Source organism: Balaenoptera physalus (assembly GCF_965194825.1).
Source record: "Balaenoptera physalus genome assembly, chromosome: 20".
Taxonomy (NCBI): domain Eukaryota; kingdom Metazoa; phylum Chordata; class Mammalia; order Artiodactyla; family Balaenopteridae; genus Balaenoptera; species Balaenoptera physalus.
Genome location: NC_138901.1, coordinates 64,019,382 through 64,156,776, shown reverse-complemented (window position 1 = coordinate 64,156,776; position 137,395 = coordinate 64,019,382). Strand labels below are relative to the sequence as shown.

Sequence of the window (137,395 nt, the reverse complement as noted above, 5' to 3'; positions counted from 1 at the left end):
GCCGCCGGATGTGGGGCAAGCCTGTGGAGGGCAGGGGGGCGGGAAGCTGCCCCGGGGCTGGGGTTCAGGGGGCACGTCTGGTGGTCTGGCAGGGCGTCAGGTGGGGGTCCCGGCAGAGTCTGAGGTGAGCAGGGACGGTCTGTGCTCCAGGACCACTGGGGCCCCAGGAGACATGGGACGGGAGAGTGTGTCCAGAGCCCGGTGAGAGGCACTTTCTCCCCTGCGGTGAGGGGCGTCTGGGGCAGGAACTGACATCAGCACGGGTCCCCTGGGCCCTCGACTGGGGGCGGGGCGACGGGCCACAGTGTGCCTGGGTGAAAGGGCGGGTCGGGGCAAGGAGGGTCCCGCTGGGCTGTGAGGTGCTGGCAGGGTGCCCCAGGGGGGAGACAGCATGGGCTTGGACCCCTGGGGAGAGAGTACGGGGCCTCTTGGTTCCCGGCCTGGCGGCCCTTGTTGAAACGTCCAGCGCGGGTGAGTCTTCCAGGTTGCAGGCTGCCTGTGCAGCTCTGCGGGAGGCTTGTCCTGCTTGGGCTCGAACTGGGGCTAGGTGACCCCCCCCCCAACCCCCGTGTCCAGCCCTAACCCAGGATGGATTCCCGGGGTCTCCCAGCCTCTGCAGGGGAGCGATCCAGGGCCCTTCTGCAAGTCAGGGAGGCATCCATGGACTGGGGGCGGGGCTTTCTGAGTGGGGCTCAGGGGGCTGTGCGTCCTGAAGGTTCTGGTCCTGGCCCAGGCGGGGCCTGGTTCCTGCCTTCCCCTCTTGGTAGGTGGGAGGAGCTCAGGGGCCCTTCTCCAAGACCTGGGGACCTATTTTTATCCCTCTCCCCGCTGACGTTCTGATGAATAACCGAGCGAGCTAATCACGATGTCCGCGGCCACCGATGTCTGCAGCCACCGCCGTGGCCTTTCTGGGGCTGCCGCGAGTACAGAGGGGCTGTGGCGAGCTGACGGTAGCGGCTCAGCCCCCTCCACGCCCTCCTCAGCAGGCGGATGGGCTCCCACCCTCACCCCCCTCCCCTTGGCCCCCACAGTGGCCTGCCCATCCTCGCCCGCATCACCGTGGTCCTGCTGGTGGCTGCCGGTGACCTGGCAGCCCTGGGCACTGAGGGCGGAAGCGTCTTCTTCCTGGATGTTCCCACCCTGACGCTGCTCGAGGGGCAGACCCTTGGCCTGGACGAGGTTCTGCGAAGGTGAGAGGCCACCCGGCTTCCCTGCACCCCGTCCGCCGGGCGTGCTGCTGCCGGCTCACCCCCCACGCACCCCTCCCCTCCGCCCTCGCAGCGTGCCTGACGACTACCGGTGCGGGAAGGCCCTGGGCCCCGTGGAGTCACTCCAGGGACACCTGCGGGACCCCACCAAGATCCTCATCGGCTACAGCCGAGGCCTGCTGGTCATCTGGAACCGGGCAGCGCGGTGTGCTGACCGCATCTTCCTGGGGAACCAGGTGTGTGGTGGAGTGGGGAGGCCAGCGGCTGCGCCGGGGCCTCCGCTCACGGCCGCCACGCTCACGCCCGTCCACCCCGCCCCGCAGCAGCTGGAGAGCGTGTGCTGGGAGCGCAGCGGCCGCACGCTGGTCAGCTCGCACAGCGACGGCAGCTACGCCGTCTGGGCCGCGGACGCCGGCGACTCCCCGACGACACAGCCCACCGTGGCCACCATGCCCTACGGTGAGTGCCGGGGAGGCCTGTGCGAGGTCGGCAGTGACCCCGAGCTCAGACTGGCCTTGGTGGGGGGCTTTGGGAGGACTGGTAGAAGGCGGCGGGGCTGAGCCCAGCCACAAAGCTGAGATCCCCCCCGGGGCTGTCGGGCAGCGTGCCTTCCCGTGCCTTCCCCTCGGGAGGTGGGAGTGACGGAGGCAGGAGGGGAACGGAGAAGCGGCGAGAAATGCAGCCTGGGGCTCTATGAGCCTGATGCTCTCCTACCTCTCCAGGCCCCTTCCCTTGCAAAGCCATCAGCAAGATCCTGTGGCGAAACTGTGCGTCTGGGTAGGTGGGGCGCCGGGGCCGCGCCTGGCTGCGGGAGCGCAGGGCGGGGGTGGGGGAGGCTCTCCCCGTCCCCACGGGGCCCCTCCGGCGGCTCACGTGGCTCCCCTGCCCCGAGCAGCGAGCACTTCGTCGTCTTCAGCGGCGGCATGCCCCGCGCCAGCTATGGCGACCGCCACTGCGTGAGCGTGCTCCAGGCCGAGACCCTGGTGACGCTGGACTTCACCTCCCGCGTCATCGACTTCTTCACGGTGCACAGCACGCGGCCCGAGGACGGTGCGTACCTGCCCTCCCACCCCGTGCCCGTGTGTCTGCGGCCATGCTCACCCACCCCATCCTGCAGAGTTCGACGAGCCCCAGGCCCTGGCCGTGCTGCTTGAAGAGGAGCTGGTGGTGCTGGACCTACAGACGCCCGGCTGGCCGGCTGTGCCCGCCCCGTACCTGGCCCCGCTGCACTCGTCTGCCATCACCTGCTCGGCCCACGTCGCCAACGTCCCCGCCAAGCTGTGGGCCCGCATCGTTAGCGCTGGCGAGCAGCAGAACCCCCAGCCGGCCTCCGGTGCCTCGGTGCGTGCCCGGGGGAAGGGTGCTGCCTGGGCACGCGCCTGAGATGGGGATGTGGCAGGTGTATGTGGGGAACTTGGAGGGACTCTGTGCCCTGGATGCCACTCCTGGGGTGAGAGGAGGAAGACGCTTGTCCTGACCTTCCGTTTCCGTCTCTGTCTCCGTCTCTCAGAGCTGGCCTATCACCGGGGGCCGGAACCTGGCTCCGGACCCATCCCAGCGAGGGCTGCTGCTGACCGGGTAGGTGAACGCGTGTCCCCGGCTCAGCCCAGTTGTGACGGGTGGTATGAGTGTGTATGTGTGTGTGTGTGGGCGAGCAGGGCCTGGCGCAGCCCATGCGGGTGCGGGAGGGCCCGTCCTGGGTCTGGCGGGAGCTGACCTGCTCGCTGACTCAGGCCTGGCCCCTGGTGGGACCAGGTCATCCCCATTCCCGCAGGGTGCACTGGGGTGAAGCCTCCCCAGACTCTGGTTTAAGGCTCAGCCCTACTTGTAGCCCGAAACTGGGCCCCACCCACTCAGCCTGCCCTGGGACTGGAAAATCTGGGCTGGCCCATGCCAAGCTGCACAGGGCAGGTGCCCGAGAGCCCGGCCTGGGCCTGGCGGGCGCTGACGTGCCCGGTGACTCGGGCCCCGACTTTCTGCCCAGCCCCTGCCTTGCGCCTGTGCTGGGACCCTTGGGCCTCTGACTCCAGCGCCCCCTCCCCAGTGAGAACTCCTCACCATGGCTTTCAGGGCCTCTGGAGCCGTCCCAACCGGTCCCATGGCCTCACTCACCTTCTCACGCCCTGGCTCTGGGCTCCCCCCACCGCCCAGGCGCCTGTGACCTGGACTCTGCAGCTGTGTCCTGAGGCTGCACCCCAGTTTGGTCTGCTCCTCTCCTCTTTCCCTCTCCGCCTCCTCCCAGCCTCCCCAGGCTTCCTGCTCCTGCCCCTGCCCCAGCCGATCCCTCCGCTCTGTGACTGCATCTCTGGTCACCTTTTCTGGAGGCTCGCCTGGGGGCAGAACCCCCGTAGTCCTCTGTTCCCTGTGTCACGCACCCCTCACCTCCTGTTCATTGTTTCTGGTGATTATTTCCGCACCTTCTCACCCTCTTTGCAGGGAAGGGCCCAGCACCTACTGTGTGTGGCCTGGTGTACAGGAGGGGCTCAGTATGTGTCCTGTACGGTTGGTAACTTCCTGTTTGCTGTATGCAGTAGGAATCCAGTCAGTGTTTGGCTTAGGCGCTTAGTGCCCAGTGCGTGGTCGCTGGATGACTGGAGGGGGCGGGGGGCTGGAGGACCTGGGACCTGACCTCACCTTCCCTGTAGGCACGAGGATGGCACCGTGCGGTTCTGGGACGCCTCCGGCGTGGCCCTGCGCCCACTCTACAAGCTGAGCACCGCCGGCCTCTTTCAGACAGACTGCGAGCACGCCGACAGCCTGGCCCAGGCCGCCGAGGACGACTGGCCACCCTTCCGCAAGGTGGGCCCCTCCCCTGGCCCCGGGGAGCCTGGTCCGGGCTCCGCCCTGTGTCACCAGCCCTTCCGCCCTGCAGGTGGGCTGCTTCGACCCCTACAGCGACGACCCACGGCTTGGCGTGCAGAAGGTGGCGCTCTGCAAGTACACCGCCCAGATGGTGGTGGCCGGCACCGCGGGCCAGGTAGGGCCAAGGCGTCCCCAGGGCTGCGGGTCTTGGGGGGCTTTCTGGAGGGTCTGGTGGGGTGGTAGAGGGACCGGAGCAGCAAAAGCCCAGAGGTGGGAACGGGGCTCCAGGTGGGACCAGCCAGGGCTGTGGGGACCCACAGAGCCTTGGGGCCGGGGTGGGAGCACAGGTGTTAGATGAGCCCCAGGAGGGCAGGGCTGGCAGGTCCTGGTCGCCACCGTGTTGCTCAGTGAGGGCCCTGGTGTACAGTGGGCGTCCAGTAAGTGTTTATTCAGAGGGTGCACTGGAGACAATCCTGGGACCACCCTGGCAGAGGCATCGGAGGCTCGGGCGGGGCACAGGTGGCCCCCTCTTTGTACCGACAGCCCCCTGCGCCCCCCCCCCCGCCCCTCAGGTGCTGGTGCTAGAGTTAAGTGATGAGCCGTCGGAGCAGGCGGTAGGCGTGGCCAGCGTGGACCTCCTCCAGGACCGTGAGGGCTTCACGTGGAAGGGCCACGAGCGGCTGAGCCCACGCACAGGGCCGCTGCCCTGGCCGGCCGGCTTCCAGCCCCGCGCACTGGTCCAGTGCCTGCCGCCGGCTGCCGTCACTGCCGTCACGCTCCATGCCGAGTGGGGCCTCGTGGCCTTCGGCACCAGCCACGGCTTTGGCCTCTTCGACTACCTGCGCAGGAGCCCCGTGCTGGCCAGGTGCGTGTGAGCCCCTCCCGAGGTTTGCGGAGGCGCAGGTGGGGGGTGCTTTCGAGCCTTGCGGGAAGCGCTGCTGGTGGAAGTTAGGCCCCCCGGCGGCTGGGCTCGAGGGCGGGCTTGGGACTTGGGCTTCCCTGATGCCCGGCACCTGCGCCCCCAGGTGCACCCTGCACCCCAACGACTCCCTGGCCATGGAGGGGCCGCTGTCCCGTGTGAAGTCGCTCAAGAAGTCGCTGCGCCAGTCCTTCCGGCGCATCCGCAAAAGCCGCGTCTCGGGCAAGAAGCGCTTGACTGCCGCCGGCAGCAAGGTGGGCCGGGTGGCCGGGTGGCTGGGCGGGGTGGCAGGGGCGGGAAGACCGGGCTCCCGAGCCTCGTGCCCCTCCAGTTGCAGGAGGCCAACGCGCAGCTGGCGGAGCAGGCCGGCCCCCACGACGTGGAGGTGACGCCCGTGCAGCGCCGCATTGAGCCCCGCTCGGCCGACGACTCCCTCTCGGGCGTCGTGCGCTGCCTCTACTTCGCCGACACCTTCCTTCGCGACGGTGAGGCCGGGAGGGGTGTGCTGGGGAGGTGGCCCTAGGTGGCGTGGCCTGGGTTCTGGTCAGCCGCCCGGGAAATGGGCGTGGAGCGGCGCCTCCTGGAAGGTTGGAAAGTGTTGCCTGCTGAGTGCCGGGCTGCGCTGGCGACAGGGTGCCCCGGCCCACAGCCACCCCCGGGACAGCCCGACGGTGGGGTTGGTGAGCGGAGACCCGATCGGGACGGGAGCCCGGGGCCTGGGGGGGAGTGCGGGCTGCAGCACCGAGGCTGAGGTGGGCGTGTATCAGGAGACCCCGGGCAGCATGGCTGGAGTGGAGGACAGGCCCGGGAGGTGTGGGTGCCGGCCGCCTAGCCGAGGAGCTGGCTTTATAGTAAGGTATTTTTTTTTTTTTAATATAAATTTATTTATTTATTTTCGGCTGCATTGGGTCTTCGTTGCTGCGCGTGGGCTTTCTCTAGTTGCGGTGAGCGGGGGCTACTCTTCGTTGCAGTGTGCGGGCTTCTCATTGTGGTGGCTTCTCGTTGTGGAGCACGGGCTCTAGGCGCGCGGGCTTCATTAGTTGTGGCACGTGGGCTCAGTAGTTGTGGCTCATGGGCTCTAGAGCGCAGGCTCAGTAGTTGTGGCGCACAGGCTTCACTAGTTGTGGCACGTGGGCTCAGTAGTTGTGGCTCATGGGCTCTAGAGCGCAGGCTCAGTAGTTGTGGCGCACGGCCTTAGTTGCTCCGCGGCATGTGGGATCTTCCCGGACCAGGGCTTGAACCCGTGTCCCCTGTGTTGGCAGGCGGATTCTTAACCATTGCGCCACCAGGGAAGCCCGAGGAGCTGGCTTTGACCCCGAGTGGTTGGAGCCCCTGAGGGTCCTGCAGAGGGCAGTGATGCGGTCGGGTTTATGGACGGAGTTGCTGATTGGTTTAACTTGATGATGGGGCACATCCCGTTCAACCCCACACCCGCTGCCCGCCCCTGCTCTCCGTCGTGTCTCGTGGGGGATTTTAAGTGAAAGCCCCTGTGTGAGCAGCTCAGTGTGCGTCTGGTGGACGTAACCTACAGCCAGGGTGCCCGAGTCGCACGCTGTAGCATGGACGCTGATGCTGGAGTTCTCCTGTCACAGTCGGCCCACAGGCGACTCTGTTCATCTCAGGAACGCCTTTTTGGGGTTGGGTCAGCGTCCAGCTAGTCTGCACATGGCGCTATCATTGATGCATCTTTCCATCTCCGTCTGGGAGGGGAGCCCCCACTTCTGGTGGTGTTTGTGGAACTTCCCACTGTCTGGATGCGGCAGCCCGGGGTTTTGGTTGGCCTGCTTCCAGTGTCCCCCTCAGAAGCCGGCTGGGCTGTGGCAAGCATGGCTTTGATTGCTCGCTCATGTTTTGCTCAGGTGTTCCCACCCCCCATGGTTGCTGCTCAGGTCACCAGTTCATCAAGGGTGCACCGTGGTGACTGCCCGGTCCATCCACGCCTGTGCGTGTGCGTTTTTAGCTGATTTTCCACTCCTTCCTGAGGGGGGTCAGCTTGCACAGGATGGCAGGCTGGGTGTCTGCGGCAGGACCAGTGATGGACGTAGGGGAGTTGGGGCTCCGCGACGGGGCCGCATCCCCGGGATGCTGGGGGTGGGGGGGTCTGAGAGGTCAGGGTCCAGTTTGACATCCCCACGGAGGTGCCCTAGAGGTCACTCCTGTGCCTGCAGGAGGACTGGCCGAGGTCACCAGGGAGGTGTGGGCTGGAGAGAACCAGTCCAGTATCCCAGGGCATCGGGAGGGGCGGGGAGGGGCGGGGAGGGGAGGGGAGGGGAGGCACGTGCCTGCCTCACCAGCCCATCACCCCCCAGCGGCCCACCATGGCCCCACCATGTGGGCGGGCACCAACTCGGGCTCCGTGTTTGCCTACGCGCTGGAGGTGCCGGCGGCAGCAGCGAACAGCGACAGGCGGCCCGAGCGGGCAGTGGAGGCCGTGCTGGGCAAGGAGGTACAGCTGATGCACCGCGCGCCCGTGGTGGCCGTGGCCGTGCTGGATGGACGCGGCCGCCCGCTGCCGGAGCCCTACGAGGCCTCAAGGGACCTGGCACAGGCGCCCGACATGCAGGGCGGCCACGCTGTGCTCATCGCATCTGAGGAGCAGTTCAAGGTGAGCTGGCACAGAGACCCCTGGGGCTTCCGCCTCCTGGACACCGCCAGACCCTCGACGACGCTTGCCCACCTACGCCCGCTTGCTGAGACCTCCCGAGAGCCCCCAGCTGGCAGAGACGCCCTGGGGAACCCCGGGGGCCCCCAGGACCTCGACCGCCCCCCCAGAGCTCGAGGTGTGGGGGGGTCCCGGCCCCTGGCCCTTCCATCTGGCAGGACTGGCTCTGCCACAGTGGGAGGGGCCTGGCAGGTTTCCGGGCAGAGAAGCGGGTGGGGCCAGAGGGCCGGGCTGGGTGGCGGCACGGGGGTGAGGACGGGCCGGGCTCTGCTCAGCGGCCATCCCCTGCCCGCCTCCAGGTGTTCACGCTGCCCAAAGTGAGCGCCAAGACCAAGTTCAAGCTGACGGCCCACGAGGGCTGCCGCGTGCGCAAGGTGGCCCTGGCCACCTTTGCCAGCGTGGCCTGCGAGGACTACGCCGAGACCTGCCTGGCCTGCCTCACCAACCTGGGCGACGTGCACGTGTTCTCGGTGCCCGGCCTGCGGCCCCAGGTGCACTACACCTGCATCCGCAAGGAGGACATCAGCGGCATCGCCTCCTGCGTCTTCACACGACACGGCCAGGGTGAGGGCCCCGGACGGCAGGGGAGGGGCCGCGCACAGGGCTTCCGGGAGGGGGGCGGGACCTTCACTGCGCTCTCTGCTCCCCTCCCACCCCCCCCACCCACCCCACCCACCCCCAGGGTTCTACCTGATTTCCCCGTCGGAGTTTGAGCGCTTCTCCCTGAGCGCCCGGAACATCACGGAGCCGCTCTGCTCTCTGGACATCAGTTGGCCCCATGATGCCATGCATGCCAGGTGCGTGGAAGGGGTGGGGCCTGGAGCAAGGAGCAGGGTCGCCATCCCCAGTGTCACCCCTCTCTGGTCCCAGGGCTCAGGAGTGGGAGGGTGGGGGCCTGGCCCTCGAGCCATGAGGCACCTGCCCCTGGTCCCCAGCACAGACCCATCTCTGCAGCTACAGGCCCCGAGAATCGCCCAAGCTGAGCCAGGCTAACGGGACCCCTGGCGTCGTCCTGGGCCCACAGAGCCGCGGCGGAAGCCCCGATCCCACCCGCAGCGAGGGAGCTGGTGAGGAGAGCGGGCGTGAAGTGCGGCAGCTCATCCTCAGGGCGGGCCTCTGCGGGATGCGGCCACTGAGGGGGCCAGGGGGAGGGCGTGCTGGGCACGAGAGGGTGGGGGTCCGTGTGTCGGTGCCGTGGTCCACTGTGCGCTGGACTCGGGACCAGGGCCCCAGGTGTGGAGTCTGCCCCGGGGCCCTGGGAAGGGCCTCATCGCTTCCTCTCTGCAGACACCCCGGAGCCGCCTGAGGCCACGCTCTCACCCACGTCCGTGGACTCGGCCACCAGTGCCGACACAACGCTGGACACGACAGGGGATGTGACGGTGGAGGACGTGAAGGACTTCCTGGGGTGAGGAGGTGGCTGGGTCCACAGGAGGGGGTTGGTCGGCTCCCAGCCTCCCTCCCCACTTTCAGCCAGCCTCATATCCCAGCTGGGCCCAGAGGGCCGAGGAGGGCCTGACCCCAGACCCGCTGACCGCTGCCCCTCCCCCCAGCTCTCCGGAGGAATCTGAGAAGAACCTGCGGAACCTGTCAGAGGATGAGGCCCGAGCCTGCCCCATCCTGATCGGATGAGGCGCTCAGGTGCGGGGCCCTGGGTCTCCCTGGTCCCCTCGGCGTGGCCTCACCCACCCCACCCCCACCCCCACCCCGGTCTTGCACCCGAAACCCTGGCAGGCCCCGGGAGGCGTTTCCCCAGCCTGCCCCTCCCGGAACTGTCCTGGCATCAGGGCCAGCCAGTCAGCCCCCAGATAACAAGGCTGGTGTCTGGAACGAGACCAGGCCAAACCACTTAGGGGGACGGCGGCTTGGGGGCTCAGGTGGGTTTGGCCAGCCTGTTTCGCAGGTGACATCACCCAGGTGTGCGAGATTGGGCGCTGCCCGAGGCTGACCGGCCCCCGCGCCAGTCTCGGTGCGGCCCAGGCCCGACTCTGATGCTGTAGGTCTGCCCCCCACCCCCGCCTCTCCCTGCACAGACGCTGCGGCTCCCTCTTTGTTGCTGGGGTCACCGCTGCCCCCTCCAGGGCCACGCTTTGGCCTCAGGGGCCCAGATGTGGCCAGGGCTAAGGCTGTCACTGCAGGGCCCTTGCCCTCATCCTGGACAGGAGACTGAGTGGGGGCACGCGTGTGGCCAGGTCGCCTGCCCCCTGGGATCCCCCTGGCCTTCGGCTGATGCCTTTTTCCTTCCTCTACCAGGAAGGCCAGAACTGCCAGGCCTGCCCTGTTCGGAGCTGGGACCCAGGACCCCGGCCCTTCACGTAGACCTGCACCTGCTAATCTCAGGCTCCAGCGGGACCTGCCCAGCCTGGCCCCAGAGGCCACCCGGGAGGTCAGGTGCCACAAGGGAGGGCAGCTGGGGCTCACAGCCTGTCACCTCCCAGGCGACAACACCGTCCTTTCCCTCTCCTTTTGCAAAGAGTATTTTTCTAATGCCTGTGCCAGGCACCACAGTCATTTCTAAAACTATTTTGGTACGTGCTCCTGGGCCAGCACCCACGACCCCCGCCAGGCTGTGCACGAGTGTGTGTGTGTGTTTGTGACCGAGAGCTCCACTGGGCAACCAGGACTGGGGCGTGTGCGTGTGCGTGTGTGTGTGTGTGGAGCGGGGGTCAGGATGGGTTTCCTTGTAGATTGTACCCTGGGGTTTTTTTTTTCCTGTCATTTTGTTAAAATTAGCAATTTTAATATTAAAAATACTTTTTAATATTGAAAATAAAAGCATTTAATATCTCTTAAAGGGCAACCACACCTGCTTTATCCCTGGCAGAAAAGGGGGCATCACACGTGAGCTCACGGTGGAGGAGATCCACTTTCCCAGGCCCCTGGGGGCACTGGTCAGGGTTACTCCTGTTGCTGCTGCTGGGGACTACAGCACTGGGGGCAGGTGGTGGACAGACAGGCCCTTCCTTTCTCTCCCTCCGCAGAGCCTGTGGTGGCCACCAGGGCACGCAGGCAGCTGCCCTAGGTCAGGGCCTGGCGGAAGGTGCTCCAGGCGTGGAAGCAGCGGGTGAAGGCGTGCTGCTCGTTGCCCTTGCGCACCAGGCGCAGGCGGCGGGGACGCTCGTGCTCCTTGGAGCGCATGTGCTGGATGTACACCTGGTGGGCGGGACGGGTGAGTGCGCGCCTGCAGCCTCGGCCCCTCCCCCCGGGCCCAGCCTTGGCCCCCTCCCCCGCTCACCTGGCAGGCCTTCAGACTCAGCTTGATCTCCACCTGGCTTGTCTGGGTCCCCACCCACATGTAGACCTGTGGGGACAGCGGGGGAGGTAGTCACCCGGCCTCGGAATTCCCATCTAGGGACGGCAGGGCTCCCCGAACGGGCAGGGTTGGTGGGCTCTCACCTCTTGGCCATTGTCTAAGAGCATGATGTCATCATCTGCCAAGTCGTCTTGGCAAAAGTCAGAGCACTTCTCGGTCACTGCGAAGTAGCCCTTCTCGTTGGAGCACCTGGGGGTCAAGGGTCATGGGGAGGCTGAGGGTCGCAGCAGCGGGGCCAGGACTGAGGGGGACACGGGGGGCGGGGGCGGGGCCGGCCTCACCGGAAGAGCCGCGTGTGCTTCATGTACTCGGCGTCGTCGTCGTAGGGCTTCCGTGCCCCGATGCCCACCCAGAAGAAGTTCTCGGGCTCCTCGCCCTCGTTGATGACCTGGGGGAAAGGTCGGTCAGCTCGGGGCCGGCTGCCCTCGCCCGGCCACCCGTGTGCGTCACCCACCCTGCTCACCTGCTTGCTGTAGGAGGCCTCAAACATGCTATTCAGGATGTCCTCTGCCAGCTTGGCCTCGTCGGGGTCCGACGCCCGGCCCACCCACGCGTACACGATGCCCTGGTTGTCTTCGCTCTCGAAGGGAACCTGGGTGTGCGGAGGCTCGGGTCACGCCCTGCCTGCACCCCCGCCCTGCCCCGCTCCCGGCCGCGCCAGGCCTCACCTTGAGGATGAAGCAGAACTCGGAATTGAGGAGGCCGGAGTCGGTGCTGATCTGGATGCACCTGGGGGAGGGGGGTGGTCAGCAAGGAGCCCAGGCAGGACACAGCCCACTGGCCTCCCGCGCCCGCTCCCCGCAGACAGGCACCGGGTGCAGAGGGCGCTGCCGTTGGTGCGGATCTGGTACAGGCTCGGTTGCAGGGCTCCCTGGGCCGCCTTCCTCTTGCCCCGGTGGATGATAAACTTTCTCTTGAAATGGGACAGAAACTTGGGGTTCTCCTGCTGCTGTGTCATGCGCACCACCTGGGGGCACGGAAGCCGTCAGGGGCAGCTCCCCGGTGGGGCAAGCCTCCCCTGGGTGAGTCCCAGGGACACCCCCTCCCCGGATTCTGGGGGTGTGGCCGGCACACCTCCAGCTTGCCGGGGAAGAGGCTCTCAAACTTCTTCTGCAGGCTGAAGGTGAAGGTCAGCCAGCCCATGCTGGACGCCTGGCGGCCCTGCCAGAAGTACACGACGCACTGGAAGTCCTCCTCGGGCTGCTTCTCCGCCTCGGCCGCCACCTGCTCTCCCTCCTGGCCCTCCGCCCCCGCCTTCGCCTTCGCGGTCGCCGCCTCCTCCTCCTCCTCCTCATACTCCACGGGGACCCAGTACCTGCGGGGTCAGAGGGTGGTGGGCAGGGCCGAGCCCCCAGCACCGGGGGGCGGGTGGGGCGAGGGGCGCGGGGGAGGCACCTGCAGAGGAAGACGTAGCAGTCCTGCGTGTAGAAGTGGCCAAACTCCTCCTCGGGCAGCCGTGTGAACTTCTTCCCCTCAAGCACGAAGCCCTCCATGCCGTCCAGGTCCTCGTTCCACTCCTCCATCAGCTGCTCCGCCTGCGTGCGACCCCAGCCGTCATGGGCCTTGTGGCCCTGCCCGGCCCTGCCCCACCCGCCCTGCGCCCCAGCCCCGGGCCCACCTCCGCCAGAGGCATGCGCGGCTGCCGCGGCAGGAAGAGCGAGGTGAGGTCGGCCTTCATCTGATCTTTCTTCTCGGCGTCACGCTTCACCTTCCCCGCGAGCCCCGGGCCCTGCAGCACGGCCTCTGCGTTGCGCGTGTAGTCTACGGTCAACACATCGTCCCAGTTCTTGAACTTGGCCTTGAACACCTGAGAAGGCATAAGTAGAGTAGGAGGCGGAGCCTGGGAATCGGGAGAGGTGTGGCCTAGCAACCTAGGGGGCGGGGCTCGGGCAGAGGGTCCGGGAAGTTGTGGAGCTTGGTAACCAACCGGTCCACAGAGGGTCAGGGCAAGAACACGACCGTGGGATCTCGGGGAGGAGGCCTCCGGGGGCGCCGCATCGCGCACCTGCGCCTCTGTGCCCTCCAGGCTGCGGCTGACCGTGGCGTGGCGCGGCCGGTGTAGCATCCCACACAGCTCCTGGCCCAGCTTGAGGGCGGCAGCACGTACCAGGCGCGGGGACTTGCGGCCGAGCCAGATGAACACGTCGGACCAACAGTCCAGGATGTACACGCAGCGCGTGTCCAGCAGGCTCTGCAGCTGCGGGGCCCCGGGGGCTGGAGGTCAAGACCAGGGCCACCAGCAAGAAGGGGTCCAGCCCCCGCGCCCTCCTCCCTGTGCGTCTCACCAGCCGCATCCCAGGCATCAGTTCCACCTTGGGCCGCAGCTTATGTTCCACAGAGAGCTTGTAGTTGATCTGCGGCAGCTCCAGGTAGCCCAGGCCCAGGCCCACCTGGCAGGAGCAAGAGGTGGTCTTAACCAGGCTGGGTCTGGGGAACACGAGCCCCGGCCACAGCAGCCCCTGCTTCAGGCTGGCCCCTGCACTCAGGTCCACAGCCTGCTCCTCTCCAGGCCAGCTTCCTCCCTCCACCCCAAGATGCTTTCTAGAAAATCCTATCAGTGGAAGAAAGGCTGGTAGATGGTGCCTTCCCTACCCGCCCTCTCCAGGTCCTTTTGGGTTCTCTAACCTGTCCTCTTCCCGCCCACAACACGCCCACCTTCCTGTCACCTACAGCACGAAGGCCAGGTCCCCAGGCCTGGCACCCATGTGCTTCTTGGTCTCCCTCTCCAGCCCCGCCTTCCCGGAAGCACAGAGCCCAACACCAGTGCCCCCGGCCCCACTCAGAGCCAGCCTCAGACCCGTGCTGAGGTACTCCTTGCCCAGAAGGTGGCACCCTCTCCCCACTGAGGTCCCGAAGGAGACCGCAGCCGCCGCCTGACCGCCAGTGAAGTCAGGCCAGCCCCGCACCCCCGGCTCACCTTATACAGCTTGGGCTGGGGTGGCGAGAAGTCATCAGGCACGTGCTTCTTGATCTCGGAGGGCTCCCCGCCCAGCACCTCCCAGAACTCTGGGGGCTCCTGGCCTTGTACCAGCAGCGAGATCTCCGCCTTCCCTTTTCGTTCATTCTTGTTAATTTTCTCTGCAAAGAGCCTAAGAGCAGGTGCAAAGCCTTAGTGATGAAGCCCACGCCTCCTCCCTGGGTGACAGTTTTCCTTTGCACACAACACCCCAGCACGTCTGGGCAGGTCACAGCCCTCTTACCTGGCCTTGGTGGTGCTGCTCAGCGTGGCCTGGGCCCCCCGCCACACGTAGATGTCCAGCCCTTGGTCCAGCAGGAAAACAAACCTGGACAGGAGGGGTGGGAGGGGCTGCCACTGGCCACGGGCAACGACTGCCCCCATGCCTCCGACCCCGCCTCAAATCCCTGCTTGCTGGACCTCCTGCCAAGCTCTGCGGGACAAGGGCTGGAAGGCCTGTCTAGAGCCGAGCCCTGCCCCCCACTGGTGGAGAGAAGGTTCGGGGTGAAGCACCCCACCTCACGTCATGGGGCTCACCTTGGGTCCAGGGAGGCCCCCTTAAGAGGCACGGGCTCCAGCTTGAGGTTCTTTTTTCCATACACACGGTACATCCTGGGGGCCAGAGCAAGAGTGGCTTGGCGGGGGCACCAAAGGGCAGATTTACCCCAGTACCCTCCCCCCATCCTCCCCAGCTGAGCCCAGGTCAGTGCCGCCCGCACACCCCTCACCTGGTTACGTAGTGTGTGTCCTCCACGGTGTAGAAGCCGCTGGCCGTCCCACCCTCGACGTAGGAGATGTCGTTGTCAAACACCTGCGTGCGGGGCGTGTGGGCTTTCACCGAGCTGTCCCCCCACCCCCACCCAACGCCACCTGTCAGGAGGGGCGGACTTGCGTGCAGCAGAGTCAGAGGCTGCCAATCCACGATGATGTTAAAAATACAAGATCTGTGTCTACAGACGTAAACACACACGGGGTGGTATGGTGTACATAACCGTGAAAGCATTTGCTCGTGTCCGAACACAGCATGTTTAGACACGCGCGTATCAGGGAACAGGACCGGGCAGGTTTATGGAAGAAGGCAAACTTAGGTGGAAGTGCCCAAAATCTCGTCTCGTGTAGGTACCTACATGTAACCAGCTGGCGAGTAGGCCGGCGCGCCTCACTAATCCAGCTCACTGGACTCTGGCCCTGCCCCTGGCCCCGCCTCCTTGGTGGCCGGCCGGTGGGCCACCTTCTAGCAGCTCCCCATCTCTCCTGGTCTCCTACACCGCCACCAACCCAGTTTGCAGCTCCCAAACTAGCCTGGTCTCCTTATCCTCACCTGAGCCAGGACTCGCCTCACCTCACTTCCCTGACCTCACCCCATCCATCCCTGCTGTCTGCCATAGGTCCGTGGGGCTCAGCACCTGATACAGTTCAGTCAGCCCCGCCCACCGGCCCTTGGCTCCGGCCCCGCCCCTCCGCACCTGCAGGAATTCGTCGCTCTCTTCGCCCATCTCCTCGCGCACGGTGCGGCACTCGGCGCCCAGGTAGTTGCGCAGGTTGACGGCGTGGATGGCAGAGCACGCCTTCTTGTCGAGTGTGGCCTCCCCGCCGATCCAGTAGTAGATCTCCCAGTTCAGAGACCCGCTGTCATCCAGAAAGGTCTGGAGGCCGGGGCAGTGGCCGGGTTAGCCCCCGCCAGGCTTCTGCTGGGCGGCCTCCCGGGCCGAGCCCTCGCTGCCCACCCTCCCCCGGAACACGGCTGGGAGCGGGCGGTTCTGAGCCGTCCAGGTCGGGCCTCACAGCCCCCTGCCCCGCACCTTGAGCACAATGTAGCAGTCGGCCTCGTAGAACCTGCCATGGAAGGCTTCCCCCACCAGCACAGGCACGAAGTTCTCCATCTGCCAGATGGTCAGGCCAGGAAGCTGGCCCACGTCCTCTGTGAAGAACTCGGAATAGTCGAGGCGCGGCTTCTCCAGGCCCTGGTCCCAGCGCCGCACCTTGCCCCCAGGCGCTCCAGAGTCCACACTCTCCTGGGATCGAAGGCACAAGGCTGGCTTGACTCTGGGCAGCCGCTCGCGCTGGTCGGCCTGCGACCCAGCTCAGGACCCCTCTCCCGCTGGGCCCAGGTTGCACTGCTGAGCAGAGCCTGAGCCCCGGCCCGGCTTACCTCCTGCTTCTTGTTCTTCTCCTGGGCCACGTCCGACATGCCCTTCAGCACCTGCTTGGCCTGGTCATCCTGGGCCGAGTCCTTGCGCCTCCGCAGCCGCATCTTGCGAGCCAGGGGGTCCTTGGGCCCACTCCCTGCTGAGGGGAGGGGTACACAGCTGACCCGGCTGCCCCCCACTCCGCCTGGGGCGTCCAGCCAACCAGGGGCCAACCCCACGCCCCGCATCCAGAGAGCGCGTCCCACCCAATTTACAGATGGGTAAGCTGAGGCCCAGGGAGGAGCCCCCACTGCCAGGCCAGACCTTCCCCTGCTCACCAGCCGCCGCCGCGGCCACCGTGGCAGGGGAGGCTCCCGCCAGCCGCAGCTGGTTTTGCAGCGAGAAGTCAATGTTGTACCACTCGGTGGTGCGGTCAGCAGGCTTGGGGGGCATGACGAGGCTGGGGTTCTCCCGCACGTCCAGGACCTGCCTCGTGGGGCGAGCGGAGCCGGCGCTGAGCCCGAGTTCTACCTCCCGGCCACCCCAGACCCCTGCTCTTTGCGACCTCTGGGGCCAAAGGGCCCAGGTTCTCATCCTGCAGCCACCCTCGTGGGCTTGGGCTTTCCCGTCTGTCAAGTGTGACCTCGCAGACTGGCTGGTTATGAGGCTTAAGCAATGCTGTCGAGCGTGATGTGGCCACAGGATGTGGGTCACCCCCTCCTCACCCTGCCACCAGCCACCCCTCCAGGAGCCCTTTGCTCGGTCTTCTCTGGGGGTCTGTCCGCACCTCTCCCGTTCCTCCCTCCCCCCAGTACCAGCCGCCTGCCCAACCTCGATCTCTGTCAGGAAGTGGACGGCCTCCGGGAGGGTCACCAGGCGATTCTTGTTCAGGACCAGCTTCCTCAGCTTTGTGCACCTGTGACGACATAGCTGGGCCTCAGGGGGGTGACAGACGGGGAGCCGGGGGCCTTCCAGTCCCGGGTTGGGGAGGCAAGTAGGGCCAGAGAGACTAAGCAGCCCAGCTAGTTGGGAAACCAGCCAATTTGAAGGTGCCGGGAAAGACGGGAGGGGCCGGGGTCTCCTCATGGCTAAGTGACCGGGAGGGTCTTTCTGCGGCTTCTACAGGGCAGCACCTTCCAAAGGGGCCTTCAGAGAACTAAAGACCCCTGGGTGCGAACAAGAGCGCATCAAAAAACATGTTCTGCCCTCGAATTAACCCGGAAGCTGCCGAGGGTCCTCTGTCCTCAGTGCCGGGGACCATGCTGGTGGACGCTGTGACCTCTAGGAGGGGGAGGGGACGGAAGCAGCACTGTGCCCCAAATGCAGGTGGCAGTGGAGCCCTTCTGGCCTCATCCCTATCGGCATCCCCCCGGACACTGCTCTGGGGACGTCACCCGCAGAGCCAACTCCAGCCCTCCCGTTTTCTATGCGGCACGGAGACCGCGGGGGCAGGGTGGCGGGGCTGCGCTGGGATTCCGGGGCTTTCCGCGCCGTGCTCCTTCGCCCGGCCTCGGCCCGGCACCTGCAGAGGCTCTCGGGGATCAGCTCCAGGTTGTTGTTGGCGGCCATGAACTCTTCCAGGCTGGACAGCTTGCCGATGCCCGAGGGCAGCCCGTCGAAGTCCAGCTTGTTGGAGCTCAGGTACAGCCTCTTGAGCTTGGTCAGCTTGCAGATGGCCGACTAGAGGCGGCACGGGCAGGGGCAGGTCAGGGGCGGGCACAGGGCGGCCTGCAGCCTCCCCGCCCTCCCTGGGCCCCAACGCACGGGCAGTGAGGTCAGCTGGTTGCGGGACAGGTTCAAGGTCTCCACGTGCACCCACTGGTCGATGCAGAGGGACAACTCCGAGATCTGGTTGCTGCTGAGATTCAGGCGCCGCAGGCTGGGGAGGGTGTACAGGCACTCGGGCACCCGCGTCAGGTCGTTGCAGGACAGGTCCACATCTGGGCGTGGGGTGGGCGCATCAGCCGGGGCCCCTGCGGTGGGCTCCAGGGGCGGCGGGCCTGTGTGAACCCCGGCTCCCCCTCCCGGCTCTGTGGCCTCAGGTACAAGACTTAACCTCCTGGTTTCTCAGAGCAGGGGGTCTACGCACAAAGCCTGCTCGTAACCTGGTGTTACTCCCAGTCGTCACGGTGACAACGGGAGGAGATGTGACAGAACCACACCCCCTTCCCCCGAGAGGTGCTCACTGAAGCAGGGTACCATCCCCTCCTCTGTGAGGAAGCGAGGGGCTGAGGGGTCCCCAAGGACTGCCAACCTGCGAGGTGGCTCAGGCCCTCCAGGCTGGTGGGCAGGTTGCCCTGGGTGCGCTGTGTGTTCCTCAGGTGCAAGGTCTGCAGGGCCGTCATGGCCGGGAGCTGCCTGGGGGGAGACATGGTGTTCAGGCCGGGGGCCGGGGCCGAGCGGGCCCACAGCACGAGGCCGATGGTGGCGGAGACGCGACACCCAGCAAGGCCGGGACCCTGGCGGGGAGGGCCAGGCGGGCGCCCACCGGAGCTGGGCGTGCAGCAGCGGGTTCCCGTTGAGCACGAGCGTCTGCAGGTGCACGAGGCGGCGCATCTGGGGGGGCAGGCTCTCCAGGCGGTTCTCGCTGAGGTCCAGGTACAGGAGGTCGGTGAGGTTGATGAAGAGCTGGTTGGGGATGGTGTCGATGCTGCGGGTGGAGGGCTGCCGGGTCAGGGCCGCACTCCCACCTCCGGGACCAGCCCCCGGGCCACCCAGCCCGCCCTCTAGGCACCTGTTGTGGCTGAGGTTCAGCACCAGCATGTTCTTGGCGTTCTCCAGCTCCCGAGGGCACTCCGTCAGCTGGTTGCAGCTCAAGTCCTGGGTAGAGGGGCGAGGCCGGGTCAGGGGCGTCAGGGCTGGTCCCACCCTGCCAGGCCTCCGCCAGGCTCGAGGGTCACGACAGGCACTGAGAGGGGAGCAGAGGAGGGGGCTTCAGGGCAGAGTGAGACAGTGGGACCCTGGGAGGAAGGGGGCCTAGGCTAGGGATCCGACTCCATAAGCAACCTTGGGCAAGGCACTGCCCCCTGTAAGTCTCAGGTGTCTGCGACTGTAAAACAGGATCACCATGGCCCCAGGGTCCAGCGTAGTGGGTGGGCGCTGAATGGTGGGGCTGGCACAAGGGCCAGGTGGCAGATAACCACTGACCAGAACCGAGAGATCATCCAGCTTGAAGATATCGTCGGGGACTCCGGAATTCTTCAGGCTGTTGGCTCGAGCCACGATGGCCTGGGGATACACCATGAGAGTCCGTGACTCCTAGCTTCCACCCCCCAGGTGAAACAGGGATCGGGGGGGGACACCACCTCCGGAAGTCCACCAAGGCCAGGCCTGAGTGCTCTCCCACTCTGGCTTTTACTCATAATCCCTCTACTTGGCAAGCCTTTTCTAGACTACCAATGAGCTCCTATTTATACCTCAAAGCCCAACTCAAATGTGCCCCAGAGCCCAGCACACGGAATCTCAGGGAACCTTTCCTGATGGAATAATCCCTCTTCCTCCCAACCCCAAAGGGCAAGACAGGGATAGAGCTCTGAGTCAGAGCTTCTAATACAGAAGAAGGTTGAACCAAAGACAGGTCAGAGCGTAGACTCAAAGCAAGTCCGTTTCCTCTCCCCTTAGGGCTGAAACTTGCTCATGCTTCCAAAGTGCAGGAAGTTAGTGCAGGAGGACTGAGGGGGAGGGGACAGGCCAAGTGATGGCACCATGACTGCAAGCGACAAAAACACTAACAAGAGCCACCGCTGCTGCCCCCTCAGCCCCAGCGTCTGTGTGGTGCCACCGTGTTGCTTCACGGCAGTCACTGCTGGACCATCTCGGAAAGTGGTAGGAACTCGTCCAAGGTCATGCAGCCGGGAAGTGGCAGAGCTCAGATTTAAACTCGAGTCCGGAGGCTGTGCCCTTAACATCTCAAGAGCTCTGACCTTGGATGGGAATGACCCTCGCTGAGGGCTGCCGGTCTGGGGGGCCTGAGGGTCTGGGACGGGGGCTCTATGGAGAGCAGAGGCGCAAGTGAACAGCCCCGACCACCTCCCCTCCTGGCTGAGCCCCGCCCTTCCCCGGCTCTACCACTGCCGGCTGTGTGACCTGCCTCCGTGGCCAAGTGTCCTCATCCGTGAACTTGGTGGAGGTGAAGATCACATAAAAAGCCCTTGTGAAACAGTTGGAACAGCGCTCAGCTGGTAACAGCTGCTATAGTACTTGTTGTTCAAACTGGGTGGGATCTGGGGGTTTTTAGCGCTTCCCTCACAGTTACTCGACACACGGCATTACTGCACGCTCTCTCCCCCAGCGTGCGGGTACAGAGAGGTGCTGGCCCGGCCCTCAGGCCCTGGCCCGAGGTCTGCAGCCTCGGGCGGCACTCACCCGCAGCGATGGCAGGCTGGACAGCTCCCCATGGAGCGTGGTCAGGTTGTTGTGACTCACCGACAGGTGCTCCTGGGCAGGGACGGGGAGAGGGGGTCAGCAGGGCGGTGGGGCGTCCACGGAGCCCCCCTCCAGGGGGCCCCCAGCCACACAGGCCCGGCCATTTCTGCAGCGTCCCTCCCTCACAGACCCAGACTCCTCTTGCACACCTCCCGGGATGGGGCACTCACTCCCTCGCCACCAGTTCTGCTGTGGTCAGCGTCCGCCTCTGTGTCGTCTGTGTTCTGCGCAGCTGCTCCCCACCTGGCCAGCCCCATCCACAGGGGCCCTCCCTGCCTGCCCAGAGCCTCTTACCAGCTTCTGCAGGGCAGCCAACTCCTCCGGCAGGTAGCAGAGGCCGGTGCGGTTTAGCTTCAGCCATCGCAGACTAGTCATGGCCTTGACGTTCTCAGGGAAGTAGCCACCCTGAGGGGTATGTCGTGGTAAGGCTGGTCTGGGACACGGTACCCTTGTTCTACCGCCCTGTGGCCCCCACTGACCACGGAAGCCTTTGAGAGCAACAGTCACCTCTCATTGGCTGTGTGAACCTGGACAAATCACTCTGCCACTCTGTGCCTCAATTTCCTCACCCATAGAATAGAACTAATAAAACGCCCGATAACAAAAGCGTCGTAAGGAACAACTAATGGTCAGGACGGCTGCTGATCTAGAATCTGTCTCTCTTGCTGTGTTCTCAGCCCCAGGAAAGCTTATTCCAGGTGACATCCGCACACCTAGCTGTGTGGTTACATCAGTTCAATGTCTCTGCCTGGCATCCAGGCCCTGCCTGTGCTCCCACCCTGCCATCAGCATATGGCCGCTAGTGGCAAGGTTGACTCCCTGTGTGAGGCCCCAGCGCCCCACCCTGCACAGGCACAGCCTTATTCGTTAGTTCATTCACTCCTTCGTTCCCCATATTCAAACGCCCACCTCGGGACCCCCAGCCCTTGTGGCAGGGAACCTGGGGCAGCATGTGCCTTCAGTGCCCCTGGCTGCTGTCCCCTTCCCCCTCCGGGCACATTCCCAGCAGGTGACTCAGACTCTCCCAGTCTAGAGAGGACCCAGGGGGACCCCAGCTGAGCATGGTGGGGATGGGGGCAAAGAAAAGTGGCCACCTGTGCCTGGGGTCAAGTGTGCACACGTGGGTTAAACGCAGGAAGGCAGCCTGTCTTCTCGGCCCTGGCCCAACCCCCGACCCCAGCCACAGGCGGGGCCTCCGGACGCTGCCGACCCAGGCTCACGCTACACTGCCCCCAGCCTGAGCCTGCCCACACCCCACCCTGCAGCCGGGATCGCCCTCCAGGAGCCAGGACAACTCTCAGGGCCTCGTCTCTGGTCGCCAGCCCTAACCCTGCCAGTCTCATTCTCGGGCCTCCAGAACCACTGTGCGTGCCCCCCAGTTCCCCCACTGGCTGGAGGGCTGGGCTCGTGTTCCTGGTGGCTCGGGTCAATCAGTCCAGCAGCTGCTCAGACAACTGCCACCCAGGCCCTCGCCCAGCTGCTCGACACCACCCTCTCCACAGCAACTAATCCCTGCCTCCAGAGGGCTAATTTTAAGCCTCTTCACCGGACGAGAAAGCGAGGCTCGAGGAGGGGAAGTGACTTGCCCAAGCCCACACAGGATGGGGGTGGCAGGCGGGGGCAGGGCAGAGCCGGCGGCGCGGCCGTGAGTCAGGGCCCGGCTTGGGCGTGTGACGTCACAGGGGAGGGGAGGGAGGGCTGGGGAGGCGGGAGCAAGAGCTCCGACCTGGGCCACCGGCCGGCCGGGCGGGGCCAGGCGCCAGGAAGGGGCCCGGTGGGGGTTCCCCGCGCACCCCGACGCGGCTCCGAGACCCCGCGTGCGCCCGCCCGGCCCGCCCTGGGTCTCCTTCGCGGGCGCCGGACGGAGACCTGGGGGGCTCGGTTCGGGGCGGGGCCCGGGCGAGCCCGTCCGCTGTCCCGGGCGTGCAGGAAGCGGATGGGCGGGTTGGGGGGGCCCGTCCGCCGTCCCGAGGCTCACCTTGAAGTCGTTGCCGCTGAGATCTACGCCGCGCACGAACGGCAACACCCCAGTGGCCTCCATGGCGGCGCTCAGCTGCTGGGAGCGGGGAGCGGGCTGCCCGCGGGGCGGGGCGGGGCGGGGCGCACGGGGCGGGGAGCGCGGAGCCGGCGGGGCGGGGAGCGCGCCGGCCCCACCCCTCAGCCCGCGGCTGCCCGGCCCGCAGTTCCGGACAGGCCCGGGGCCGGCCCGGGGCCTCGAAGAGCACGGCGCGCCTGTGCCCCGCAGGGCCTTCTCGGCCCGCGGCTCTGTCTCCTTAGCTGGCCGGCGCCCAGGACCCCGGTGGTTCGGGCCCAGGCTCGGGCGCGCGGGGAAAGCGGCAACAGGACACCCGGGTCCCCTCGTTCTGAGCCTCGGGCCTCCTTCCGGGAGACGCTCGCTTGGGGGCAGCGCCCGCGCTCCTCGGCGTCCCCGCTCGGAGGCGACCCCCGGGTGCGCGGTTACGTGCCCGCTCGCCCCCCGAGGGAGGCGTCCCCGGGCCGGCACATGGCGGCCCCAGTAGGTGACACGGACGGTGTTCCCTTCACGAGAGGCGGCTGCAGACCACACTGACCAAGGGCCCCGCTGGGTGCGTGCCCGGCCCGGAAAAGGCTCGCGTCTCCACTGGCAGTCGCCGGGAGCGCTGCCCTGCTTCTTTAAGACGGAGCGCGCCGGGGAGCCCCGCCCCGAGGAGCGCGCGGCCGCCATTGGCCGAGGCGGCCTCAGGGTGGCACGTGGGCGCGGGCGTCGAGTGCCCCGATTGGAGCCGAGGCCTGCCCGTCTGCGAGCGCCGGGCCCTCGGCCGACCGCGGCCTCGGCGTTCGGCTCCTGGTTCCTCTACGTTCCATTCCCAGGCGGCCCCGTGGCGCGGCCCGAGCGGCCCCCTGCGTCCCCCGGCCGGGGCGCCGAAGCAGCGACGCAGGTACGGCCGGGGCACGGGGTGCGGCCTCCGCCAGCCGCGCGGTCCCTGCCAGGAAAGGGAGCACCGGGGAAGAGCCGGGGCCGGGCAGAGGTCGGGTCGCGTCCTGGGTCCGTCCCGGGTCCATCCCGGCGTTCCCAGGGCCTCGGTGACCCTCGCGGCCGGGGCTTGGAGGAGGGGAGGGAGGGGAGGCCCCGCCTCGCCCTCTCCCCTTCCTGGTTGGGGTCTGCGCGACCCAGCTCAGGCAGGCAGGGTCTTTGAGCGCTTTACAGCTTGGAGGCGGGTGGCAGTACTGATCCGCGACGAGGGAGCCGCCGCGGGGCCACGCTGGGTCACCCCCCGGCCTTCTTGCCTATTTTTAGCTTGGGAGAGGGGTGGGGGTGTGGGGGGGGTGCGGGGCTGCCGGCCCCACCTGGCAACCGAGCCCGGGCACCCGCCGCGAGCAGGGCGGCAGAAGTCCTTGGGGTTGACTTGGTTCTGAGCTCAGGGTCATCTGCTCGGGCGTTCTCAGCGAGACAGTCCTGCCTGGCCATCTGACTGGTCCCCTGGGCTTGTCCCCTGGTCACACCTCCTCAGTGCTCCGGACCTGAGGGCAGGTTCCCTGTAACAGTCTGGAGCTGGGGCTTAGCACACTGGCCTGGCGGAGATATCTGCTTTCCCAGCCCCACACTCTGGGGTTCCTCACGTTGGACCTTTCCTCATCGCACCTGCTCCATCTTACAGATGAGCAAACCTCATCTGGGGCATTCCGGCCCTCAGCTTACCTCTGTTGCCTGGGCTCCCAGCAGCTGAGGTCGGCTTCCCACCCACCATTGTCCTAAGCCCGAGAGGCGAGAGGCCCCTGTCCAGGGCACTGGGCCAGCCCTGTTTGTGGTCTTTAGAGTTACCTTGCTGCAGCGGTGCTTTCAACATTGTCTGGCACGTACCTGTTGACAGGAAGCTCTTGCCCCCAGGGCAGCCTGGGCCATCTCACTTGTCCCGTTCTCTGACCTGGTAGCCTTGTCTGTGGGGGCTGCTTTGCTGAGATTTGGGGGGCAGCTGGCCCCCTGAGCTTCACGGAGGTCCCCCCAAAGGCCTGAGTGGCTGTCCGGGGCAGGCTGCATGGGACCTCAAGCCGTGGTCTTCTCTGGGCCTTGGTTTCCTCCTGCAGTGCCAGCCTGGTTAGGAACCAGGATGAGGCCGCTCCCAGGACCTGGCCATAGCGGTGGGCAAGAGTCCAGGGGTTTTGCAGTTGTGGGTCTGAGCCCCCAACACTCACTGTGTGGGTCAGCAGCCCATTTCCTGGTAGAATGGGGGGGGTGTCGATAAGATCCACCTCATGGTCTTTGGCGACGTCGGGGGGCCAGGAGGGTGGGATGGGGGAGATGGTCCCTCTCCTCTGACCTGCCGTGGGCCTTGAGTCCTTTCTCCGTGAGCCCTCCTGTCTGGGTGGGGGGGGGGTGTTGTTTGCAGCTGCCAATCTCCTCCCAAGAAACTCTGCAAGTGGCCCCTTTCTCCTCAGAAATTCTCAGGAAGCCCCCTCGTGGGCTCTACTCAGTGATCCCAGCGTGATGGCAGCCAGAGCACCTGCCCTGCTGCCAGGCTGGTCCCCTTGCTGAGCAGTCCCTGCACCCTGGCTCCCTCACAGGCAGACTGACCATGGCGGAGTTCTCCCAGAATCGGGGCAAGCGGCGTGACGGCGAGGTGCTGGGCGGTGCCGTGGACTTCCTTCTGGCCAATGCCCGCCTGGTGCTGGGGGTGGGCGGAGCTGCTGTGCTGGGCATTGCCACCCTGGCTGTGAAGCGGGTAAGGCCGGGCTGGCCCAGTGACCCTGGGGCTCCCAGAGCGGGGCGGCGATGGTGGGACTGCCCGAGGCCGCACCTGCCTCTACCCCACCAGCCTGGCTTTGCCCTCGGCTCTGCCGTTCCTGCCCAGGCTTCAGCTGTCTCATCTGTCACTCTGCCTGCAGCTCATCGACAGGGCCACCAGCCCTCGGGACGAGGAGGACGCCAAGCGGGACTCCACGTGCCTGGAGGACAGCTGGCAGGAACTGGGCCTGCTCAAGGCCACACCACGCCTCCAGCCCCAGCCCCGGCCCGCAGCCCTCAGCCAGCCCGTGCCACCCCCGGCCCCCTCACCCTCAGCCCCAGGTGAGTGGCACCCCTTCCTCTCTGACCTGGGTGGGTCCCCTCTTGGTGGTCACGTTCAGGAGACGCAGCCAGGCCCTGCCCCTGACTGACCATGTGACCCATTTGGGTCCCTATTCCCCCAGGGCCGTGGGCTCCCTGAGTGTTTAATGACATAATTGTCTGTCCTTTCCCCTCCTGGGTGGTGCCGAAGCTCCAGCCACCAGAACACGTGGTCTGTGGGGGGTGGCACTGGAGCAAGGTGGCAGCGTTAGGACGGCGGGGCCCTCAGGTGGGGGCCTGTTTCCCACCGTGCGTGAAGCCGTCTCAGCCTCAGGCCGTTGGACAAAGAGAAACTGTCATCAGGCGCTCGCTGTGCGTGAGGACCTGAGCTTGGTGCGTTCTCAGGTGGTCACGTTACATCCCTCTGACACGGCCCCCCTCCCCTTCACTCTACAGAGGGGCCTGCAGACGCAGAACCCCCAACGTCGCCTCAGCTCTGCTCCCCGGCGCCGTCGATGTGCCTGACGTTCCAGGAGAAGCTGCTGGCGTTCGAGCGGGACCACGTGACCATGCCAGTTGCCCACGTGGCTCTGGCCAAGCAGCTGGCCGGCGACATTGCCCTGGAGCTGCAGGCCTACCTGCGGAACAAGTTCCCAGAACTGCCCTTCGGGGCGCTTGTGCCTGGCGGGCCGCTCTACGACGGGCTGCAGGCGGGGGCCGCCGACCCCGTGCGTCTCCTGGTGCCCCTGGCGCTGGAGCCTGGCCTGTGGAGCCTGGTGCCTGGTGTGGACACCGTAGCCCGGGACCCTCGCTGCTGGGCCGTGCGCAGGACTCAGCTGGAGTTCCACCCCCGCGGGAGCAGCCCCTGGGACCGCTTCCTGGTGGGCGGCTACCTCTCCTCCCGGGTCCTGCTGGGGCTGCTCCGCCAGGTCCTGACCGCCTCCGTCAACTGGCCTGCCATCGGCAGCCTCCTCGGGTGCCTGATCCGGCCGCGCGTGGCCTCGGAGGAACTGCTGCTCGAGGTGCAGCACGAGTGTCTGGACTTCCCCGTGGCCGTGCTCCTGGCCATCGCTGGCGCCCAGGCCGGAGGCCTCCTGCTGGCCTGGCCCCTGGAGGGGCTGGCCGGCAACTTCTGGCTGCAGGACTGGTACCCGGCGGAGGCCGCCCAGCTGCGGGCCCTGGATGAGCGCGACGCTGGGACCCGCCGGCGGCTGCTGCTGTTGCTGTGCGGCGTCTGCCGTGGTCACCCGGCGCTGGGGCGGCTGGGCCGCGGCCCCCTGACCCAGGTGGTTCTGCACCTGGGCGAGCAGGAAGTGGACTGGGGTGAGGAGGCCCTGGGGGAGCGCTTCCTGCAGGCCCTGGAGTTGCTCATCGGCAGCCTTGAGCGGGCCAGCCTGCCCTGCCACTTCAGCCGTGGCGTGAATCTCCTGGACGGCCTGCGGGAAGAGGACGTCGACGACATGGGCTGTGCGCTGTACTGGGGCCTGCGGGCCCCCGAGGGGCTGCTCTAGAGGCGCGGGCCCAGGCGGACGCCTCCCTCCAGGGCGTCGAGAGCACCTTGCCCTTGCTTTTACCCAGAACGGGTCAGTGCGAGCTTGGGCGGCCCGCACTCCCACTCACCCCTCGGCCTCAGGGCCGATCCCAGGGCCTTGGCCTGCGGTAGCCACAGTGAGTCCTGGGCAGGGGTAAGGTTGCCTCTTTCTGCCCCAAGGGTGAGTCATGCTTCCCTCGGGTGCAGGCACCTCCAGGCTGCTGGTGCTGGGCAGTGGACACGGCGTTTGGTCCCCCAGGAGCTGAAGTTGCCTGGAACCCTCGGGATGCAGCTTTTGGCTGACTGATAGGCTGGTGTTTTCCATGCTGCGTGTCTGGTTTGCTCTCCAGCGTGGGCCAGCGGGGACTCACCTGGGGGAAGGCCCTTCCCCTCCGGCTGGGGGCACTTTCTCTTCTGGCAGCGGGGGCCCTGGAAGAGCCCCTTCCTTGCGGGGGGAGCTGAGGTTCTGTGTGCTGCCCAGCTGGCCCAGAGCTGAGGGTGTCCCCTGGCTGCTGCGGGGCCCGGCCCCCATGGTGCTGGCACCAGCTGCGCTAGCTGACCCTGCACTCTCCCTGAAGCTGGCTGGGGGGCGGGGGGTTGTCTGCCTCCCCTCCCAGGTGTCTCTCCTCTCTCTGGTATCCTTCCTGCTGAAGCAAAGCTATGCCTCAAGAACTGTGAACTAGAATAAAAGGAAAAATTCAAATGTCCGCAGGACTCATGTTAGGTTCTTACACGCAGCCACTTGAGGTTCTGTAAAGTTGACCAGCGGAGCTTGGGATCAGCCTGGAGGCAGTGGATTGAATTAGAAAAGTCGGTTACGTGGAGGGAGGATGTTACAAGATTCCCGGAGCGATGTCTTGCTTTATAACAGAAGCAGCTGGCTAGGGTTTTGCTTCTTCCCCAAAGCCTGCCGCCCGGAGCCCCCTGTGCTTTCCGAGACGGGCGGGGCTGCCACGCAGCCCTTTGGCCAGCACTGTCAGTGTGCAGAGAAATGTGGCCCCAGAAGTGGAGGGCGGGACCCCGCGTCATACAGACTGGGAAGCAAGTGCGTCTCGGTGTCCCCATAGGAGCCGTGGCCGTGGCTAACCTCCTGTCACCACACACGGCAGACGAGGCGGGAGAGGAGGGCTTGGGGCCACGTGCGCTGGTGCTGAGGCCACCGCAGCTGTGCCAGGCCTGTGCTGCTTCTCCTTCCCATCCCGTGTGTGTCCCCCTTCCAACTGGGACTAGGGACAAGAAGGGACAGGCTCGGAGGCCTCCCTTGGCCAAGGGCCAGCACAGGGGCCAGAGGAGGTGCTAGTGTGTACCTCTGGGTGCAGGGCCACGGGTGGCCTCTGCCTCGTGGGTGTTCACACAGGCTCGGTCTCCGCAGAGGGTCACGGGGCAGGAGACTGGCTTCCCCGAGGGCCGTCAGGTCACTTGATTCAGGAGCTTCCCGGCCTGAGTGCTCTCAGCGGTGAGCAGCTGTGATGGCAGCGGAGGGTCAGCAAGGGGGCAGGCTGGAGGCGGGGGCGGCCTTGGCCCCCTCCCCTATAAAACGGGGGTTCCAGAATACCTGCTTCACGGGCAGCGGCGGGAGCGTTAACCCAGCACAAAGCGAGGCACCCCCGACCCAGAGGTCCCGGACACGAGGTCCAGCATCACCGGGCCCGAGCGCGCCAGAACTCCGCTGCAGGCCTGTGTCCAACCAAGGCTGGGGGCCTTGGGCGCCGATGGGTGAAGGGCTGGCCAGGCGTGGCTTGGGAGCAGTCGGGACGCGAGCGGGGTCAAGGCCCCTCTCAGACAACCCGACCCCACTTAGGACAGGGCCAGGGCATGATTTAGGACAGTGCCCTCTGGCGGCCTCCTGCTTCAGGTACGTCTCGGTTTCCCCTCACACCGTGATTTCAGTAAGAAAAAGCCAGAATTAACTAAAGAGGAGAAACGAGGTGCTCGGGGCGATGTCCCCTGTCCAAGGCCAGCATCTAGCACGCGGTCGTGCTGGGGCCTCCGCGGTGGCCGCTGCCCAGCTTCGCTCTCACCCCTTTAACGAGGGCGGTTCTGATCTGGAGTTGCAGACCCTTCGGCTGGACTGGGCAGTCCTCGTCCCTGGCTTTACCAAGTGACCCGAAGCCAGGAGCACGGCGGTGATTCCACCTGCCAGAGCGAACAGACGGCCGGTGCAGGTGGGAAGAGTAGCGCAAAAGGGCAGACACTCACTGACCTACAGCTTCCCCATCTCCTCCACCCGTTACAAGGCAGCTCAGCAAGAGGTCATTCCGCACACAAGACGCCCCCTTTCTGGGTGAGCAGGAATGAGCAGGGCCCCCGGGACCGCTGCCGCCAGTCCATCAAGCGGGCACCACTCGTGCCCCAGGGCTGAGCCAGCCAGTGTCTCAGGCCGCGCTCTTACTAAGCAGAAAAGGCCCTGACGAAAGCCTGCGCAGGAGCATTCTCGCTGGGGGCTGCAGACGGCAGGCGAGGCGGGCGCACCGTGCTCAGGTCCCCAGAGGTCTTGCCAAACCTCCTGGCGGGGCTGCGGTCAGCGAGCCAAGCCGGAAAACCACCCCCAAGGCCCCGGGGGCCCTGACGGGCGGGGCTGGAGCTGGACGGGAGAGAAGCCCCCGGCCCTAATCCAGGGCCCCTGCCCCGCCTCTGTCCTGTCCCCTCCAAGACAGCGGCCTTCAGCCTGGTTTAAGTCACATGTGTCTGACGCATTGGCATTTTTTTGTTTTTGACCACGCTGCACAGCATGTGGGATCTCAGCTCCCGGACCAGGGATGGAACCCGCGCCCCCTGCGTTGGAAGCACGGAGTCTTAACCACTGGACCACCAGGGAAGTACCCTGCGTTTGCATTTTAAAGTACATTTTTCTTTTGTAATCAGAAAAAATAATCTTGTAAAAAACCCCAGTAACGTTACAGTTTGGTTGCACTTAGTTTACTGAGGACAGACGCTGAGGCTGTGGGGACAACACCCAAGGCCAGCGCGGGGCACCCGGGACGCTGCTCTGGGTCCTCTTGGCACTGCCACCCATTTCCTGAGACAGCAGTTCAGCTCGCGGGGGCCTCAGGCTCACTCGCCTGTGTGACTTCACAGCGAACTTTCCAGGCCGACCCCGCACCCCCGCCCAGCGCGAACGCTGCTGGTGTAGCAGGGACAGTGCACCCCTGCCCCCTGCGGAGCCGGCCCCTCCCGCCTGCAGGCTGAACGCGGACGCGGCATAGGACCCCCAAGTCTGCGGTCCTGGAGGGAAAGGCGGCTGCTCCACCCCGAGGGCAGTGGGTCCTCCACCCAGCGTCCCGAGAGGCCTGAGTGGAAAACCCCCTCACGGCTTCCGTCACTGTAACCAGGACGACGGCAACCCTCACCCCCAGAGAGGCCACCAGGCTTGGCGAAGGCACAGCCCGGGGAGCAAGCAAGGGGTGGCCAGCAGGACCCCAGTCCCACCCGGCAGTTCTGGTCCTGGTGTGCACGGGAGCACCCTGCGGACAGACTAAAATCCACAGATGCGTTCAGCACCCTTCAACTCACGACGAAAGCACAGACACTGAAAAACGGGCAAAGGACTTGCCAAGGCATTTCTGCAAAGGTAACGTGAGAGGCCACGTGAGCACTGAAAGGATACTCGACTTCAGTGGTCATTAGGAAGGTGCAAGTCAGAGCCGTGAGACATCACCTCAGGCCCACGAGGATGGCCACAATTAAAAGAAAAAAAAACGGGCTTCCCTGGTGGCGCAGTGGTTAAGCATCTGCCTGCTAGCGCAGGGGACACGGGTTCGAGCCCTGGTCCGGGAAGATCCCACATGCCGCGGAGCAACTAAGCCCGTGTGCCACAACTATTGAGCCTGCGCTCTAGAGCCCACGAGTTACAACTACTGAAACCCATGCACCTAGAGTCCGTGCTCCGCAACAAGAGAAGCCACCGCAATGAGAAGCCCGCGCACCGCAACGAAGAGTAGCCCCCGCTCGCCACAGCTAGAAAAAGCCCACGCACAGCAACAAAGACCCAGCGCAGCCAAAAATAAACAAATTTATAAAAAAAAAAAGAAAAAGGGGGAAATAAATACTAGCAAGGATGTGGAGAAATAGGAACCCTCGTACATTGCTGGTGAGAATGTAAAATGGTGCAGCAGTTGTGGTTCTTCAAAAAATTAAACATAGAATTTCATGACCCAGCAATGCCACTCCTAGGTGTAGATCTGAAAGAATATAGAACAGGCGTTCAAATACTTGTACGTGAAAGTTTACAGCCACACTACTCACAACGGGGCCCATGCACACAGCTGACTAGTTCAGCCGTAAAAAAGCACAAAGCACTGACACGCAACCACGGGTGACCCTGGAAGACACGCCACTCAGAGAAAAGCAGACACAGGGCCCACGTGCCGCATGGTTCCGTTTGTATGAAATGTCCAGCACACGTGAAACCACAAAGTATACTGGGCTGCGGGGCCGACCACATCCACCGTCCGGATGCTCCAGGGGCAATTCCGGGCATCCCGCCATCCAGCCAGGGCACAAGTACTGGTCTGAATGAAGGGTTTGGGGCCAGGAGTCCCAAGACCTGAGGACAGTTCATTTCTTCACTAGCAGCGTGACTCTGGGCAACGCACAGCCTGTCCTCCAGCTTGCTGTCTAAACCACAGAACAAAGCCGACCTGCTTCTGCTCGGCCCCCAAGGCTCTCAGGAGGTGGGCGAGGCGCATGGCGACCTCTGCAAGGTGTGGAGATGGGAAGCGTCGGAATCTAGCACCGGCGGCTCTTCTCTGCCCCAGAGGACAGCGGTGTGGCCGGGGGAGGCCACGGGGGCCAGAGGATGGCAAGAGGACCCAGGCACTGCCCGGGGTCCTGCAAGTACCCGTCACTCCTGCCAACCCTCACCAGACGCTACACCATCACCCGCCAGGGTCAAGGGGTAGAATCCTTTATTGAGGCACATGAGCAGTGGGGTGTCCTGGCCACAGCAGCTTCGCGATTAAAAGGGATAAACCTTCTGTAGCCACAGCTTCTGAACGGGGGACCCCCTGCCATCCTACCCTTTCTCAGGACGTCTGTGGATCACAGGGGGCAGCCTCCATGGCTTCTCAGCCGTGGCCGTTCCTGAGCCCCAGGCACAGGGCCACTGTCCACCAGGCGTGGCCTTCCTGACAGCGCGGTCTGGACCCGGACTCCTTAGAACACAGGCCACACTCCAAGAGCAGCCACTTTCCTCAAAGCCGCCCTGGCAGCGCAGGGCCACCTGGCCCTGGAGAAACACCTCGTTTCCCAAGACAGAAGCGGCAGGTGGAGGCAGTGGCCCCCTTGGCCCTACCCTGCCCTCATCTGTTCTGAGGACAGAAGGGACGGGTGTGTCCAGGCTGGTGGCAAAGGCTGCACTTCCGGGGTTTCTTGGCTGTGGACCCTGCGTCCGAGGAACCAGCCCGGGCCCTTTTGCTTCTGGCCTCTGGCCCCTGGCTTCCTCCTCTGGCTCCTGCCCAGGGGGGGCCTCCAAAGGTCCCTGCGGGGAGAGCGAGGGGAGGAATGAGTGTGGACAGCAGAGCCCCAGCCCTGGTGAGGAGGCCCGTGTCACCTCACACGCAGAAGCAGGGACCAAGCAAGCAGCCCCCTGAGCGCGTGCAGAGCCCGAGCTCTGGACCCTTCCAGTCCTTCTAGAGCCTCACCGTACTGGCCGCCCCATTACCCAGGACATGTGACCAGGCGGCCCGGAGATCCGACACCACCTCCACCCACCGGGAGCCCTCGTGCGTCTGCCGTGTGCGCCGAAGGACAACATCCCGCACGGCACTGGCGTCTCCAGCCTCCGCCTGCCCCAAGCCTCTGGGTTCTCCTTGTGTGTGCAGACCTGCCGCACGCGTGCTAGAGTCACAGTTTCAGGCTAACAGGGACCCTAAAAAGGTAGGCAGGTGCCCATCTTACAGAGGAAACAGGCTGAGAAGCCACACCAAATGGTTCAAGGTCACACAGGTGGGCCCCGAGAGAAAGCTCCCGCCAGGCTCCCTTAGACATGTGACCAGGCTTCTGCGTGTCCTGGAGGGGCCAGGTGCCTTCAGGTGCGTCATCTACCTTGACCCAGCGTCCGGTGGCGGTTCTCCCCACACCCATCCGTGGGGCGCCAACCCAAGCTGTGTAACCAGACATCAGGAACCAGGGCCTCCGTCTTACAGGATGAGGCCCCGATACAGAGCCCGCCAGGTTTACAAAGGCGGGAGGAGCGCAGGACTACAGGAGCAGGCAGACCCACAAGCCAGGCCTGGGCTGTGTCGCGGTGTGATCCCGACAGGTCACTCCACCCGTCTGGGCCTCACCTTCCTCTCCTGTGAGTCGTGATCACAACTATCACCCGATGAAGGTGAGAGAAGACACACAGCACAACGGCGCGGTGCCAGGTGCCCAGCAAGCTGCCCATGACCTTGCAGGTGTGACTGAGCAGGGAGGGGAGCAAGGCGACCCGTGCCCCCACCCCAGCGCCCCTGCCCCCCTCAGGCAGGCCCCGCGTGCCCCCTCACCTGGGGCCACGTTCTCGTCCACCCACTGGAAGAAGCCGCACTGCTGCTCCCGGGGCTTGGCGCACGTGTGGAACTGGCGCCCCTTGTTGGGCCCGTCCCTCTGCACAGTGCGCGTGACCGCGGGCTGGCTGCACAGGCAGCGCGCGCCGCCGCCGCCATCGCCGGGGCTTCTGGGTCCGCCCAGCGGCTTCCCTGAGCCCGGCGGGCGTCCCAGTGAGCCGCCCGGGGGTCTGGGCACCTCGGAGGGACGCCCCCCTGCTTCTGGGTGGCTGCCGTCGGCCCACAGGAAGAAGCTGCAGCCGCCGCCGCTGCACCTGTAGAACTGGCGGCCCTGGTTGGGCCCCTCCTTCCGGACGGTGAGCAACACGGCCTCCCGGCCGCAGTTGCAGGTCACGGAGTTGCTTTCGCCCTCGGCGGCGGGCAGGGGCAGGGTCCTGGCCAGAGCCTTCGAGGGCCTGGTGGCAGGAGGCTGGGGGTGGCCGTGCTGGCCGCTGCCCATTCTGTTCAGGGCCTGGCTGGCCTGCAGGTGGCCAGAGGGCCGGCTGACTGGCTGGCCAGCTCGGGTGGGCCCCTGTGAAAACCTGAGGTCTAAGATCTCCCGCAGGGTCTCGTCACATCCGCCAACGCAGCCGACAAATTCCAGTGGCATGGTTGGGGGAAGGCTGCCTCGCTTAAACTTGAACTTCAACCTAGTGAGGCCAGAAGATGAGAAAACACGTTAACTACCGGGTGCCAGAGTCTTCTTGGTCCACATAGGGCTGTGCCCACCCCACCTAGGAGAGCCACGCAAGGCACAGCCAGCCCGGCCCCTGCGGTCGCACAGGAGCGCAGAGCAGGAGGGAGATGAGCTCTAAGACCCATCACTCGCCAAAACCCAGGAGCCTCTGAAAGGTGCACCTCCCTGTGCCCCGGCTCAGCGTGGCCCAGGGCCTCTCAACGTGAGGGCACACTACTTGGCAGTGGCATTAGGACGCACGTGGGCTTTGCTCTCATTCTCTGTGTGCATGCATTAGGGTTTTCCAGAAGCTCCAAAACGCACAGCAAACTCCGCAGACTGACTGCAGATGGAGAGCTGAGAATCCTACCATCTCCTGTTAAGCCAGACCGTGAAACTGGCAAAAATGGAAAACAATGCCATCTTTCTCTCGTTTTTTTTTGCTTTGAAAATAAGTACATTTTATCCTAAAAACATGTTCGCTTATGTTAGTATGCAATGCATTTGTTACAAACACGTTAATAAACATTTTAAGTGATGCCTCCACTTTAATTGAAAACGTGGTAGAATCTTTATAAACGTTAACTCACAACGGAAGCTCTCTGGGTTCCTCCGTGATTTCTGAGAGCGTAAGGGGTCCCATGACCAAAGGTCTAAGGACCAGCCCTAGGCGCGGGCCTGGGGCTTTCTGGAGGAGACCACCTTCCTCAGCCTCTGCGTCAGCCCACAGTGGGAGAGGCGGGGAAAGGTCGGGCTCCTCCAGGAGGTGCCAAGGAATGAGGGCCCCCAGGGATGCCACCCTGTGCCCATCCTGCAGGTGCCTCGGCCCCCGGCTCACCTGTAAACGGGGTGTGGCTGACACACCGGACACACGCTCCCATCCCTGCTGGCCTCCAGCACACTGTCCGGGAACCACACGGCCGAGCGACATTCCGGGAACCCTGTGCAGCTGAGGTAGAACCTGGGGAGTGAGGGCCGGGGTCACGCAAGAGCTGCCGGAGACGGTTCCAGCTGATCACATGGGACACTCATGGTTCTGGAGGACACGGTCGCTGACACCGAGGGACAGGAAAACCAGCCTGCATTTACGTCCCTGAAATCCCCACAGTCACACCGCTGACGCCTCTTCCTGCTTAAAAACAACCAAGCCGCTGCCAGCGCCCAGACCACGGCAGGGCCCCGCCGGCCCCTGGGTGCTCCCTGAGTCCGCCGAGGCCTCCGGCAGCCTGGACTGCACGCGCTGCAGAGAACCCGATCCGTACCCTCCCCGCAGCTTTGTGAGGAGAAAACGGGCTCAGCGGCTCAGCAACCAGTGGGGCCTGCGTCGCTGTCCACACACAGGGCGAGCGGCACCCCTCCCCAGGGGACAAGCCCCGCCCTCACCAGCCCCCCCCGCCCATTCCCACAGGGCCTCACACCCCCAGGGCCACCATTCCAGCCCCGACGCCCCGTCCAGGGGCTGGTGAAGCAGGCCTGCATCTAAAAAGCGACGTGGGAACAAAAGGATGGGCCCTGCACAGCGTCCAGTGCTGGGCTGCAGGGGCGGGGAGGGGAAGGCACAGCTGGGCACTGACCCGCCGCTCTTCCTGGTCTTGAGGACCATGTCCTTGCCACACTGCGGGCACTTCCTGACGGGCTCCGGCACAGCTGGGAAGATGGCTTCTTGCTGGGCCAGCTCCGCCCCTGCCCCAAAGTACTGGGACAAGGCCTCGTCCAACCTGCAGAACCAGCAGAGCATTTACCGCGTTCTTGCATGCTCACCACACGCACGACCCGGGGAGCCGGCCAGTCAGCCACAGGCCCGACGCGGAGCGCCAGGCACAGGGCGCCGTGCTGGCCAAGCGGCCGGCTCCTCCGACCCGCAGCTCCCGGGAGGGATCCAGCCGCAGGCCGGCGCTTCCGCCTCGCCACTGGCCCCACAGCAAGCAAACAAAACCACCCGGGCCGCGCACACACCCGAGTGTCAGTCTGGAGTCAAGTTTAGACTAGCGCGTGCATTTCTTTTCAACACTGGTACGGGGTTAGGAAACGTGTTACTTCTAACAGAACACACACACGCTACTTATTCCAGCCGCCTCCCAGTGCCCTAGACAACAGCGGGGTGCACACCCGCAGCCGGTGAACCCACCCCCGAGGCTGTGCTGCCTGCGAACGCAGGACAGGATGGAGAGGGCGTTTCCAAAGCCAACAGCCCAGAGAAACTGGACCAGGTCTTTCTGGTCACGGTCTCCAGACTGGCAAGGCTCTGCGGCAGGAACCAGCCAAACTCGGGAGGAAAGCCCGGAGGGGCCGCGGCCCCCGGCGAGGGTGAGCTGCCCGGCGGGAACAGCGGCATCCGGGGCGCGCCGTCACCGGGGCTGAGCGGGCTCGCACAGGAGAGCAGGCCCGTACTCACCTCTGGGCTTTGGCCATGGCTTCGATGAAGACCTGCTTGTACTTCTGCACCTGCTGCTGCAGGACCACGAGCTTGTCCTTCTTCCCCTCGCAGATGAGCTTCAGGTCGGCCTCCAGCTCGGCCCGCAGGTCAGGCTTGGACATCTCGTAGCCCATGGAGTCATAGCCTGTGAACGAGGGCAGCATCATGCGGCCCGGACATACCCGCGGGGCTTCAGTGACACCCCGCCCTCCGCCCCGCCCTCAAGCCCCCGGCTCCTCACCTTCCACGAGCCCCATGCCCAGGTGCCCGGGGAGAAAGCGCTTGTCTGGCGTGAGCCCGACGTACATCCGGGCCTTGATGGTCTCGATATGCTCCGCATGCGTCGCGTCGGTACCTGCAGGCCACTCTTGTCACTCAGGCTGATCCGCGCCCCACCCCTGTGCAGCTCCCTTCCTCTGCCTGGACCTCCTACTCCAGGTGACGCAGCTTCGCCCAGAGCCGGCCACGCGGAAGCCACACAGCCGCTTCCTCGCCCTCACGCCCACTCACGCAAGCTGTCCAGTCCAGCTGGGAAATCCCTTCTGTAAGCCCCGCCCCCGCCACGTGTCAGAGCCCACATCGCTCGCTCGTCCACATCAGTACAACGTCCCCGGTCTCCTGGCTGCTGGCCTCTTCCTTGACCCAACCCACTCTTTATGCCACAACCAAGGGGATCTTCTGAAATGTAGCTCTGCCATCAAGGAAATGCAAATCAAAACCACAAAGAAATACCACTTCACTCTCACTGGGACAGGTACAACCCGAAAGACAGATAGTGGCAAATGCTGGTGAAACCCCTGACCCTTGCATGGGTTGTAAGATGGTGCAGCCGCCGTGGAGACAGTCTGGAGGATCCTCAAGGTGTTAAACACAGAGTCACCATACGACCCAGCAAGTCTACAGCAGGGATGTACCCAAGAGAACTGAAATCATGTCCACACAAGAACCCGTACACAAATATTCACAGCAGCACTATTCACAGTAACCAAAAACTAGAAACAACCCAAATGTCCATAAGTTGATGAATGGATAAACGAAATGTGGTCCATCCACACGACGGAAGAGGTCTGGTGGTGAAAAGGAATGAAGCACCGAGACACGCTACCTGGACGAGCCCGCAGAGCAGGCAATGTGGGACACCAGGTGCAGAAGGCCACACGCTATGTCATTCATTGATAAGAAATGTCTAGGAGAGGCACATCCACTGAGGCAGAAAGACGAGGGCTGGGGGGCTGCAGGGGAGGGGGACAGCTAACGGGCATGGGGCTTCTGAGGTGATGAAAATGCTCTGAAATGGACCGTGGCCATGGCTGCACAATTCCAACGGCTGCACAATTCCATGAATCTGCTGAACACTGGACTGTACCTCTGAGCTCAGTGGAGCGGACGGTGTGTGAATTATGTCTCAACAAAGCTGTTACCATTGTTTCAATGTAGGTCTGTGAGCTCCTTTCTTAGAAATCTCAGGTGGCTCTCTGCTGACCTTGGGCACATCCAAGCCCCTGAGCCCGGTGTCCAGGCCCTGCAGAGTCGGGCTCAAATCATCTTTCCGGCCTTGCCTTCCAGAACCTCCCCCTGCAGCATGTGCCTGCTGGTCCCCGCGTCCTTCCTCAGACCCTGCCTTCATGCAGAGCGAGTTCTCACCATGAGGTTCTGAGGTCCCTGCAGAACCCCTCCCAATGCATCTAGTGTTTTGGTTGGGTTTGTTTCTCCTGCTGGATGAGCCCTTGAAGGGAAGGACCAGGCCTCATTACTGTGTCCCCGGGGTCTAGATCACGGTCAGCTCTTGTGGGCCAAAGTTTTTATAAACAAATTATGGTGGGTGAACTACCTCTACTTGTACCTAAACCCACAGGCTTTCTGGGTAGCACAGTGGTGGCCAGCGGGCTCCAGTCAGGGGCACGAAACTCACTCTGCAGTGAGGCGGCTGTGCCTGGGGGCCACCCCCTCCACCTACGCCCCCCCCGCCCTGTGGTGCTGGCCCTTCTGGACTCTGCTGCCAGAGGGAATCCTTGAGATTGCAGAGCAGTGGTGAAAACTGAGGGGGGAAGCAGATTAGTCACAAGGGACCCACCTGCAAAGCTTGGGCCACGGGACTTATTGGGAAAAACAATTCTGGCCCAGTTTTTTTTTTTTTTTAATCCAACTTCTGATTCTTAAACAATTATGGGAAATGCTTTAACAAAAGCTAAGCAAACGGCCACCCATGGCAAAGGGTGGGTGGCAGACTCAGACTCTGAAGGGCCCAGCATGTGCCAAGCAGGTGAGCGAAGCCAAGCGTGAGCGACAGAAAACAGCCACCACTCAAGGCTGCCAGACCTCCCGATGCTTCAAAAGAGTGTTTACATGAATCCTGGCAGTTTTAAATGTTAGTACCTTGTTAAGAATACAACAAAAACAACAGATTCCTGTGTGGGCCCAAAATACCAGTCAGTGTGTCCCAGGTGAGACTCCCGCGTGACGGGAAACACCTCTGTCCCTATGCGGATGGTGCAGGGCAGCGGTTAAGGGCACCGACTGCAGAGTTATCTGGACCCAGGTGTTCACAGCTCACACACTTTGTGACCTGAGGCAAGTTCTTAACTGCTCTTAAGCTTCCCTTTAGCTGCAAAGTGGGGAGGAGAACACAGCCCCCTCGTTAGAGCTGTCGTGAAGATCAGAGGAGAATTGGGCCCCGCACCCATGAGAGGGCAAGAGCCGCCAGTTACCATGACGACAAGCTACTTACCAATGCCGTGCTTCTCCATGAGGGCAATAAGGTCGGCCTCAGTGAGCAGCTGGGGCGGACTGGTCTCCCCGTCCACCATCTCCACGGTGCTGGGCTGAAAGCAGGAGCCTCGACTGTAGACAGGGAGGGTCTACAGAGGGCAGCAGACGCGGTGGTCAGACCCCCGCCCGGAGCCCAGGCACAGACCGCGCTCTGTTCTGTCGCATGGTGCAGGGGCCGGGAGCACGACGGTCCCCCCTCCCCGCTGTGTCACCTTGTCGCTCCAGCGATCGTAGGGGTACACGTCCAGATAGTTTCGGGCCAGGATCATGAGGCCGTGGGCCACGAAGCGCTCCTGCGCGATGTCAATCTCCACGGTGGTCTCCTGGCCCTGGGCGTCCTGGGAGCAGCAGGCCAGGAAGTGGCGGACGATGAGCTCGTACAGTCGCTGCTCGTCCCCCTGTGGGGAGAAGAGGCGCCCTAGTCCCTCGAGACGCTGCCGGCAGCTCAGTCTGGCTGGTGCTACCCTCCAGCCCAAAGCGCCACACACAACAGAGCGCAGCTCCTGCAGCCCCGTGCCCACGCGCAGTGCAGGCAAATCCCTCGCTGCTGTGGGTTTAGGCCGATAGACTTCACAAGTGGAGTCCCCTTGCCCTCAAGACTGGAAAGCGACTCCTCTGATGTAAACCCAGTCCGAGCAGAAACCAAGGCGACAGCATCCAGTTTCCAAGAGGCCCAGTATATGCAGGACACACAGACTACAGGTGCGCCGGCAGCCTCAGACCTATGAGCACAGGGCCCGTGGTGACCCTCCACCCTTTCGGTAACCGAGCACACGGTGAAGCCCCCTCTATCAGAAGCCTGTAAGACATCCACACTCATATCCAAAATCCTCCTTCTAAGAATGTCTTCAAAGGAAATGTGACATCCACACAAATATCTATTATGCAAATGTTAACTGCAGTAGATCATCCTTTAAAAACAGATCTAGCAAAATATAGTACCTCTATGCAATCATTATATATCATACGTTAAAATATTTCAGCCTATGGGGAAATGCTCACGATATAAAATGGAAAGCATTAGTTTACAAAGCTATTTAAGGTTATAATTTCATTGTAAGAATTATATACACACAGAGGAAAAAAACGTGGTTTTCAGGAAGTGGTGAGATTACAGGCAATTTTTTACTTCCTTATAGTCTTTTATATTTTGTGAATTGTCTAAAATAAACATGTATGGCTTTCAGAATCAGAAAGAACGTGTGCTATTAAAGGAAGAACAAAACAATAAGCCTGCAGCCACCAAACAGGCCTAAGCAGCCGTGGCCCTGGGAGCGTGTGGCTGGCTGAGAGCACGGCTGGCCCGTGTTACAGGCTCTAGGCGCTGGGTGAGAAAGCCCCCAGCCCGGAGTGCGGCCAGAGGGTGGCGGTGAAGTTTTGGGAAGGTGACGGAAACCGGCCCAGTCTTGGAAGGAGAAGGGTGGGGGACGAGCAGGGGCTCAGGGAAGGGGCCACCTGGTTTGTGGCGAGGGTCAGGGCGGCAGCAGAGGGAGGGGACAGAGGGCGGGGAGGGGCTGGATGGAGCAGAGCCCCCGTGGGGGTCTCTCGGGAAGCCAGGCACAGGCTGTGGGAGGAGGATGGTGACACGACCTCTTTTCTGAGATGGAAATTTCGAGACCACTTAGTTCCTAAAGTCAGAGCCCGCAGAGGAGATTCAAACCCCAGCCCTGACCCCGACCTCCCTGCGGGTTCTGGCGGCAGCACAGCCAGGGAAACCAACCTGCAGGCTGTCAGTGTACTTGGTGGGGTGGATGGGGGGGTGAGCTTGGTCAGACTTGTTCCCGTTGCGTGGAGTGGGGCCGCCCCGCTCTAGAATGCTCTGGGCGAAGGGCCCCCAGCGTGGGTCCGAGGTCTGCTCCTCCACCAGCGCTGTCAGGTCTAAGTCTTTGGGGAAAATGTTTGTTTCAGTTCGGGGATAGCTGATGTACCTAAACAAAGCCAAACAAACACAACAAGAAATTGCTAAATTGGTCTATAAACGACTAAGTTAGCTTGAGAACACTGGTGACACCTGCAACAGCCTGTCTGATCCAGGCAACTGCGTTACCCATGCTGGGGAAAGCCCTGAGATGTGACCCCCCCCCCCGCCCCGTGGGTGGGGAGCAACCGGCGCCCCTGCTGGGCCACTCCCGGGAGGCGGGGACAGATGCAAGGGCACACTTGCTCCAGCCCAGCCCTGCTGCCCCCGGGGGCTTGGGGCACTTCCCCACCTCCCCAGCATGGGTGGACAGAACGGCCCCAGGACAAGCCCTGCGGTCCTGAGCCGAGCGGCCCGCGCTCCGCGGCTTGTCTTGAAGAAGAGAAAGAACGATGCTGCCCCTGAACTACAAGGTGGACCCTGTGTGTCATTTTAAACATTCCATTAGCCACTTGAGCATTACTGGGACAATTTACAGCCTTTTCTCACACAAGCCTTCCAAACGCGTTATGTTTACACTCTCAGCACATCCCAGTTTGGACAACCCAAATTTCACGTGCTCGACAGCCACTTACGGCGAGTGGCTGCCACACGGGTCAGTGTGGACCACGGTGTCCCTGGACGGCGCTGGGTGCTCACGACCCCCGAGGCAGGATGGTTTACAGCAGGCACACAAGTCCTAAAGGTGCCACCCGCCCCTGCCAGGGCCCCAGCGCCCCGCCTGCTGAGAGGCCGAGAGTGGGATTTGAGTTTACTCTGCGGAGTGTTATTTTAGGATTTAAGTGACTTTGAAATGCCTTTTCCATCAGAAAAGAGAAGTCAATGTCAAAATTCCTCTACTTGAGAGCCGGGTGATATCTAGACAGTCTGGTTTCCTCATAAGCTCTATTTCTAAAATATTTCACCCTGATAAAGATGCACCAAATTCTCTGCCCAAATGTGGACTAATATTTACCCTTGAGTGTAGAGCTTTTCAGCAATCCTCATGGTTTCTTTAGCATTTATCCTCAACTTCCGAGAAGCCAGCTTCTCAAGTTCCTGTAAGATGTGTGGACAGGCACGGTGCATGAGTCACAGGCCCCAACACGCCACACACCTCCTCTTCAGAACCTCCCGGCGTCCCTCCAGCTGCTCGCACACGTCTGTGTGAAAGGCTGTGCTGCGGAAAGGTTTCTGGGCATGCTGGGCAGAGCCAGGCCCCAGCCCAGGGGTTCCCAGACTCCAATGTGCAGAAGCCAGAAGCACCTGGAATGCAAGCAGACTGCTGGGCCCGAGCACTAGGGATTCTGAGAGAGGAGGGCCAGCACAGAGGCTGGAAATCTGCGCTTTTAACAAGCGTCTGAAGTATTGCTTCTAATGCCAGCAGTCTGAGACCCGCACTTTGGGGACACCATCTGAACCCCGGGGACATCCCCCGGGTGATGAACGCCATTCTTCCAGGCCTCACGGGGGATCACCAGCTGTCCCTTCCCCTTGGTGACCCTCCGACAATGCTGCTGGCTACAAGTCAAAGCATATTAACCAGTGAGGGATGAGACACTTATGCCTCCTGTACACAGTCAATCCGTAACCCCCCCCATCGTCCCTCACCACGCGTGTGCACACGCACACACAGGCAGACACGCACACCCCCCCTCCCGAGACAACGGACGCACTGCCCACCAGTCCCTGCACGTTCTGCATGTTCAACCTTCAGAGGCAACCCGGACAGTAATTACACTCTGAATTTTCCTACAGAGTGGTGACTGGGAAGGGACACCCTAATGTGCTTTATGCAGACTTGAGTCCCGTTGGGTGGTTCTTCTTGGGATCAAAAAAATCTCAGAAGCCCTGTTCTAGGGTAGGCTAATAAAGTAGGTATTTAAAATGATGTTTACATACATTATGCAAAAATGTTAAAGAAAATGCTTGGGTGGAAAACACTAGCTATTCCAGTAATGCTGTGAAAAATAAGGACACCGAAAAAAGAGGAAGACACCAAAATTACATCAGCAATTACCTAAAGATGGAGAGGTGATGGGTGATTTCTCTTCCTTCTTTTGTTTCCAAAACCCCACATAGAGCAGTTATATTGCATTTATTAACTGATTTAAGAGGTCAGGCAGGCCTGTGCTCTGGGGTTTCTGTTTCTCCTAAGAGCATTCCTGTGCGGCACTGGGAAGAGGTGCTTCCTGTCACTGGGCCACCTTCCGCAGCAGAAGCCCCGTCCCAACCACAGAAGTCAGAGCTCCTCAGGGCTGGCACAGCCCCCCAGAACATACCACAGTGTCCAAAGCTTGAGGCCTCCACTTGCTTTTTGCCTTGGACCTGACCTCCACCACGGTCGCCCTGGGATCCTAGAAAGCCAGGAAAAGCAGAGGCCGCTTTAACCTGCTGGAGCACCCTCCCCAGCTTTCCTCGGCTGCCCCTGGCACTGCCCGCAGAGGCCCTGCTCCCTCCCTCAAGACGTCAGCTTGCAGCCCACAGTGTGCTGGACGCCAGCGCCTGCTTCTCACTCAAAGTAAGACTCTGAGGGGCAAGTTCACAAGCCCCAAGGTGCCCCCTCCAGAGCCTCGGCATCTCCTTAGTTCCCTGTCTACACATGCACAGTGTTACTGTTTTGTTTTGTTTTGTTTTTTTAAACTCACGACAATACAGAGCTGGAAATAGGAGAAGTTACATAATACAAACTGGAGAACTCTAATCTTAAGACCAACCTCACATTTTTAAGGGAATGCAAATGGATAAAGAACTCAGCTTAAGTGATTTGTTCATGAGGATGTTTACAAATCAAAATCCAAATTTCTCTCTGCAAATAGACTGGGGACCAGGTGCTCTTGGACAAGGAACTCCAAGCATCCCACCTGCCATGTTTCCCTGCACCACATCCTGGTAAAGCAGAAAACGGGCAAGTCTTTTTATTCAACAGATAAATGTGCAGACTGTGTAACCTTGAGGGCCAAAGGGGAGAGCAGTGGACAGTTGGGGCGACCCCTGAGAGGCAGCGTGGTCTGCAGGAGCTGGAGAGTCAGACACGCTGGGAGGCTGTCCGAGCTCGGGCCCCCCTAGCTCGAGTGTGTCTGCACAGTTACTCAACTTTCTCCAGCTTCCCCGCCTGTCACATGGGTTGGCATTACCACCCCCAGAAGCACCACCAGGACCGAACAAATAACACATAACATACAGCGCGTCTGGCCTGTAGCAGGTGCGCAAGTTATTACTCCCTGATACCAAGTCAGTAATAAACCTGCCGGGGGCCAGAGCCAAGAGGCATCCCTGACTCACTGAACCTAGAGGTCTCTGAGTTTTATCCAGATACCACCGTGTGCAGCCCCTGGGTTAAACAGGCCATCACGTGCTGAGCAACGGGAAGCAGCACCACGGAGCGGACAGCCTGAGGGTGAACCGGACGCTGACTGGCCTGCGGCCGGAGCAGCTCTCGAGCCTCCCGTGGCCACCTCCCGCTGAGCACTCCCACCTCCACTCGGCGGTTGCCCTGGGACGCCCTTCTCAAGCCCCGGCCCTAGAGCAGTCCCTCCCTGCCCCCGGCCCTTCTCCGTTCCTTCGCCCTACTTTCCTGCCGTCATTATCACTGTATGACGTTCACCAGTTCACTCATCTGTGCCTTTCACGTCTCTGGATTTCATCATCTGACCAGTGGAAGGAGCTGGGCCAGACGCCATCTAAGCTCCATCCAGCTCTAGGATTCTCGGGTTTGGACTGGTCCAGCTGGCCCTTATCAATCTCTGGTGACAGTGTACTGCTTCACGAGGGATTTTAACTATGTGTTTCTTAGCATTTCTGGTTTCACCTAAAAGTTCTACAGGTCTTTCCTTCCACATTTCTCGTGCTGTTTTCATGGGGTTCTAGTCTTACTGGCACCCAGAAAGTGATGTCCTGGATGCAAACTGAAAGCTACAGTCTGGTGGGAAACAGGGAAGAGAGGGAGCAGCTTGGGAAATCACAGGATGGTTTTCCTAGATCATCACCTTCAGAGCCCTTCTTACCTCCATGCACAGCTGATAGAGGACAAGACAAGCCGTGTGGTTGAAGAGCCGATGCCTTTTCCAGCTGAACTCCACTGCGCCATCCCTGTGGTCATGAGTCACTGTGGGGGGCACACAGGAAGGCCGTGACCCGGAGAGGAAAAGGTCCATCACGGTGAAAGCCAAGAGCCATGAGACAGAGGAGACCACCTCGGACACTTGAGGTGGGTCCTGAACACAGTGACGAGGGGGTCAAGGGCAGCGAGACGCAAACCACACCCTGAATTAGCACCCAGGACGCCCCACGTGCCCTCAGCTTCTGCACCCCGAGCGGCCTCACCTCTGATTTTGTGGAAGGTTTCTGGCACGAACGCCTGAATGGCTTTGAACCTCTCCACCACGAACCCCAGGGTGGGGAACTGGCAGCTGCCATAACTGATGAGCTGCTCCGCCAACACCTCGGGAAAGATCTTCTGCAGCCGCAGGGTCTGGAACCTGGTGAAGGCAGCCCCTGAGGAGAGAGGACAGAGGGAAGGAAGGAGAGGCCACGCTCTGCAAGGTCACAGCCCACTGCGCCGTCTGAGCCCGAGCCCCGCCCCCCTCGCCGCGGCCCCGCCCACCACCCCGCCCCTCACCGATCCGCAGGTCCAGCTCCTGCCTCACGTCCACAGCGTCGCTCACTCTGCGGTCGGGCTCCATCAGGTTTTCACAGGCCGCCTGGACAGCGCGGGCGGTGATCTCGGAGAAACGGGCTCGCAGCACCTGCAGGCTGGGCTTCACTGCGGAACAGACAAGGGCACCGGGGCAGGTCCCCCGTGAACGGAGGGTAAACCAGTTCATGCAGCTGCGAGGCAGCCAGTTTGACGGGTTCAGTTAAGTCAGCGACATGCTGTCTAAGAGGGAAGCCTCACTGCAACCAGGCTGAGAGGTGTCAGAAACAGGAGCGAGTGCGTCTCAGCCATTAGCTAAACCCTCTCCGTGAGCCTCTCGAGGCGTCCATCTCGTGCTCTCCTGGGCCTTCAGGGAAAAGGGAGATGTTAAATAAAAGGTCGTGGGGGAAGTTCATGTCCTGTTATGGATATAACACAGGACATGCACACTGTCCCTGAGAGTGAATATTGAATATATTTAATCCTAGGAGTCGGTATAGTTTGAAACACAAGAGTATTTAGGGAGAAGAGCAGCCCCCCACTCTGTGAAGCCTGAGAATGGCCTGCACGTCACTTCCTCTAAGTTACCTGAAATCATTAAGCTCACTTCAACAGTTATTAATGTTCAGGCGTCATACAACAAATATAGACAGTTAAAAAACAAAACCAGAAAGAACATTCTAGAACTATTCTTTGTACTTTACGTATAGTGTATACATTCTTTGTGAATATTTAATTTTTAAAAATTAATTAATTATGGCTGTGTTGGGTCTTCATTGCTGCGCGTGGGCTTTCTCTAGTTCTGGCGAGCGGGGGCTACTCTTCGTTGTGGTGCAAGAGCTTCTCGTTACGGTGGCTTCTCTTGTTGTGGAACATGGGCTCTAGGCGTGTGGGCTTCAGTAGTTGCGGCACACGGGCTCAGTAGTTGTGGCTCGTGGGCTCTAGAGCGCAGGCTCAGTAGTTGTGGCGCACGGGCTTAGTTGCTCCGCGGCATGTGGGATCTTCCAGGAGCAGGACTCGAACCCGTCTCCCCTGCGTTGGCAGGCGGATCCTTAACTACTGTGCCACCAGGGAAGCCCGAGAATATTTAATTTTTAAAAACAGAATATCAAGTCTCTGCTCTCAAGGAGCTGGCAATCAACTTGGACCAAACACACAACAAGCCCTGGGCTGCAGCCGGTGAGCCTGGCAGAGGGACTCAGGACAGAGAGCCACCCCTGCCGCGGCCCCAGAGCAGACACTCACCAGCCTTGCACACGTGGATGATCTCAAACCCGATGTTTTCACCTTCTCTGTCGCAGTCGGTCCAGATCACCAGGACCTGGCACTGCCGAGCCTCTCGCTCTAGAGTTTTCTGAAGTGCCCGGTGGGGGAAAGAGTGGTGAGAGCATGGTCTGCAGAGCATCGCACAACAGCTCTGCACTGCATCTGCCCCAGCATTAATTAGGTTCTTGGAGAACGCCAGCTTGGTGAGGCGACACGGAGAAAACTGTCCCCGCCGTGCGTGGTAAGGATGGCAAGGTCACTAGTACCGCCCATCTTAGACCCACCCGCACACCCATGAGCTTCTAGAAGACAGGGGTTTATTACGACGACACCATCTTGACGAGCCCTGAAACTTGGCTCTAACACACCTACAGCTCTAGGGGTTCTGATCATGTCCTCAATTAAAAAAAAAAAAATCAATCCCTAATTGAGCTTCATCCCCAAAAGCGCTCCTAGTCAGCAGTGAACCAAGGACAGGTGCCCTGACTGCCTGAGAAACCACAGCTCAGCGTCAGATGGCCACTTGCAGATCGTAGTCTCTTCCCTCCAACAGGGGGGCGGGAGGGGAGCAGACCCTGATGACGTAACCACACCTACTCCCAGGGTTTAGTCAAGCAGCTCGCTCAGTCCCTCAGCCAGTTAGCTGAAATGGCCTCATTTATATAACAGGTGGCAATAATTTTTTTAAATCATGGTACTTAGTTTAGTGGAAAACCTATCCTTCAATTCTAGTGCAGTCAAAATACAGAAACCACTCGGTTTCATTAGGTGGTGGTTGTTCAATATGTCTTCCAAAAGATCCTACCTTGATGTCTAAAAAATTCTCTGGGCAGTACTTTTCAATTTCTGCTTCAAAGAGGACAAGAGGATTGCAGCTCTGCCTGGAAAAGAAATGAAAACACACAAAATCCTAGCACAGCACACGATGGGAGAAGACTGCCCCAGTGCACTCATGGGTGCATCCCCACCAGACGGAGTGCCCTGTGAAACGCCAGAGGATTACAAGCAAGGCTGTTACCCTCTGTGCAATGCACTCCCCATGACGATTTCTAAGAAGAAATTCTGGAACTCTTTCGTACGTATCTGCAATAGGGTAACTGCAATCCAATGACTGCATGACAAGGGTTTGGGTAGGGAGTTCCCTGGCGGTCCAGTGGTTAGGACTCGGTGCTTTCACCGCGGGGCCTGGATTCAATCCTTGGCTGGTCGGGGAACTAAGATCCCCCAAGCCATGCAGCATGGCCAAAAAAAAAAAAAAAAAGGTCTGGGTATTTTGGGGGAACGCACCTGAAAGTGGCTGTTTATGCTAAGCATATGGTAAAAATTCACAGCGAACCGGTTAATCCTAGGTCACTGCTACGGTATCTACGGTTTGTGTTCCCCGCAAATGCACATGCTGGAATCCCGACACCAATGTGACGGTGTCAGGAGGTGGGGCCTTTGGCCGGTGATTAGGTCGTGAGTGTAGGCCTTCATGAAGGGGACTCGCGGTCTTATAAGAGACCCCGGCAGGCTCCGTAGACCCTCCACTGTGTGAGGACACAGTGAGAGGTCAGCAGGCCACAGCCTGGAAAAGGCCCTCGAGGGACCATGCAGGCACTCCGACCTCCCACCTCCGTAACTGGAAGAAACACATTTCTGTCCTTCGTAAGCCACCCAGTGTGTGTATTTTGTCACAGTAGCCCAATGGAGTCAGTCATCTTACTGCTGTAAGTAACAAAGTAACACCGACATGCCTCACACTTCCTGTGATATTTTACAACTCACTGTCATAATCAGAAAGCTCCCCACCCCACGAATCGTACTGACCATTTGCGAAATTGCATCTGGAAATCATGAGCCAGCAAGTGTCCTGAGACTGAAGTCATTATCATGGTGACATTCTGAATGATAACAAAATTCAAGTTAGTCTTTTAGCAATTAGATTTTGCCAAATCATTCAAATAAAAGAGGGGACCTTCTATCAAAGGGGAAAAAAAATGGTCACCAGGGTGGGGGGAAGGGCGGATGAATAGGAAGAGCACAGGGGACTTTTAGGGCAGTGAAAATACTCTGTATGATATTATAATAATGGGTAGACGCCATCCAAACCCACAGAATGCACACGATCAGAGTGAACCCCAATGTCAACTGTGGACTTTGGGTGACAATGATGTCGTGCAGGTTCACCAGTTGTAATGAAGGTACCATGTGGTGGGGGCTGATGAGGATGTGTAGCTGTGCATGTGTCGGGGCGGGGGGTATGTGGGAAATCTCTGTACCTTCCTCTCAATTCTGCTGTGAAGCTACAACTGCTCTAAAAAGAAGTCTATTAAAACACACACACACACACACACACACCCCAAAACCAGGTGACTGGGAAGAAACAAACAAATATACCTCTTCAAAGCCAAAACCATAGTGATACAATCACCATTCTAATTCTGGCACCATTATGCCTTTTAAATTTAAACTATTGTATATTAGCTTCTTTCTTGTTATAAAGAGTTAAGATTGGGACCATGTTTTATAAAAAAGAGGCTTCCTTATGAATTATAAAACGATCACCTGTCACCAGTGATCTTTAGGTCATAACAATAGTTTTTCTTAAAAGACAGTGACATATTCTACAATGACATATTCTACAAAGACATATTCTACAATGGCCAGGCTAATTCTCCTTGATTAAATAATTCTAAAATACAAGCAATTTAGGGAGGGCTTGTCGTAAACAGCTGCTCTTTTTAGCCATAACTAAAAACCCAAGGAATGTACAGCAGAATGGTGCATGGATCTGAAAGCATCCTTCAGCCACAGGATAGAAGTACTACAGCACCTACCTGGCCACGCAGACAATAATCAAACTCATAGATCTTGTTGAATCTGGAAAGTCCTTCTCTCTACAAAACAAAACAAAAAGAAAATCTATAAATTACATAAAAGACAAATGATTCCTCACATAAAGATCAAGCAAATCCCTGATAAGTGGGAATATTAAAAATGCAACAGTACCTCCTATAGATTAAAACAAGGCAAAATCACTAAGACCATTTGTGAAGTGGCCCCTCCGAACTCAGTTACAAGCATGTACTTTCTCAAGTCCACAGAGCTTTTATGCTGCAAGGTGACCTGAGCATAAAAAGTGTTACGTGTAACACCATGTAACATCTTTCTAGAGCTGAGAATGGACTTGTCCAAGATCACAGGACAATTACTCCAGAGAGAGGATTAGGACACGCATCTCTTGACGGTTTTGTCCGTTCTCCACACACACCTCTCTACTTCCTGGCCATACAACTGCGCCAATAAACTGGTGACCACAGGCAAGTATTCACCTTTCTGAACCTCAATTTATTCTGAGTAAAGTTACCTGTAAGGTCCCTCTGGCTCTGAAATCCAGTAACGCTATGAGCCCCAGTCAGGCCTGGGAACCAGCCTACAAAGCACCTCCTCAGCTGCATTTATGTGTGAACGAAACCCTCTCAGAGAAGATCCCACCTTCTACAAAGGTGTTAAAAGTAGCTATGCACGCGAGTTTCACACCAACGCTGCACAGAAGACAAGACGCAGGCCAAGCAGGACTGGGGCAACCTCCAAGCGCCAAGAAGGATCGTGTCGAGAACACCCTCACACAATTTCTCTGGGTCGAACATTGAATGAGGCTCTTTTCGAGGCACAATGGCAAATTTAAAGACGGAATTTATCTTAAGAGCTCACTCGTCTAGTGTTGCCAAGAAAGGAAACTCCCCTCTACAAACTCCAGTTGCTAGTTAAGCCCTTTTAGTACCAGAGAAGAGAAATCATTGCATCACTGGGGTTTCTACCTCTTTTTAAGAAAGCACTGAAGCTTCCCAGACAAGCTCTTACGTGGACCCTGATATGTAACAAGGTCCAAGCACTCTGGCTGCAACAAGGCTGAGCTCTGCTAACAGCCTATCCCCAGTCCGGCCCCAGGTGGCTCCCGAGGTGCACGTCCGTGGTCTCCTGGATCTCCCGGGAACAGTCTGGAAACCACTGTTCTAATCCTCTCCCAGTGGATGACCTGTCTAACAGCATGTGTGCGACCCGGGGCCAGGGCTCTCCCAGGCAGCCTCCTCCACCAGGGGATGGTCCTGAGGAAGTAAAATGTTTTTCCTGGCATTTCAAACTTGCCTCCCCGCAGTTCCCAGCTGAGGACAGTACTCAGTTACGTATGATTCCACCGCTTGGGTGAGGTGCTCAGGGGAATGGGTTGCTCCCAAATCACAGCAGAGTTTTGGAGCCCAGTGAAAGAAGAAAACCTAGTAGACAGACCAAGAATGTGGCTCCTGTGATCTCTTTGCAGTGCCATCCACGCCATTAAAACTAAAGAAAACAAAAAAACAAACTCCCCCAACCCCAGAGCAGTCCCATCTTCTCTAAGTGCTCTGTAGGGACTGATCACATTGCTGCCACTGAATCTACTGGATTCTTTTTTAAGATTTCTCCTCCTGAATATAAAGCCCTCAAAGATCTATAAGTTACTAACAGCGGTCACTGTGGACAGTGGGGCTGGCTTACTTGATACACATTTGCATTCTCTGAACTATCTGAAGTAGTTACTAGCGTTTAAGCACTACTCTTAAAGAAAAAAGAGAGACATTCTATCTGTGTCAATATTTTCATGAATTTCTCTCAAATGTGTACATATTTATATATATGTTTGAAAGTCTTTTCCATAACAGGTGTCTAACTATCTAGCATAAGAAAGTACAATTTACTTTGCTATCCCCTGCCATGACTAGTCCGTGTTACTTCCATTCTTTGCTATTACAAAAGCTGCAACGACTATCACCTGATTCTGAGCTCTGCGTGTGGATGTCTTAGCTCCTCTACAGAACTTAAGTCCCTTAAAGGCAGGGATTGCTTCATTCGAGGCAAGCCCTGTGTGAGGGATAAATAAATGAACAGACCCGTCACTGTCTTAGGGAGCGACACACCATGGGAGAGAGGGATGAGCAGCTAGAGAATCGACCCGTGATGATGGCCAGCACCAAGAGTGATGAGAACGCATCCGGAAACAGAGAAGGAAATGGATGGAGAGGACGCTGAGGAAAGAGTTCACGAAACAGGTTCATTTAAGTTGTCCTTTATTTTTTCTTTTAACTTTATTTTTTCTTTTAAAAGGTGAAGAGTTCGTCAGGAGAAAAGAGGGACAATGTCATTTCAGGAAGAAGGACCAAAACGTGTGAAAAAGCATGGTGAACTTTCACCTTTTACACCCTGACTGCTCTCATCATTCCCTTCCTCTCCGTTCCCTCTGCTCCCACCCAGTGCTCCTGGGTCCCTAGGGTTCAGGCCTCTTACCCCCCACATGGAGAACCCCAACAGCTGCCTCCCGGACTCTAGCCTTTCATTCCTCAAGTCCTCTGTGGCCACAATGACTTTATAAAACACAAATATGATCCACTTAAAACCTACACTGCTCATCTCAACTGATGCAGAAAAAGCATTTGATAAAAATTCAACAGCCTTCACCATAAAGTGAAGTGTGGCATTTACAAAAAACCCACAGCTAACATCACACTCAATGCTGAAAGACTGAAAGCTTTTCCGCTAAAATCAGGAACAAAACAGAATGCCCGTTTTCGCCATTGCTATCCAAGATTACTAGAAGTTCTAACCAGAGCAACTGAGCAAGAAAAAGAAATAAAAGACATTCAAATCGGAAAGGAAGAAGTAGAACTGTCTATTCACAGTCAACATGATCTTATAGATAAAATCCTAAAGAAGCCACAATGAAACTATTAGTGCTAACAAACAAAGTAAGCAAAGTCTCAGGATACAAGATCAACACACAAAAACCAACAGGAAGGAACAACCTGAACAGCAAATTAAAACAATTCCATTTATAACAGCATCCAAAAGCACAATGAAAACTGTAACAGATTGTTGAAAGAAATTAAAGAAGACATACTCAGTCATAAAAAGAATGAAATCATGACATTTGCAGCTACACGGATGGACCTAGAGATTATCATACTAAGCGAAGCAAGTCAGAAAGAGAAAGAGAAATACCATATGATATCATTTATATGTGGAACCTAAAATATGACACAAATGAACTTATCTATGAAACAGAAACAGACTCACAGACACAAAGAACAGATTTGTGGTTGCCAAGGGGGAGGGGGGTGGGGGAGGGATGGAGTGGGAGTCTGGGATTAGCAGATGCAAACTATTATAAATAGATGGATAAACAACAAGGTCCTACTGTATAGCACAGGGAACTATATTCAATGTCCTGTGACAAACCATAATGGAAAAGAATATGAAAGAGAATGTACATATATCTATAACTGGGTCACTCTGCTGTACAATATAAATTAACACATTGTAAATCAACTATACTTCAATAAAATACGTTAAAAAATTAAAGACATAAATAAATGGAAAGACAATCTTTGTTCATAGATTGGAAGACTTAATGTTAAGACAGCAAATTCATATGGAACTGCAAGGGGCCCCAAGTAGCCAAAAAATTTTGAAAGAGAAGAACAAAGTAGGAGGACTCGCCCTGCTCAATTTCAAATCTTATCACCAAGCTACAGGAAATCTACACAGTGTAGTACTGGCATAAGCAAAGACATACAGAAGAATGGGACAGAACTGACAGTCCAGAAATAAACCCAAATGTCTATGGTCAACTGTTTTTTGACAAGGATGCCAAGGCCATTCTATGGGAAAAGGACAGTCTTTTCAACAAACAGTGCTGAGAAAAACTGGCTATTCATATGTAAAAGGATGAAGCTGGATTTTTATTTTACACCACATAGAAAAATTAACTCAAAATGGATCAATGAGCCAAATATAACAGTTTAAACTCTTAGAAGAAAACATAGGGGCAAATCTTCATGACCTTCAGTTTGGCAATGGCTTCTTAGATATGACAGTGAAAGTATAATCAACAAAAGAAGGAAAAACAGATAAACTGGACTTCACCAACATTAAAAACTTCGGTGCATCTAAGAACACTATCAAGAAAGTGAGAAGACAATCCACAGAATGAGAACATCTGCAAATCATATATCTAACAAGGACCTAGTATCCTGAATATATAAAGAACTCTCACAGCTCAGCTACAAAAAGACAATTCAAAAATGGGCAAAAGACATGAACAGACATTTCTCCAAAGAAGGAGACTCAATGGCCAACAAGCACATGAAAAGACGCTCAGCATCATCGGTCACTTGGGAAACGCAAACTGAAACCACAGCAAGATATTTCACACCCACCAGGATGGTGATAATTAAAAAAAGAAAAGAAAGAGAACAAGTGTTGACAGAATGTGGAGAAACTGGAACATTGATGGTAAGAATGCAAAATGTTTCAGCCACTGTGGAAAATAGTTTGGCATTTCCTCAAAAAGTTAAACATAGAGTTAACTTATGACCCAGCGATTCCACTCCTAGGCATTTACCCCAAAGAACTAAAAACAGGTATTCAAGTAAAAACTTGTACATGAATGTCTATAGCAGCTCTATTCACAAGAGCCAAAAGGTGGAACCAGTCCAAATGCTCACCAACTGAAGAAAAGATAAACCAGACGTGATCTATCTATACGATGGGATATTTATTATTCAGCCGTAAAAAGGAATGCAGTACTAACATACTACAACGTGAATGGATCTCAAAAATGCTAAGTGAAAGAAGCCTGACACAAAAGGCCACGTATTGTATTAATCTTTTTGTGTGAAATATCCAGAACAGACACAAATCTTTGAGGACACAAAGCAGCTTAGTGACTGCCAGCGGCTGGGAGAAGTGGGGAATGAGGAGTGACTACTTCATGGCTACGGGGTTTCCTCCTGGTGTGATAAAACCTGGAACTAAACGGAGGTGACGGATGCACAACATTGGGAACGTACTAAACGCTGCCGAACTGTATACTTCAAAACGGTTGACACTCACGTGCAAAACACGTGGCTCTCTACTCCTCTCACGATGTGCCTTCAACTGCCATGCTTGCCGTGCCCACTGGCTCCTTCCCCCACCGTCCCCACTCCCAACTCCCACCTTTTGAACTTGCCAAGCTGTTTCAAGCCACTGGGTTGTTCTTTGAACATGGCGTTTCCAGTGCCTGGTAAAACTTTCAAGACTGAGCTCAAATGTTCATCCAACAAATATGGATTGAGGGCCTCCTGTATTCCAGACACGTGTTAGGTACCAGGGATACAGCAATGACCCAAATAGCCATAGCCCTTTCCCTCGGAGCTTCGAGTCCACAGAGGGGTGGCGGGGACTGAGATGAGTAATTCAACAGCACGTCGTCGAAGTGTAACTGGGAGGTGCCTTCCAAGTAAAATAGGGTGAGCTTATCACACAGCGCCCTGACCCAGCTGGGGGAGAGGGATGCGAGGAAAAGCTTCCCTGAAAAAGAGACACTCAAACAGAGCCCCAAGGATACACAAGTTAGCTCTGTGTAGAGGGCCCCGTCTCAAGGAGCCTGGAGCCCTAGAAATGGGCACAGCCTGGGGCTGGTCACCAGGACACTCAGCGCCGGAAAAGAGGTGACGCTGTCAGCCAGCACCCGCACAACCTCGGCTCCTGTTCCCACCATCCACCGCGGGAAGCAGAGGCCTGAGGACCCCGCGATGTGAAAGAAAAAAGAGCAGGGAACGTCCACCCATGCTCTGGGAAGTCTCCAGAAAACCGTTTCAGGATCCACTTTTGTAATTGAGAGTGTCCTGACAGCTCGTGAGGCCTCGTGTCACCTCCTTCCCAAACCCTTTCTCACCGTCCCTCTCCTTTGGGCCTTCCGTGTGTCCAGAACACACCTGATCCCCAACTCGCCTGACTCTCGTAATTCGTTAGTAGCGACGGAACAGGGGCTCGGGCGGGTCGCCCTCTCGGATGCACCTAGACTGTAGGGCCGGGCGTGCAGGCGGGGGACCCCGCAGGCTCGAGAGTAAGTCGGGGGAGTGTGGCCTGCGGTTCCGAGTCTCAGGCCCGCTTGGCATCCGCCGCCGTGCAAGGCGGACCCAAGGTCTCCAAGCAAACGAGAAACACGTTAACTCCGTTTCTAAACGCCCGTCGGTCGCAAGAGGCGCCCAGAGGCGCCGGCCCAACGGCTGGGACCCCCGGTGGGAGCAGCGGCCGCTCGTCCCGGTCCCGCCCGCCCAGGGGCCTCCTCACCCGCCGCATGCGGCCGCCGGACAGCAGGTCGGCGATGCCCTTGGCCGCGTCGTTCTTCTCGGCCACGCAGAGGATCTTCCGCACGCCTCGCATGGCCACCTCCATGTCGGCGAGGGTCAGCGCCCGGCTCCCAGGCCGCGGCAGCCAGCGGAGCGCGCAGCGGACGGCTGCGAAGATCATCCCCGGGCCCCGCGCATCTGCGGCGCCAGCCCAGGGACCCGGAGCCTCCCGCTGATCCGCAGTCCCTCACGCAGCCCACTTCCGCCCGCCTTCCCGCCGCTTCCGTCGGCGCGAGGGGCACAGCCCCGCGAACTACAACTCCCAGGCTGCCCGGCGCGGCAACCTCACTTCCCTCCCTTCCCGCTCCGCCCTCGGGAGACGCCCCTCTCCGGATCGGAAGTTGACGCGAACGCTTCCGGGTCGCGCGACTCGATGTCTCGAGTCATGTGATACCAAGATGGCGGCGCCGCGGTAGCTGGCTCTGGGTGGTGGCGTCCGGGGAGCCGCGACGGTTTCTGCTCTTGGGCCGTGGGGGCTGCCACGCCTGGATGGTCCGTGCGGCGGCCCGTACCCCCGCATTGGGCACCTGTTCAAGGCTGAGGCTGTTGCCGTGGCGGTGGGTTCTGGGAAGCGCCGGTGACCTCTCTGCGGGTGCCCTGCGCTGGCCGTGGTCGCCCGAGGAGTAGAAGGGCAGCCGTCCTCCCGGGTCTTCCCGACTCGCGGAGTTCCTCAGGCCTCCGAGAGCTCTGGAGGAGCCACAGCTCTGAGGGGCTGCGGGAGTTCGAGCCCGCGGGTGTGTGACCGGCAGCCTCGTACCCCTGAGGGCGCAAAGAAACCCGCAAAGAACTTTGCTTCCTCCTCCAGAGGCCTGGCTCCCTCGCGTTGGCTGCTCCCGCATTCTTTCCCACTTCCTCTCAATGTTCTCACCATATACCTGGAAATATGATCAGCGCCCCTGACGTGGTGGCCTTCACCAAAGAGGACGAGTGCGAGGAGGGGCCTTACAATGGGCCGGCCCTGCCCGAGGAGTACTCGGTGCCGCTCTTCCCCTTCGCCAGCCAAGGAGCCGGTCCATGGTCCAGACTGTCCGGGGCCAAGTTCTCTCGGGACTTCATCCTTATTTCCGAGTTCTCTGAGCAGGTGGGACCCCAGCCCTTACTGACCATCCCCAGTGACACCAAAGTTTTCGGTACTTTTGATCTCAATTACTTCTCTTTGCGGATCATGTCTGTGGATTACCAGGCCTCCTTCGTGGGCCATCCCCCTGGTTCTGCCTACCCCAAGCTGAACTTCGTGGAGGATTCCAAGGTCGTGCTGGGAGACTCCAAGGAGGGGGCCTTTGCCTACGTGCACCACCTCACCCTGTACGACCTGGAGGCCCGTGGCTTCGTGAGGCCCTTTTGTATGGCTTATATCTCAGCAGACCAGCACAAAATCATGCAGCAGTTCCAGGAGCTCTCAGCTGAATTTTCCAAAGCTTCAGAGTGCTTGAAAACAGGCAACAGGAAGGCATTTGCTGGGGAACTTGAAAAAAAACTGAAAGACTTGGATTACACCAGAACAGTGCTGCACACCGAGACGGAGATTCAGAAGAAAGCCAATGACAAAGGCTTTTACTCATCTCAGGCCATCGAGAAGGCCAATGAGCTGGCCAGTGTGGAGAAGTCCATCATCGAACATCAAGACCTGCTGAGGCAGATCCGCTCGTACCCTCATCGGAAGTTGAGGGGGTCCGATTTGTGTCCTGGGGAGACGGAGCACACCCAGGATCCGCCCAGCCAGGCAGCCACTACCTCTGACCCCGAAGAGTCTGCTGACACAGACCATTACACCTGCAGACCCGCCTACACCCCAAAACTCATCAAAGCAAAGTCCACCAAGTGTTTTGACAAGAAGCTGAAGACCTTGGAAGAGCTCTGCGACACCGAGTACTTCACCCAGACCCTGGCCCAGCTCAGCCACATTGAGCACGTTTTCAGAGGAGACCTGTGCTACCTCCTGACCAGCCAGATCGACAGAGCGCTCCTGAAGCAACAGCGTATCACAAACTTCCTCTTTGAAGACTTGGTAGAGGTCGATGACAGGAGGGTAGAGAAACAGGAGAGTGCACCCCCTAGGCCCAGTCACGACAGGCCACCTTCCAGGTCTGTAGAGGAATGTCCAGTTCCTCAAGTGTTAATTAGCGTGGGCTCCTACAAGTCCAGTGTGGAGTCTGTGCTAATCAAGATGGAGCAGGACCTTGGGGAGGAGGGGTCCAGGGAAGTGGAGGTGACAGAGCCAAGCAGTTTTGACCCCCAGGAGAACCTGGCCTACCTGGACACGGACATGAAAGGGAGCATCAGCAGTGGCGAGAGCATCGAGGTCCTCGGCACGGAGAAGTCCACCTCTGTGCTGTCGACGTCTGACAGCCAGGCCAGCCTCCCGGTGCCCTCGAGCCCCCAGGTGGTCCGGAGCAAGGCTGTCAGCCATAGGACGATCAGCGGGGACAGTATTGAAGTCCTCAGCACCTGTCCCTCCGAGGCCTTCGTCCCCGACGACTTCAAGGCCAGTTACCCAAGTGCCATTAATGAAGAAGAGTCCTACGCAGATGACGGCGGGGGAGCCATCCACTTCCAGGCAGGCCTCAGCCTGCCGGAGCTGGGGGAGGCCGAGGAGGGCGGCTCGGGAGTCACCCCGTCACAGACAGACTCCTGCTGCATCGGGAGGGAGGGTGGCACTCTGCGGGTGCCGCTCTCCACCCCGGGCCACACGCTCTCCGATGAGGACGGGGTCGTGAGTGTCCCCCCGCAGCACTACCGGCAGAAGGACCAGGAGTTCCACGTGGACATCTCAGTGGAAAACGCCAACGCCTCTTCCCGAGACAGCGGTTCCGAAGGCTTCCCTGCTTATGAGCTGGACCCGAGCCACCTGCTGGCCAGCCGGGACGGCAGTAAGACCAGCCTGGATGACCACTCCGACGCCACCAGCTATGGGAGCAGCGTCACCTCCGCCAGCTCCGCCAGGACTCCCTCCTCTGTTCCTCCCACTGGCCCCTCTTCCGAGAGGCATAAGAAGAGGGCGGGCCAGAACGCCTTAAAATTCATCCGCCAGTACCCCTTTGCCCACCCAGCCATCTACTCCCTGCTCTGCGGGAGGACGCTCGTGATCCTAGGGGAGGAGGAGGCCGTAGTCAGGAAGCTGGTGAGCGCGCTGTCCATCTTCGTCCCCAACTACAGCCTCCATGCCAAACCCGTGAAGCACTGGGTCTCCTCTCCTCTGCATATCACGGATTTTCAGAAGTGGAAGCTTATTGGCTTGCAGAGGTAATTGGTTACAGGTGGTGGGGATGGGCCCTGGCTGGTCAGAGATGAGGCTTCAGGTAGCCGTCCCTCTGGGTGAGGTTCACGAGTCGGTGTGGTGGTCCCAGAACCAGGAGGCCTGGCTTCCAGATTGGCCCCAGCACCAACTCGCTGTGTCACTTTTGGCAAATCCTCTCCCTTTTCTGACCTGTTGCCTTGTCTGTCACAGGAGGGGTTGCAATTCCTGAGTGGTTCCCAACCTGGTCTGCACCCTGCCGTGTCAGAACTGTTTGGGAGGATTTTCTAGAATACCGCAGGGTTGCGTTCGGGTTGGCCTGGGGTACGGCGTGGGCTTCGCCCGGTGTGCGGCGAGGTTTGGGAACGACTGGACTGCTGGGTCTCAGGTCCCTGCTGAGTCTCTAACTCACACTATGGGGTAAATGACTGAGGCGGGGTCTGCCTCTGAGGACGGCAGGGGTGCTGGGAGAGGCAGCCGCCCCGGCTCTCCCTCCGCTGTCCCCTCTGCCCCAGGAGCCCATCCCCCCCGCCCCCCCGGAAGCTTCCTCCTTTTCCCCCGCGTCACCGGCTGGCGCTGTAGCAGGTTCTCTGGGGTTTTCCACGTTCTGCTTGTCTGGCTCGGGGGACTCCTGCCGTGGCGTGCGCACTGGGCCCAGCCTCCTGGCTCCTCTCCCCGCAGCCGCCTGTGCTCACCTGAGACGCACGCGCGTCCAGCTGGCTGCTGGTCGGAGCCCGCTCTCTGGACCACGGAGGGGGCAGGAGGCCTTTCCTCCCCGCGGCAGTCAGCCGCCGTTCGTTCTGTTTCCCTTTACGCGGGTCCCTGGCGTCCGTGAGGTCACCGTCCCGAGCCGCCTCGTGTTCGCCCCGCTCACGGCCACCTGACTCGATCCCTGGCTGCCCCGCGGGGGCATGGTGGTGGGATTCAAGCCTGGGGCGCTTCCACGTCCACTTCACTCTCGGGCCGTGCTGGCGGCGCTGGGGTATGAGCTGGAGGTCTCCGGCAGGGCCCCTGCTCTGGGAGAATTCGTGCTCCGGAGGCCAGAGCCCGGCGGCACAGGGAGGCTAGAGCTCTGACGGGGGCGCCTCGCGTGGGAGGCGTGGGACGGGGTCCCGGAGGAGGGCTGGGGTCTCTGGCTTGAGCGGCAGGGAGGCTGGGATCGCAGTGGGGGAACAGTGAGGACGGGCCTGCCACACCGGGGCAAGCCCAGCCCGTGGGCATCGTGGGAGCGTGGACGCAGGGCCCAGGCTCAGCGGGTGCCCGGGCCCCTGCCCCCCTGCCGGCGCCAAGTTTGAGCTGGAGGCGGGGTGGGGGAGGCCTTTAAGGGACTGCGTTGGGCTGCTGTTCTCAGTAGGATGACGGGCGGGCGGCCCCTACACACACACCTTCACTCCTCCAACTCTCTCCTCTCATCCCAATCTCTGACTGACCTTTGATTTTTTTTGCCTCAAAAGGTGGAGAATCTAAAACACGTCAGTTTATCGACATCACCTGGGTTATCCAGGACCAGGTTCGGGATGGCCTTGCCCTTTCCAGAGGCTTCCCCTGAGCTTCCTTTCTTAGAACGCGCCGGCAGGCAAATGAGGTGTATCCTTCACATCAGCTCCACTCTCCTGGGCACCCGACTGCAGTGCTGTGTTGAGAAGGATTCTGCGGCCCGGTGTGGCTGCACTGGGGAGCCGGCTGTGATCGATCACGATGTCTCTGGGGTGCAGGCGTGGGTAGCGGCAGGTGGCAGTGTCCCTGGAAGGGGGCTGTGAGCTGCTCCTCCGCAGTGGGCACCTGGGCAGCGCCTTCCTCCCTCCTGGGAAAATAGTGGTCATTTGCCAGATACTTACTGAGAGCCATTACGGGCCAGCCGCTGTGCCCGGAGCCAGGATACAGGTGGGTCAGCAGTGGGGCGTCGCGTGACAGGGCCGCCCTCGCTCCCGTCCCAGCGTCACCACCCCGTGGGCTGGTGCTCCCCCAGGCTGTTTCCACCTGCACGAGGAAGACCTGCCTCTTGCTGGCGAGTGTCGGGGGCCCATCGTGTCTGAACCGTGCCTGCTCCATGCAGGCGCTGCTCTGACGTCCTGGGGGGAGTGGAGGGGGGCGCCGATCGCCGTGTGGAAGGCAGGCCAGGCGGCCGGGGTGGAGCTGGGCCCTCGCCTCCGGACTTGGAGCCGTGGAGGGTCCCTCCAGGAAAGCGGGAGGCCCGTCAGCAGTGACAGCTGAGACCTTTCTAGGGAATGTCTGGTGACTCAACCCACGAAGCCCTCCCTCCCACACCCCCTGAGCGCGCACAAGTGCTGGGAACCGGGAGATCTGCCCCCAGAGGGCCTTGCTCGGGCGGGCGCCACGGTCGACGGGTCGGGGGCCTTGCCCCCCAGGGCACGTGTCACTGGAGGGTCGACCGAGGGGCCAGGAGGAGAGAGGGGACTGGATTCGCTGCTCACCCGAAGGCGTCCCGGGCGGTGAGCAGCGGACCCGGTGGGGCGGCGCCGTGAGGGGACGAGCCGTGGCCCTGGCTGTCGGGCGCGGAGGCTCCTGCCGCTACCCCGCGGAGCAGGGAAGGGCTGCCCCCGGGATGCACGCGGAGCCCTGGCCCCCGGGGGTGCTCAGAGCTGCGGGTGGGTGGTGAGCCGGCCCTGCAGGCAGATCCGGCACTGAGACGGAGAGGCAGATGGAGGCCCACCTGAGGGTCAGCATTTAAGGGTGCGCGCAGAGGGGTGCCTTTGTGTGTCCACGGGGCTCGGTCCCAGGTGCTGGCTCAGTCTGGGATCCGAGAGCTGTGGCCTAGGACAGTCCCTTCCCCCCCAGGCACTTGGATTGTGGGTACGACTGTTCCTCAGGACTCTCACCCCAGAACCACCAGTGGCATTGACCCTGGATTTCTTTTTTCCCACTTAAGTAGGCCCTCTGCCTGGAAATGCTTGTCAGTCAGATCAGCCATTTGTGGGTGTAAGAGACGGATAAACAATCAGGTTGGTCTCCCGCGATTATAAATCAGAACCAGCAATAATCCGGTTGCTTACTAAGCAGCAGTGAGAAGGCCTGGACTGTTTGGAAGACAGCTCCGTTCTGGCAGGGAGGTGCTGGTGTTGCGTCAGAGGCCCTGGGTCTAATCCCGGCTCAGCCGCCTTCTACATGGGTGACCTAGGACAAGCCACGGTCCCTCTGCGGGCCTCAGCGTCCTCATCTGTGCAGAGTCCCCCCGCCACCCCGGCTTCGGATGGGCCGTGATGAAGTTCAAGACGGGGGCGGGCGGGGTGCTGCCTGAGGGACAGAGGCCCGGCCGCACCTCCTCCCATGTTATTTGGCCTCCGGAGGAGCTTTGGGGGAAACCAATGAAGGAAAAGTTTGGAGGCGCAAAAGAGGTGGTGCCGCCGTGGGCGGGAGTAGGCCGGGGCGCCAGAGCCTGGGGAGAGGCTGGCCTGAGGTGGGCGGCGGCCAAGTGCAGGGCAGTAAGATGAGGTGAGGCATTTAGCTCATGGCCCAGCCCCCTCGGGGGGAGGTAAGGGTGACCCAGGAGCGGGCGGGGAGCTGCCCGCAAGTCTGACTCCTCGTGGCCTGTGGTGGGGGGCTCGGCCCCGCACACGTGGCCCCGCTTGCCCCTGCGCCTGCCGTGCTCTGCAGTCCCCAGAGCCCACCTCTCTCAGGACTCCGAGGTCCCTCCTCCAGCGCCTTCCCAGCCCGCGGCCGCTGCTGTGGACACGGAGGCCACGCCTCCCCTCGCTGGGCCGGCTCGTGCGCGTGTCCTTTCTTCCCGGCCAGGCCAGGCCCCAGGTCACTGCCTGGAATACGCTAGGCGCTCGGTAAGCGACCGTCAACTCTACAAGAAGAGGGCACCCACGAGGGGAAAGTATGACGAGGTGGCCTCAGTCCCAAGAGACCGTCAGTCCTTTTACAACTGCTTCACAAGCCCCAACTTCCAGAGGAGCGTCAGTGTGCGAAGCGGCTGGTCAGCCAGCTGTTTGCTGGGCTCTGCAGGGCGATCCCAACTCCTCTGGGAGACCCGGTCTAGACGGGGTGGGAAGGGGCCGCTTACTGAGGCCGACACTCCGGCCTCCTTCCCTCGCTGGGTGAGCCTGGCCTGCCTGCCTCTGATGTGCCAAGCACAGCATGGGGTACGGTCCTGGGTCTGCAGGAGCTCCTGGCGCCACACTGGTCAGCGCCAGGCCGGTGGCGAGGGCCGGACGCTGTCCTGAGCGCCACAGCCTGTGCCTCCGCTGTGACCCCAGAGGCAGGACCATCGTCCCTGCCTCACAGACGAGGCTCGGAAGTTAAGGACCTCGACCAAGGTCACAGAGCAAGAACGAGAGGAGCAAACAGGTCAGGGAAGGCTGGGTGAGGTTTACGTCGGCGTAAGCCGGGCACAGAGGGAGGGCTGGGTGTTCCGGGCAGAGCAGAAGGGCCCCCACGGAAAGCCTGGCGAGGCTGCAGGGGAGTCCCTGGGGAGTGACAGGTGGGGCGTCAGGGGCAGCAGGAAGCAGGTCGTCGGGGCCTCGTGGGCCACGCTAGGCACTTGACCTTGGTCGTGAGAGGGGTGAGGAGCATTGAAGGTCGTGATGGCCAGACCTGCCTTCCAGAGAGCGCCGGCGAGTGGGGCCGGGTGGGGGCTGGCCTCGCGGCAGCGGCCCACCCCGGCTTCTGCCTCCTGACCTTGGCCTGTGTGTTTCAGGGTGGCATCCCCCGCCAGTGCTGGCACCCTCCACGCCCTGAGCCGCTACAGCCGCTACACGAGCATCCTGGACCTGGACCGGAAGACCCTGCGCTGCCCCCTCTACAGAGGCACCCTGGTGCCCCGGCTGGCGGACCACCGCACGCACATCAAGCGGGGCAGCACCTACTCCCTGCACGTGCAGAGTGTGCTCACGCAGCTCTGCGCCAAGGCCTTCCTCTACGCCTTCTGCCGCCACCTGCACCTGCCCACCCGCGGCACGGAAGCCGAGGGGCTGGCCGCCAGCCGCCAGGCCAGCTTCTTGCAGCTGAACCTGGGGCTGGTGAATGAAGACGTCAAGGTGGTCCAGTACCTGGCAGAGCTGCTGAAGCTACACTACACGCGGGAGCCTTCCGCGGCCGGCCAGCCCGTGCTCAGGTTCGACTACGTCCCCAGTTTCCTATACAAGATCTGAAGTCAGGCCCGGCCACTGTGACCAAGACCTGTGACTGAGGGTACGGGGAGGGCGTTGGCATGACCGGGGGGTCTTCTGAGCTGTTTAGACTTCTGGTGTCGTTGGCGGGAAGGAAACCGAGGTGGCAGATGTGGTTCCCAGGTGGCTCTGGGCAAGGGGTGTGGGGGCACTGGCCCCCGGGCGGCATCTGGAAGGACGGTAACAGCTCGCGGCCCCGTGGAGAGTGGCCTGGGGTCGGGACTGGGGGCCAGGGCAGAAGAAAGCTTCGGCAGCGTGATGAGGGGCAGGGAGGCGGAGCCTGCAGGGAGGACCACGCCGGCCCTCTCGCACAGCAAGGTCAAGGGGAGCAGCCGGTAACCGGACGATTTGGTCGAAAGCAGAACGACGGAACGTCCATTGCCTCGTGCAGACCCCAGCTGGGCCTTTTGCGTGGCCTCGCGGAGCCGCCCTCCCAGGGGAGGCCCCTGGATGCACCCTGCCCTGTCCTCACCTCCTCGCCAGGCACGGAGGGGCCTGCGCTGGGCTCCCAGGCTCAGCGGAGTGACCAGGCACTGGCCCCTGGTCATCAGAACCGCTGTCGTGGGGGGCTGGGCACAGGCTTCCCGCTGTGCGGGCGAGGAGCCACCAGCTCTCCTGGGGGCGCCGACACTGTCCTCTCGGGGAGGGTCTGCAGACGGGCTGGCGCTCGCCCGGCAGAGGTCACCGCAGACCTTCGCAAGCACTTCACTACCTCACGGGGTGTCGCGGGCGCGGGGCAGCCGGCGGGCTGGGATCTCCTCCGGGAAGGCCGGCCTGGAGCATGCGCGTTCAGAGCAGCTCGTTCCGCCCCAGCTGAGTCCCAGCCCCACCTCCTGTTCACCCACCAGGACCCTCCTGACACAGTTACCACCGGTGTGTGTAGCTGGATGGTTCTCTGCAACCTTGAAAATGTCACACTTCTCTTCCTTAAGCCGTTTGTCCCTAAGCAGGGAGAACTCTTGGTATTACTGCTTTTTAATTTTTTCCCCCATGTTGTGGTAAAACACACCTGAACCAGCCACAGCGGTTGCTCCTGAGCACGCGTGCGTGTCTGCCGGGGCCGTGTCCTGTGTCGTCCGAGTCCTGCTGTTGAGACCTGGTCCGCCACCAGCTTTGCGGCGCACCACAGCGGTCAGGACCCCCTGGTGGCCGAGGAGGCTTCGTATCACCTCTCCCCCGGGGCCCTCCCTGCCCAGGCTTCTGGTCAGGGTCCCCATTACCGCCAGAGTGTCATTCTGCTCCGGAGGCCGTGACCGAGGCCCACTGTGACAGGGCTGCTACCGCGTCTCCTCGGGTCCTTGTACCTGTGCTGTCACCTGTGTCCCCCAGAGAGGCGTCTCCAGGGACCACACGGCAGCTTCCGAACGTGCAGTGTGGGTGCTGGTGGGAAGGCTGCCCTCCTGTTACCACCGCTCCCCTTGTGTTCAGATGCTGCTTTGTTTTCTAGGGAGGTGGCTAATTGCGTGTACTTGGGCCTCCTGGGACACGAGCTTGTGACACCTTATCTCCGAGGGAAGAGCGGTCCGTGGGGCCCAAATGACCAGATGGGAAGCGATCACGGGCCCACCCGTCTCGTTCCCGGGCCACCAACATGGCCTCTGCGGTTCACACCTCGCACCTGGGAAGCCAGAAAGGGCAGCAGGTCAGTCACACTGGCCTCCTAGAAGCGGAAGTCCACTCTGGAGGGTGTTTGTGCAGAAGTGCCGCCTCGGGCGAGCCCTGCCGGTGCAAGCAGAAGGCCTGGCTGTGGGGCGGCCGCAGAGAGGGCACCTGGAGCCCCTCTCTTGAGCTGTTTCTTCATTGAGGAGTAGAGCTGTCTCCGCTGACCACTGGCTGAACTCCAGCATTTAAATTTTGCTTAAAATCCAACTTTGCAGTGTGCAGGTTCACAGAATTGCTTGATGCCAAGTATGTTTCTCTTCAAAGGGAGCTCAAAGGGGAACCAGGCCTTCCTGGCCCTGCCACGCTGGCGACTGGAACCTGCCAGGAGTCTCGGACGCACCTGAGTCTGAGTGGTGGGGGCCTGTGCAACGAACTCATCTTGTCAGGAATCTTAACAAGAGGTTTTCCCTGGTACTAGGTCAGCAAGCGTCCAAATGCTGAGAAACGCTTCCAAAATCAGAGGGTGTCAGTGCCCTTAGTACTTCTTCAATCCTAAGTATCGCCTCGAAGGCCCAGGCACCAGAACCTTGAGGTTTGTTTCAGCTTCACTTCCAGTCCGTTACCTGCCCCCCACCCTGCCTTTTTAAAGCAGTCCAAGTTAAGAAGAACCTGCCTAGGCTGGCATTTATGCAGTAGTGATTTCCAGAAGCTCCACGGTAGACATCAGCTGAACCCTTTTATAGCACCTGTGGCCCTGGGGACCCTACTCCTTTAGTAGAATCTGGAAATGGGCTGTGATAGCCCAGCTGCCATTTCCCATGTAGCTCTGAACTTCTTGCTTCAGATCAGTTACTGTGTGCAAAGTATCGTAGACTTCATCCCCAAACAAGTAACAAATCCCATGTCACAATCCCAGGATGGCCGATAGATTCTCCCCCGAGTGCCGGGGCTGCTGCAGCTTGTGACACGTCCCCGGAGGCCCAGCGGCCTGGAAGATCTCGCACGCAGCTCGCCACCCACCCTCCCCACCAGCCTGATGGCGCCTGGCCGGTCAGCGGCTCCACGTGGCCCACGTCGTCTTTGCACAGGCAGGAGCCCTCCTGGGCTGGTGCGGTCCCTCAGTCCGCGTGGACAGCCTTCGGAGGCACCAGCCCCCCACGCCAGCATCAGATCTTACCTCCCATCTCCCTAGAGGCTCAAGAAAGTGCCTTGGCTCGTGCTTTGAAGCAAACCAGCTAGCTTTCTGGCTTTTTCCCAATATTGTGATAGAAACTGATACAACTGGAATTTTTGAGAGAGAGATGGTACTAACAGATTGCAAAAGGGAAAGTATCAAATCTCTACTTCTGGCTGGAAGGAAAACCAGCCTCAGCTAAGGGTGGAGCACACCCAGCTCTTCTGAGCCCCTCCTGCTTTGAGGTTTGGTTTCAGCTGTGGGGAGGAGGGAGCACTTGGCCATGAATCAAGTGCTGGTCTGGGGCCCCAGCCTCCCGGGAGTGCTTGTGTGGTGGCCTTTGTCTCCTGCGGGGGAAGAGTCAAGCTCCTGGGTGTGAGGCTGTTTCCACAGCTGCGGAGGTGGCAGCCACCCTGCCCGCCGTGCTGGAGCCCCGGGGCGTCAACCACGGCCATGTTAAGGCCACGGTGAGAAGCATAGTGCGTGAGGAAGTCTTATTTGTCGTTTTTTGAAAAGCTACATTATTACTGCATGCTCCTCGTCGTGTGTGAGCGTGAGTCCCACCGGGTGAGCCGTGGTCACTGCAGCCAGGGCGAGAGCACGGTGCACACGCCACACGTGTGCCCGCAGCTCCCGGTGTGGCTGCACCAGAGTTCAACCAGTCATGCCAAACAAATAGTATGAGAAGTGTACTTTTTAAGAAATTAATTTATTTGAGTTATTTTTGAGATATAAAAATCGGTTGTATTTTTTAAAGCTATAATTCTTGTAGACATTCTGTGGTTAAAAATTTGTGCTTATTAAAAATGGTCATCTATGTTTTGCACTTGAGATTTGTGAAAAATAAAGTTTCTGTGGGAAGGTGACCTCTGGTTTCCTGATCACGGGAGGGAGGTGGCTGTCTGCTCAGCAGCCTGCCTGCCCTGGGCTGGGGGAAGGGGACTACATCCCGCTCCTGCCCAGGTGCTGTAAGCGGGACTCCCACCGAGCTGGGTGGCACCTGAACAGACCCGTCTAACTTGTGATTCTGATTGAAAGCACAGCAGAAGGGCCAGGACACCCCCTCCTCGTTTGCGACGGTTATAACCGAGTCCTCCTCTGGCGCCCACTGGGGAACAGACAGCAACGGGCGGCTCTTCCAAGCTCAAACTTCGGTGCTTCTGGCTGCCGCAGCAAGTCAGGGAAGCCCAGGGACTCTTAAGAGTGGAGTCTTCCCAGTAACCCTGCCTTCCACCAGTCTGGATAATTAAGGCTGAATGGCTAAATTGTATTTCATTTTTCCAGAATAACTATACATAACTGCGAGAAAGTGAGGTTCAGATTTAAACTCCTTAATAACTTGTCCCAGGATGACTAACACTGAGCCTTAAACAAATGGTTTGTGAACAAGGTAAAAAAAGCAAAGTCTGGAAAGGGGCCCGTGTGGGGCCTCCAGGGCGCTGGGTCCCTGGGCGGGCGGGCCCTCCTCTAGAAGTCGGGCAGGCCCGGCAGAGGGAAGAGGGCGGCGAAGCTCTCCACCTCCGCCCTGAGTGCCGCCAAAGCCCGCTGGTGATCCTCGGCCCCCGCCAGCTTCTCCGTGAACTCCTTCAGGGTGGCCTTCACCCCCACGGTGTCCTGGATCTGCAGGGTCAGCTCTATCCCTGCGCCAGCGAGACACGCCACTGCCTACGTGCCCCCGGCAGCCGGGCCCGACTGCTCTGCCGTCCACGCGCCCACCACCCTTTCAGCCCACACGGTCTGCTGGGCGATGCTCTGTCTCCCAGCCCTGCTCCAGCCTCGACGTCCTTCATCCCGACCGCACAGCCCCGCGCGGCCAGTGTCCACGCCTCTCCTCACCTCTGTGAATAAAATGGGCAACTTTTTGGAAATCTTCTTCCAAGAGTCCTCGGGATGTCAGCGCTGGGGTCCCCAGGCGCAGTCCGCTGGGCCGCAGGGCGCTTTTGTCACCTTCAAGAGAAACAGGCTCTGTCCCTGGGCTGCACCCATCTCCCCACTGACGATCGGGCACCGGGAAGGGGCTCGTGGGCAAAAGGAACAGGCCCACGGACGCTGGCTCACACCTCGGCTACGCTACTTGAAATATCAGGAGAGCCGCCTTTTGCGACGTGGTCCTTGCTCCTGACACCAGGGCAGCATCTGTCTGGGTTTGAGGGACGTCGCCCACATCTTATTCACAACCCACTGAGAAATGCAGCCGGTTTTCCAGAGGCCCCAGCCTCCCTCTCCCTCTCCATCCCCAGCGGGGTCAGCGCCGCGTCAGAGGGGGCGGGCGGGGGAGCACGTCTTGTCCCCAGAGCCAAGTCACCATCGGCCTTGAGAGGTGCAGACAGGAGAGGACTGAGGACGCTCACCTGGGCAGGTGTTCTTGTTGCAGGCGATGGAACAGGCTTCCAGCACCTTCTCAGCCCGGCCGCCGTCCGTGCCTTTGGAGCGGAGGTCCACGAGGATCAAGTGGTTGTCAGAACCACCTGGAAACCAGGTTAGACACATGGAAGCCGACCCCATGCCGAGTGAAGGGATCTTTCTCTTCCAAAGAAATGGGGGGCTGTGACCCCCACCACGTGTCCTGCGGGGCTTTCATCACCTGCTAAAGACCACATGCCCCAGGGCCTCAGAGTTTGAGAAGAAGCACAGAGTAGTTTAAAAAGGGAACATGAGGATGCAGAGGGGGCTGAGGGCAAATGGCCAGCCCAGACGGCCCGCTGCCACGTCCCAACCTGTCAGGTGCCAGGGCAGCGCCTGGAAGCCTGTTGGGGTGATGTCATCTGGGAATGTCCCCCTTCTCTCTAAGTCCACCCTCAAGGCTCCCTCTAAGGGGGCCTCAGAGTAGCAGGCAGTGGGCGATCTAGGTGACAGGGTGACGGGCACGTCAGGTGCAGACACTGCCAGCCCATTGTGTGCTTTAACCCCAATCCTGTGAGGATGATAGTATTTTCAAAGTGGTGCAGAAGAGATATGGAAGAACTTTCTGGAGCGGCCCAAGGCCACCCAGGAATCTTCCAAGCACCTGATCTTCACTTTGAACTCTAGTTAATCCCCGGGTTAACTAGATCCCCATCACTGACTTAGGCGATGACCACGGCTTCAAAGACGCACGTGGCCTAAGCGGATGTGTGGCTCTGGAGACACAGCCCCCTTGCTTGCCGCGTGGCTTTAGGAACCTCAGATGCCCATTTGTAAAACAAGACCAGTGATTCCCAAGGCTATCTCGAGGTTTGAACGAGGTCGTGTATACAGAGCTGAGGGGGTCCCGAGTCACCCCATGGCTGCGGCCACCGTGCCCAGGCCACAACCCTACAGCCACACCCTGGCAGGGCCTGGACGAGACTCAAGCAGGAGCAAGGCTGCCCTCAGGGCTCGGTTCCTGTCATACCTGTGACCACTTTGTAGCCCAGCCCCATCAAGGCCTCGGCCAGAGCCCTGCAGTTGGCCAGCACCTGGCGCTGGTAGAGTCTGAACTCCGGAGTCATGGCCTGCTTCAGGGCCACCGCCACCCCTGGCAGGAGATGAAGACAGACCGTGAGAAAAAGAAACATCCGTCTCCACTCGGGCTTCCCAGCTTCTCGGTGTCACCCAGGGCGGCGGGTTACATCTCCTCCCAAAATGATCTCTTTTAACCCTGCAACTGCACGGCTAAGCCTCAGACCTCTCTCTCCGAGCAAGTGCTTTTGAGGCGGCCTCTCTCCAGCCTGAAGTTTCGGGCTAAGGAAATCACCAGGGGAGAGCTGTTCCCGGCAAGATGGATTTTGTCCTTTTTAAGCTCGACATGTGAAAACGGGTCACTTAGCTGCTGATGCTTTGATGCCAAATTATGCACCTTTCAGAGCAGAGCCCAGATGAGAGGTACAGGCCTGATCTCCCTGCACACCCAGACTCCTCTGGGACCTTGTTCGATCCCCGGGGCTGCTTGAAGGGGCGCAGAAGATGGAGGAGGATGCAAACCAGGCGCCCACGTCCTGGCACAGGAGCCCCCAGTCCATGTGTGGGAAACGGCCTGGAGAGGCTGGAGGGCTGGCATCCCACCACTGGAGGGCGCTGAGCGGCTGGGTGTAAGGGGAGCTGCCCCTGCCCACTCTGGAGCCTAAAACTCCCCCTTCACTGCTCCCTCCACGCCTCTTCTTGCATACACCGGTACTTCTCCCGACAGTCTCCCAATGGGGACAGTCTCCCAATGGGGACGGGACACCTTTGTCCTGGCTCCTCCACCAACTGCTTTGCTCCAAAGACGGAGTAAAAGCTCTGAGGTCATCAGATTTTCTAAGGCTCGGGTACAACCAGAGAAGGAGTATGTCTATGACAGCTGCTGGGCTGTGATGGAATAGGACCTAGGAGGTACCAGCGTAGCCCCAAAGTCAAGGCCAAGGGTCAGACACAGTTGTCGCCGTCCCCTCCCCTGGAGGCCAGGAGACCAGGGGAGGGCCGCCCGCCCGCTCATGTGCTCCTTCGGCTGTGCAGTCTTCCGTTGTCAGGTCCCCTCCCCATGGTTTCTCAGGGGCTCAGGTGGGGCCTGCCCGACTCAGTGGAGTGGCCGTCACCTCTGTCCCTGCTGACATACGCACTGCTCCCCTTCTCTGCCTCGTAAGCACCTCTTAGACAGGGCACATGCTCTGGGGGACGGGCTATGGGGGAGCCGCCCAAGGCGTGTGGCCGCGGGGCCTGGGCAGGGTGGGTCTGCGTTACCAGCAATGGCGTGGTTGTGGGGCCCCCCCTGCAGGCCTGGGAACACGGCAGAGTTGATGAGTGACTCCAGGTTGTAGCGAGTCTCTCTGCCCGTCTTCGGGTCCACGCTGCGCACTCCTGGACAAAGGACAACACGGGACATGGGAAAGGCCATCCCCTCTGTTTTCTCCCCATCTGGACACAGACCCGGCCCCACTCCTGGAGGCGATGCTGCAGGCCAGGGAGGGTGCTTGCTCCCAGGGGGGCTGGGTGAGGGAACCACCCTTCAAAGGTCAAAGGAAGGGGCTTCCCTGGTGGTGCAGTGGTTAAGAATCCACCTGCCAGTGCAGGGGACACGGGTTCGAGCCCTGGTCCGGGAAGATCCCACATGCCACGGAGCAACTAAGCTCATGTGCCACAACTACTGAGCCTGCAATCTAGAGCCTGCAAGCCACAACTACTGAGCCCGCGCACCACAACTACTGAGTCCGCACGCCACAACTACTGAAGCCCACGTGCCTAGAGCCCGTGCTTGCCCGTGCAATGAGAAGCCCGTGCACCGTAACTAGAGAAAACCGCGTGCAGCAACAAAGACCCAACGCAGCCAAAAAAAAAAAAAAAAAAGAGATGAAAGGAAGGATGAAAACGTCCCTCCACTGAGAGAGTAATAAAGAATACACCTTGGGCATATTTCCTCAAAGAACTATCCGAGAGAGCAGTCTTCCAAGATGACTCCTTTGGGGGAGACGTGACTCATCTGGCCAGAAACGGAGAAGCAGCTTCCTTTCTGAGAAAAGTTAAGGACCAGTAATAGGAGCTGCCAGTGTCTCCATGGAGCTTCCTGTGAGGCAGGAACTGCTCTGAGCAGTTTCCCTAAATTCATTCATTCAATCCTCGCAACAGCAGTCCCCAGGGACAGGTACAATTATTACTATCCCTACTCTGGAGGTGAGGAATTGAGGCTCAGAGAGGCTGCACAACTAGCCCAAGATCACACAGCACATCCGTGGCAGAGCCAGGACTTGCTCTGCCTGGAGGGTCAATCGAACATCACCAACATACACTGGGGAAAACAAATGTCTCCCCAGCGGGTGGGAAAGGCCGCCTGCCTCAGAAACCTGAACACAGCTGAGGAGGGGCCTCTGAGGGGCACAGAGGCAGCAGGGCCCTGAGAAGCCCAATGGGCACGTGGTGTATCCAGTTCTGGCCAGCGGCTGAGCAAGGGGGTCCCGCAGGGGGTAAAGAGAGATGCGGTCACCAGAGGGGGGTTCTCTCTGCTGACGTGAGGTTAGTGCACCGGGACTGAAGACCATGGGACCCTAATCCTGCTTCTCAGGAATGGGAATCCCAAATAAGGGAACACATACACGTAGGCTCCATCATGGGAAGGAGAAATTCCTCACTCAAACGACAAACTCCTACTATGGTTTACACATCAGTGTCTTACGGTTTGATTACTGAGTCTTTCTCTGGGAGAAACATGCTACAGTAAGTTCACCAAAATAACGCCGCACGGCGAGGTCTCCTGGAGCCCCGCCAGCCACGCACACCCTCCTGTCACCCCAGCGTCTTCCACTCAACAGGGTAAGCTGAGCCACAGGATGCTGGCCCCCAGGACGCCCTTCCCCGGACCTGGACAGCTGGGCTCAGGGCTTCCTGCTCGTTACAGCATCGGGGTCAGTCTTCCCGGCTCCCTAAACCGACCGTGGGCCCCAAGAAGAAAGGCAGCCCCGGCCCCGCCAGGAGCGCACCCTTCCTGTAGAAGATCATGCCGGCGCGGCAGCCCCGCAGGGTCTTGTGGGTGGTGGTGGACACCACGTGGCAGTGCTCGAAAGGGGAGGGCACCACGCCAGCCGCCACCAGTCCGCTGACGTGCGCCATGTCGGCCATGAGGTACGCCCCGTTGTCGTCAGCGATCTCGCGCAGCCGGGCGTAGTCCAGGTTCCGGGAGTAGCAGCTGGTCCCTGAGACGGCAAGGGTGATGCTGAGTCAACTCGAGAGCAGAGCCTCCTCGGTTGGGCACAGCGTCTGAAAGCCAGCCTTGCCCCCTCTAAGGCCTGAGGATGGAAACGAGGGACGCCTGCAAATCCCGCCTGTGCCAAAGGCGACACCCTGCTCTCTGCCCCTGTGTCGCGTGGCTGGGGCGGCCCCTGGCCATTACCAGCCCAACTAGGCAGGGGCCAACATGTCCAGATGCTTCTGGGGAACAGTGCAGGACTGACGGTCCTGAGAGAAAAGGAAATAGACCCAAGCAGCTCAGCTGCACAGCAGAAACCAGCAGGGAGTGAGGACAGGGTGGGAACAGCACACAAGCTTGTTTGTGAGAGGCTGGGGCCCCGCCGGGCTCCTCACCTGCGATGATGAGCTTCGGGTGGAAGAGGCGGGCGTTCTCCTCCAGCTGGTCGTAGTTGATGTAGCCGGTGTCGGGGTTCACCTGTGGACGGCACGGAGACGGGGGCTTGGGCCACTTCCTCCTGCCCGGCTGTCGAGGGTAAGAGGACTCCCTCCACCTGGCCAGAGCTCTTTGCTCCCCTCGCTGCCAACCAGGACTTGAGGGCGAGACGGGGCACAGAGCTTAGGCAACCAGGCATCATGGCTCTCAGACAGGATGCCCTGGGGGTCCTGGGGGAAGAGCGAGCCCTGCTCCTGACTCGCCGCAGAAGGAAACAGAGGGACAAACATGCAGCACGTGTGCAGGTGCGAAGGCCCCGCTGCCTCACCCCATGTCCGTCTAGTCCAGACACATGAGGCGAAAAGAAGAGAGAAAGGCTCGGGGACCCAAAGGCCACCCAGGCCGACGCTACTCAGACACCTCGATTGTGCACCACGAAGGCCTGGGCACCAGAGGTGAGCCCCTTAGAACCAGTAATGGATCAGCAAGGCCCCCGGACACAGGGCTGAAAAACAAAGGTCAATTATATTTGTGTATATATATATAAGCGGGAAAAAACAGAAAACGAAATTTTAATAATATCATTACATTAGTTTCGAAAAACTGTAAAATATTTAACAAAAGATGAACAAGACCTCTGCACAAAGCACTATTGAGAAAAACTTTAAAACACCTAAAAAGAGTAATTAAGGCAGCGCGTGCTTGCAGGACGATCTGATGGACAGAACTGATCCCAGAAGCAGAATCCCTTGTGCTGGAAGGCCACCCGCTTGGTGAGGACGGGGGGCCCTGCAGGAAGGAGGTCTTCCGGTCGCGGCACTAGGCCAGGTGGGTGCCCACCTGTCACCTGGGCGCCGACCTCACCCCATACACAGAAATCCCTTCCCAGCAGACCACGGGTCCATGTGCAGCGTGTAAAACACAAAGCCTTTTTTTTCGGGGGGCGGGGGGAACACATTTCTTAGTAATTCCAGTTTATTAAAGTTGTGTTAAAGCATTTGTGTTGGGGAGTGGACACAACCACAGAGGGGTCACTGCAGGGAGACTTCAGGGGCATGGGAGCCCCCGGGGAGGAGGTGGTTGGAAGCCCCTGCCCCCGGGGGGGGGGATTCAGGTTGGGTGGGCGCCCTTTCCAAATGAAAAAGGTGCCTCCAGCTTAGCACGGTTACAGAGCTTGTGTGAGACGTGCTGGGACCGGCTGAAGGGCGCTCGGGGGCTTGGTCTGGGGCTTTGTTTCAAGGGCGTGAACCGGTTCCTCCTCAGTCACCTGAACTCGGTGAAGAAACTGCTGTCTTAATAAAAAATCAACAGCTGACCCACAGTAAAAAATTGGACATAATTCTAAAAAAGTTTTAAAAGAGATTACTTACCAAAAAAAAAAAAAAAATCTGCTGCTACTCTCTCCCTCCACATTTTGCTTTTTAAATTTGTGGGATTTTTTAAAAAGGTTTTTTGTATCTTTTTAAATCTTGAAAATTCAACAATACAACAGCTCCTAGAAGGATTCACAGGCATTCGTCACAAACTACAGAGGGGCCAGAGCAGCAACAAGAAGGGGAGAGGAGGGATCCCTGCTGCGGCTCCTCTGTCTGCCCGTGCGGGGCGACTGCCGGGAGGTGACAGTCCCGCAGAGAGGGCAGGGGCTGGGGAGGGGCCCGGCAGGGAGGCAGCCCGGCGGGCAGGGGAGGGACCCCACTGGCTGGATTTTTCGAAGGGCAAAGTTAGGTCAGCAAGCGTAATGCTGCGTGGCTGCCGTGGCTCGGAGGGTGGGTGCACGAGGAAATGACCAGGAACGGCCATTCGACAAGAAACACCGGAGACGGGTCCGGACACAAGGAAGCAGCACCCTGTGCGCGACCGCACCACAAGCCAGGATGCAGGTTACCTGCCGTCCACCCCACTCTGGTCATCCCCGTTGATAAGTCGCCACGCCTCCACGAGCCCACCAACCTTACATGTGGTTTTTGACCACACTGTTTATGATGACGAGGGCCGGTCCCATGCCAGGCACAGGCGGGTACTGGGTGCAGCTGGCTGAAGTCAGGTCTGGCGGGGGCGGGGGTGTAGACACAGGCTACTCTCACCATGCCAGGCATGGGTGGCCGCACAGCCCCGGCTCTAGCCCCCCAGCTGCAGGGACTCAGCCGGCGTGGAGGGCTGTGTGCTGGGGCCACCCCTGGGGGGTCTGGCTGTCACCCCTCTCCCCGGTTCTGGACCAGCCAGCACCCTGACTGCGCCTGAAAGCCCTGGGCAGTCGCCTCCCCGCCCGTCTCCCTGCGCCTCAGCTCAGCCCCTAGCGCTCCGTCCCCTGCGAGCCCTGAGCGCCCGAGGGTCCCCAGGGCAGGGAAACGACACTGACAGGGGTACTTCCTGAGGTGCCCGGGAACGAAGCTCTGTATTCCCACGGGCGCGCCCAGCGCTGGAGGCTTTGAGAACAGGCTGTGGAGCTACGGAGAGACGCACTTGTACCTTGTAGGGCATAGATTCGAAAAAGATGGACGTAGCGGAGATCTTCTTCTTGTTGGTCATGAACCCGTGGGTCAGGTGGCCCCCGTCGGGCAGGTCCAGGCCCATGATGCGGCCATGGGGCTCCACCAGGGCCGTGTACACCGCGAAGTTTGCGGGGGAGCCTGGAGCGGGCAGACCAGGGAGGTGCGATTACTCCTGCCCACAAGGCCGTCGACCAGAGTGGCCAGAACAGGCCTGGCCGCGATGCACTCCTCTGGCCCCAGGTGCCCCTGGTGGGGACATTCAGAGATGGGGGCTGCCCGGGAGGCGCTCGTGTAGCTAGCAGCCGAGGGCGATGGGGGAAGACCCCAAGCCCAGAGGGATCCCCGGGAGGCTGGCAGAACGGGGCTGCCCAGGCCTGTCTGGACGTGGTGATTACCTGAGTAGGGTTGGACGTTGACTCCCCAGCTCTGGGGGTCCAGACCATAGACCTGCAGCGCTCGCTTCTGACAGAGGACCTCCAGCTCATCGATGAATTCCGTCCCGCCATAGTACCTGCGGGGAAGGCAGGGGACGTGGGCCCACGCAGCCCACCTCTGCACTGAGGACGGAGGAGCAAGGGTGAGAACGCGCACTCTGAACCCACGCGACAGCTTCCGCCAGCGCCCAGGGGGCTGTGTCTGCCCATCTGTGAGGAGGGGCGGACGGACATTGGGGACACTGTCACGGCTGTGTGATCACCTATGTAAGGTGCCCACAGGAGTCAATTCACAGGGGCGGGGTGGGGAACAGTGGTTGCATTCTAATAAAATTTTACTTTTGGTTGAGTAATTCCGTATCAAAATTTATCATGCGTTTGTATTTTTTATCATTTGTATACTAATACTTGTAATAACTCAATCCAGAAGAAATTTTTAACACTTAGGCCTTGTGGTCACAAACAGCTCTAAAAATTTTAAACTAAATGTATATACATTGTTTGAGTATACTGAAAAGCACATAACATAAAATTTGCCGTCTTAACCATTTTTAAGCATTCAGTTCAGTAGCGTTACATTGATAAGTATGTTCACTTTGCTGTGTAACAGATCTCCAGAACGTTTTCATCTTGCAAAACTGAAACTCTGTACCCACTGAACAACAGCTCCCCACCCCCTTCCTGCCCCTGGAAACCACGGTTCTACTTTGTTGTGACAATTCCAGGAACTTCATCTACGTGGAATCATACAGTATTTGACTTTTTGTGACTGGTTTATTTCATTGAGCGTAATGTCCTCAAGGTTTATCCACGTTGGAACACGTGTCAGGATTTCCTTCTTTTTTGAGGCTGAAGGACATTCCACTGTACAGATGGAGCACAGTTTGTGTCTCCACTCATCCATCAGTGGACACCTGGGTTGCTTCCACCTGTTGGTTCCTGTGAATAACACTGCAATGAACATGGGTGTACAATCATCTATTTGAAGTCCTGCTTTCAACTCTGTTGGCTAAACACCCAGGAGTGGGATTGCCGGATCATATGATAGTTCTATTTTTAGTTTTTTTTAAGGAAACTCCATACTGTTTTCCATAGTGGCGGCACCGTTTCACATTCCCACCAACAGTGCACAAGGCTTCAGTTTCTCCACATCCTCGCCAACAATTGTCACTTTCTGTGTTTTTGATAGTAGCCATCCTAGGGGGTGTGAGGTGGTCTCTCACCGTGGTTTTGCTTGGCATTTCCCCGAGGGTTAGTGATGCTGAACGTCTTGCGTGTGCCTGTTGGCCAGAGTTACTGTTTCACGGGTACAGAGCTTTGCTTCCACAACATGAAAAAGTTCTGGAGACGGATGGTCACCATATCAAGAGTGTACTTAATGTCACTGAAGTTTTCACTTAAAAATGGTAACTTTTACGGTATGTGTATTTTACCACACTAAAGAGGGGGAATGTGAGGTTTGTACTCACAACACTTCAGACACCAAACGTGTGGGTTTTTTTCCTCACACCGACCAGCTCTGACAACCCTGTTGCCCTACAGTTCAGCCCTGACCTAGCTGCCCCGAGTTAGTGCCAGACCTACAGGACCTGCAAGGTTCGGGCCCCCCCATTCCGTGTGATGAGCCTGGGGTTCCAGTAACACCCCCTTAGGTCCAGCAATTGCTAGAAGGAGTCACAGAACTCAGGGAGGCACTTTACTTACTGTTCCCGGTAAATTATAAAGGACACAACTTGGGCTTCCCTGGTGGCACAGTGGTTAAGAATCTGCCTGCCAATGCAGGGGACATGGGTTCAAGCCCTGGTCCGGGAAGATCCCATATGCCGCGGAGCAACTAAGCCCATGCACCACAGCTACTGAGACTGCACTCTAGAGCCCGCGCACCACAACTACTGAGCCCGTGTGCCACAACTACTGAAGCCCGTGCACCTAGAGCCCGTGCTCCTCAACAAGAGAAGCCACCGCAATGAGAAGCCCGCGCACCACAACAAAGAGTAGCCCCCGCTCGCTGCAACTAGAGAAAGCCCACGCGCAGCAACGAAGACCCAATGCAGCCAAAAATAAATAAATAAATTTAAAAGATAAAAAAATAAATAAAATAAAGGACACAGCTCAGGACAAATGAAGAGATGCATGGGCAGGGTATGGGGAAGGGGCTTGAAGCTTCCACGCTCCCCCCAGGCGCCACCCTCCCAGCACCTTGATGTGTCCGCCAGGCAGGACGGTCCCCAAGCCCTGCTGCTCAGGGTTCTGTGAGGCCTGACCGGTGAGATCGGCTGCCGCGACTGACTGGGTCTCCAGCTCTCCAGTCAGGCCACCAGCCCTCATCCCGAAGCGCTCGAGGGGCCACCAAGTGTCACCCCCTTAACACACACTAGGCTTGGTGGGAAGGGCTCATCGTGAGTAACAAAAGCTGCTCAAAGGACTTGGGAGCTGTGTCAGGAATGGGACAAAGTCCCGATACCCTTCTACCATACTCTTGGGGGCCACAGAATTGAACACTTTATCTGGGGGGACTGAACGGCACACATATTACATCTCAATAAAACTGTGATAGAAAATAAAAACCAGAACTTTGTTTTTCAACTTGTATCAGGCAGCCGTTAATGCTAGATCAATATTGTTTTCAAATATTAACCCTGATCACTAATAATGTTCCAAAAGGTTAACTGACGTTACTAACAAAACATGAAAATGAAAATGGTTAATAATCACCTCTTAAAAGAGTACTTTACCATGAATAAATGAGTTAATTATCTACACACCTATTTAAGCTTTTAACGACAGTCTTATTTGGTTCAGGGAAGGAACTGAAAACCACAGAACTAGTCTTGCAGCTGAAAGGGGCTTCACGGACTGATCTGGAGGGTGCCTTCCGCCTCACACTCCCTGCTCTGTGACCCAAAGGGCCTGGTCTCCCACAGCTTGCGGGAGAGCAGCCCACGCCAGGGACAGAGCTGTGGAGGGGCAGGATGTCAGGCTGCACCATTTTACAGGGGAGCAAAGAAGGACGGGATCTGAGGTCATTGCAAGTCTCCCACAGAGGCAGCCGGGAGCTGTGGCAGGAGCCACGTGGCAACAGGGCCCATCGGACTGGAGCAGCCTCCTTCGCGTATTCCCAATTCCTTATCTCAAAAGCGGTGAGCATGCTGACTTTGTGGTCGGGCTGTGGATACCTAAAAATGAGGGCGTGTGACCTCGCTTCGTGCTGCTAAAATGCGAGAAAATGAGGCTGGGGGGTGAAGAAAGTCAGCGAGTGCTCAGGGAGCGGAAACACGGCCCCAGCTGCTGTTCCTCCCCACCCACACTTTCCTCTCCATCCCCTCCTCCCCTCACCAGCCCCCGCGCGCCCCGTTCTGTTCTGGGCTAGGGATTCGGTTTTGGCCTGGGATCCAAGCCACGACCTTCAAGTCGACTTGACCCTCCAGAGAGCGGATGCCCCTCACTCATGTCGTCACGGGAACAGGGCTGGGGGGTGGGGTGGGTACTGCTGTGGCCACGGCGCCCTCAGCCCCGGCAGGAAGCAGCAAGGCTTCCGTACCACACCTCTCTGTACAGAGGCACCGAAGCATTTTCTACAAAGTCAGCTGGAAACGCGGAACCCCTGGGGCAGCCTGGGGTTTGGAGTGTGTGTGGTTTTCCAACATCAACGGCCAATTCTCGGACACCAACTAGGTGTCCATGATTCCACTTGGTTCCGACACTGACCACCCAGAGTCAGCACGGACCCACGGGCTGAGGGCTCAGGCCCGCTGAGGGCTCAGGCCCACAAGTCTGCCCCCCACTTCAGACGTCAGGAGAAAGTCCCTGGTCACCAGGCCACCTGCACTGCTGCCCAAGGTGGCTACAAATTCTGGGGTCCTCACAACCCCTTCAGGTTCAATAATTCACTGGAACAACTCGGGACTCAGGAAAGTGCTTTACTTATGATCACTGGTCTATCATGAAGGACTCACCTTGGGAACAGCTTAATGAAGGAGACGCGTGGGACAAGGTAAGGGAGGTTTGTGACCCACAACCACTGCCCTCTGGCTGCCCGGCCCCGCCCCGCCCCTCCCAGGGGGTTGGGTGTCGGGGGCCAAAAGTGCTGACCCTCTAATCAGTGTAGAATGGCATCTCCACTCCAAGGTGACCCTCCCTTTTCCGTGTCCTTTGGGACACAAGTGTACAAATTTGCAAAAACCTCGTGTTAAATTCTGGAATCACCATCTCTGCCTGATGATGACTGTACTAAAAACCAAAAACGAACATGACCTCTTGTGGTTCTCACGGTGAAAGAGTTGACCGAAATCACTGGGTAGGTAGATCCAGCATTTAAAATGCTGAAACGCTTTCTAGTATGAGAGGTTATGGTCACTTCGGGGTCCCCTTGCTGCTACGGCTGCAATTCCCCACACAGCCCTCCACTAAGCACTGACATTCCTCTGGAGGTTCAGCCACAGCCGGCAGCTGCCCCTTCGGGCCCGGCTGTTATTCCAGAAAGGCCCCAGGGGGACGGTCCAACGGACCCCGACTCTCCTGCCCTGACAGCATTGGTGCTGCCACCCTCTGGGAACTGTAAGAGAGGAAACAGAAGGCCCCGCTGTTGAGAACCTGGCTATTTTCTGAAATTTCCACAGTTTTAGACTCCATCCTGATTCACGGCCTCGGAGGCAGGCCTGGATGGCACTCACGTACCTTTGGCCCGGGTACCCCTCGGAGTACTTGTTGTTTAAGCAAGAACCCAGGGCCTCCAGAACAGCCCGGCTGGCAAAGTTCTCTGACGCGATCAGCTCCAGTCCGACCCTCTGCCGGTTACTCTCCTTCTTAATGATGTTGTAAACCTGACGAGAAGAAAACAGGCGCTGAACACTGGGACATTTCAGTTGAACGTTTTGCTCTGATCAAAGCCATAACCGAGTAAAGAGAAGAGACACTATTACACACTCATACTTTGCCCTCAGAAGCCGAGCATAACCAGACTAAGGTGATTCCCACAGCACCAAAGGAACAGAGGAAATCTTCCTCAAAGCTTTTAGCACCTGGGAAGGAATTAATAGAAAATGAATTAAGGAAAACAAAATGATGGAAGAGAAGATGATCCTTAAAACACGTATCCCACAGAATTTTAAATTCTATACCATCTTGTTCTTTTCATCCCTACACTTCACCGAGTTTTCCCTCCTGAACCTTGTTGCTTGCTCCCCTTCCTTAAAATAAAAGATGTTTAGGGGGCATCCCTGGTGGCGCAGTGGTTGAGAATCTGCCTGCCAGTGCAGGGGACACAGGTTCGAGCCCTGGTCTGGGAAGATCCCACATGCCGCGGAGCAACTAGGCCCATGAGCCACAATTACTGAGCCTGCGCGTCTGGAGCCTGTGCTCCGCAACTAGAGAGGCCGCGATAGTGAGAGGCCCACGCACCGCGATGAAGAGTGGCCCCCGCTTGCCGCAACTAGAGAAAGCCCTCGCACAGAAACGAAGAACTAACACAGCCAAAAACAAATTAATTAATTAATTAATTAAAAAAAAAAAAAGAGAGATGTTTAGATAAATCCACAGAGACAGAAAATAGACCAGTGGTTGCCTAGGGCTGGGAATTTGGGGGGTGGATGAAGGTGACTGCTAATGGGTTTGAGGTTTCTTTTTGGAGGGATTAAAATGTTCTAAAAGTGATCGTGAATACTCTAAAAACCACTGAACTGTGTACTTTAAATGGGTGACTTGTACGGTAAGTGCATTCACTCGTCTCACGTATAAAGCTATTGTAAAAATACGTAAATAAAAGATGCTTCTAGAAATACTCCTCCGAAGGTAAGGAAAAATGTAAGGTCAAATCTCAATGATCGACCGGTCCCCCTTTCCTCGGGAGCAGCCAGCACAGTGCTCTGCACTTCGCAGAAACTCAAATATTTAAATTTACCCTCAAAGGACTTTTAGCCACTCTGCAGCCACTGCCTATAAATCCGCCCTCTTACCCAAACCACAAGGCTGTCCCGAACACGGTTTATTTCTAGTGAGAACTAGAGGTCTGAACAAGGGCCTCCAACATCAGAACTTCCAAGAGGACCCGCAGCCTCACCTCCACGTCATTGTCTTTCAGGGGCTGCGCCAGCATCTTCTCATGCGAGGACCACAAGTTGGCATCCATGGGGGCTCCGTTGACGGGAGTCGCCATCACGCTGGTTCAGAGTCGCCTAAAAATGGGAAAACTTCCAACATTAAACTCAGTCACAGCTTGGGGCTTCCCTGGTGGCACAGTGGTTAAGAATCCGCCTGCCAATGCAGGGGACACGGGTTCGAGCCCTGGTCCAGGAGGATCTCACATGCCGCGGAGCAACTAAGCCCGTGCACCACAAGTACTGAGCCTGCGCGCCACAACTACTGAAGCCCGCGCGCCTAGAGCCTGTGCTCCGCAACAAGAGAAGCCACCGCAATGAGAAGCCCGTGCACAGCAACAAAGAGTAGCCCCTGCTCGCCGCAACTAGAGAAAGCCTGTACGCAGCAACGAAGACCCAATGCAGCCAAAAATAAATAATTAAAAAACCCTCAGTCACAGCTCAGTACCACCTGTCAGTTCCCGAGTCGCCAAAGTACTGACACACGTGTTAGCCTTGCCCCCAGAACCAGCTGGAGACCACGAGGACTCTGTTGCAGAACCACCATGAGGGACCGCCTGCGACTCCCTGCTGGTCACCGGTTCATCAGGAGATCCGCCCTCCTTGCCTCGAGGCCGAACCAGCCTCGGGGAGCCCGACATCCCCTCTTCACAGCTGAACTTATCCTAGTTGTGGCTTAGCTCTAAGCCAGCTTCCTTGAAGGCAAGGACTGAAGGTTACTTTTTAAAAATCTCCCACAGTACCAGGCACAGCCATACAGGAGTAATATTTGCCAAATGAGCAAGTGAATTGCTGGCTTATGTATTATTCCTTCCATTTTTCAAGCACTGAAAATGAGACTCAGAAAAGTGTCTTAGCCAAGGGCTGCAGAGCCCGCTGGCCACGGAGGACGGACTCAGACCCCAGCTCACACTCCACGCGCCCAGCGTCCCGCCGCCAGGGCTACAGGTAAAGCGCACGCGCGCTGGCTGGAACCCAGGCCTCCCGTAAGGACCACGGTCAGAGGCACACGCCTGGATTCGGCATCACTGCAGTAGAGCCGACTGGACAGGCGTGTGTCTTAACGTACGTTCCCACAAAGAAAGAGCATTTGGGCTTCCCTGGTGGCGCAGTGGTTGAGAGTCTGCCTGCCGGTGCAGGGGACACGGGTTCGAGCCCTGGTCTGGGAGGATCCCATGTGCCGCGGAGCGACTGGGCCCGTGGGCCACGGTTGCTGAGCCTGCGCGTCTGGAGCCTGTGCTCCGCAGCAGGAGAGGCCACGATAGTGGGGGGCCCGCGCACCGCGATGAGGGGTGGCCCCCGCTTGCCGCAACTGGAGAGAGCCCTCGCACAGAAACGAAGACCCAACACAGCCATAAAAATAAATAAATAAATAAACCCAAAAGTTTAAAAAAAAAAAAAGAACGAGCATTTGAGCTCAGTGGTATTTCTGCTCAAGTGAGAGCTTAAATATTTACAGGAACTGACCTCCTTTAATCAATAGTTGGCAGCTTTTCAGTGCTCTCCATGAATTAGGTAAGTTTTCATTTCAAATCCTTTCCCTCAACAATTACTTGATGGAGGCCTGCAGCAGCCATGGCATTGGGATTGGGAGCACAGTGGGAACCAAATGGGCCGAACCTCCGAGGCGCTTACCGGGGGGGGCGAGCAGGAAACAGAGCAAGCGCCCTAAATGAAGTGGATAACCGAGCCACGAGGACTAGAGCTGGGGGCGGGCTCCGTCTGGACAGTGGCTGTCGGAGGAGAGGACGCCAGACGGGGCGCTGGGTGTGTCTATATAATATATATAATATATACATAGGTCTCTGCTCCTAAAAGCCCTGCGATTCCCTGGGTGATGGGAGTATCTTTTGTCCTGATGAGGCGACTCCGGGCGGGCTCCTGGATGGGGACCGGCCACCAGAAAGACCAGACCACGAGGAGAAGCTTCGCAGCACCCGCACGGCCAGCCCCAACGCCTCCAGAGAGGGGAGGGGGCTGGAAATGGGGTTAGTGATCCACCAGGCCTCCAGGAAGAAGCCCCCATAACATCCCAGTAGCACGGCGTTCGGGGAGCGAACCAGGTGGGTGAACGTTCCACACCGAGTGGGTGATGCACCCCAGCTCCACGGGGACCCTCCCCGGCCTTGCCCCGTGCCTCTCTCTCTCCATCTGGCTGCTCATCTGTGTCCTTTGTCACATCCTTTAATAAACCGGTGAACGTTAAGTGTCTCCCTGAGTTCTTTGAGCTGCTCTAGCAAATGCTCCAATCCAGGGGGGTCCTGGGAGCCTCGGATTTGTAGGCAAGCCGGACAGAAGCTGTGGGTCACCTGGGGACCCAATACTCACAACGGCACCTGAAGTGGGTCGGGGGAGGCTGTCTGCTGGGACGGAACACTTGACCTGTGTGGTTAGTGTCAGAACTGAGTTCAACTGTAAGACACCAGCTGGTGTGGCAGGAGTGCTGGGTAAGGAACCGTCTGGTGTCAGAAGTGCTGTGACTGGTAGTGGCGAGAGTAAAGGGGAGACACAGCAGAAAGAGCGCAGTTCTTCCTACACAAGTACAGATGATATAATTTGCTAGACAAATATACCCAGTAAATACATAGGCTAATAGTTTCCCAGTCACAGGGGTCCTCCTTAATCTCTGGGAGAGCTACTGAAAAGACACCAGCAGTAAACTTTAACCAGGAAATCCCTAACTGCGGCTTTTGAAGCAGTCGTTATTTTAACACGAGCACAGCGTGATTAGAAATACGGCCACTCCCACAAACCCAACAGTGAGTGCTGGGCCTTAAATGCCACGAATGCTTCAGCAGCAGAAGCAGCACAGGCCACCGTGCCGGGACCTCATCCACGCTGTGCCAGCAGTGGAGAGACGTGGGTGCTCTGGGCACCCTGCCCACGGCTCCTCCTAACTCAAGCCCGGCTTCCCACATGCCCTCAGCAGGTGGCAAAGCCACAGAAAAAGCACACAGACAAAACAGGCCCTCTGGTCCTAGAATCTCAGAGAAAAGCTTCTTTTAAATACCGACTACTCAAGGTTAAAGAGGATTCAAAGGTGGCAAGCAACACAGAGCAGGTATTTCTCAACCGCCAAGTAACTGAAGTCCGTTTGGAGCCCCTTCTCCCCGCCCTCCCCCCGGGACAGTCAGATCTACAACCGTCCCTGAGAGGCACTCAGACGGGCTCTGCTCAGGAAGAAACTGCTCTCTGCTCTCCAGCTGTGGTCTTGCTCGTCTCACTCAGCGTCCGTCACCACCTGTGGCCCTCTGACCTCTCTGCAATCCCTTCTCTTACCCAAGTTGCAAACTCGGAGTCCCAGTTCCTTCTCGACCCCGGGGAGGGCTCTCTGTGCGGCCGGCGCCCCCTCCTAGGCGGGCAGTGCCCCGCTGCTCTCACTGAAACCCCGTGGGGGAGTTTTCCACCGTGTATCCTGTTCCCACTCAGGTCAAGTCATCCCCCAAACGGAGTGCTCAGTCCACACCCAACTTGAGTTCTAATTTAAGCTTTTTTTTTTAAACCACGAAGAAGCCTGAATTCTTTATTCAAACAATAACTTCAAGGTTCTTTGACTTGTTTCAATTAAATCAATAATATCTATTATAGATATAACCTATTATATCCTGGGGCATTCTAAACTACAGTAAGAAAAGCAAAGATCCTGAATGTGATGGTTAGTTCATATGCCAGCCTGCCAGGGCTGAGGGACGCCCAGATAGCTGGCAAACAAGTGAGACAAAGATCCTGAGACTGCTTTTTTAGATCAGAGGGAAGATCATTTTTAACTGATACTATATTTAGGGAAGACATACTTACCATCTATTCTTCGAGTCTGGAGGTTGGCTGGAAAACAGTACACCTTGAACTTCTCTCATCTTTTTTGAACTGTGATATAAGTGCACAGTTCAGTGGCATTAAATACACTCACACTGTCGTGCAGCCATCCCCATCATCGTCTCCAGAACGCTTCCATCTTCCCAAACTGAAACTCTGTCCCCATTAAACATACTCCGTTCCCTTCTCCTCCAGCCTGGGGTAAAAACTATTCTAGTTTCTATCTCTATGAATTTGACTATTTCAGGTACATCATGTGAATGAAATCACAGCATATTTCTCCTTTGTGTTTGGCTTATTTCACATAGCATAATGTCATCAAAGTTCACGCATGTTGGAGCATGTGTCAGAATTTCCTTCCTTTTAAAGGCTGGGTAATACTCCACTGTATGGATAGACTATGTTTTGTTTATCCATCCATCCATTGCTGATACCTGGGCTGCTCCCACCTCTTGGTTATCGTGAGTAACACTGCTATGAACACGGGTGTACAAATATCAAGTCCCTGATTTCAATTCGTTTGGGTATAGGCCCAGAAGTGAAATTGCTGGATCATATAGTAATTCTATGTTTAATTCAAAATAAGCTTTTGGTATTTAGGAGCTTTACTTCACTATTTTTAGCCTACAATGGATTCATTCATTCCTTCAACAAATATTTATTGAGTGACTCCTATATCCCAGGCACTGAGCTAGGCGCTAAGAATACTAGGGTCAGCAAGACAGAGGTCCTGCTTTTATGAAAAGCAGGCTCTAAAAAAGTAAACAAGCAATACACGGATAACTTCAGGGGGTGATGACTGTTATGAGGGCAATAAATGGGTGGCGGGCTTCTGAAGACCGGCCGTGGAAGGTGCCTGAGCTAAGATCTGAACAGTGGAAAGGAGCCAAGCTTATGAGATGGGGGGAAAGAGCCATCACCAAGAGCAAAGGCCCTACAATGGGAAGAGGTTTCACTTGCTGAGGGGCAGAAATCAGGAACAAAACAGAGACACGGGAGATGAGATCTGAGGGCCCAAAGGCCAGAGCTGGGATGGGAGAACAGATTCTCACCTTGACAGTACATAGCTGACAAGTTATTTCCCAATGCACCTGTGTGAGAAATAACTGTCTGAAACTAACAACTAGAGAAACCCAACTGGAGAAGATCCAGGTTCCTTATGGAAGAGCAGGTGGACATCTCACGGGCTGGACCCCTCCCATTCTCCACTTCCCAGCGGTGAAGTCCACACCCGGGGGAGCTGTGCTGAACTCACTGCAGAGGCAGCCTGTGGGGTTCAAGCCCCGCCCCCACTTCCTAATGTGCAGCCCCAGGTGCTGGCACCTGTTTGTCGGTCCCCTCATATATGACTCAGGGACGACAGTTCTGAGTTAGTCGGGAGTTAAATGAGGTACCAGACACAGAGCACTCAGACAGGGCCAGGCAGAGTAACTACTCAAAAATCAGCAGCTACTACTGTTATGAAAGACACCTGGGGATCTTAGAGCCGGGTTACTACCACTCAGTAACCCCAGCTGAGCATCCCAGGAACACACAACTCACTGCAGCGGTTACTATGTTACACTGTCGGTGCTTCCACTGGAGAAACGTCACTCACCTCTGGCATGATCCTCACCTCGACCCCAGGGGAAAGAGTCCAAGTACGTGAATTCACTTGCCAAGGTTACCAGCCTCTCCATGCCCCCAGGTCTTCCCTGGGCCTTTGTCACACAAGTGGGACCAGCCAGAAGTCTCCTGAGGGAACGACCATCTGTCCGTGTTCCCTACTTTATAAAGGAGGAAACAGGCTCAGAAGCTAAGTGGCTTATAATAGTGAGAGTCGGAATCAACTCTTTTCCGTAACACTGCACTAAATAAAAGCACAATCGCCCACGTCCACTGCATATTCCTTCAAGTAAAAAAATTATGAGTCCATAAGAACCTGGTGTTTCCAGTCCGCCAACTCTGCCCGACTGAAGCGCATGTTTGTGTCGGCCTCAGCTGACCAAGGGTCGCTTAACTTCCTGGACCTCGACGCGCAGGGCCCCGGGCCAAGAACCCCACAGGGCAGTGCTTGTCTCCTAGGCCGGGATGAGGAATGGGGAAGCCAGGCGCAGGCCCGCCCCGTATGGCGACCGCACGTGCAGAGGCACCGCGCGGGCTCCGCCGTTGTGCAGGCTGCAGGGAGGCTCCCAGGCCCGCCGCCCTCTCCGAGCCTCCCCTTCCCCGCCTGCGAAATGGGCTATAGGACAGCACTCGGCTGCAGCCCCGCCGTGAGGATACTGTGGCGAGGTGACGCGCTGCACCGAAACCTAAAGTGCTCCACGAGCAAGGCGGCCGCCAGCACGGGCAGCGAGCCTTCGCAGCTGCGGCCGAGGCCACCGCCCCCCCACCCGCACGAGTCTCGACCCGGGGCCGCGGGCGCGCACTTCCGCCGGGCCCCTCACCCCAGGCACCAGCAAGGCGCTCCGCACTCACCCGACCCCGCTTCTCGGAGCCGCGGTTAAGTGCAACCTGGTACACCGCGCCCCTCGCTGCGGCCGGCGACACCGCAGTCCGAACCCACAGTCCCGCGCCCGCCGCCACGTGATCCGCGCGTTAGGCAGGCACCAGAACCTGGCGCGCACCGCCCCGGTCCGGCCCCGCCCCAGGAGCTCCCAATCAGAGCGCGCATCCCGGCGAGCCCCGCCCCAGGAGCGCCCAGTCAGAGCGCGAAACCGGGCGAGCCCCGCCCCCGGAGGCGCCCGCGCTATTGGCTGCAGCGGGCTGGGCCCCGCCCAGCACAGTGGCGAGGTGCCCCTGCTCACCTGGGCCAGGGAACATGGTGCCATCCGCCCGGGCCGCGGGCCAGAGGCCGGGGATTTCCGAGAAGACGGAGGATTAGGGGTGGATTCTGTTGCTATACTTAACTTTTGCATTGTCCTACTTACAGGTTAGCACAGTGGTCATTTAAATAGGACAAACGTGGGTTCCAACTCCGACACTATTACTCTGCACATACAGAATCCTAGACCAGTCACTTCACTTATTGAGTTTCATACTTCTCATCTTTGAATTGGAGATAATTATATCTGCCTGGCAGGGCTGTGGGGAGGACTCATAGACTTATGTAAAACACTTGACATTGTGCCTGACACAGTAAGGGCTCAATAATATAAACCACTGTTAAGAATTAAAAAACCGAGGGGCTGCACGATATAGGGAAAGAGCTGACAAAGGTTCTCTCCCTGACGGAAGCCGGACTTTTGGACTTTCCTGTTTGTCTCTGTGTTGTCGGATTTAATTAAGCAAGAATCCTGCTAAGTCAGTTTAGACAGAACCCTACCCCCCCCACCCCCCCCACCCCCGCCCCCACCCCCACCCCCACCCCATTCTCCGTATCTGATTGGATCCTCATCCTCTACGATCCTCGGTGATGTCTGATCACCCAGGCCTGGTCAGTTTAGCCAGAAACATCAAGTTTCTGACATCACATCAGACACTTGATGTGATGTCAGAAACCCTGACCCCCCCTCCCCCCCGATGGTTCCTCTTAGTAATTTTCCATCCACCAACCTCACCATGTTCCTTGGCTATAAATTTCCACTGCTCCTGCTGTGTTCAGAGTTGAGCCCAATCTCTATCCCCAACTGCAAGATTCCGTGGCAGTGGTCCCTACACCTACTGAAATAGTTCCCGCCCCCTTGAATAAAATCTGCCTTACTGTGTCATTGAATATTTTTTTCTTTAGCAGCTCCTGATCTTTCAGTTCTCAACGTACCTACAACACTTTACCTCTTACGATGTCAAGCAATTTCCAAAATGTTGCAACAAACGTCGCTGATGTCACAGTGAATGGATTCAAAGCTGACTCGGAAAAGTCCAGGGAAAGACAATGAGAGAGTAGGGATCCATAACAATTCAGAGAGGAAGCACTGTTATTTCCAGGAGTCATGCACTGCAACGCATATAAAGTTAATCCCTGAACAACTTGGGGGTTGGGGGCCCCAGTGCCTGCAAAGTCAAAAATCCACTTACAACTTTAAGATCAGCCCTCTGTGTCCGTGGTTCCACATCCAAGGATTCAACCAACAATGGATCGTGTAGTACTGTAGTAAGTATTTATAGAAAAAAAAAAACCAAAAAACTCTCATACCAGTCGACCCGCACAGTTCAAACTCATTCTCCTCGAGGATCAACTGTAGTGAGAATGATTTTGTCAAATGCTTTTTTGCCTAGTGACTCCCTTCCTTCCCCTAGTTCCCCTGCCCTCCACTCCCCCCGATCCCCCATGGATTTTTGGAATTTAGAGCATCAAGCAGGAAGTAGATTGTAAAGATAAATACAAATTTAAAATAAAAGGCTTAATTTCCCCAGTTTAAATAAGAGATTTCCCTCCCCTCCATTTTCTTTGAGCATTTACTTTAGAAAACTTGTAAGTGCTTTCTCTTCTTTGAAACAAAGCAGGACCCTGCAGGACCTTCCTGGGAACAGACATCCCCCCCGCCACCCCCGTGTCCCCTGCTTCTTATTTGTAGAAAGGCTTTAGCCTCCTAAGCTTTCCCACGTTCCAAAAAGCAAATTTAATCAGAGAAGTGAGAAAATGCAGAAACAAAGGAAAGCAGTCAAGCAAGATAAAATAATAATTTATCCATAAACAAATTAAGAACCTTTAGTTCCTCCTCAAGGGCTACAGATAACATCCTGAGCTGTATCCTTGAACTGTTTTGCAGAAACTAAAACCCCCACCAGGTGGAAGAAGTTAGCTGCATGCTGCCCACCAGCACGTCGTAGACCCCAGACCGGTTAGAGCCAAAAAATTGATAATTGAGATTCCCAAAACACTACCCTGTTACCTCACCACCAACCAATCAGAAGAATGGTCACGAGCTGATCACACACCCTTGAACCCTCACCCTTAATATCGTCTTTAAAAACCCTCCTGAAAACCATTGGGGAGTTTGGGTCTTTTGAGCATGAGCTGCCATTCTCCTTACTTGGCCCTGCGGTAAATGCTGTACTTTATTTCACCACAACCCTGTGTCAGTAGGTTGGCTTTGAGGTGCATCAGGTGAGCAGATGCAAGTTCAGTTTGGTAACATCTCTTTGAAATGTATATAAATCCTTTTGAAGACTATATAGGTCTTTTGTCAAATTTATGACCCAGGAATGTCGTTCTCAAGAACCTGGGAGCCATCTCTTTGAAACGGAAATGTGAAGGATCCAGTACAGCTATTTCCAAGTGACTGTGGGTGGGTAGGAGCCTCCTTCTAAGTTGCAAAACTACCTCCTGTCATAAAGATAGGAGAAGTTCGTTGTTCCTCCTGAGACAGGAATGAAGGAGCAGAGCAAAACCATCAAAAGAATGACACAGCCTTTGAGGATACAATAAAAACTGGTTAGAACCAATTAGGCCCAAGACAGTGGAAGATTCAACTTCCAGTAGACCTTGAGCCTCATTATATGCTCACTGTAATGCATTAGCATCTAAATGACACACCTCAGGCACCAAGACAGTTCAAAGGCTGACCATAAAAGACCAAAAAGTGGGCAGTGGCCCAATTCCTGGAAATCCCTGCCCCTTCTCCAAAATAATTGGGATAATCCTCCCACTTGTTAGCCTATGAAATTACCCAGCCCAGAGAAACTAAAACTCCATACCCCAGGGCTGCTCTCACCTTCTGAGAGGGACTGCATTCTGCCTGAGGAATGTATGCGTGTCTCTCTAAACAAACTCACTTCTACTTTACTATGGCTCGCCCTTAAATTCTTTCCTGTGTGAAGCCAAGGACCCTCACTTGCTGGTCTGTCCCGTCCCAGGAACTCGCGCGAGACCTGAGACATGACTATTCTCTCACTCCCCCATTCTCCTGCAACAGCTTTTGTGGCGACCACGAAAGGGGCATCAAAGGGCATAGTCTTGATCCGCCTACTGAGCTATGGCTCCCCTCTGCGGAGGGTGGCCGGGACTTGTCCCGAGCCCTGAAAGTTCAAGTAGCCCTTAGGTGGCGGCTGATGCTGCCTGCGAGATTGGGCAGAGACCAGCACTCTGGCCCTGAAGGAGCCTGCCGGGCCCAAGGCTTTTCTCCCCTCAATCTCCCTCATTCTCCCTATCACTCTTATCTCTTTGGACCCGAGATGATCCACAGAGACCACCACTCGGACTTCCAAATTAAGACCGTGGCAAGCCATTGGCAACCTGATTGGGTGAGTTTCCCGTCCGCGGCTCCTCAAGCCCGATTCCGCCTCCTTACTCGTTCTTCGCCTCAGCCTGGTTCCAGAATGCCAGAGCTGCATCAGGGGGCCCAAACGGGGCACTACAGGGGCCTCCAGCTAGATCTGTGGCTCGGCCCTCCCTGGGTGCCGCTCAGCGCTCACGGCCTCACTGCACCCCTGGTCACACATGGCGGTCTCGGACTTTATCAACCCCTGAGCAGAGGTAGTGGTGGAGCTCCTTTCTCAGTGGGCCTACGGATCTCTGGCCTGGGAAGTGTCCTGGCTGTACACCTTCCCTCCTGTCCCAGATTTCTCTTATATCCTCCTTTTCTCATCCCCTCCTGATTTCCTACACTGTCTACAGGTCCTGCAGCCTGCTTGCCGGCTTTGCCAGCAGGTGGGGTGTTACCTCTGTTTTACTTCTGTGAAGAGGTGCCCCTCCGCAACAGCACAAAGACCATATCCTGAGGGGAGCTTTTGCCTTGTATTGTTATCACTACAGCTCCAGCCCTACCCTATTTGTTTCTCTTTTTCTTTCTCAGAAAGATTTCAGGTGCCCACAGGGACCCCACTGTTGTCTTTGCCAAACAGACCCTTTCTCATGGCCTGACAGCCACAAGCCCAGTTTCCCCTGCTTAATGAAACACCTCTTCTGCCGTGATCCCCTGCCCTGGAGTTGGGGGCCATCATGGATCAAGCCAATTATACTATCTCCTAAACTGCCATCAGGATTTATCTCTGTGACACTCCCTTGAGGGGCTCCACCCACTAGAGTCTCTGGCAGCACACTCCCTTCTTACATTTTTGGGACATCAGGGACAACAACGAAAGGCACAGTTATTGGCCGCAGCCGTCGCCCCTGCACCGCTCAGGGTTACCCTCCCTTGAGAAAGCCCAGGGCAGGGACAGGATCCAGGAGGCCTGGATCAGAGCCACGGCCCTGCCAAGAAGGGATCTGTTTGAAGTGCAGCCAGGAAGATGAATGTCACCCATGAGGAAGAGGGCCAGCAGTACCCTGTCCAAAATGTAAACACAAGGACCACTGGAAGTGAGACTGCCCTCGGTCCCAAAGGCGACTCAGGGCTCCCAAACCAACGACGGCTGATAGCACCAAAGACTGATGGGGCCCGGGACCCTCCATGGCTCCCAAAGGACTCCTGGTCATGTCTCCAGAGGAGCTTCGGGCAGCCCTTGACGTGGCCAGTACGAGAGTTATTTTCTTATTAGATACGCGGGCTGCCCACTCTGTGCTGACCGATTTCCCTGGACCCTTGTACAATCCTGTATGAAAACGGGTTTCCCTGGACCCTTGTACAATCCTGTATGATAACGGGTTTCCCTGGACCCTTGTACAATCCTGTATGATAACGGGGGGGGGGTTGATGGATGGCCCAAACCAAGTGTTTCAGAACACCCCCCCCGCCCCCCCGCCAGCTGCTTGCTAGGAAATTTTACCCTTGCACATCAGTTTCTGCTCATGTCTGAGTGCCCCATCCCCTGCTGTGAAGGGACTTGCTCACTAAATTCCAGACAGTACTCCAACTTGGAGACCCTCACAGAGAAGGCACCCAGCCGTGGGAACCTGCCTCAGTCTCAAGCCAGAGGAGGTCTCCATTCCACCCCATATTGTATCTCAAGTGAACCTCACTGCCTGGGACACTGAGGTCCTGGCAAAGCTACTAATGTGCCCCCAGTTCATATCTCGTTAAAACCCAATGCTGATTACCCGTGGAAGAGACAGGGTCCCTTGAGGCCCCAGGCTCAACAGGTATCCAACTTTTAATAACCAAGCTCTTAAAACATGGGCTGTTACGACCCTGCCGATCTCTATGTAATACCCCCATCCTGCCCATAAGAAACAGTGGAGAATACAGGTTTGCTCAAGCCCTGAGGGCACTTAATGAGGCAGCGGTTCCAGTTCACCCTCACCCAATAGTCCTTGATCCATACACCATATCGACCCCAGTCCCAGAGACTGCAAACTGGTTCGCAGTGCTAGACCTAAAGGATGCTTTCTCTAGCATCCCCCTGCACCCAGACTCCCAACACCTCTTTGCCTTTGAGTGGACAAATCCAGACAACCACATAATGCCACAAATGCCTCCACTCTGTAGCATTCGAGTAGAGGGTAACCATGGGATGAGTGGACTGGACTAAAAATAGTCAGGCTACCTTTAGAAATGGGACCACGTGAGGCTGTAGGCCAGCCTCTTCAGATCAAAGGCCGAACTGAGGGCCATCATTAGAAAATTTCTTAAACCCAGGGTGGATGCTCAGAAGTGTTTGCAAATAGATTAACAAAACAGGAGGTCACCAGTCTGACTAAACTGACCATAGCTGATAGGAATTTTGGGGGGGAGGGCCTTCTCCCCTAAGGTAAATGAGGGAAAGTGAAACATTCCAACCTAGGTGTCAGTCTTTTGGTATCATTGAGGTGGCCACCAAATTCTTTGAGAGAAAACACAAAAAGCTGTCCTTATTTTACAAATCTAGTCTTTACAGGACCAGAGGTGTGGCTCCAAATAATCCGAAACCCACAAATCCTTTTATCACTCCCCAAACCTCCCCTACTTAAGAGGCTTGTAAGTATTGAGGGAAAATTTTTTTCTGGCCTTAAGGGAAAAAAATCATCCTAGGAGGAACATGCCTTTCTCTTCACGCCTTTGAGATGCAAATATTCTACCTGATCTTCTCCAGGAACCCTTATCTCTGCATTCTTTTTAAAATGCAAATTTCAGGAAAGGGGGTAGGTAATTTGGAGCTTGACTCATCAAGGACAAATAGAAGTCTTAAGTGTCTTTCATAAATATTAGTTAAAAGGGATTACCATCTAGACAGGTGACCTTGATTTGTTCCATCTACTAGAAACCCGATTTGAATTCTACCTCTTTTGCAACTGATGGATTTTACATTGTTGTACCTGATTCATGGCTAAAACTTTGGAATGGGAACTATGAGGTCTGTTTGTTTGCATGTTTGTATGTATCTTACCAAAATTAATCTGTAAAAGAGCTCTATTTAAATGGCTTTAAGGGGGCTTCCACGGTGGTCCAGTGGTAAAGAATCCGCCTTCCAATGCAAGGGACCAGGTTTGATCCCTGATCCCTGGTCCAGGAAGTAAGATCCCACATGCCACGGGGCAACCAATCCTGTGCGCCACAACTACTGAGCCCGCATGCCACCACTAGAGAAGAGAAAACCTGCATGCCACAACTAGAAAGGTGCCCATGCGCTGCAACAAAGAGCCCGCGCACCACAACGAAAGATTCCGCGCGCCGCAACTAAGGCCCAACGCAGCCAAAAAATATAAATAAATAAAATATATTTTTTAAGTGGCTTAAAGGAAATTAAGCGCTTATATAAATACTCAGAAATATAAAAGAAACTGGCCAGAACGAATTTCAGAATGAAACTGGGAAATATTCAATACTGAATCTATCTATATCTGGTATTGAAGCTTGCTTAAGCTTGTTGGTTTGATTAATACAGATGTGTCTTTACAATGTTAAGTATACTATTTCTGCTGTACCTAGGCTTACTACAGGTGAAATAAGACCTTATGCCTGTTGCAAATTTGCCAACAAGGAAAGTAACTCAATGTGAAGAAACTTTTAAGGAACTTGCTTTTTTTTTGCCGCACTGCATGGGATGCAGGATACTAGTTCCCCAACCAGGGATCAAACCCATGCCCCTTGCAGTGGAAGCCCGGAGTCTTTTTTTTTTCTTTTTTTTTTAAAATTTAATTTATTTATTTTTGGCTGCGTTAGGTCTTCATTGCTGCACCCAGGCTTTCTCTAGTTGTGGCGAGCAGGAGCTACTCTTCATTGCGGTGCACAGGCTTCTCATTGTGGTGGCTTCTCGTTGCGGAGCATGCGTGGGCTTCAGTAGTGTGGCATGCGGGCTCAGTAGTTGTGGCGCATGAGCTTAGTTGCTCCACGGCATGTGGGATCTTCACTGACCAGGGATCGAACCCATGTCCCCTGCATTGGCAGGCAAATTCTTAACCACTGTGCCACCAGGGAAGTCCCAAGAAACTTTTAAGGAAAGTAAATGTAAATGAGATAAGAGTTTTTAGGTAAACTCTATAGGAATAATTATGTTTTGGCAATGTCTAATGTCTAATATGGTCTCTCCAGATTTTGGTAACTTGAAACTAAACGAAGTTAAATGAAGAGAACTCATTGACTATCTGGGTCATTTCAAATAGGATAAAATACTAGAACATTAATTGCTGGGCAGGTCTAAGTTTACCTATGCTTGCCTTCTTAGAAGAGGAAAACTAAAGCATAAGTTTCCCAATCAGAAGAAGCTGGTATGAGAAATAGATCACAGTTACTTGCTTCTTGATTTTCACTGGAGATTAAGCTTTTTAAGGGTTAAAATTATAATATATGTAATTAAAGCTATTAAAATAATAAGGGGGGACTTCCCTGGTGGTCCAGTGGTTAAAAATCTGCCTTCCAATGCAGGGGATGTGGGTTCAACCCCTAGTCGGGGAACTAGGATCCCACTTGCCGCGGGACAACTAAGCCTACATGCTCTAGAGCCCATGCGCCACAACTAGAGAGAAGCCCACATGTGCCGCAATGAAGACCCTGTGCGCCACAACAAAAGATCCCGCAGACCGCAACGAAGATCCCGTGTGCCGCAACTAAGACCCAATGCAGCCAAGTAAATAAATAAATATTTTAAAAAATAACAAGAAGGGAAACATTTCATTATTCCAGGAAAGTAAGATGTGTGCTTTCAGTAAAAGAAGGTGTGAGGAATGGAAATGCATTTTGTTAAAGAGAAAAAGGTTAGTTTTGTCCTAGAGCTGGTTGTTTCTGAATGGAAAAGAAAATAAGGGACAAAATAGTATGGATACAAAGAATTGTAGAAGGCTCATGGAAAAGGAACCCTGAGAAAAGCTTTTGTACATGGTCAGGATTGGCTAAGATTGGACTAAATTTAATTAGGTAAATGGATTTTGTTATTAAGAGTAGACTAGTACAAGACTGGAGTTTAGTTCTCTCTCTGTTAAGAGAACAAAGTTTTCTTGGAATCCTGTTTTAGATGACAGATTGTATGAGGTTCTTTGCATTTAAGTGATCTGTATTTGCTTTTGAAATCTTCTGTCATTTTGGTTAAGTGAATAAGTGTTGTTTCACAGTGACCTGTGATCCTATTTGACAAAGTGTTTTGAAAGCTTTTTGATATTATTGACAAACTTCCCAAATATCAAATTCTAACTGAAGTTCATTGACCTTCAACTAACTTCAGGGTGCTTCAGGGGAACCCTGAGTCATCTCAGAGAGATATTAATCAGGATTATTCGGTATATTAAAAAACAGGGGGAGCATTGTCAAATAAGTGATAAGCCTTCCCAGATTATACTGTGGGTAAATGTTATTAATATAGACATTCTAGAAATTATATGAAATTTCTAAAATTTGGATACGTCCTGGTATATAAGGTTATGGGTCATCATTCTAGTTATTATCTTTTTTAAAAATTACTTATTTATTCATTTATTTTTGGCTGCATCAGGTCTTAGTTTCAGCATGTGGGATCTTCTTTGCAGCATGCCAGATCTTCATTGCGGCACACAGGCTCCTCATCGTGGTGCACAGGCTTCTCTCTAGTTGTGGTGTGCAGCTTTTCTCTTCTCTAGCTGTGCTGCACAGGCTCCTGGGCATGTGGGCTCTGTAGTTTGCGGCACACGGGCTCTCCCACTGAGGTGCATGAGCTCAGTAGTTGTGGCACACGGGCCTAGTTGCACCGCGGCATGTGGGATCTTTGTTCCCTGATCAGGGATTGAACCCGAGTCCCCTGCATTGGGAGGTGGATTCTTTACCACTGGACCACCAGGGAAGTCCCTCTGGTTATTATCTTAAAATGTTGTGTGTAACAGCAGTAATCGAGTTTCTTTGTCAATTACATTGTAATCAAGCGTTTAACTGTGGCTCTTTAAGTCTTTTGTCGTCTATAGATAGTTATTGTTGTACTCTGATGCTGCTACAAAAGCGCTTCATCAAGAAGATTTGTAGGACGGCTATGGAGCAGTTACAACAGTTCCACATCAAGATGATGGCGATGCCAGGATTCCAGCCCTTGCTGCCCTCTGACTCAAAACAAGGGGCTGTCCTGCCCCTGGGACCCCTGGATCAGGCATCCAGAGATATTTACTCCCTGACAGGCAGGGTCGACACCCCTACTCAGCCCTGAAACAAGCTACAGAAGATGGACCGTTACCCCTCTTCTTCCGATAAGAATATGGGAGTGAAATCTCTGAGAGAGGAATGAGACAGGAGGGAAGGGGGCAGTGCACAACCATTAAAAGAATGACACAGCCTTTGAGGATACAACAAAAACTGGTTAGAACCAATTAAGCCCAAGATGGTGGAAGATTCAACTTCCACTAGACTTTGAGCCTCATTATATGCTCACTGTAATGCATTAGTATCTAAATGACACATATACAGGCACCATGACAGTTCCGAGGCTGACCATAAAAGGTCAAAAAGTGGGTAATGATGGTCCAACTCCTGGAAATTCCTGCCCCTTCCCCCAAATAGTTGGAATAATCCTCCCACTTGTTAGCCTATGAAGTTACTCAGCCCATAAAAACTAACAACCCTGGGACTTCCCTGGTAGTACTGTGGTTAAGAATCCGCCTGCCAATGCAGGGGACATGGGTTCGAGCCCTGGTCCGGGAAGATCCCACATGCCGCAAAGCAACTAAGCCCATGCACCACAACTACTGAGCCTGCGCTCTAGAGCCCGCAAGCCACAACTACTGAGCCCACATGCCACAACTACTGAAGCCCACGTACCTAGAGCCCATGCTCCACAACAAGGGAAGCCACCATAATGAGAAGCCCACGCACCGCAACGAACAGTAGCTGCCTCTCGCTGCAACTAGAGAAAGCCCACGCGCAGCAACGAAGACCCAACGTAGCCAAAAATAAAATTAAATAAATAAAACTAACAACCCCATACCCTGGGGCTGCTCTCACCTTCTTTCACTTTACTATGGCTCACCCTTGAATTCTTTCCTGCCAAAGACCCTCACTTGGAGGCACAGTTAATCTCCCCAGTTACCAGGTAAAATTAGGATGAATTATATGTGATAAATGGTACAGTTGAGTCCTCTTACTAGAGGGCTGGTTATCGTTTCGCTCAAGAACACGCGTGCAATGGAGAGTGCGCTTGGCTGTGTAAGGAGTGCATTCCTTTCTGTCTTTGCAAACTCTTAACAGGTGGTCTGTGATGCTTATCACGTTCTAGCTTAATGCCTATTCAACAGTAAAAGAGTTTTCCTTTTCTAGTGCCTTTGTGGAGATGTCTGGGCTGGGGGAAGGTTTTGTTTTTAGTTCTATTTTGCCAAGTTATATCATTAGCTTCACTTACAGATGAGGAAATTGAGAGTCAGACAACCCACAATCACATGGCTAGTGTGATGGAGACGGGATGCAAAGTGAGGTCGGTCTCTGGAGCTTGGCTGGGTCCACAGTGCTGTGTGGCAAGTGCTGCGGCCATCCTGGAGCCCAGCACGACACGTAATAGGTGCAGAAGAAATACATCTGAATGTTTGAGACTGGAGTGCAGCGCGTGCAGATCTCAAACAACAAATGTGGATGGACAAGAAACGCAGCTGTGTTCTTTTTCGATACTGACTTACGTTTAAGTCTCACCTTGCCAAGTGTTTGGAGCTGGTGCTCAGTCAGCAACAGTCTCCTCCACTATTCCTGCTGCACTGAAGTTCAAGGGTTACGTGGTGCCCAGCATGGACTGGGCCAGCAGTGTCCACTTCTACGCAGATTACTGGCATCCTTGGTGCACTCGTGGCCTTGGTCCCTGAGGTGTTCAGTCATGTCCGCTCCGTGTACCCTACCACCACCCAGCCTCTTTGGCTTTGTAAGGCCCCCATCTCCCCTGTGCCCACACGGTGTTGGGGAATCCTGTGCCTACCCCCTCAGCGCCCCGCCAGGCTATGAGTCAGCCCACATGACTGTCTCTACTCCACAGAATGGACTCAGACCCCCTGCCTTTCCCCGAGCACAGTCCTCTCCACTCCCAGCCCATCCAAAGCCAGCAGGGGTCTTTATTTACCCACTGCCCACACCAGCCAGCCGCACAGCGCAGCACAGAGCAGGAGCTCCCTGCATCCCCGGCTGTTCCCCTCCAGACCACTTGTTTCTCCAGCACAGAGAAACGCCTTTCATTTTAGAGGCTTGGGTGGGATGGGAAATTGTCTGACTCACCAGGTGTCCTCTTTGCTCTAAATCTCAAGAGAAGGAAGGTGTTTGTAAGCCCAAGGCCTCCCCTCTGCCACTCAAACCCTTTTCTCTCAAACCATCTGCTCTGTGAGGAAGTTTCCAAATGACTCGAAAATCAAGAACTAACGCCTTTCTTCTCTCTGCCTTCTGCTGTGCTGTCTCTTCCTGAGGCTATAGTGGGAGGAGGATTTGGAGTCGCAGCCAATATTGGGTGAGGAGAGTACACTTCCGTAAGCAGATCAAAATGTTACCTGCCCGGGGCCGGCGGAGGGGGGGCGGGCAGGTCTCGTGCAGAGTGGATCTAACCAATTAGGAGAGGCCACACAGGTCAGTGAGAGTGGATGCCAGCTAGAAACAAGGACGGCCAAACCAGTGCAAACCGGCTAACGTTAGCCTTGATTTTCCCACAAAGGCACATAGAGGCATGCGAAGTGAATGTGTGTGGCTTTGAGTAAGTCGATTGACCTCTCTGAGCTTTTATCAAGTCCACTTGGGCTCCTCTCTCTTCCTCTGCTTTCCTCCAGGCGTTGGGATCTCCAGACACCACCTATGGTCTTTGTTCTCCTACACATTCTCCCCAGACCAGCTCATCCACACCCAGGCTGAGGCGACCATCTGGGTGAAGTGTCACAAGTGTTGGAAGAGAAGGAGACACACTCTACCTGCGGAGGGCAAGGAAGCCTGCCCCGAGTGAGGATCACGTCAGACTCACAGGTCTGACTCCAGACAACGGGAGGTGGAAGGGAGGTGGACAGGACGGCTACAGCTCCGTCCACTGCTTCATCCCTGACATCAGGTTGCTCTGTAACTGTCTTTTCTTTTTTTCCTATTCAGCAACACTTAAAATAAAAGAGAACTTGAAACTCCACTGCCATCACTTCCCCGTGTTGCCATGTGACATTATTATTCTCAGAATGTTAAAAATACGAAACAGACTTCCTCTTCCAGGCATGATATGGTAGAAAGGACTGCACTTAACCCTCCTTGATAATCAACTAGGAAACTGGGCAAAACCTATTCAAGAGCTCTTTGCAAACTCTGGACAACCAGGGGCCAGGGGCTCGGACTCATGAGAAAGGGGGAGGGGGAGCCTGGGTCTGCCCTGGCCGGGTGAGCAGAGGCGATCCTGGGTGCAGAGGGGGGACGGCACAGAGGCTGGTGGTCTCGGTGGGTGGAGGGGGTGGAGATCAGGGCTGGGGAGAATGAGGCATTCCTTTGTGTGTGGAACTCCTTGGAGTTTTGCCGAGTGCGTGACTTGCATGCACAGAGTAAAACTCCACAAAGACGTACAACCAGGGAATTGTGAGCTGACAAATTCCCAGAGTTCACAGGGAAAGATGTTCAAGCTCTGAGCAGCCAGAGTAGCTTCCTCAGTGCTGGCTGTGGGAACACAACAGACACCCCGGAGTCGGCACGTCCGAGTAGTAAGTCCAAACTACCCCTGGGTGAAAGCTAACCTACTTTCCTCTAGCAAAACTTTAAAACAAGCCTCAGAGAGAAACCAGCCAGGATACTGAAGAACCCAACACCACCATCAACCAACTGCACCCGATTCACACTTCTCAGACACTCCACCCAACAACAGAACAGCAGATTACACGTGCTCTCGAGTGACTGTGAATAAGGTGGACCACATCTTGGGCCGCAAAACAAACTGTGACAAATTTAAGAGAATTGAAATCACAGAGTGTATTCTCTGACCACAATGGAACCAAAATAGAAATCAATAACAGGAAGATAATACGAAAATCTCCAACAACCTAAATGCCCATCAACAGAGGAATGGATAAAGAAGATGTGGTACGTATACACAATGGAATATTACTCAGCCATAAAAATGAATGAAATGTTGCCATTTGCAGCAACATGGATGGACTTGGAGGGTATCATGCTAAGTGAATTAAGTCAGACAGAGAAAGACAAATACTGTATGATATCACTTATATGCGGAATCTAAAAAAATAAAACAAACTAGTGAAGATAAAAAAAGAAACAGGGACTTCCCTGGCGGTCCAGTGGTTAAGACTCCTTGCTTCCACTGCAGCGAGCACGGGTTTGATTCCTGGTCAGGGAACTAAGATCCCACATGCCGTGTGGCGTGGCCAAAAAAAAGAAAGAAAGAAAGAAAGAAAGAAAAGAAACAGACTCACTGATACACAGATATAGAGAACAAACTAGTGGTTACCAGTGGGTTGAGGGAAGAGGAAGGAGGGGCAAGATAGGGGTAGGGGATTAAGAGGTACAAACTACTATGTATAAAATAAATAAGCTACAAGGATATATTGTAGAGCACAGGGAATATACCCAGTATTTTTAATAACTAAGTGGAATATAACCTTTAAAAATTGTGAATCACTATGCTGTACATCTGAAACTTATAATATTGTACATTAACTATACCTCAATTTTAAAAAAAGTCATTCTTACCGTAGATCTTAGCAACCTCAGCATATGATTTTTTTCTTTCCTTATTAAGTCGAGAACTTTCACCTTTTCACCTAAAGGAAGCACTGTAGCGCTTCTCTTTGGCATATCCGAATTGCCAGCATCATTACTCTGGCACTTTGGGGACCTATTAAGTAAAATAAGGGTCACTTGAACACAAGTCCTGCGATGCTGAGGCAGCTGGTCTGACAGCTGAGATGGTTACTAAGCAACTAACAGGTGGACTAAGCTGGACAAAGGCAAGATTCACATCCCGGGTGAGACGGTGGGAGATTTCATCATGCTGCTCAGAATGGCCTGCGATTTAAAACTTAATGAATTATTCATTTCTGGAACTTTCCATTCAGTATTTTAGGACTGAGGTTGACCGTGGGTAACTGAAACCCTGGAAAGCAAAACCATGGTAAGGGTGGGCGGCTGTACATGAATCTATACATGTGATAAAATGGCACAGAATTATACATACATATTTTATCAACATATATTTCCTGAGTTTGATATTGTACAATAGTTATGGAAGATGCAGACATGGGGAAAACAGTGAAGGGTTCATGAGCCCTCTCTGTACTATCTTTGAAATTTCCGGTGAATCCGTAATTATTTTGAAATAAACTATTTTTAAAAGTCTCAAAGAGATCGAACACATCAACAAGTAACTTACCTGCCTTCCAGAGCAAAGTCCAACACCCTTCAAAGGAAGACAACAAAGTCCAGATACTCAACAAATAACATCCATGATGTCCTGTGTCCAATAAAAAATTAGTAGACACGCCAAGAAGCAGAAAAATGTGACCCATACTAGGAAAAAACATCAATGAATAGAAATATGCAGAAATGACAGAGGTGTTGAAACTAGCAGACAAGGACATTAAGACAGCTTTTATAACTGCGCTCGACCATTTAAACCAATACATGAACATACTGAGAAGACAAATCAATGAAACCAAAAGCTGTCTTGAGAAATCAACAAAACTGATAACCTCTAGCTCAAACACTCAAGAAAAATAAGAGCAAACACAAATTACCAACATCAGGAAGGGCAAAAGGAGACATCACTATATATCATATAAGCGTTAAATAATAATAAGGGAGTTTAAATGAAATGGACAAATTTCTTGAAAGACACAAATTACCAAAAATGACTTAAGAGGAACTAGAAATTATGCAGAGTTTTATATCAAGTAAAGAACTTGAATTTATTAAGTTCCCATAAAGAAAACTCCAGGCCCAGACAGTTTTCCTATCTACCAAACATTTAAGAAAGAAAGAATACTATACAGTCTCTCAGAAAAATAGAGAAGTAGTAAACACCTCCCAAAACATTTTATGATCCCAGTATTACTTATTATAAAAACTAGACAAAAATTATTAGAAGAAAATTAGACTACATAGCAATATCCCTCATGAACAGAGACACAAAAATAGCTAACAGAATATTAATAAATCAAATCTGGGGCTTCCCTGGTGGTGCAGTGGTTAAGAATCCACCTGCCGATGCAGGGGACACGGGTTCGAGCCCTGGTCTGGGAAGATCCCACATGCTGCGGAGCAACTAAGCCCGTGCGCCACAATTACTGAGCCTACACTCTAGGGCCTGTGTGCCACAACTACTGAGCCTGTGCGCCACAACTACTGAGCCCGTGCGCCTCGAGCCTATGCTCTGGAACAAGAGAAGCCACCGCAATGAGAAGCCTGTGCACCACAACAAAGAGTAGCCCCAGCTCGCCACAACTAGAGAAAGCCTTCACACAGCAACCAAGACCCAATGCAGCCAAAAGTAAATAAATTACTTAATTTAAAAGCAAATCAAATCCAGCAATATATAAAAATGAAAATACATTTGACAAAGTGGGGTTTATCCCAGAAATACAAGGTTTATTCAACATTTGAAAATCAATCAACGCAATTTACCATGTTAATAGAATAAAGGTGAAAAAAAACGATCTTCACAATAAATGCAGAAAAAGCATCAGTCAAATTCAGCACCAAGTTTTTTACTATTATGAATAAAGCTGCTATAAACACACATGTACAGGTTTCATGTGACCATAAGTTTTCATCTCACTTAGGTAAATATCAGAAATGGGATGGCTGGGTCTTATGATAAGTGTTTGTATAACTTTATAGGAAACTGCCAACATGTTTCCCAAAGTGGCTGCATCGTTTTGCACCCCCATCAGCAAGGTATGAGAGTTACAGCTGTCGCATTTCCTCATCAGGATTTGGTTTTGTCAGCGTTTTTTTTTTTGTTTTCTTTTTTTAAGCCCTTCTAGTAGGGTAGAGGAATGTTGTGATTCTTACTTGTATCTTTCTACGGACTCATGACATTGCTCATTTACCTCCTATGTCTCTTTTTTGGCGAAGTGTCTGTTCAGATCTTTTGCCATTAAAAAAATTTACTGGAGTATAATTGATCTGTAACAAACTGTACATATTTAAAGTGTACAAATTGTACACAATCACCACAAACTTAATGGCTTAAAATGGTGCAAATCTCATGATAATCTGGTGTTTTAGTCAGTTACTTTAGTGAAAAGTCGAAAAGGTGGTATGGCTCCCATGGGCTTAACATCTCTGTAAAAAAGTAGACATTCCCAGAGGTCAGCTCCATGGAATATGCTTGTCTAAATCTTCCCCATCCTCTGAGACCACATCTTCTGTGATTCTGTCTTTGACTCAATTGCATACAAATGGAGACTGAGGTCCTACCACGTGCTGGAGGCTATGCGAGCTCGTCCATCTCTAACGTGTATGATTTTAATAGAGAAATGAGCAAGGCTGGTACAAAATAGAATGGGGAAAGATGCTGCACCATGATTGCATTTCACCTTCAATTCATTTGAGATCCTACATCTTCCCTTGTAAACCTGTGCTTGCACACACAGGGCAGGAAGGCAGAGGGAGCCGGAGTGAGGAAGAGAGAATGTTGACAGGAAACTAATAAGGAAAAAACTGTCTTCGCAGTGTCATTCAATCTGGCAAAGCACCTGCTGTGTGGCTGCCACTGTGCAAGCAGATCCACACGTGACAAGTTCAGGCATCAAGCTTGGTGGGGCAAAGCACGGACTAATCCTGCAAAGTCACTCCCAGAATAAAGCACAGGTGTTTGCCATTTTTTTCTTTTCTGGTCTTGTGATAATTATTGAAAGCTCAGTTCACGAGTTGCTCCTTGCTTTGCATGACTACCCTACACACTCACAGAGTTCCAGAAACAGCTGAGTGAGGTTGATAAAACCATGTTTCCACTGATTTAGATCCTCTTTAATTGCTTTTAACAATGTTTTGTGGTTTTCAGAATGTAAGTTTTGTAGTTCTTCTGTTAAACTTATTCCTAAGCATTTTATTGTTTTTTTGTTTAATGCCATAGAGTTGTTTTCTTAACTTTACTTACGGGTTGGTCGTTGCAAGTGTGTAGAATTGTAAGTGATTTTTGCACATTGATCCTGTGTCCGGCAATCTTGCTGGACTGACTTACTAGTTGTAATAATTTTGGGTGGATACCTTAGGGTTTTCTGTATTCAAGAGGATGCCCTCCGGGAAGAGAAACTGTTTCACTTCTTACTTTCTAGTCTGGATGTGGTCCTTGTCTTTACTCTCATCATCATCCTCCCTCACATCAGAATTTCTACGGAGACAGGAAGATTTTCATTTCAAGTGTCCTTGTTACCGGGCCCTTTCCAGATTCTTGGACAGCAATACCCTAGAAATGAATATCGCTTCCACAAGGCTCTTGAGCAAAGCTTTTTATTAAAGGAGACAGCTTGTGCACAAGGAAGACGGCGGAAAAAAAAGTGCCAGCTCCCTGAGCAGAAGGGGTGAGTTGCTTTTATAACAAAAGGGAGGTTTTGTCTCATGATCACTGGTAATTTTCAGAAATCGTCAAAATTCTTGTATCAGCAGCCATGGTGGGTATCTATCGGGAATAGGGACTGCTTCTGTGAGGGGAAAGAAGTGAATGAGAATTTTCTGCAAGAAAGCACAGGAACAGATAAGGTTAAAACTGATAACCGAGCTTCTTGTCTTGTGGCAACTAGGTATACTTGTGAGTGTAACAGAGACAAAGTTAATCTTTTACTCTTGTGAGCCTGGCTTTTGCCTCTGGGACTCAGGCCCACAGGGCCTTTGTTCTTTAGTTTCAAGGCCTGTTCTGCCCAAGGCCATTCCCCTGGTCCTCTTCTAAAATGGCCAAGCAGCCCCAAACCCATGAGGATAAAAGGCTAGCCTCTCCCTTGGAGAGGCTGGAGTCAGAGAAATGTAGTGAGAAGAAAACCAAGCTAGGACCCATATACACACACACCATAACTGCACGGAGCCATTCAGCTATGTGATGTGTTGCTTACACATCTGCTGAGACAGGACAGGCCTCGAAGGCAGGAACTGGGGCTGCTCAGGGGGATACCCAGCACTGACACAGCGCATGGCCCATGGAAGGAACTCAGTACACATTGCAGGAGTGAAGGGATGAGTAAGCGACGAAAACTTTATCAGTGTACACAGATACCTTAAAAATACTTCATTTGTAAATAATTTCAAATGTACAGAAATGTTTCAAGAATCAGAATAATACAAAGAATACTTGTGTACCCTTTCCTTTACCCACATTCTCCTACTGCTAATATTTTGCCCCATTAACTTTATTTATATTTTTTAATAAATAAATTTACTTATTTATTTATTTATTCATTTTTGGCTGCATTGGGTCTTTGTTGCTACATGCGGGCTTTCTCTAGTTGCGGCGAGCGGGGGCCATTCTTCGTTGTGGTACACTGGCTTCTCATTGCGGTGGCTTCCCTTGTTGCGGAGCACGGGCTCTAGGCGCGCGGGCTTCAGTAGTTGCAGCATGCAGGCTCAGTAGTTGTGGCTCACGGGCTCTAGAGCGCAGGCTCAGTAGTTGTGGCGCATGGGCTTAGTTGCTCCACAGAATGTGGGATCTTCCCAGACCAGGGCTCGAACCCGTGTCCCCTGCATTGGCAGGCGGATTCTTAACCACCGCACCACCAGGGAAGTCCTGGTATTTCTATTTTGTTCATACATTGTTTTCTTGACTTTCTTCACATCTTCCTTTAGTTCTTCAACCATCTTTATGACAGTTGTTTTAAAGTCTTTATCTGGTAAATCTGCTACCAGGTCTTTTTCAGGAACCATTTCTCCTGGCTGTTTATTTTGTTGAATGGGCCATACTGTCTTTTTTTTTTTTTTTAATGCCTTGTGATTTTTTGTTGAAAAGTGGACATTTGAACCTAATAATGTGATACTTCTGGAAATCTGATTCCCTCTCTTCCCCAGAACTTGCTAGTTTTGATTTTGATTTTTTAGTTGTTATAGTTGTCTTTTTGCTGAGGATCAGCCTGAGGTGTAAACTTACAGTCTTGCCTGGTGGTTTTCTTTGTTTGTTTTGTTTTATTGTTTCTGTTTTTATTTATTTATTTATTTTTTGGCTGTGTCGGGTCTTAGTTGCGGCACCCAGGATCTTCCGTTGTAGTGCACGGGCATCTCTCTAGTTGTGGCATGCAGGCTCCGTCGTTGAGGCTTAGTTGCCCTGTGGCATGTGGGATCTTAGTTCCCTGATCAGGGATTGAACCAGCGTCCCCTTCATTGCAAGATGGGTTCTTAACCGCTGGACCACCAGGGAAATCCCTTGTCTGTTGTTTTTTGAGTGTGCGTTTTCCCTCGGTCATGCACAATGACTTTCTAATTTCTTCTGTATTGCAGGTGCTTTTGAATGTCTTATTTTTCAATGTCTGGCTCCCAAAATGGGGAAAAGAGAAAAATAAAGTAAGAAAAAAAGGCCTGGTCCTTTACATCCCCTGGAAGTCACTTCAGCCAGAGAGGGTGTGGCTTGCAACACTAGGTGGAGGAGCCACAACAGCCCTGCCTCTGGGTCTGCACCTGTGTGATGAGAAGCAGCAATCAGTGATTAGAGGGCAGATGTGCAGTATCTGAAGTACATGGTCCTCCCCGCTGCCCGGCTTCTGCCAACCTTGTACAAGCTGCTCCAAGAACACGTGAACAGCTGCCTGCCATGGCACTGAGGGGTAGGAGGAGGAATTAATATGCTGCTAAGAGCTAAAATTGACTAAGATTAACCACCCTTTTCTGTCCAAGCCTTTACTTGGAAGTTACAAGCCTCCAATAGACTCCAGAGTTCCAAAATAGTTACAAGAGACAGATTTTGCCTGGGCAATTCTTGTCTAGGTGGGGAGACAAGTTTCTGGTGCTTGCTACCCCTCTAACTTTCCCAAATCCTTCTCCTTGTATGTGGCTTTTGAGAATTTGAATATAATACATCTTTTGTGGATCTTTTTGGGTTTGTCATACTTTTAGTTCATTGAGGTTTTGAATACACTGATTATGATTTCACCAAATTTCGTGTTTGGCCTTAATTTCTTCAAATATTCTTTTGCCCCTTCCTCTCTGTCTCTCTTTCTCTCTTTCTTCTGGGGTTCTCATAATGCATGTATTGGTATATCTTGTGATGGCCCATGCATCCCTCAGGCTCTGAACATTTTCCCTCATGATTTTTTCTCTCTGCTCCTCAGACTGGATGGTTTCACTTGCTCTTTGTCTGCTGATTCTTTCCTCTGCCTGCTCAGATCTGGTTCTGATACCTCAGCGAACTTTTTATTTCAACTACTGTACTCTTCATCTCCAGTATTTCCATATAGTTCCTCTTCATAATTTATATCTTTTTAGTAATAGTCTCCTTTTGTTCATACATCATTCTCCTGGACTTCTTTAGCTTTTTAAGCATATTTAAGACAATTGATTTAAAGTATTTGTCTAGTAAGTTGAATATCTGAGCTTTCTCAGGGACAATTTCTCTTCATTTCTTTTTTTTCCTGTGAATGGGACATACTTTTTTCTTTCTTTGCATTCCTCGTCATTTTTTGTTGTTGTTGTTGAAAACTGGATATTTTGAATATTATAACATGATAACTCTGAAAATCAAATTCTTCCCTCTCCCCAGAGTTTGTTGTTATTGATTGTGGAGAACTGACATTTTCTGTTTTGTGTGGGGTTTTTTGGTGACTTTTCCAAACTATTTTGTAAAAACTGTTATTTCTTGCCATGTGTCATCACTGAACTCTCTGTTCTATTATCTCAGTGGTCAGAAATTTTCATAAAAGCCCGGAGCCAAAAAGAAAAAGAAATAACCCTTCTCCCAGTCTTTGCAGATTGGATCTGACCTGGGGTGTTCCTACAATGCTTGGCCAGGCCACCTAGGACTCTGCTTCATCTCCTGCTTATGCAGAGCCTACGGGTCAGCTAGACTTGCAGCCCTAGGATCCTGTGAGATCCCTTCTGTGTGTGCATCTGGCCCTGGGCATGTTCATTGTAGTCCAAATACCGTGGTATATGCCACAGTCCTTCAAAGCCCTTATTCCACCCAGTATCTTCCTCCTCAGCCTCCTTCTTCCCAGGCCTTTTAGGACATCTGCTGATATCCTTGTCCACTGACCCTTGCCCCAGATGGCTAAGGGGATTCTGTGTCTTTAAATGCTTTTGACAGTCACTTCCTGAAAGTGGATTCAACCTGAGGGGGCGCAAAACCAAGCAAAACCTCAGCACCAGTACCTTAGGGAACTGCCAAATTGGTTGAAACTTTCCAGCACAGTGTTTGAAAACAAAGTCCACATTGACCCCTGGCTCAGCATGTCACACCAGGAACACAGGCTGCCATTTCCACAGCCACCTGTGTGCAGGGCAATGGGGGATGGTGGGTGGGAAGGAAAAAACACCACAATCCCCTCTTACTGAAACTTAACATTTTTTTTTCCTTCATTAAACACTCCCCTGGTTGCTGTAAGCGCTTGGTTGGATTCCAGAGTTCCAAAATAAGTTAGTTCTGTCAGTTTTTGCTTAATGGTTGCTTTAGTGGAGGAACTAACCCCTTGGACTCCCTATACTTCTATCTTTTGTTGCTGTCTTGCTCTCTTCCTCTGCTTTTTCAAGACTTTTTAAATTAGTCACTTGTTTTGTTTCCAGTCACTTCCTATTGTGAATAGTGCTGTTAAAAACATCTGCAGAGAAACTGCATATTTTCCCCTTGGGAATGATTTCCTTGGAATTTATTCCCAGATGGGGAAATTCCAGGCCAAAGGAAAGAACAGTTGCCCAGCTCTTGTTAAATATTACCAATTGCTCTAGAAGGATTGGCTTGACTTACCATCCAGCCCACACCTCCAATCTGTCTTTGTTTTTCTCTTCAATCTGTTGGCAACTTATTTTTTATTTTTCTCATGTCTACTCTTTACTGACTGTCTAACACGTGCCAGATGGCTTTATCTGCTATCTCTTTCTCTCTCTTTTTTTAATTTGCCATCTCTTAATGCATCTCCTCAAAGTAAGTATTTTCATTTTCTAATGAAGAAACTCAGAAAGTTCAAGTCTCTAGAGGTCACACAGTCAAAGGCTGATGAGGGCTCACTGGCCAGAACATTCCTACATGTTCTATGAGCCCTGTGGCTCCCACACTGGGTGATGACCTGTATCAGGAAAGAAAAAAATATACAGATTCAAATTGAAACACAGAGGGAAGAGTCTTGGATGACGGTGTCAGTGGTGATATAGTATTTCAATATCCACAAATTCCTACATACAAACAGTTCAGCCAGGATAGCACACCGAATCTCACAGACTAGATCTACAACAAAACCAGGTGGCAATGAAACTGTCATGAAGGTACGAGAACTCAGGAGGGAGCAGTGCACCTACAAGCTCTTCCCAAGGAATCTAGCAGAACCTTTTGGGAGGATTAAAAATGGCGCTGAAGCTCTTTAAAATCCCTCCCACTGAGGTGTTATGTGATCTTTCCTTGAATTCAAGCGGGCCCTGTGACTGCTTTGACCATTAGAACCCCAAAGAATGATGATAATGTTCCAATTTCTAGGCTCAGGCCAGCAGACCTTGCAGCTTCCACTTTCTGTCTTGGAACACTCATTCCGGGGAAAGCTAGCTGCCAATGTCACAGAGCAGACTGCTCTAAGGAATGTGGAAAGGTAGTCATGTGAAATCGCTGCGTGGAGAGAGGTCAAGGCCTGACCAACCCCTGGCGGTTGTAGCCATCCCAGCCCAGGTACCAGGCGGGTGAGCCCAGGTGAGCAGCCTCTGGAGCATTCCAGCCCCAGCCACCATCTGACTACAACTGCATGAGAGACCCCATGGGAGTCACCCGAGCCCAGTCAAGTCACAGAACCGTGACATGTAAACAATTGTTTTATGCCTCTATGCTTTGTGAAGGACCGTTACACAGCAGTAGGTAACAGAACTGCCTTCCCACAGGAAGTGTGGTCCTCAGACCGGCAGCACCAGCAGCACCTGGGAGAGCGTGAGAAGTGCAGGTTCTCTGGGCTATACCCTGAGAAGCTGAAGCTGCCCTGCGGCCTGACCTCCAGTCACGCTTACACACCACGCCCCGTGCAGCCCGGCCGCTACTCGGAGTGGCACTTGGAGTAGACACCTGGGTGCAGCTGCTCTGGCGGTTTGTTTTTGTCCATTACTTGCACCCGAGGACATTCTTAATGCTACACACAGGGTGGTAGGGTTGGTTTTTTTTTGTTTTTTTTTTTTAAGTGAGAAATAATCTGCATACTGTAAAACTCACTAATTTAAAGTATAAAGTGCAGTGGGTTTCAGTATATTCACAAGGTTGTGCAACCCTCACCACAATCCAATTTCAGAGCGTTTTCATCATTCCCAAAAGAAGTTAGTCACTCCCATTCCTCTCTCCCCCTAACCCCCACAATCCCAGACTCTGGCAGCCACTAATCTACTTTCTGTCTCTATGGATGTGCCTATTCTGGACATTTCAGATAAATAAAATCATAAAGTATGTTGCCTTTTATGTCTGTCTTCTTTCACTTAAGGTAATGTTTTCAAGATTAACGTTCATTTCAACGGTTTACGAAAACTCTGCCCCTAAACAGCTGCATTCGCTCCCTCCTTCATGCTGCTACTGTCACAAAGCCCATCTTTATACATTATGTGCCCATCCTCATAGATTTCTAACTATTGCTTGATGTAGTTGTCTTTTTCAGATAAGGAAAAGGAGAGGAGTTACCAACCAAAAATGCAGGAATAGTGGCTTCTGTATTTACCTGTGCAGCTACTCGGATGCAGAGCCGCGCAGAGAACAGCGGGGAATGACTGGGTCGCTGGGGGAGGGAAGCTCATGGCAAAGGGAAAACAGCTGCACACAGGGAACATTCAGGACTGTCATCCCTGGTTGTGGAAACGTCTTTGCACCCTGGACTGAATGAGGAAGGTTGTCGCCCTGGTGACCGCTGACACTTGCAGGGGTGGGCAGAGCCTGGTCACACCACTTGTGACACTCAGTCACTGGGGCCAGGAAGTCCCCTCTCTTGTTGGGAGCTCTGTTGCCTGACCTGACAGCACCCCGCCGGCAGCTGCTCCCCTCGCTCCTCTCACACGGCCACAGCGCTGCCCCTGGACTTCCCCGCACTGGGAACGCCCCTCCGCCAAGCCCGTCTGGTTCAGACCTAGTTACCCTCCAGTATCCTCCTCAGCGAAGCTTTCCCTGAGCTCCCAGCACAACCACAGGTCCCAGGACACACTGCCGTTGTGTATGCACTGTGCTGTTATGACTGGTTCTGGGTCTGGGTCCATCACTGGACTGGGGGCTCCTTTGGGGGAGGGCTGGGTCCAATTCAACTCTTGGCCCTCAACCCCCAGCACGGAGCTCAGCATAGCCTTCTGCAGGGGATTTATCCGTGTTGATAAATGTAGCCACAGCTCAGTCCTTTTCATTACTGTATAAGGCCCCATGATATCAGACCATGATCTGTTTGTATGTTCCCCAAAGTCAGCTCATCATGGAGACCATTTCCATCCTTTTCGCTACAACACAGATTGCTGCCCAGAACATTCCTTTGCATGTATTCTTTTCTGTTCACTGGGGTCTCCCTTCAGTGCTAAGTAACAGGGACATGAATAACAGTGGTGTAATAGACTGGACAATGCCCCCACAGAGCTATCAAGTCTTCATCCCTGGAACCTGTAAATACTCCCTTGCTTGGAAAAAGGGTCTGGGCAGATATGATCAAGTTAAGCATCTTGAGATGAGGAAGTTTTCCTGGATCACATAGGCGGACCCTGAATGTAGTCACATATATCCTCCTAAGCGAGAGGCAGGGGCGATTCAACACACAAACACACATAAGGCAGCGTGTAGACTGAGGCAGAGGTTGCAGTGACAATCCAAGAAAGGCCGGCAGCCCCCGAAGCTGGCAGAGGCCAGGAGCAGATTCTCCCTTAAAGCCTCTGGAGGGAGGGAGGGAGGCCCTGTTGACCTGACGTGGCCCAGCGATGCTGACTTCAAACTTCTGGCCACCAGAACTGTGAGATAATAAATGCATGTTGCTGTAGGCCACCCGCGTGCGGCGATCCACAGGAAACACATAGAAATGGCTTGAACAGACAGAAGTTGGTGTCTCCAACATATCAGAGTCCAAGTGCGAACAGCCCAGGGCGGCCATGGTGTCTCCACAGACAACCATGGTTCAGGCTGACTTCGCTTTGTGCTCTCTCATCCCTAGGGTGCATCCCTGACTTCATAATCCCAGAAGGCACACCAGCACCACATCCCATTTCTAAGCAACAGAGAAGAAAGGGCGAAGGGCACCCAGGAGCTGTCATTTGAGAAAGCTTTCTAGAAACCATCATGTAACACTTGTGTTTCATCCCATTGGCCAGAACTTATTCATGCAACCTCCCCCGCCACCTAGGAAGTGAGAAGTGTAGGCTCTACTCCAGGTGACCAACTGACCAGCTGAAAATCAGGGGCTTTCAGATGGGAATAACAGATCCTGGGGTTGGCAACTAGCTATCTCTTTGTGTTATCTCCTTGCACTTGTCTTCATTTTACAACACCGTGCCTTATTTGTGTATTTTTTTTCAATGTTTGAAGTGAAAAATGAAACCAAAAAAAGGTTAAAAAGTTTAAAAAATATCACCACGCCTTATTTGTGAATACATAAGGAAATGTCTGAATAAAAAGGAAAACAAAAACATTTTAAGTTTATAAAAATCACCACGTTATCTGTGTATTGAAAAAACGTTTGAGGGCTTCCCTAGTGGCGCAGTGGTTAAGAATCCGCCTGCCAATGCAGCAGACATGGTTTCGAGCCCTGGTCCGGGAAGATCCCACATGCCGCGAAGCAACTAAGCCCGTGCGCCACAACTACTGAAGCCTGCACTCTAGAGCCCACGAGCCACAACTACTGAAGCCCGCATGCCTAGAGCCTGTGCTCCGCAACGAGAAGCCACCGCAGTGAGAAGCCCGTGCACCGCAACGAAGAGTATAGTCCCCGCTTGCCGCAACCAGAGAAAGCCTGCGCGCAGCAACGAAGACCCAACGCAGCCAAAAATAAATAAATTTATTTTTTTAAAAAAATGTTTGAAATGAAAAGGTGAGGGAAGCTGGAGTGTAGTGACTCACTGCGTCCAGAGCCGTCCCAGGGGAGCTGGTATGGGTGTACCCACGGGGAGCTGATTCTAGGAGAAAGTAGACTGAACACCCAGGACTCCGCTGTGTGCAGCAGACATGATCTAACAGACTTCCTGGACCCCCACCACCACCAAAGTGACTGTCACACCAAAGCCAGCAGCAGGCTCCAGGGTGAGCACCAGCTCAGAGCACAGAGACTGGCAGGCATTTTCCAACAAACTTTCTGGGCACTGGATTGGGTTGAATAGTGCCCCCCTATTCATGTCCATCTGAAACCTCAAAATGTGATGTTATTTGGAAACGGTGTCTTTGCAGGTACTTAGTTAAGATTAAGTCATATTGGGGTAGGGAGCCCTAAATCCAGCATGACTGGTGTCCTTAGAAGAAGAGGAGAGACACAGAGACACATACACAAAACCTCCCTGTGCCAAAAAAAATAAATAAAAATAAAAAAATAAAGGCCCTTCCTTGAGGCTTCAGAGGGAGAAGGACCCTGCCAGCACCTTGGCTTCTGACTTTGAGCCTTCAGCACTGGGAGGGAATACATTTCTGTTGCATTAGGCCCCCCAGTTGGGGCACTTTGTTTACGGCAGCCCAGGAAGCTGAGATGCTGCTCTGAGCCCGAGACACAGTTGTGAAGAAAGCTCAGATCCTGTCCTCAGAGCTCTCAGTCCAGGAGGGAGGCAGACCTGTACCAAAGCCCAGGAGGTTCTGGGGGTAAAGGGCTGAGACCCCTAACCCCTGTTCCTAACGCGGCCGGGAAAGTCCTATCGGAGGAGGTGCCCACCCAAGGCCTGGAAAGCTGAGCTCTCCTTTGGAGGGACACTTTCCCAGGTGGTGGCCAAGCTGATGCTCTTTCGCTGTCACCTCACCACCACCCCCACCCCCAACACACACACACAACTGCGGTTAAAGCATCACAAGCCCTCGACTCTTTCCGGGTCACCACACATGCCACGCTGCTCCGTGCCTCACCTGATCCCAGTGATCGGGCTACACGTCTGTCTCTCTCTAGGCTACAAGGACCAGGTCTTCCTGACTTTTCAGTCATTCATGTTGCTTAGCAAAGTGCCTGGCACCAAATAAGCGCCCAAAGACTGTTGAAAAAAATAAGGTTAAAAACCAAACTAAACCGGGCGTGAGGGGTCCAGGAATGAGGGAAATGTTCTATAATTGGTTTATGGTGGTGGATGCACAACTCTGTAAGTTTACTAAAAATCGTTGAATTGTACACATAAAAACAGATGAATTTTACAGTATGTAAATTAATACCTCAGTAAAGCTGTTTTTAAAAAATCTACTTGAATGGCTAACATGGAAAAGACAGAAAGTACCCAGTGCAACTGGGCTGTTGGGAGTGTAAATTGGCTAAACTGCGTTGGAAAGGGCATGGCAGTCAGTATCGGTGGATGTTAAAAAATTTGTACAACCTGTGTCCCAACAATCCCATTCACAGGTATACACCCAACAAAAATGTGTATGCATGTGTCTATCAAAACATATGTGAAAGGTTCCCAGCAGCATGATTTATCCATAAAAGCCCAAACCAGAAATCACCCAGATGCCCATCCGCAGTAAAGCGGACAAATGAACGCAGGAACCACAGAAACCTGGGAAGTTAGCTCTGTTCACGCAAAAATACAACTACACACGACGACGTGGAGGACGCTCACAAGAAGCCCAAACTGTAAAGTGGCACAAGTGTAAATGACAAACCGTGAGTCAGGACGGGGAGTGGGGGAGGAGCGGCTGGGAACAAGGGGGGCTCCCGAGGTCACAGTCTGCTTCCCGAGCTGGACGCTGGCCTCGCAGGCTTGTCCAGTTTGTGAGGATTTATCGACTGCACGATATGCTTTTCATGTATAGTTTATAATTCACTATAAGGTGTCAACAACAAATTGGCACGTGCCATCTACCTCTACAAGGATTAAATCATGTGCTCTGCAGCTGCTGATTTTCAACACCCCCCCTGAAAGGAGTTCAGGGTGGAGAGCTGAAATGAGGCCTCTGTGCTCTGGGAAAACTGGCAGAACAGGTCTTCAGAGAGTTAAATATTTTCAGGAGCTGATTTTATGAGCCCAGTTCTTGTATCTCCTCATATCTAGAAAAGCACTAAAATCCTTCATGGTGACGACTGCTCGTGGCTAGCAGAAACCTGCTGCAAAAAAATACGTGCTCGACTGCGTGTACTCCCCCTTCACCAAAATCACACCTATCCTGACCTTCCCCGCTGCCTCTCTGGAGCAGTTTCTCAGAGCTCTCTGAAGTGCTGTCTCCCGGGCTGCAGTCCTCATTTTGCCCCCCCAAAAACTTAACTTGCAACCCTCATGTTGTGAATTTTTTTAGTTGACAGTTTTTATGGCAACCACGAAGGGATCCAGAATGGGTTTCTCTCCTTCGCTGGAACTCTATGAGGAACCAGAGCCTTGGTACCAGCAGAGGCCCCTTGCGCCCATCTGCCACCTTGGAGAGTCCAGACGAATCTGGGGGAGTCTCTCCTGGTTCTCAGATCTCCCGTATTGGTTGATGATCCTGAGCTTTATTTGGGGGTGTATAGCAGGTACCTGACCCCTCCCAGTTGAAAGATACTTGTGGGGGGTGGGCCTGGCTGAAAGATACCGGGGAATACCCACCCAGTTGAAAGATACTGGGGTGGGGGGGCTTGGTTGAAAGATACCAGGGTTTGCTCAGTTGTAGGAGACAGAGTGGTCTGCGCTGAGTGGTTACGTAAGAGGCTGATCTGACGCTTCTCCTCAATTTGGCCACCTTAATAGAATTTGTTGGGATGAAAGTGAAGATATTACATGATAGCTTTGCTCCGAAGAAAAGGGACAAGACTCCTCCCGGCTGGGCACGGCTTGGAGGCAGAGTCCTCATACCGTGCAGTGGTCCCCTAGGGAGGCCCACTCATTAATTAAAACGCTTGCTCATCCAGCGGTCGCAGGTTAAGAATCGGCCACTCAGCGAGCACCTGTGGTGGTCTCAGACCACAGGGAGAAACTGAGACATGTAGGAGGGCTGAAACGACTCTGGGGGGACGCCTAGAGGAGGTAAGCTCACAAGCAGCACACCGGCAGCCAGACAGTTTCACTAGTAAATTTTATCCCTAACAAATTCTACTTTAAAATGGGGAATAGGGGACTTCCCTGCTGGCGCAGTGGTTAAGACTCCGTGCTCCCAATGCAGGGGGCTCGGGTTTCATCCCTGGTCAGGGAACTTGATCCCACATGCATGCCACAACTAAGAGTTCGAATACCACAACTAAGGAGCCGGCGAGCGGCAACTAAGGAGCCCGCCTGCCGCAACTAAGACCCAGTGCAACCAAGTAAATAAATAAATAAATAAATAAATAAATATTTTAAATATGGGAAATAGAGCCTCTCAAACACAGAAACAAGGAGCATTAGAAAGCCAGCCTCTGGCTAACACCTCAGCCAGGTTTATACATGCAAGTACCTACGTAATTGGGGAAATTATACTAAAGGAGCTCTCCACATACAATGGCCAAATTGGGGTTCTTCTGCTATCCCAAAATTGCTGTTTTGTGCACAGAATTAGAAAAAGCCGCTGTGGGCTTCCTTGGTGGTGCAGTGGTTGAGAATCTGCCTGCCAATGCAGGGGACACGGGTTCGAGCCCTGGTCTGGGAAGATCCCACATGCCGCGGAGCAACTAGGCCCGTGAGCCACAACTACTGAGCCTGTACGTCTGGAGCCTGTGCCCCGCAACAAGAGAGGCTGCAACAGTGAAAGGCCCGCGCACCGCAATGAAGAGTGGCCTCTGCTTGCCACAACTAGAGAAAGCCCTCGTACAGAAACAAAGACCCAACACAGCCAAAAATAAATAAAGAAATAAATAGATTTATCAAAAAAAAAAAGAAAAAGCCGCCGTAAGATCAAACAGATTGCATGGAATGCTTACTTTGATTGGTGTCTAGAAGCTTCTAAATAGGCTGCTGGCCCTCTGTCTCTGACTCCATCTCTCCCTCTGCTCCTCCCACGTGGCCTCTTCTATCTGAATGGTCCAGACGCCATCTCCTTTTTCTCTCCCAACTCTTCTGCCTCCTGCCACTGCCCTCTCCCCAGCAAAGGAGGACTAAAAAATCAAAAGTGATTATAGCTCCCTTTTTAAAATAAATTTATTTATTTTATTTATTTATTTTTGGCTGCATTGGGTCTTCGATGCTGCGCACGGGCTTTTCTCTAGTTGCGGCGAGTGAGGGCTACTCTTCGTTGCAGTGCGTGGGCGTCTCACTGCGGTGGTTTCTCTTGTTGCGGAGCATGGGCTCTAGGCACACAAGCTTCAGTAGTTGCGGCTCGCGGGCTCAGGAGTTGTGGCTCGCGGGCTCTAGAGCACAAGCTCAGTAGCCGTGGCGCACAGGCTTAGTTGCTCCGTGGCATGTGGGATCTTCCCGGACCCGGGCTCAAACCCGTGTCCCCTGCATTGGCAGGCGGATTCTTAATCACTGCACCACCAGGGAAGCCCTATAGCTCCCTTTAAGGAGAAACTCATTACAGGGAGAGGTGAACCGTCCTTGGAGCTTATGTACACACTCTGGACCCAAGTAGAACTTAGAGTTCTGGCTAAGGAATTTCCCGATCCAAGTCAGGATTCATTGGGGTTTGCTAAGGACTTTGGATTAACCATCCGGACCTACGAGCCCGGGTTTCCAGATCTATATCAATTAATACAGCTGTTAGTTTCTGAAAGCCAAGCAAGGGAATGGATAGAGAAGGCAGGATGGAAAAGTCCCTTAATGGATTTTGAATCACATAGTCCAGAGGCTTGCACTGAATACAAGGAATTAGCTCAGAAATTACTTGAATTTATCCCAGAGCTTTTTCCAAAAACCGTAGACTGGACAGAGATTCAACAGTGCAAGCAAAGATCGGATGAATCAACTCTGAACTCTTAGGGAAGGTTTGACAGGAAAAAAAAAACTTTTAAGCAACATTCTGGCTTGACACCTGAATCATTCTCTAACCACCAAGATGATTCTCTGCTTAACTCCGCCTTTTTAGAAGGCTTCGATGAGGATTTATCTACTCTAGTCAAAAACACAATCTAGGTTGGTCCATGTTACATACAAACACCTTTGATACACTGGCTGAACAACCTTTGAAGACCATTAAAAAAAAAAAAAGGAAAGAAAGAAAAGGGAGTATCTACGAAAATTATGAACCTTCAATTGCGCCAGTTAAGTACACAATGCCAGTCAAAGGTTAACCAACCCCTGTTTAATTCCCAACCAGTAGAGAAAGCTAGCTTGAAGGAAAAAAAATCTTCAGAATTCTGACCCTTAGGGAATGAGTTCTACTAGGAAAGCCTGATTTTCTCTCCCTGTGCCTTGAGACCAGAGCTCTCAGGATCACTTATCTTATGTAGACCATATCTAATTCCTGAGACTAAGGGATAAAAAGGACAAAAAAAAAAAAAAAACCTTAAAATTTTTTTCTTATTCCAAGTGTTGTTTATAAACTAGTGAGTTTTATATTGTAATATCTGATTCATGACTAAGTTTAGAAAATGCAGCTAGATTTCTTGTTGTGTCTGTCTGGATATATGTATGTCTCAGTACGTGTCTTTGTCTTGGATAATATTGCTGTGGTTAATTTGTAAATGAGCTCTATTTAATTGGCTTAAAGAAAAGTAAGCGCTTACAAATCAAACAATTCTAAATGCAAGAGAAATTAAGCTAAATGAATTTCAGGTTCACGTGAACTGGGAAATAGTATTAAATTAATACCTGGTATTAATGTTTGTTTGTTGATCTAATTAATATAGACATGTCTTTAGAGCCATCAACATTAAGTATAATACTTTATTGTGCCTCAGTTTAATATAAGCTAAATAAAACCTTGTTATATCTGTTACAAATTTGTCAGCAAGGAAAGTAACTTGATGTGAAAAAACTTTTAAGGAAAGAAAATATAAATGAGATAAGAGCTTTTAGATAAACTCTATTAAGAATAATTATGCTTTAGGAATGTCCATCTAAAATAGTCTCTCCACCTGGTGTGATTCTGTCCTGTGCACCTGTTCCCTGGAGCAGTAGTCTTTTTTCTCCGTCCGCCTTCTCTCCCACCTAAGCGCGTGCCACCAACCCATGGAAGATTCGATGGACGTGGACATGAGCCCCCTGAGGCCCCAGAACTATCTTTTCTGTTGTGAACTGAAGGCTGACAAAGATGATCACTTTAAGGTGGATGATGATGAAAATGGGCACCAGTCATCTTTACGAACGGTCAGCTTAGGGGCTGGCGCAAAGGATGAACTGCACACTGTCGAAGCAGAGGCGATGAATTATGAAGGCAGTCCAATCAAAGTAACACTGGCAACTTTGAAAATGTCTGTGCAGCCAACGGTTTCCCTTGGGGGCTTTGAAATACCACCACCTGTGGTCTGATGGTTGAAGTGCGGCTCAGGGCCTGTGCGTATTAGTGGACAGCACTTAGTAGCTGTGGAGGAAGATGAAGAGTCAGAAGACGAAGAGGAGGAGGATGTGACACTCCTAAGTATATCTGGAAAGCGTTCTGCCCCTGGAAGTGGTAGCAAGCTTCCACAGAAAAAAGTAAAACTTGCTGCTGCTGAAGATGAAGATGATGATGAAGATGACAATGATGATGACTTTGATGATGAGGAGGCTGAAGAAAAAGCTCCAGTAAAGAAATCTGTACGAGATACTCCAGCCAAAAGTGCACAGAAATCAAACCAGAATGGAAAAGACTCAAAACCATCAACACCAAGATCAAAAGGTCAAGAATCCTTCAAAAAACAGGAAAAAACTCCTAAAACACCGAAAGGACCTAGCTCTGAGAAGACAGTAAAGCAAAAATGCAAGCAAGTATAGAAAAAGGCGGTTCCCTTCCCAAAGTGGAAGCCAAATTCATCAATTACGTGAAGAATTGTTTCCGGATGAGTGACCAGGAGGCTATTCAAGATCTCTGGCAGTGGAGGAAGTCTCTTTAAGAAAATAGTTTCAACAGTTCGTTAAACTCTCCCATCTTATTTCATTCCTGTAACAGTTGCTATCTGGCTGTCCTTTTTATAGTGCAGAGTGAGAACTTTCCCTACCGTGTCTGAGAGCTGTCCAGGTTCCATTGCCAAGAATGTGTTGTCCAAAACGCCTGTTTAGTTTTTAAAGATGGAACTCCACCCTTTGCTTGGTTTTAAGTATGTATGGAATGTTATGATAGGACATAGTGGTGGTCAGACGAATGGAAATGGTGGGGAGACAAAAATATACATGTGAAATAAACTCAGTCTTGTTTTGTTTTTTTTTTCTCTCCAGGCCTGTCCGCGCTCGGCGCCCCGCCCCAGATCCCACTCGCTGCTCAGAGGGATGTGGCCCCGGAGGCTTCAGGGCCCTGGGCCCATGGTCCCCTGGGCATCCCCCTGCCCGCCCCTGCGGAGCTAGGCGCAGCCCAGCCGGGGCCCTGGCTGGCCTAAACTCAGTATTTTAATTAAAAAATAAAATAAGATAAAATAGTCTCTCCAGATTCTAGTAACTTGAAATTCTAGAGCTGTGCTAAATTAAGTTAAGTGATGGAAGCTTATTGAATAGCTAGCATTCCCAAATAAAATAATATACCGAAACATTAATTACTGAACATTGGCTTCCTTTTACAGAGAAACAAAAGGTATTTAGGACTATTAATGAATATGTTTGGTGTCATGTTCTCTAAAGAAAGTAAATATTTTTAGAAAATATCACTGGTATTTATGTTCACCAATCTACAGAATGCCAATGTAAAGGACAGTTCATAATTGCTTACTTCTTAGTTTTCACAAGAAATTAAGGTTTAAGAGCTGAGGATTCTAATTTAAACATGTAATTAAAGCTAATAGAAATAATAAAGGAAACATTTCAGTCTACAGTAGGAAAGTAGGGTGTGTGTTTCCAGTAAAGAAGAGATGAAGAATGGAATTACATTTTATTAAGGGAAAAGGAAGTAGGTCTGACTTACAGGTGGCTGTTTCCGAATGGGAAAATAAAATGATGGATACAGAAAGTAAGGAAAGGTTTGTGGAAAGTGGACCCCAAGAAAAGAGTTATGTGCATGGTCAGGACTGACTAAGATTAAAATAAATTTAATTGAGTAGGGACTTCTCTGGTGGCACAGTGGTTGAGAATCCTCCTGCCAATGCAAGGGACACGGGTTTGAGCCCGAGTCCGGGAAGATCCCACATGCTGCGGAGCAGCTAAGCCCATGTGCCACAACTACTGAGCCCACACGCTGCAACTACTTAAGTCCACACGCCTAGAGCCCGTGCTCCGCAACAAGAGAAGCCACCGCAGTGAGAAGCCAGCGCACCGCAACGAAGAGTAGCCCCTGCTCGCTGCGACTAGAGAAAGTCCATGCGCAGCAACAAAGACCCAATGCAGCCAAAAATAAAAAATAAATTAATAATTTAATTTAAAAAAATTTGAGTAAATGAATTTTAAAAGCAAACGGGTGCAAAACTTGAATTTTGTTTTTCTCTCTCTTAAGAGGACAAGATTTCTTAAAATGTTGAACTGCCTTTGATAACAGATTTCAAGTTTCTTTCCTTTTAAGTGATTTGTTCTGTATTTGCCTTTGAAATCTTTATTGTTACTTTGGCTAAGTGAATAACTATTGTTTCAGAGTGAACTGTTGTCCTATCTGAGTGTTCTAAACCCTTTTTGATATTTTTTATGACAAAACTTCCTCAATCAGGGACTTCCCTGGCGGTCCAGTGGTTAAGACTTCACCTTCCAATGCAGGGGGTGTGGGCTCAATCCCTGGTGGGATAGCTAAGATCTCACATGCCTTAAAAAAATAAAAAATAAAAAATAAAACAAAAGCAATATTGTTTTAAACAAATTCAATAAAAGCTTTTAAAAAAAACCTCCTAAATCAAATTCCAGTGAAGTCCTTTTGACCTCTGGCTAACTTTGGGATGCTTCAAAGGGCACCTGAAACATCCCAAAGAGAGATATTAAACTAATTGGGTTCATTTGGTATGTTAAATTACATGGGAAGAATTGTCAAATGAGTAATAAATCTTCTTAGGTTATATTGTATGGTAAATGTTACTAATATAGATATCCTAGAAATTATATGGAGTTCCTAAGATTCTGATATGTCCTGGTAAAATGTTATCAGTCATAATTCTAGTTAATATCTGAAAGTGTTGTATGTCACAGCAGTAACCAAGTTTCTTTGTCAGTTGCATTGTAATCAGATTTAAACATGCCTTCTTAAGTCTTTCATCATTATAGACAGTTATGGTTTTATTCTGATGCATTTGCAAAAATGTTTCCTCTTCAAGAAGATTTATAAAAAGGACTTTTGGACAAATACAAGTTTCTGACTTTCAGACTATAATGCTGAACTGGGTAAGAAATTAAAGAACCCTAATGAGAAACTGTTAACAAAAATAGCTAGTTACGTAAGACTGAGTGAACTGCTGAATATGGTTATAGTTTTTATGGTTTCTATCTGAAAAATTACTGGTTTAAATCTGTGTTTTCCAGGTATTAGGAAACCTTTCCCTCAAACTCATTATGACTTACAGTAATTTGGTAAATTATATCTTTGTAAGCAGGATTGGAACATATCTTTTTTCTTTAACTGCTCCCTCCAGAGATTGTAAACTCTTAGGTTCCTAGCAGCTTTATCAGGTAAATTAGGAAGGCCACTCACTAACAGGTACAGAAAGCTCAAGGTATTTGGGGGACCTTAAAAAGGGAGGAATTCACCTAGATCTGTTAGGTGAAATCTGTGATAAGCCCTTGGAGTGACTTTCCTAACCCTAAGAGGTCTTTTAAAAGTTCAGTATGAGACTCCTTATAAAAGTTTCAGCAAAGCAAAAAGCCTATATGATCAATGATAGTTATATAAATTATCAGGCCAAGTTTATTGAGACCAGACTTATTTTGCAAACAAACTCGTCCTAATTTGGTTATATTTGGTAAACATGAGGGTAATTTTAGAGAGAAAAGGATTATGTTTCAGTGAATATTAAGTTCCAGTTTTGTTAACGGAGGTCTGTATTTACTAAGACTCACTTCCCAGATAGCTCCTTGCTGTTATATTAATGAAAAGTTTAATTGAATTATTAAAAGGACACTCGCAGTTTGTTTCTGAGGCCTATCTCAGTAATCTATTTTTGGATGAAGATCAGATGCCCCACGACGATGTGCAACCAGGGGATTATGCATGCTGGAAAAGACATAGTTTAAAGGACTATCTCCAACCTAGATGGAAGGACCCTATCAGGTACTCTTAACTAGCTCATGCACAGCGAAACTGAAGGGAATTGATTCTTGGATTAATTTCCACTCACAAAGGGCCCCTGCACCGGACTGGTCTATAGAGAGGACTGCTGACCTCAAACTCACCTTAAAATGATGCTCAGGGCTTCCCTGGTGGCGCAGTGGTTGAGAATCTGCCTGCCAATGCAGGGGACACGGGTTCGAGCCCTGGTCTGGGAAGATCCCACATGCCGCAGAGCAACTAGACCCGTGAGCCACAACTACTGAGCCTGCGCGTCTGGAGCCTGTGCTCCGCAACAAGAGAGGCTGCGATAGTGAGAGGCCCGCGCACCACGATGAAGAGTGGCCCCCACTCGCTGCAACTAGAGAAAGCCCTCGCACAGAAACGAAGACCCAACACAGCCAAAAATAATAAATAAATAAATTAAAAAAAAAAAATGATGCTCAAACAGAGGAAACTACACTCACAGCAGGATGTTAAGAAGACGACATCAGAAGTAGACAGCTTACCCAAGATGCTGGACCTGATTCGTATGATCATTTATAATGTTTTCTTGTCTTCCAGGACCCTTGCATATAAATCAGATGTTTTTCTATCATGGACACGATTCTATGCTAGTTTTAAAAATCAATCCAATTGTTGGGTTTGTGGCCAATTACCCGTGTCTAGTCCTTCTGGATTACCTTGGTGGATTTCTCCACTCCAAGACTCTAATTGGATGGCCCTTAGAACCTTTATTTTACAAGAAAGAAAGTTCAGTCCTGTTCAGGCTACTCTTTTTTTAAAAAAAATAAATTTATTTATTTATTTATGGCTGTGTTGGGTCTTCATTGCTGAGCGCAGGCTTTCTCTAGTTGTGGCACGTGGGCTCAGTAGTTGTGGCTCGTGGGCTCTAGAGCTCAGGCTCAGTAGTTGTGGCTCACGGGCCTAGTTGCTCCACGGCACGTGGGATCCTCCCGGGCCAGGGATCAAACCCGTGTCCCCTGCATTGGCAGGCAGACTCTCAACCACTGCGCCACCAGGGAAGCCCCAGGCTACTCTTGATATTACTAGATGGGATCCCCTCACCTAGCCAATTAATAATACCTGCTCTGACCCTGGCCAAAAAAATGAATTTTCCTCTAAAGTTATTCAAGCTCAATCAGAGCAGCAGCAAAATTTCAGCCAAGGAGTAAAACCTCCTATAATTATGGGATGGATTTATGTGGTTAACACCAGGCTCTGCTCATTTAAGTTTTAAGGCCCCCTTTTATCTTGGGAACAATTAAATTATACTAAGGATAACCAGCCTAGTAACACCAGGAAGTTGGGCTGGGGGTCTTATGGACAGCGCCAGTATATCATTTCCCTGAAAGATAAGGATCGGTACAGGACAGACCAAGTCAGATGACCTAAGGATATACTGGGCTGCACCTAATGGAAGTTCTTGCCTTAATTCTCACTTACGACTTGAATAATACTGCCAGCTATGTTATCTGTATTTTACCTGTTTTACAAGATTGTTGTTTCTTGCATTACCAGATGTGTGACTGAGCCACCGACAAAAATATATAGTTCTGTGTGAGATCAATGATTGTACTAGTGTAACTCTAGATATGGGAAGATACAACAAGAGGGATTTTTTCCTGGACCATAATAGACTAGTAAGACAGGTGGTCTAGAGTCTTTAGTTATTGTTTATGAGACCTAGCCCAGTAACAGCACACTGAATGACCTCTCAGCGAAATCTTCGCCAGACCTGGGAATGAGCCTTCCTAGCACTGTGGGACGAATCGGTCATGAAACGCCTCCCAAAGCATGGACAAATTTATGACTGCAAGGGGGCCCTGTCAACTACAATTGGCACTTGCCATCTACCTCTACAAGGATTAAATCATGTGCTCTGCAGCTGCTGACTTTCAACACACCCCCGGAAAGGAGTTCAGGGTGGAGAGCTGAAATGAGGCGCTCTGTGCTCTGGGAAAACTGGCAGAACAGGTCTTCAGAGAGTTAAATATTTTCAGGAGCTGATTTTATGAGCCCAGTTCTTGTATCTCCTCATATCTAGAAAAGCACTAAAAATCCTTCATGGTGACGACTGCTCCTCGTGACTAGCAGAAACCTGCTGCAAAAAAATAAGTGCTCGACTGCGTGTACTCCCCCTTCACCAAAATCACACCTATCCTGACCTTCCCCGCTGCCTCTCTGGAGCAGTTTCTCAGAGCTCTCTGAAGTGCTGTCTCCCGGGCTGCAGTCCTCGTTTTGCCCCAAATAAAACTGAACTCACAACTCTCACGTTGTGCCTTTTAAGTCGACAAAGTTAAAAAGCAAAACCCAAAGAACAGGCTGGAGACTGGCTTCTTGCCTCTCCATTGCCACCTGACGGCCGCTCTGTGAACTACGGCCCCAGCGGCGCGGCTCCTGAAAAGGCGCCTGAGCGCCAGGGAAGCAGGTTCACCAGGACTTTGAGGAGAAAAGTCCAGCCAACCAGCCAAGCCTTTCCGGGTCCAAAACCCACGCCGGGGACTCACAGGGCGAAAAAGCGCTCAGAACCAGCAAGGACGCTAACGGCCTCTGAAGTGGGCTGGACCAGGTCACCAACCAGGCACCCGCATCTGCGGTCTCGTCTCTCACAGATGCCCGAACCCCAACCCCAGAGTCACCTGCCTCCGAGGCTTCGCCTTTCCCGGGTCGACGCCGTCGCTGACTCACCTCAGGGCCAGGTGTGGAGCATATGACTCAGGCGGGCCAGTCAGGGCCGACGTTCCCTGATTGGTTCAGGGGTGGGCATGTGACTAAGCCTGGCCAATCAGATCAAGCCTTGGACTATCGCTGAGCATGCTGGGGCAAAGACTGCTGCACAGAAGCAGCCGCCTCCGGAGCTGGTAGTTGCCACGCGAAGCGTGGTTCTGCGCAACCCCGAGGAGCGGCAGCCAAGTGATGGAGCCAGAGCAATGGGGCCTGGCCGCATGCTTTGATCCCTGGGTCCAAGCCTGCCGGACACGGCACTTTCTGGTTATGTGGAAAAGTTTCTTTCTTTTTTTTTTTTTTTTCTTCTGTGCCTGAAGGAAGGCAACAGAAAGAGTCTAATGGCACGTGCTTCCAGAAGAAGAAGTACTTGGATTGGAGGGACCGATGGATCCGGTAGTCAGGAGATGGGGGCGGGGTGCTGTGCGAAAGCGGGGAGATCTGTGCGATGACTTGAGAGCAGGGAGCTTTAAACAGGCAGAATCAGCTCACCAGTAAACCACACAGGAAATGAAAGCAGGAGGTGAACACCTCCATTTTAAATTTTATTTCTTTTGATTTCCTGTAATAAAAATTTTCAACCACTGAAGCACTGGAAGAATAGTTTGATTAACTCATTACCTAGATTCAATAAGTGTCAGCCTTTCGTCTTATTTACAGTTAACTTTTTTTGTTCAACCACTTCAAAAGAAGGTGCAGACATCATGACTAGAGGGGGAACTTTCACAGCTCACTGTGAATCCCTCCTCCAGCCTCAAGAATTGACTTGTGGTCTGCACTTAGATGAGGTTCTGTGTGTGCTCTTAAACTGACCGAAGGCCGCCCCTCGGCCTGCTGTCCTTAGCTATCCTGGCACAACTTGAAATGTATGGGCTGTAGCTCTGCTGGAGAATGCAAGTGGCCTCTTACCTTCACAGGCCCACGGGACCAGCCCCATGGGAGCAGTGGCTCCTCTGCTGAAATCCCCTGGGACTAGAACCTGCCCCATGCGCAGTGATCAGGGGTATGGAGAGCTGTATGAAGTACTGCTGTGCTTCCTGTTCCACATCCTTTCTAAGTCAGCTAGGTGCTGTGTGAGCATTGTGTAGTGTGACTTTGTCAGCCCTAAACCAAACCCACTGCTGAGATCTTGCGTGAGTTTCACCTCTAAGTACTTAGGCATGCGCCTCTTAAACCTAAGGATATCCTACACAACGAAAGAGGCATTATCACATGCAAGAAAATTTAAAATTCTATAATGCCACCTCACATCCAGTCTATTTTCAAGTTTCCTCAGCTGTCCCCTAAGTATTCATTGTAGCTGCTGTTTAAACATAAGGATCCAATGGAAGATTGTTGGCAAAGATTCTCTCCTTGACCAAACTTCACTCTGGCTCCTCTGAGTCCAACTTGGCCCCGTCCTTGGGCATATCCTCCACGAGCCCAGTTTTAGCAAGAATCCTGCTAAGTCAGTTTGGCCAGAATTTCCCCCCTTGATATCTGATCATCCTGGATATCTGACCAAACTCCTCATCCTCCACTGCCCCCAAGTGATGACTGATCACCCTGGCTTGCCTTCAGCAAAAGTCTTGTTTAGCCAGAATCCCCCCTTATCCCTGATGTTTCCTTAATAATTTTCCATTCACTGACCCCACCTCTGTTGTATTCCCGTGTTTCCTCCTCGTATTCAGAGCTGAGCCCAGTCTTATCACGAGGCCCCTTTTCCCCTGTCGACTTAAAGAAATTGCACAACGTGAGAGTTGTGAGTTAAGTTGAATTTGGGGCAAAATGAGGGCTGCAGCCCGGGAGACAGCACTTCAGAGAGCTCTGAGAAACTGCTCCAAAGAGGCAGCAGGGAAGGTCAGGATATATGTGATTTGGGCAAAGGGGGAAGTACACGCAGTCGAGCACATATTATTTTGCAGCAGGTTTCTGCTAGTCAGTCACGAGGAGCAGTCGTCACCATGAAGGATTTTAGTGCTTTTCTAGATATGAGGAAATACAAGAACTGGGCTCATAAAATCAGCTCCTGAAAATATTTAACTCTCTGAAGACCTGTTCTGCCAGTTTTTCCCAGAGCATAGAGGACCTCATTTCAGCTCTCCACCTTGAACTCCTTTCAGGGGGGGTGTTGCAAATCAGCAGCTGCAGAGCACATGATGTAATCCTTGTAGATTACCGATGGCAAGTGCCAGTGGTGAGTGCCAATCGTAGTTGACATCCCTTATTGCAATAGTTAAGTAAAACCTGCTTTTACAACTTTAACTACCGGCAGGCTCTGGATTTCTTTGACGTTGTGAGACTGGAGATTTTTATGGACCAAACCCTAAAGCGGTGTAAATTACTTCTGCCCACATTCCATTGTCCAGAACACTGTCACACGGTCCCACTAGAAGGAAACTGGGACAGGTAATTCATCTGCGTGCGGCATTGCTTTTACTGCAGGAAGAGCATATCACAGTGGTAAACGTTAACGGCTTTTGCTGGTTGCTCTCCTAGTACCCATTTTCCCCTCCTACTATTACCCCAATTTTTGTATCCTGAGGGAAATTGACACCGCCTTTGAGCATGGCTGGCAGAGGGGACGTGAGTTCAGACTAGACTCCAAGGTTGGCAGTTGGAAGCCATTACAGGTACTTATGCAAATCAATGACATGGTGAAAGTATACTTTTTAAAAAGGAACTCATCGAGATTCACGCATAAAATGCCCTTTCAGCCTGGGGCAGGTTACCTTCATCTCACGCAAACAGGCAGCCCCAACAGAGAGATTCTGTGACTCCCCACCCCTACCCCAGCTGAGTCAGGCGTTCACACTGGCTTGAAGGGCAGGTGTATGAATCAGAAATGATCTGACGGATGAAGAGGTTAAAAGTGGGGGAGGGAGAGGAACTTCTGATGATCCACCACTTCCTGGCTCTGTGACCTCAGGCAAGTGACTCCCCCGCCCCCCCCAGATGTGGTTGCACAAGACCTAACAGACAAGACAGCTGTCTTGGGTGGGGTCTGCTTCACAGAGAGTTGCCTGTGGGTTTCTCTCTCAGAGGAAAGTGGTGGAGGATTGCGTTATTATTCACAAGCATGCACTGCCACTTTCTGCTGGAGACCTCTCCGTCCCTGCTCCATTAACAGCACTCTTGGTCACCTGCCTTCCTCTGGCCAATGGATGCGTTAAAGAAAAAAATGATTCATCCTGACCCCTGTTAAAGACTGGTAAGGCAGGCTTTATTCAAGAGGGGTCATCGGGATAAGTGGGGATTTGCAGTGGGGAAGAGGGATTGGGCTCGCCGCTGAGCACGACGAGGTAAAGTGGGAATTTATAACCTAGGAGCAGAGTGGAGTCCGTGGATGGAAAATTGATAAAAGGAAACAGGGGTAAGGGATGATTCTGGCTAAACAAGATCTTTGCTGGAGAGAGGTCAGGGAGATGGCGCATCACCTGGGGTTGGCGGAAGATGAAGAACTGGATTAGATACGGAGGGTGATCAGGTAACAGAGGATGGGGGATTCTGGCTAAACTGACTTAGCAAGACTCTTGCTAAAACTGGACAACGCAGAGATGGACACTGAAGTCTAAAAGTCGAAGGCTAGTTGAAAAAGAACTTAGAGGAGCCTTAGCAGAGTCTGGTCAAGGAGAGAATCTTTGTCAGATGCGAGCAAAAGTGACATGTGTCACTTCCCAGCAGAAGCTTTACTGGTTGATGCGTAACTAGCAACAGTTCTCTCTTTTTCCTCTGCTGTGCCGGGGACCGTGCCCCACACAGGGGCTGCTCCTTCAGGCTGGGGCATCAAGTGTGAGTGATGTGGATCAGAGCTCCCAGGTGACCCACGATGGACTCATAGTACGTGAAAGGACTCTTTGTTGGTAGAAGCCTAGTGGTTTGGGGCTCATTTGTTACTGCAGCAGAACCGAGCCTCTCCTGACCTACAGAGAAATCTTTATTTCCATTCCAGTGGTGCTTCCCAGACAGGACAGTCCTCCTGTCGGCAGCTCTGACCAGCTTCCTGAGGGACAGAACCTGTTTCCCTGCAGCCTCTGCCTTGGCCCCAGCTCCAGCCTTGGCCATGAACGGGGCCCAGCTGCTCCCTACCATGGTACCACCCTGCAATGATTTACAGGTGAAGGAGCCTCTGCAGGGTCCACACTCTCAGCTTCCAGGAAGAGCTCCCACTTTGTCTGGCACGCTCTTTTGGCACCAAGTCAGGACTTATGACTGTTTCAAGGGCCTTCATTTATATTTGACATCTAAAAATTTATTTTGTTACATCCAAAAAATTTTTTTAAAACCTGTAAAACCAAGATTAATAAATGTTTAATTAAATGCCTACAAAATATAACATTATAGTCAATTTCTTCGTCATTAAATCTCGTGTTCATAAAACTTTCAGGACAGCAGAAAACATGTAGATTCTCTCATTTTGCAAGAATTCCCCACAAAGTAAGATGAAAGCTGATTGCTCAGAAACTACAGTCAATCATAAGTTGAGTGAACCACTTGTGCCAAATATTTTCAGAAGCAAAACCATAAAAATCCTTTCAAATTTTATTTTTTAGCAAAGGATTATATTTTCTGTGATATGTGGGTGCCTTTTTGTATATTCAATAGGGGATATGGAGTGAGCCTCCAAAGGCAAAGCCTTGAAAGAGGGTCTTTTGTATGTTTGTTTGTTTTTTGCTTTTTGTTTTTTGTTTTTGTTTTTTCGGTTTACTGCAGCACTTTTCTTCACAATGATGCGTTGCTGGGGCCTAATGTTCTCACGTGACAATATAAAACCAAAATTTCTCGTCACCTCTTAAGGAACTGAGAATTGTGTACAAAAATCTTACATAAATTAAAAGGACGAATAAATGTACAGGTGTAAATGCAAACCATTTTCTAACTCAAGGCTAGTAACAACCCACAGTGTACTGGCAGGAAAACATCAAGTAAGAAAGGAAAGCAGGTCCTAAGGCTTGGACCTTCCCAGACTCTGTCAGGCCGGCAAGACAGAAATGACAGGTGGTTCAGGACTCTTGCCAGCCTCTAGAGAAATCCTGGAATAGGCAGTTCTGACATGTGAATACCCTGCACAGATCGGGAGATTCATAGTCTCACAGATTCTCATCCAGCCAACGATTTCTCTTCCATAAACATTTTCTCACCTCAGCCACGAAGTGACAGAGCCGCCTGTAACTAGGGGTTTAGATCAAAGTTATGCACAGGGTAGTAAACATACACCAGCGCAAGAATTGAATACAAGGTCAAAATCAGCAGCAAGTTCTACAATCTCAGATATAAGCTTCAAGGACAATTTTCGAAGGTTTATTCCAGTTTCATGAGGCTGGCACGACGTGTGTACACTTGCCAGGGCAAATTTATACTTCTGAATGAACTCATGCAGCAAATGCTGTGCATCTGCTTGCAGTCTGTTTAGAAGCATTTGTGGTGGACGATGGAGAGGCCGGGTCCTTCTGGCTGACCCACATCTGCTGGAAGGTGGACTGAGAGGCCAGGGTGAAGCCCGATCCCCACCAAGTACTTGTGTTTGGGAGGAGTGAGCATCTTTTTTTTTTTTTTTTTTTTTGGCTGTGCCACACGGCATGTGGGATCTTAGTTCCTGCACCAGGCATCAAGCCCAGGCCCCCTGCATTGGGAGCGTGGAGTCTTAGCCACTGGACAACCAGGGAGGTCCTGGGAGTGAGAATCTTGATCTTCATCCTGCTGGCAGCCAGGGCCCTGATCTCCCTCTGCATCCTGCCCAGGATACCGGGGTACACGGTAGTCCCACCAGACAGCACCATGAAGGCGGACAGGTCCTTCTGGATGTGGACGTTACCCTTGATGATGGAGTGGAAGGTGGTCTCATGGATGCTACAGGACCCCAAACCCAGGATGGAGGGATGGAAAAGCGCCTCTGGACACAGAACCCGCTCCTTGTCGATGGTGAGCACCTGACCGTAGGGTGGCTCGCAGCTCTTCTCGGGGAGGAGGAGGAAGTGGTGGCATCTCCTGCTCCAAGTCCACTGCCACGAGTAGAGCTGCTCCTTGATGTCACACGTGATTTCCCTCTCAGCCATGGTGGTGAAGCTGTAGCCAGGCACCATGAGGTCCCAGCCAGCCAGGTCCAGACGCAGGAAGGCTGGGGCAGGGCGTAAACCCACGGAGATGGGCACCATGTGGGTGACCCACCCCCCGGGTCCACAACAATACCAGAGGTGCAGCTAGAGGCATCGCACAGGGACGGCACGGCCTGGATGGCCACTTATATGGCGTGTTGAATGTCTCGAACAGGATCTGGGTCATGTCACGGCTGGCCTTGGGCTTGTGGTGGCAGCCCGCTCAGCCAGCATCACCGGGTGGTCCTTGGGGGCCACTCCAGCTCGCTATAGAAGGTGTGGCACTAGGTGACCCTTGTGTCCTCTCAGTTGCTGTTGATGCTGTGCTCCACGGGGCACTTGAGGGTCAGGATGCCCCGCCTGCTCTGGGCCCCTTCCCCCACCGTAGCTATCCTTCTACTCCACGCCCACCATGACGCCCCGGTGTCGGGGACGACAGACCACGGACTGGAACACGGCCGGGGGGGGCGTCATCCCCAGCACAGCCAGCTTTGCACGTGCCAGAGTCGTTATGGATGACCAGCGGGCGATCCTTCTTCCATTGCGGTGCGCGGAGAGTGGGAAGAAGTGCGAGAGGCGGGAGGACACGCCAGCGACCGCAAGGAGGTGGTGACGCTGCTAGTGGCCCTTTGTGGGATGCGGTCGGGTCCCCGCCCTGCCTGTGATGGAGATGGCTAGTACCTCCCCAACATCCCGTCGTCCTTCATCCTTAGCGGTCCTAGATAGTGGTTCCCAAAGTGTGACCGCTGCACAGCGGCCTCGTCATCCATGGGAACGTGTTAGAAACACAGTTTCTCAGATTCCACCACAGCCTTACTGAGTCAGAAACTCTGGGGTTGGGCCCAGCACTCTGAGTTTTAACAATCCCTCCGGTTGATTAGGACATCCGCTCAAGTTTAAGAACCACTGCCAAGGGACTTCCCTGGTGGTCCAGTGGCTAAGACTCCAGGTTCCCAGTGCAGGGGGCCTGGGTTCAATCCCTGGTCAGGGAACTAGATCCCACATGTCACAACTAAGAGTTCTCATGCCACAAGGAAGATCAAAGATCCTGCATGTCGCAACTAAGATCCAGTGCAGCCAAATAAAAATAAATAAATACTAAAAAAAAAAAAAAAAGAACCACTGCCAATACTCTCTGAGAGCCACAATGAATTCAGCAAAAGACTTCATTTCCCAGCATTTCCTCTGCTGCTAGGTGAGGCCATGGGGCTAAATGTGGACAAAATATGTGTTGGAACTTCCGGGAAGTGTCCTTAAAAGGAAGAGGCACTTCTTTGGACTTCTCCTCCAGCTGCTGACCTGGAATGCAGTTGTAATGGCTGGAGCTCTAGCAGCCATTCTGAATCACGAGAGTGAAGCTTAATCTTTAGGGATGGTGGAGTGGTGAGCTAATAACAGCCTGAGTCCCTGGGACCCTGTGAAGCTACCATATATGAGAGATAAATAAACTTCTGTCTTACATAAACCACTGTTACTTAGTTTTCTGTTACATGCGGCTGTGTTCTAACTGATGCACCACCGTGATTGCCTTCCTAGGATCAAAGGCTGAATCAGCAGGAGCCCCTGTTCTGGCTCTTCTGAGTTCTAAAGTCTGGCCCATGCCTGCCTCCTCACCCTCCTCCTGGGTTCATA

At 54.6% G+C, this 137,395-nt stretch overlaps 6 protein-coding genes, 1 long non-coding RNA gene and 1 pseudogene across 21 annotated transcripts in view; 5 read left to right on the top strand and 3 right to left on the bottom strand.

Annotated features, from left to right (window-relative positions):
- The window catches only part of LLGL1 (LLGL scribble cell polarity complex component 1), a 15,948-nt gene extending 5,563 nt beyond the window's left edge, over nt 1–10,385 (top strand). Inside the window, exons 5-23 of one of the 3 annotated variants that reach the window (XM_082443374.1) lie at nt 1,032–1,190; nt 1,282–1,444; nt 1,535–1,667; nt 1,931–1,985; nt 2,104–2,258; nt 2,326–2,549; nt 2,719–2,786; nt 3,854–4,007; nt 4,081–4,185; nt 4,583–4,875; nt 5,036–5,183; nt 5,261–5,414; nt 7,239–7,534; nt 7,891–8,155; nt 8,274–8,388; nt 8,546–8,658; nt 8,879–8,999; nt 9,145–9,232; nt 9,845–10,385. In XM_082443374.1, coding sequence (XP_082299500.1) covers nt 1,032–1,190; nt 1,282–1,444; nt 1,535–1,667; nt 1,931–1,985; nt 2,104–2,258; nt 2,326–2,549; nt 2,719–2,786; nt 3,854–4,007; nt 4,081–4,185; nt 4,583–4,875; nt 5,036–5,183; nt 5,261–5,414; nt 7,239–7,534; nt 7,891–8,155; nt 8,274–8,388; nt 8,546–8,658; nt 8,879–8,999; nt 9,145–9,223 — 2,800 coding nt within the window. In that variant the 3' untranslated portion in view covers nt 9,224–9,232; nt 9,845–10,385. Of the gene's footprint in view, nt 1–1,031; nt 1,191–1,281; nt 1,445–1,531; nt 1,668–1,930; nt 1,986–2,103; nt 2,259–2,325; nt 2,550–2,718; nt 2,787–3,853; nt 4,008–4,080; nt 4,186–4,582; nt 4,876–5,035; nt 5,184–5,260; nt 5,415–7,238; nt 7,535–7,890; nt 8,156–8,273; nt 8,389–8,545; nt 8,659–8,878; nt 9,000–9,144; nt 9,233–9,844 lie in introns of all 3 variants that reach the window. The other 2 variants (XM_082443375.1, XM_082443373.1) reach the window with 2 other exon arrangements.
- On the bottom strand, nt 10,346–23,118 carry FLII (FLII actin remodeling protein; the record flags this gene model as incomplete). 2 transcript variants are annotated; one of them, XM_082443371.1, is made up of 30 exons in its annotated part: nt 10,346–10,744; nt 10,827–10,892; nt 10,988–11,093; nt 11,186–11,292; nt 11,368–11,496; nt 11,573–11,633; nt 11,717–11,871; nt 11,979–12,219; nt 12,300–12,439; nt 12,523–12,711; nt 12,910–13,101; nt 13,190–13,294; nt 13,822–13,993; nt 14,105–14,188; nt 14,398–14,472; nt 14,589–14,671; nt 15,327–15,506; nt 15,663–15,875; nt 16,013–16,149; nt 16,328–16,475; nt 16,821–16,905; nt 17,512–17,669; nt 17,754–17,929; nt 18,244–18,347; nt 18,478–18,639; nt 18,724–18,809; nt 19,137–19,217; nt 20,355–20,426; nt 20,709–20,819; nt 22,393–23,118. In XM_082443371.1, the coding sequence occupies 30 exons, from the start codon at nt 23,116–23,118 to the stop codon at nt 10,610–10,612; spliced, it is 4,479 nt and encodes a 1,492-aa protein (XP_082299497.1). In that variant the 3' UTR covers nt 10,346–10,609. The 2 variants fall into 2 exon arrangements, with proteins under 2 accessions (XP_082299497.1, XP_082299498.1); XM_082443372.1 differs by having other exon boundaries at nt 16,013–16,146.
- Nucleotides 23,119–23,199: 81 nt separating this feature from the next.
- On the top strand, nt 23,200–27,675 carry MIEF2 (mitochondrial elongation factor 2). Of its 2 annotated transcripts, none has more exons than XM_082443388.1 (4): nt 23,200–23,332; nt 24,957–25,114; nt 25,278–25,458; nt 25,894–27,675. In XM_082443388.1, exons 2-4 carry the CDS (start codon nt 24,968–24,970, stop codon nt 26,946–26,948), a joined length of 1,383 nt encoding a protein of 460 aa, XP_082299514.1. In that variant the 5' UTR covers nt 23,200–23,332; nt 24,957–24,967; the 3' UTR covers nt 26,949–27,675. The 2 variants fall into 2 exon arrangements, with proteins under 2 accessions (XP_082299514.1, XP_082299513.1); XM_082443387.1 differs by having other exon boundaries at nt 23,202–23,332; nt 24,831–25,114.
- A 4,183-nt stretch (nt 27,676–31,858) lies between these two features.
- On the bottom strand, nt 31,859–69,373 carry TOP3A (DNA topoisomerase III alpha). Of its 3 annotated transcripts, none has more exons than XM_082443378.1 (19): nt 69,326–69,373; nt 49,975–50,034; nt 48,965–49,038; nt 47,961–48,036; nt 47,135–47,243; nt 45,875–46,018; nt 45,580–45,750; nt 45,261–45,361; nt 43,536–43,610; nt 42,230–42,312; nt 41,077–41,284; nt 39,569–39,754; nt 39,316–39,445; nt 36,829–36,942; nt 36,567–36,732; nt 35,746–35,889; nt 35,010–35,132; nt 33,457–34,145; nt 31,859–32,447 (listed from the first exon to the last, which is right to left on the bottom strand). In XM_082443378.1, the coding sequence occupies exons 3-19, from the start codon at nt 49,027–49,029 to the stop codon at nt 32,269–32,271; spliced, it is 2,763 nt and encodes a 920-aa protein (XP_082299504.1). In that variant the 5' UTR covers nt 49,030–49,038; nt 49,975–50,034; nt 69,326–69,373; the 3' UTR covers nt 31,859–32,268. The 3 variants fall into 3 exon arrangements, with proteins under 3 accessions (XP_082299504.1, XP_082299502.1, XP_082299503.1); XM_082443376.1 differs by lacking the exon at nt 69,326–69,373 and adding an exon at nt 56,288–56,604; XM_082443377.1 differs by lacking the exons at nt 43,536–43,610; nt 69,326–69,373 and adding an exon at nt 56,288–56,604.
- Nucleotides 56,736–68,320, top strand: SMCR8 (SMCR8-C9orf72 complex subunit; the record flags this gene model as incomplete). 4 transcript variants are annotated; one of them, XR_014257914.1, is made up of 3 exons in its annotated part: nt 56,736–59,589; nt 66,161–66,907; nt 67,232–68,320. XR_014257914.1 is itself a non-coding variant. In XM_082443380.1 (2 exons), exons 1-2 carry the CDS (start codon nt 57,230–57,232, stop codon nt 66,375–66,377), a joined length of 2,577 nt encoding a protein of 858 aa, XP_082299506.1. In that variant the 5' UTR covers nt 56,736–57,229. The 4 variants fall into 4 exon arrangements, 3 of the variants coding, with proteins under 3 accessions (XP_082299506.1, XP_082299505.1, XP_082299507.1); XM_082443380.1 differs by having other exon boundaries at nt 66,161–68,320; XM_082443379.1 differs by lacking the exons at nt 66,161–66,907; nt 67,232–68,320 and adding an exon at nt 64,242–64,695.
- Nucleotides 68,180–123,820, bottom strand: SHMT1 (serine hydroxymethyltransferase 1). 5 transcript variants are annotated; one of them, XM_082443384.1, is made up of 12 exons: nt 123,796–123,820; nt 83,525–83,639; nt 82,144–82,289; nt 77,428–77,543; nt 77,010–77,170; nt 74,501–74,582; nt 73,900–74,112; nt 72,170–72,286; nt 70,863–70,985; nt 69,841–69,957; nt 69,326–69,436; nt 68,180–69,129 (listed from the first exon to the last, which is right to left on the bottom strand). In XM_082443384.1, the coding sequence occupies exons 2-12, from the start codon at nt 83,618–83,620 to the stop codon at nt 68,957–68,959; spliced, it is 1,455 nt and encodes a 484-aa protein (XP_082299510.1). In that variant the 5' UTR covers nt 83,621–83,639; nt 123,796–123,820; the 3' UTR covers nt 68,180–68,956. The 5 variants fall into 5 exon arrangements, with proteins under 5 accessions (XP_082299510.1, XP_082299508.1, XP_082299509.1 ...); XM_082443382.1 differs by lacking the exon at nt 123,796–123,820 and adding an exon at nt 89,835–89,990; XM_082443383.1 differs by lacking the exon at nt 123,796–123,820 and adding an exon at nt 89,813–89,957.
- Nucleotides 122,741–123,724, top strand: LOC309651086 (nucleophosmin pseudogene; annotated as a pseudogene). The gene has a single exon. The product of its transcript is annotated as a nucleophosmin pseudogene (transcript).
- An 8,278-nt stretch (nt 123,821–132,098) lies between the features above and the next one.
- LOC309650902 lies at nt 132,099–136,882 on the top strand. Its single transcript, XR_014257809.1, has 2 exons — nt 132,099–132,879; nt 133,621–136,882. It is a non-coding gene; the product is annotated as an uncharacterized lncRNA (long non-coding RNA).
- The last annotated feature ends 513 nt before the right edge of the window (nt 136,883–137,395 follow it).

Coding starts and splice junctions, on each gene's coding strand:
- MIEF2 (XM_082443388.1), top strand. CDS start 24,968: ATGGCGGAGTTCTCCCAGAATCGGGGCAAGCGGCGTGACGGCGAGGTG. Junction 25,115..25,277: donor CCACCCTGGCTGTGAAGCGG/GTAAGGCCGGGC, acceptor CTCTGCCTGCAG/CTCATCGACAGGGCCACCAG. Junction 25,459..25,893: donor CCCCTCACCCTCAGCCCCAG/GTGAGTGGCACC, acceptor TTCACTCTACAG/AGGGGCCTGCAGACGCAGAA.
- SHMT1 (XM_082443384.1), bottom strand. CDS start 83,620: ATGGCGACTCCCGTCAACGGAGCCCCCATGGATGCCAACTTGTGGTCC. Junction 82,290..83,524: donor TGAAAGACAATGACGTGGAG/GTGAGGCTGCGG, acceptor TCTTCTCGTCAG/GTTTACAACATCATTAAGAA. Junction 69,437..69,840: donor CAACAAGAACACCTGCCCAG/GTGAGCGTCCTC, acceptor TTTCTCTTGAAG/GTGACAAAAGCGCCCTGCGG.
- TOP3A (XM_082443376.1), bottom strand. CDS start 56,467: ATGATCTTCGCAGCCGTCCGCTGCGCGCTCCGCTGGCTGCCGCGGCCT. Junction 43,611..45,260: donor TCTATCAGCTGTGCATGGAG/GTAAGAAGGGCT, acceptor CTGGCTTTCTAG/GATCCCAGGGCGACCGTGGT. Junction 39,446..39,568: donor ACGATCGCTGGAGCGACAAG/GTGACACAGCGG, acceptor TGCCCTCTGTAG/ACCCTCCCTGTCTACAGTCG.